General features: G+C 42.7%; 2 protein-coding genes and 1 long non-coding RNA gene across 3 annotated transcripts; 1 reads left to right on the top strand and 2 right to left on the bottom strand.

Moving 5' to 3' along the window:
• Positions 1–18376: 18376 nt before the first annotated feature.
• Positions 18377–30222, top strand: LOC118207841 (olfactomedin-like protein 3A). Its single transcript, XM_035381949.1, has 4 exons — positions 18377–18726; positions 22867–23152; positions 24620–24972; positions 29221–30222. Exons 1-4 carry the CDS (start codon positions 18625–18627, stop codon positions 29650–29652), a joined length of 1173 nt encoding a protein of 390 aa, XP_035237840.1. The 5' UTR covers positions 18377–18624; the 3' UTR covers positions 29653–30222.
• A 1308-nt stretch (positions 30223–31530) lies between these two features.
• On the bottom strand, positions 31531–90974 carry syt6a (synaptotagmin VIa). Its single transcript, XM_035381948.1, has 7 exons — positions 90306–90974; positions 51365–51752; positions 49334–49898; positions 40573–40693; positions 38985–39156; positions 36055–36205; positions 31531–35417 (listed from the first exon to the last, which is right to left on the bottom strand). The coding sequence occupies exons 1-7, from the start codon at positions 90499–90501 to the stop codon at positions 35346–35348; spliced, it is 1665 nt and encodes a 554-aa protein (XP_035237839.1). The 5' UTR covers positions 90502–90974; the 3' UTR covers positions 31531–35345.
• On the bottom strand, positions 55414–68001 carry LOC118207842. Its single transcript, XR_004761467.1, has 2 exons — positions 60536–68001; positions 55414–60503 (listed from the first exon to the last, which is right to left on the bottom strand). It is a non-coding gene; the product is annotated as an uncharacterized LOC118207842 (long non-coding RNA).
• Positions 90975–102599: the final 11625 nt, after the last annotated feature.

Below are 102599 nucleotides of genomic sequence, written 5' to 3'. Positions count from 1 at the left end.
GCACTTTTGCTTGTAGTGTGTGCAAGCTCTGGTAATATCTTTCATACATGTTATGGAGTATGTATGTCAAAACATGTTTATTAACGGTAGATTACTTTAAAGTATCATGTGTTACATTGTAGACATAAAATTAATTACAGTAATTCTCATATTTAGGAGAAATCTTGCTGGGAATGTGTTGCTTTAATCTCAAGTGAAAACAAATTCCAGTGGTTTTGCAAAAAAAAGTACTATTCTGTTATTACTTTTTCTGTCTGTTCTGTTGCATTCCACAAAACAGCCTTGACAGTAATCTATGAAATATGAAAATGCAGGTATTCCTACTGAACATGCAGCTGAGCCATATTAGAATGTGGTAGGTTACTTGTGGTTGTCCTTTGCTGTGGTGAAAAAACTAGCGTAGCCTTGTCACCCTGACATCAGGGTGATATTGAATGTCACTATATATAAACCTAATCTAGTCCTCACCAATTCCTAACAGTAGATACATCTAACCTAGGGCAAGAAATAACACGTAACATTTTTATTCAACTAGTATTCCATTTTATTATTTATTCAGCCAAAAACAAGCAAACATGCAGACGCCTTCTGTGGACAAGTACCCCATGATTCAGCAGATTGTAGAACCCACTTTGGCAGCAATAGCCTCAAGTAATCATATTATATTGTATGAGTTTATCTGTCTTTTACATCTCATTGGGGAAATTCTGGCCAAAACCGCTTCAGCTCATTGATGTTTGAGGGCATTCGTTGATGCACAGCTCTCGATTTCCAGCCACAACATCTCAGTGGGGTTGAGGTCTGGATTTTGATTTGGTCATTCCAAACTCATCTATTTTTGAGGCATTGAGTCATACATGTACAGGTCATCCTGTGCTTAAGATGATTGTACTGTTACATGAACCATTTTACGCCAATCTGTAGCTGTCAGAATCATACGGTCGGATGTTGGGGTGAACATGCTGGGACATCCACTCTTAAGTTGATGGGAAACCATTTTGAATGTTTTCATTTGTAAATCTTTCTCACTGTGGAATGATGGACTTCATATTGTTTTGAGTCGTACATTTACTCCTGTGCTTAAGATGCACTGTTGCATGATTCACTTTAGGCTAAACTGTAGCTGTCAGCATCATCCACTCTTAGGTAGACTGGAAACTGTCTTGTCCTTGGCATGCTGTGTTAACAACCCTGAATGCTCTGGACCAAACTGTCAAAGTTTCCTATGCAGGTGACAGCACTTCCTGATGAGTAATTACGTGTAATTGATTAGCAGCACCTGGTTTGAATTACAATACCATGAAAAAGAATTTGCCCACTTCCTGATTTCCTCTATTATCACTTATTTTTCACACTGAATAGTTTCAGATCGTTAGAAAAAAATTAATATTACACAAAGAGAACGTGTAAACACAAAACACATTTTTAAACTGATTATTTCATTTATTTAATGAGAAAAGTTATCAAACACCCAGATCATCCATGTGAAAAAGCAGTTGCCCCCTTAAACTTAATAACTGGTTGCACCATTATTAGCTACAACAAAACGCTTCCTATGATTTCATATCAGTCTTTCACATCGCTGTGGAGGAATTTTAGCCCACACTTCTTTGCAGACTGCTTTAATTCAGACAAAGGTAGGTTTCTCTTGGTTAGCAGTGGTTTCTGCCCCCCAACTCTCCCATGAATCCCATTTTTTGCCCAGTCTCTTTCTTATTTCGGAGTCATAAACACTGAGCTAAGCTGAGTCTAGAGAGGTCTACAGTTCTTTGGATGTTGTTCTGGAATCTTTTGTGATTTCCTAAGAGAACTTTTTGGATGGCTGCCCACTCCGGGGAAGATTCACCACTGTTCCAAGTGTTCTCCATTTGGAGATAATGGCTCTCACTGTGGTAGAGTGGGGTCCCAAAGCCTTAGAAATGGCTTTGTAACCCTTTGCAGACTAATGTATTTCAACAGCTTTTTTTCTCATTTTTTTGTCAAAGCAAGTAACCGTTTGACTTTTGCATTTGCCCTGCTATTATATTTTGGGTGTTTATGTCAAAATTATAAGATTTGATATCATTTTTTCTCTTCAGTGCGTCAGAAAACCATTAGTAGTTTCATGTCCAGAACTTGGAAATCAAAAAATACTTCTAATATGTTTATATGCAGGTTGAGTTGAGTTCTGTGGGGTCCGCTAAATTCTTTCATGATTACAAGTCTGTTTTTAATCCTACTGCCATGTTATGCACAAGAGGAACACAGCTAGGACTTCTGATATAATGTAATAAAATCTAATCTGTTTATTAAATGTCTGTTGTCACAAAGGCTAAATGATTTTGTCTAGCTCCTGTTTACTGTTCATTAAAAACCGAAACACCTTGCAGCTCATAACTCTTCCCCACCTGTCATTAGGGAATAGTGTGAGCAGCCTCTTTCCTCTTATTTACAGCCTGGATTTCATGATTTATTTTTGGCGCATTATGAAAATGCAACTTGAGTAGTATGACTAATGAAATTAAGCCTATTTTCAATCAGTAATATGAGGTGGTCTTATATCAAATCGGAAATTATGTTTTAACAGTCCAATCATTACCTGTAACTGTAAGTGAGATTGGTTCAACAATTATAGCAGGTTATGAGTACTATGTGTAGGCTATGCTACAGACGTTCTGACTCAATCACTGGACTAGGAGTTTGCTAGCCACCTAGCTACAGTAGGTAGCCAACTATTGGTACTGCAACAAAAACTTTATAAAGTTTAATCATATGAACTAGCTAATAATCACATTGCATAAAATCCAACCATTACCGCCTCAACACTTGTTCTCTGCTAACTCTCAAAAGCTATATGAGGCAATGTGCTGTGAGTAAACATGAAAGTGATATGTTTGTTGAACAAAGGATATATAATAAACACCACATCACAGACTTGGATATTTAGTTGTTAATGTTTCTTGTGCCATATTGGCTTTTTCAAGCCACTTTAAATATTTTAACGACACTCGCTAGGCAAGGCACTATCGATAGGCAAGTATAATGCTATGACTGCACATCAATGAGCAGCTGTCTTCTTTTTTTTTTGGCTGTTGTGTGTCCCACACAGGCTCTGGTTCCCTTTGCCTATATGGCCTATTCCAGGGGCCAGGTGTGGTACCTCGTAATAGTAAAAATAAAATGAAAATGCTCCTAAATGGTCATGTTTCATGTCATGTTCTGTCATTTCTGTTCTGCACTTAATTACAGTATTATTAGCTACAGAAGCAGTATTCATGTTTTATCAGCATTTTTTTGCAATCTACAGTACTCCAAAAATGTGCCTTTTTGAAGCTACTACCATTGTTTGCCAAGCCACTATGTTCAACTTTGTTGATGAGCCCAGTCTTTGAAATTGCAAAGACGTGCTTGTTCAACAGGAAGGGAACATAGGCAAGCCCATTGCACCATGTGTCTTTGTCTGTATTAAGCTTTCAGCTCAGCTGTAAACAATGGGTGTTACAGGGTACCCTGCAACCAGTCACAGAGAATGTGTTTGGCCTGGCATGCCCGATTCCCTACATAATTCAGAATGTCCAATTCACTATTTTCTCTTTGCAGCTGTGCTCATGCACTGATCCGACAGCCGAATCAGGAGACTCCCACACACTTATTATGGGTTGTTATTTGTCAGCAGAACATGCGGGGACATTTGCATTCAAATCCGATAACGCGAATCTGACACATACGGCCTTTAGTTGCGAAAAATTTTAATAAAGATTTGAACAAAGCTAACACAAAGACGATTTCTTGCTTCAAGACCATGGTCAGTGAATTTGACACATTTTATCTTTGTGAAAACGTGTACATTCTGTGTAAAAAAGGAAACTGTAAACAGGGCCTAGGCTGTTGCTATTATGCAGGAACATCCAAAGATCCACCAGGAGCACAGGCCCATTCGAAGGCTGAATGAATGGACAGGGTCAAATAGCACAGACAGCGCTATTGGCGGTAATAATGCTAAATCGTCCGCTCATTATCTTTCTACCAAGTGATAAGAGATACAGAGACAAAGACAAGGTCATGTTTTTTTTGCGTCTGCAATCTCTGAGTTTGAGAGGTGTCTGTTGATGTAATAAATGCTATTCTGTGGCTGGCACAGACAGCAGACACACAGTAACAAATGACTCCTCTCAGTAGGATAGGCAGTGCTTCTCTCCATGCCTCTGCCTCTCTTTTTATTTATCTAATAATAATAATAATAATAATAACATTTGAAACAACTTGCAATCGCACACAAGGGTCTGGGTACCGATATGAAAGTAAACAACTACACCGCCATGGACATATCGCCATCTACAATGGACAGAAAATGAGAGAGAAATAATAATTCAAGTTGTTACTTTTTGAAGCGTCGTAGGCCACATACTTAAAAGGATGTGAACTTGGTTTTCACCACTGGACTGAGCCTTTGTTCACCATTTGACTTCTTTTAACATTTACTGTTAAGAGCGAAGAGTGGTTGTGCAAGTGATATATGTACGTGTCATTTCAATTTTTACAACATCAACATCTTTTGCCTGTGTATTGAGTGTTCTGCAATTGGCTAATTTCAAGGTGAGATGTTTTCATTGGCAGATGTAGCCAAATATCCAAATGGTACTGGATCATTTGTGATGATGTAACTGCCATCCCAAATTTAAATAAAGCATCATTGTGTCACTGATAATTTTACAGCGATACGCATGACAGCACATACCAAACCCACTTAAACCACCAGCAAGAAACCTTGAAGCGCGGAGACATTTTATGGTCATCGGACCGCTAACAAATGAACCGACAGGAAATACTGTAAACCCTCAAGTATGTTCGAAGTGCCGAGTTCCCTTCCCGGATTCACACAGCATTTTTCCCGGAACAGGCCTTCTGGGTTTTATGCTTTTCGTTATGGGTGTGTCCTGGTTCGATGGAATACCATACGGTATTGAGCCCTCACCCCACAGCCCGCGAAACACTCATCTCCTCACCCCCTGCTCATTGTTGTCACCCCTGGCATCACCCCCCCCCAATTGGCAAACTGCACCCCATCAGGGACTCCCTGAGCTGGGTAAGGTGATCCCACTGCGAGGACCGTGATGGCTTTTCCAGTCGGACCTCTGGATGGAACATTCCTCCAGCCCCGTGCCTGTCACTGCTCTTCCGTTCCTTCAGCAAAACCTTTCTCTCGCAGACTTTCCTCGGGGGACGGAGCTGCTTAATCAAGCCACGGCGAACCCCACGTCCCCTCCCTGCAAGCGGCAGATCCGTCTTCTCGTGTGCAGTCTGCTGTTCCAGATAGATACAATACAACAGCTTGCTGGAAATCTGCATGCATCTTTTCACTCACAAATTGCAATGGGCCTACATTTTTTTCCCCCCTGAGCTCTGAAAGACATGAAAGAAACTCTTTATTTGAATAGAGGCCTTATGAATAATATCATTGCAATAATGAGCGGTAAAATAATATCCCGCTGGTATAGCTGATCCATGTGCCAGAAAGTTAATTTAAGGCCTTGAATCTGCAATGCTGTAAATCCTTTTCTGCTGACAAGTTCGCCGTCTCGAGTCAGACACATCACGTTGTTCGGCAGCATGATCTTCCAGAGGGCCGCAGCCAAAGTTCTGCTGACGGCATTGTTTGAAAGTTCTTTGAAATAATTCAATTAACAGTGTTTAGATACGAGAGCTTTTCCCCCTGGAAGCGCACGGGGGTATTAGAATGAGATCTGAGGCTGGGGGCCCGTGGAGTAAAGGTGAGCCGCACTGGCGGAACTTTCAGCCCTAATCCTTGGCGTCAAATCAAAAGCTTAAAATGTATGCTTTATCCGAACATGAATAAGTTTAACTTATCCCAGACCCCTCCCCCGCCAGCCCCCCAACGCTCCCCTCAACCAGGCTTATGCTTGAAGATATTTATTAAAAAAAGGGCCTTTAGCAGCCAGAAGACTGTTACCAAAGAAAAACCCAATATTTGTGAACATAACTCTCCATGCCCAGGACAGGTTTACAGTCTTTCGCTGGCAGAATGAATTCCTGAAATAAACTTTCCAGGCCACGGGAGTGAAAACAACCACACTTCTTTTGTGAGAGACTGGCTGGGTCCAGCCACATATTCATCAGCAGGGATAACCTTTGACCCCTGAATCATATGACACTGAGTGAAGGAGATCCCAGTGTAGCCAGACAGTCTGACTACGGCTGTATCTCTCCCTCTCCCTCTCCCTCCCTCTCTCTTTCTCTCTCTCGCACATGCATGCTCTCTTTCTCTGTCTCCGAAATGTCACCCTGTATTTGCAATATAAACATGCCCTCCCCGACCCCCCGAAAAAAAGACCCCAGCCCTGTCATGACGCCCATTCTCCGGGGAACACGCAAGGCTCTCAGAGTTCACCAATTAACCGCAGGTAGGCTCTGACAGAGGTTTTCCACACCTCTCTGCAGCCTAAAATTTCCTCTGTCAGTCTCTCTCCTGTCTTTACCGTGCCAGTCTCCTGCCTGCTCCTTTAACAGTATACTCCGTCTGTAAGAGTCTCCGGTCAGCAGCCAGAACGCTTTCCACTTCTCCACGTTTGAACGTTCAAGATTAACTGAATCCTTACTTAAAATGAAACATCGCTGCCTGCAGACACAGGTAGTCGATCGGTGTTGCTGCTCCGCGCTGGCCTACCTGAACTGCTGAGCAGTCGGCTGATGCAAATTGTAAATAGCGACAGTGGCAGTACACGTTTAGACGCTGTACTTTTTGACATAGCTGTCTTTGCTTGCATTGATTTCTTTTCAGTGCTGAAAAATAAATTTGTCCAAAAACAGAAAAATAGCAGCAATATGCCGGCCTTTCGTCCCGTTTTGGCAGCAGAGTCAGACGCTTTTTCTCTGCCGTGAGTTATGCTTTTTCCGTGAGAAGATGTATGTGTGGAATGTCGACACCTAGGGCTGTTGGCTGAGGCTCTGGGCAGACAGATTGCAGCTGAGGGTTGATTTTGCATAATTGCTATCGAATGCATTGAGAATTGCAGGTTTACAGTAGCCAATTAGGGAAATGTGTGTGTGTGTGCGTGTGTGCGTCTCACTACCGTGTCAAGTGTCGCTGTGACAACTTTGTCAGTATGGAGTGAGATTGACTCCGTCTTTCCCCTCCTTGTATAGTCCAGCCCGTGGAGATGAGCAGTGGAACTGTATTTTGTTCACTTTTGGTAAGCCAGGCACATTTTTTGGAATTTGACAGCTGTTATGCAAACTCTATCCAACTACATTTTTCACATTTGAATGGTATTAAGTACAAAATATTGGCACTGTCTGTGCCATAAATTATGGATGTCCAAAAATACACTCAAACATGTGCAAATACAAATAATTTCATTAACCTTGCTTGCCAAATAGCCTAACTGAGGAGAACTGGCTAAATCTGATTGTATTGTGTAAATATACAGTGCCAAGGAAAAGTATTTGCCTCCTTCCTGATTTCCTCTATTATTGCATATTTGTCACACTGCATTGTATCAGATCCTTTGACAAAATGTAATATTAGACAAATGGGAACTGAGTAAACAGAAAGCACATTTTAAAAATTATTAATTTATTTAATGAAAAATGTATTAAACACCCATATCACCGATGTGAAAAAGTAATTTTCCCTTTAACTTCTCAATCAACCAATTAACCAAATTTAACTGATAATTCATTCATAACAAAACCAGGCTTGACTGCAGCCAGCTTCGTTGAATCTAAACCTCACTCATATTGAACCATACCATCAGAGTGAAGTAGTCACCACAAAGTTTCTAGAAGTGCACTATGCCACATTTAAAGGAAATTCCAGAAGAGTCATCTAAATATATTGGTCTGGAAAGGGTTACATAGCCATTTATAAGACCCAGGGACTCCACCAAACCACAGTGAGAGCCATTATCTCCAAATGGAGAACACTTGGAACGGTAGTGAATCTTCGAAGTGTTATGAGAAATTCCCTGCAGTATTACAGAGATGTTACCCAATTACTGGGTTGCCACACACACACACACACAAAGACCAGCTTGCAGTAAAAGCTTGATCCAAATATCCCAAAGTGAATTACTTATCCAGCTGAATGCGAGATGGTTTTTCTAGGCAAACATCATTTCCAGGCATATATCAAAGCCATTCAAGAACGCCAGCTAGATCAGTGACGGCTCTCGTCTTGTGCTGCTGTCCTTATCTTACATGGAAGGTGCTTTCCTGTGCAAAAGGCTCTGGTGTTTCAATGGGGAATAATAGTTAGGGCTGTGATTGAGAAACCAGGAGGACATTTCCATTGTGAGAAGAGCAAAGGGGCAGACATATTAACGCCTCTGTCTGTGGACAACATGTCTACCCTGGGCTACTGAAAGAAAAGAGTGCAGGAGAAGAAAATGGTGAGGAAGACGGGGAAAGACGATGAATGAGAAAGAGACAGGCTAAGAAAGAGGGATGTGGATGGGATGGAAAGAGTGTAGCAGAGTGAACAGTTGAAGGGCGAGTGGGAGAAAGAGAGGAGAGAGATAAGAGGGAGGACAAGCAGAGACCGCAGAGCGGAGAGGAAAAACAGGGAGGGGAAGAGGGGAGAAAGGCAAAGAGGACAGGAGAAAATATAAAGGGGATTGAAGGAGGAGAGCAGGGGTAAGGAGAAGGGGGGGATAAAGGGCAGAAAGACAAGAACAGGAGAAAGCGAAAAGAGCAGAATTGGGGGGACAGTAAATAAGAAATACGAAGGGACACAAGAGATGGAGGAGACGAGATGAGGGGAGAGATGGAGAAGAGGAACAGAGGAAATGAGGAGGAGGAGAGAGGGAGAACAGCAGATGAGAGGGGTAGAGGAAGAGAAGAAAATAAAAGAGGAGAGGAGAGAAGGAGGGCGATGAGGTTTGGCTCGGTATCTCTAACTTCACGCGTGGGAGACTGTCATGTTTCAGGCCGGACAAGACGCAGAGCACGTGCATTTCTAATAAGACCCTGATCATGACTTGGAGACAGAGAGAGAGAGAGAGAGAGAGAGAGAAGGGGGGGACAGGTTTCACACAACAGTCAGGCAGGAAGGCTAACGCAGGTCGAGTGATTTGGCGCCTTTTGTGTATTAAACCTATTTACAAGAGGGATTTACTGAGGGATTTACTGTCCTCTGTCCCGCCTGTTTTGTTTTTTATATGGCCTGGTACTAGGTGGTCCTGATCTCTGACCCCCGCAATCATTATAAAAACCCAAATTAAAGGCTTCTTTTCTCATATATATATGTAGGCGGGGGTTGCTTTCACTGAACCAGATAAGACTGCGGGCAAGGACAAACATGAACTCGTGTGAACTCTAAAATAAAAGTCAGTTCTCGCTTTGTTTTAGACTTTAGAGTTTCATTCTGGTTAAAGAGAAGAGCAAAAATACATATTTCATACAGAAAAGTATGTATCAAAAAGAATAGTTTTTCCTCAGGGCTGTTGGCAGGCTTGTTCCACTGAAGAAGTTTGTTTTACGGTAGTGATGCGTGACACAGTTCGGTATTGAATCCAGGCCCTATCAGTGTTTCTAATGCCCAGCAGCCCCACGGGTTGGTACATGAGAGACCTCCACATCACCCAGGGAGCAAGGGTTGTCCCCATCGCATTGTGCAAGAGCGCCTCCTGTGGTCATTGCACCCACTGTCTGGCTATGCCATCTGCCCATTTTGGGTCTGATTTACTAAGACCTTTAGCATGTGCAAAACCTTTTAGGGCACATAAAACCAATAACATGACCAACTGATCATGGTATTTGTTTTGCACCAGTTATCGGTTGTGCTTTTAGTTTTGCGTGGCCTAAAAGGTTTTGCACATGCGAAAGGTCTTTGTAAATCAGGCCCTACATGTAGCACAAGTGCTTCCAAGCTGGTGGATGATGGTGAAAAGAAACAGAGAGATAGGGGAGTATGCATGCTTGTTAGTATTCCCAGTGTGGCACAAAAACCTGATGAAGAAACTAGTTTTATCTTTTTTCTAATGACATTAATTATTCTGCTAAAACCAACTTGAAATGATGTTACCATACTTTTTTTGTTGCCATTTTAGCAGACATAAATGCTGTGTGAAAACTTACGTCAGACATTCAAGAACTTTGCCGTGAATACTCGTTCTAGAATATTCTCTCCAGCCTGTGGTGCCACCTTGAGGCAGTGGGAGAGCAATGCATCAAGGAAGGGACAACTTAGTAATGATGAACAATTTGTGACTTGCTGAAAAATACAAAATAATTTGTTACATTGGGCACATCTTTCATACATACGTACATGTGCAACAACAACAATAATACTATTGTCACTACTACTAATACTAAAAATAATGATAATAATGATTATTATATGATGCCACTCCTATATAAATAACTGTTGATAATGTGAAAATCCACATCAATAGCTTCACAATAACTTAATTTTTTCTGGAAAAATATTTTTCTCCAGTATGTCTTTTACCTCGCAAATGTCTGAATAAAATATTACTAGTCACTCTACACTTCTCCCTGTAAATGTTGATACATTAAAAATGTTGTTCACAAAGTACCAAAAGCATTGTAACCAACATTTTTTCAAAAATTCCTGATAAAATATTTTCCACCCCAAAACAGATGCATGGCCAGAAACCGTAAGGGGTGGAGCTTAAAGCATCCGTCAGACTTTTTGAATGAAACCAAATTATATGCTTTTCAAATGTTTTCTGTGGTTTGCATGGAAGTCACGTTACTGAAAGATTTGCAGCGAGTAGGAGCAATAAATCATTGCTGAACAATGTGGACACAGGGTTTTTTTTTGATGCAGCCTGCTGTTCAATGACACATCAAAAAAAAAAAAAATTTCAAAAGAAAACCAACTTCAAACTGCATTTGGCCTTATCTTGCCTTGTAGTCAGTCAAAAAAATGTTACCAAAGGCGAAGTTCTGTTATCGTTGTCCTAAGTTAAACTTGCGCAACATCGCCACCTCTTGGTTTTGCATAGCCACCACGCGCGCTATTAAAAACCTTCCCCACTGACCAGCCAGATCCGAGATCAGAGGCAGGACAAGCCTTCAAGCTTCCGTGTCTCTTGGCAGCCTGCCTGTTCTGTTGTTGCCATGACTACATTTGCTACACTTGGTGGGCAACAAATAGAGGGTATGGACTCACAGCTGGCGTCAGCCAAGAGCAATATTAGCAGCTGCTTACTGGCGCAGTCAGTCTGTGGCACATGCTGCGCTACTGTGCACCATATTTCTGTTATCGATATTAATGAGCGCACGTATTCATCTCTGTAATGAGCCTGGCCGTCCCACCTGAGGCCACTTGTTTTCAGGAACTGGGGGAGTCGGTGATTTAATTAGGGGGGACATTGCTCTGGCCCCTGAGTTTGATATGCGCTGAAGGAGATCAGTGGTAAACGAGTTCTCACATGTCCGTGACCGTGGCATTGAACATCGTACACTTTCAGCGTCTAGAGCCATTCGGCTTGGGAAATTGGATGATTGCAAGTCTCCCCAAACATACAAACAGCAGGCCCCCACCGTCCCCTTCCAATCCCTCTCACCTTGTGAATTTAAAGCCTGATGACAGATGTTTAATATGAAATATGATATATGACAGGCCCACGCAGCCCTTCCAAATGTCAAGGTGACATCAGCAAACAGTTTTTAGCATCGGTGTAAACAGAGTAAGCCGCATTGTTTAGCCGCACATAAAGAAAGATTATTAAATGCAGGAATCACAGAGCATACTTATGATACTAATTTCATATAACATTAAGTCATTGCCAGATCATTTCTTAATCATGCACAGAAATCACACTGGGACTGTTTTTAGGTTTGTTGGCTGGATTTTTTGTGAATGGTTTTTGAAGGCTTGTGCTTTGGGTACAGTTTGTGGAACTCAGCATGCCTTGGTCGTATTCCAAAAAAGAAGTCTTTGCAAGTGTGTAGTTTAAAGTTGGTAAAGTGGTACTATGGAGTGTAACCCACAAACTCCTCTGTGAAATGACCTTCTTTAGGGCATCTGATGAAGAGCTTGAGTATTGATATTACTGTCTGTTGATGATAAAAAACCTTAAAAATCAGATTTAATCAGTGATTTCTTTTCAGCTACAAACAGGGCAGCCAGGTAAGTTTACTCTCTTTGATTAATGTTTTGGGCTTGTTTATCATTGGTTTGCATCAATAATACGCCTAAAACATGCGGTTATCAGTAAACAGGCACCGTATGCAGCCGATTCCTTTTTACCTGAAAACATCTAATCCAATAGAGATACTTTTTGTGCATCTCACATAATGTAATTGCAGTTTTAGAATGTATTTGCAGTAATAGGTCAACGGAAAGGATTGTTGATTGGTGAGATTGGCGAGCTTGGTTAATTGCGGAGATGCATTATTGTGTCAAATGTTACATTTCCCCAGAGGTGGACTGCTTTTCACTCATTATGTAATGTTAAAGGGCGTCTGGTCTCCAAAAACAAACTCCCAAGCCGAGCGCCGCCGCCCATAGGATTACTCCTGTCCTGCTGGCTGTCATTAGGCAGCTGGGTTCCCAGGTCTTTCATCCGTCTGTCACACGGCGAGGCGGATTCTCGGAGGCCGCTGTGCCAGACCCGTAACAAGGCCCCCGTCTTATGGAACGCTCAGATAAAAACGGCAAGCGTGGCTGAACCCCGCTCCCCGGCAACAAGAGAGGACGGCCGCCCAAGTCGAAGCACACCGTGCCAGCACACCCCCCGAGTTTGGTCCCTTTGAAGTGCGGTGATTCAGGATTACCCTTTTCCTCCCGCCCTCCCCCCTGCTACGTCTCTCAGGCTGCTACTCTTTCAACGGAAAGGTGGAGGTGGCGGGGGGGTTCAAAGCCATCGCCCTGTTTGTGGTTCTGCGCTTATACCCTTGTTAATAATATAATAGTGTATTTTGATTGTAACACATGAGGGGCTTGTTTCGTGAAAAGTTGCAAGCGTTGAGGTGAGGTCTGCGAGAAGCGATGGAGTTCTCCTGCCCTTTTCAGGGCGTTTCACAGAGAATCCACAATCGCAAGCCACAAACACGTCGCAAGTTCACATGGGCAATCAGTAAATCGGCTATCGTTCTCATCTGCCTTTGGTTTTATATTTGTATAGTTTCACTTGATGCCTATGTTGGGGCTCGGGAAACTGAGATCAGAAAATGAAATCAGTATAAGCAATGCGTAGAGCTTTACTGATGCAGCTAGGCACAGAAGTTTTGCTTATTCCATGACATCTTCCAACATCCCAAAGCACACAAGGAAGCACAGAGCTGTCAACTCTTACAAAGTTTGTGAAAGTATGCCTAAAGTACACTTTTCCTTAAGTAAATCCCAGGCAGTGTACTTAAAGTGCATTTTCACATTCTTTCCAGAACTAAACTTACATCATACTGTAAAATACTGTACTTAAATATACCACTTTAGGATGTAAAATTTGTCAAAGAATTGTACACATATTCCAGGAAATACTTTCATTATACATAAATTTACATAAAAGTTACTTAAAATATGCTTAATTGATGTAAGCTATTTAAGTAGCCTATAGTCTACTTTAAAAAAAATGTTTATGTACTATTTTTTTGTAAGGGGACACTTGAAGCGAGACTGGTTGAGCCATGCTCCTGTTAGTGATTCACCTGAGATCTCTGTCATGAAGCTTGCACGAATGCAATATTTCATGTCGTGGAAATCTATATAATTAGATCAATTCATTATCTCTGTAGTTATCCGAAGGGTGGGCGTGATCACGTAAGATTCTGTCTGAGGCCTGCCTCTGTCTCCACACAGTGAGAAGAAACGCCATGCTTGCAAGGAAAGAAATAGGTTGTGGGAGAGGTCTGAGTTCGTCTCAGTTTTATTTGTGATACGCAAGCAAAGCATTTTTGTGAAACGCTTTTTGGCAATTTATTGCGTTCTGTGAGTGAAAATCCTCACAAATCGCTTTTGTGAAACAAGCCCCAGGGCTATGTCACTTAAATGTCTCTCAGACAGGAATGGACAATACTTCAACATATATATTGACATAAATGACACAAAAGCTTTAGCGTGTATGTCATTTATGGGCAGTGTGGGTTTGCTCACCTCTTGTTTGTATGGCTTACAGTATAAACAACTTATGACCTCCACCATTTTGATTGAAATTTATAGATATGTTTTTCTGAGGTTTTTGCATTTCGCAGCAGAGATACTTTAGTGTATCTTCCCTACCCCTGCTCTCAGTGTGATTACTGAGGCTGTCACTCAAGCACGTTGTGTTACTCAGCATGGTCACACACCCTACCAGTCAATTAAACCCCCGTGACTGATTGCTTGAGTTGTTCGCGAGAAATATGGAGAGACGCTCATCTCCTGTGTGGATGCCGTAATGTTTAGGCTCATTCTTCAATGTCATCCACGAGACATCGTCTTCCTCCGAGTGGCGAAGACAGAGTGATATATTAAGTGTTGTGAGAGCTACGGGGCACATCCTAAAGAAGGCACATTTCTGAAATAGCTATAAAGCTGCAGTGTTCTGTACCACAGGGCAGCTGTAAAGAAGCAATGTCCTCTACTGTAGGGAAGCTGATGTCGCTGTAGTCGCATAATTTTGCAGATTCAAATCAAATCACGGATGAGACACAGCTCTGCATAGGTGAAAGAGAAACATATCCCCAAATCAGAACTATCACACATTTATAAAAAGCTGGTTTAAGCTATGTTATGAAAACAGTTCATGCTGATCCAGGGAAAACGGCACTTGTGTTGTGATCATTGACAGTATCCAAATGCACTACGGGACGCCGCTATTTTCAATGGGCGAGAGTGGAGGCCGATCGTATCACTGCCTGATCAGCCACTCGTGCAATGGGAACGTGCAAGATTGTGTAGGCTCCAAGTCTCTGATTTTTGGTACAAAAGATGTACTCCTTGTAGTAGCTGTGCTATAGAATTAGTTAGATTACAGCATCTGACTAATTAGAATGCAAAATCATCAGGATTCACACATCAACCCAGACATTTTGATTATTCCTAATAATCTTAAAATAACATGCTATTATATGTAGTGTGGATGACAGATTCTCACTTACCACATGGCACACCTCCATCAGAGTTTCTGGATTTTTAGGGAGCCTCTTCTACCAAACATTACAGTACAGTCCTTTGAGGTTGCAGGTTTATGACGTCATTATTTGTGATAAGAAGCCCAAAAATTGTTATTTCCACTGGCTCGAGCTAGGAGAGAAATCCTGGCCCCTGGTTGTGATTACATTTATCACCGTGTCCAAATTCCACACTCAGCCAGGTGTGCTGGGGGAAAACTAAAAAAAACTAAACAAAATGGCACTCTGAAAGATTATAGCAGCTCACAAGTGCAGCACTTCATCTGAGCCCAAGACGGGGCAATCTGGAATGCAGGAAGGTCACAAATGAGTACTACACAAAGGTCTGTTCTGCCCGTGAGGACAGGCTTTGAGAGGGGGCCTATAAAACCAGGGGCTCCTGCCCAATATAATCCACCCCCTATTTTATTAAAGGAGATGGATCCAACATGCTTCCAGTTGTTCACCAGAAGGGGAAGTAAAGCAGTGGTGCAGTGATTGTTATTTCACATTGCTCTGAAATCCCTGTTTTGAATTTTCTAAACGAAATTAAGTTCAATAAAACTCTTTTTTTTTTCTTGGGCACAAACTGATGGAAGCCTTAGAATAGATTCTCTGTTATGATGGATGATTGTCATTTAGTTGTCATTTGATGGTGTACAAGCTAGCATGCTATACAGCCAGCAGTGGTAATCAGCCTGAATGAAACAGAAGGCACCACCGAAATGCTGAACAGATACTGCGCAAGGACACACACACTAGAGAAAGGGTGCCAGGAATGCCGTGTGACACTTCCTTCTGTTATGTACTGAGAGAAAGAGAAGAGATATAAATAATGACAGTGAAAGAGTGTGAGGAAGAGAGGGATGGGGGGAAATCATGCAAAGTTATGTCCCCTGACATATCCCTGTATGATCTGAGGGAGTGAGAAAAAGACAGGTGAAACAGAAGCACAGTTTCATCCATAATTCAAAGAGAATTTAACATGAATCTAATTTTAATAGAATTTTATGTTATGAATGAAAACAAAATATTTTTGTTTTATTGACAATTTTCAATACTATACATGTTTTATTGGACATTAATATTTCCTTTTGAATGACATCTCTATATTGCTTCACTCTACAATATTGATTTTTGCTATTCATTTAGCTTTTTTTGCTGTGCTGTTTTTGCAATATTATTTTACCCTTTGAGTCGTGTGGGACTCCAAAAATTGGCGTACAATGCAAAACTGTAAATACTACATGTTCTTTCTTTAGTCTGCAAAGGGGGAGTCAGTTCACACAACAAAGATGTCCAAACCCCACAGAGAGGCAGTCCCTCTGGGCGTTTATATCATCCAAATCATATCACTCATTTAAATTAAGCACTAGCAAATCAACACCTGTTGTGTTGTACTGATCCCCAAATAAAGTTAGTAAGGTCAGTTTTATTACTCCTGAGAAAGCTTGGGCAGAACTCCCTCATCACACCCAGGCTCCCTCCATTTGACTACAGCATTAGTGGTCAGTTACAATTACGGGTATTATTATTATCGCTAACTAGCGAGCTGCCACTTATTGTGCATAGTTTAATGGTCACAAACAACTTCCTTGTCCTGATATAGCTAGTCCAGGATTGGACAGAGTAATAGCCAGTTAAATTATGTGCTCTATTGTGTATCAAATCTGAAGAAAAACACGTTTTCAACATACAAAAATGCCAAGTTACTCACACATACAAAGCACTGTAAATCTAGGCCTGCCATTAAAAGTACTGATATCAAAATTAGGCCATGTTACACTGTTGGATGACCACATTCTCTTTAAATTATTTAGGTAACACTGAGTAGCACTGTATCGGAATACAACATGTTTAATTTGTGTGAGATAAGATAGCCAATTTGTTTTTTGTAACTTGGTCTTATTTTAATATCAGTACTTTTAATGACAGGCCTATATTTTGCAAGTTTGAATTAACAGACAATGCTTTGTATGTGTGAGTAATTTGGCATTTTGTTGAAAACATGTTTTTCTTCAGATATAACAAACACAGTACAAAAAGAAATGATGAGTAAGTGATAATAGTAATGCATATAAATGTTTGGGAGGGACATGCATACACATAGACACATGCAAAACACATACTGTACATTCAGCTGAAAGTAACACATTGGCATGTATTCAGTCATTTTTCCTTTACCATGAATGACAAATAAATGAAAGTATTTGTCATATTATTAAATGAATGTGTTTTAATTGGCTATTGTGTACACAACAGACATACTAATTGTTTGTGTGTCGGCAGAGGATCTATACAGCTAGGGAACATCAATTTAGAAACATGGTGTGTGCAAGGTGGCTACAGTAGCCTAGTTAAAAGTAATTAACAGTAGAAACAGCACAGCAGTCAGTTCGACTGTTCTCACTTCAAGCAAATCGATATATCTGCCGTGAAAAAATCCATAGCCTATGGCCTCCCCTTTTGTGACTTTTATTTTCTTTGCTGGCCTAGAGCATTTGTGATGATGTAATTAGCAAGAAAACCCCAAATGAACATTATGGGTATAATTTTAACAAAAACACGTTAAAGTATGACTGACAGAGCACCAACCACACTGATAAGCTTTGCTTGCACCCCAAGAGTTTAACATTCAGGTCTCATTGGTTTCTATGCAACAGTCCTGAGGCCCTGACCCATGCTGAGACAAACATTTACATGTGTAGGGGGCCGTGGATGTGGGAGGAACCATTTTTCTACAAGCTACTTTTTCCTCTGGGGACTGGCGACACTGGTGCACATGTTTTGCCATTGCCTAATGAGGGGTGCCATTACAGAGCTGAGCGATTTGTAGTCCCTGGGGGGAGTGGGTTGGAAGTCCCCCCAGGAGCTTGCACGGCAGACAGCGGTGACCTCCCTGTGGCTGCTGGAGGGCTTTGTTGGAGGGGCATTAAGATCGACATCAGACTCTGTTATGACCCATTTTAATAAATTCCCATTGGGGGAGAGATTCCAGAGTTGCCTACTTCGCAGGTCTCAGTGGTGATTGCAGACCTTCAGGAGACTGGGGGCCTCCTGCCCTTTGCCACCCCACAGCCTGGGCAGTTTACGCTGACAGATAGCAATAGTCAGTATGGGGTCCATGTGAAGGTACCAAACACTTTTGGTACCTTCACATGGAAGGTTTCCCACTTTCTCTTCTCTCTTGCTCTCCTCATTCTCTCCTCCCTCATTCTCTCTCTCTCCCTCTCTTTCTCTCTTCTAAGGAGGGAGGAGAGAAAGAGGAGAGCAAGAGAGAAGAAAAAGTGGGAAAGGCGAGAGAGAGAGCAGCAGACCAGACTCCACCCTCCCTCGGTTTTTGTAAAAATATTCCTGCCAAGCGGGTGGTTTGAGGAGAGTTGGAAACTTCAGAGGCGGAATCTGCCTGCCTCCTTCAGTCACACAGACACACACACACCCATGCATGCACACACACACACACACACACACACAGACTCGCAGCTGCAGCTGGGGCACAAGCACAAAACGTACTAGCGACGCAACAGTCCGGACTAACTTTCCTGTCCCATACCCTTCCTCGCCATGGGAACTTTCCTCGTTCTCATTGCTGCTGCTTTCTGCTTCGTTAGCGGTCAGCACCAGGGCCTGATCGACTACCTGGAGCAGAGACTGGTGGCCATTGAGGTAAGTACTGCCCTGCTCTCTTCCCCTTGCAAGCTCTGCTGTCTCAACGTTCTTGGCTGACTGAATATTCTTGAAGGTACACATGTTAAAGGTTTGGTCCATTATAAACATATAAACCAGAGCTCCATTAGAAATTATAGAAAAAGGCACAAATGACCTAATGCAAAAGCATTATAACACACTTTAGGACACACACCTAAACATATAACCATACACTCCCATCCTTTAATAAAACACCACGTTTTCTGTATGCTACAGAATGTAGTCTTTTGTTGCATGCCCAGGGATGACATTATGAAAGGGATTTTTCAAAGGGATTATAAAAAGTATTTTTACATTCATCTAGCACATATCAGCACACAGTACATGTGAGTACTTTCCATGCCTATGGAGACACTAATACCCCACAGTCTACTTCATGTGCAATAAAAAAATAATATTCCACCATCAGGAAAATGTTGGCAATGTTCTAGCTCCACGGCAAATTGGTGCATCAGACACATGAGAGCCACCTAGGACACTTGTGCTGCAGTATATGGAATGTCCTCATTAGACACAATCAATTTCATTGTGAGTGGTATGAACTCTGACAAAGCTGGCCACAACAAGCCACTGCAATAACAATGATAAGCCATTAGCTAGTCCCCAATATAAACATACTGAGGATTATTAACTAATGCTAACAGTTGTCGAGTATGACCAATGCGAATATAACAATATCAAAAATATGGCAAAGGTGGAATGGAAAAAAAGCATATAATTAAAATATTTCAAAGAGTAATACATATTGAGGAGGACATATTTGCCATGTTTTGATAGTAGAATGACATGATAGAATTTCACTTTATTTTGCAATTTAGTGAGCAGTACTTTTCAACTTTGTTTCAGTATACTTTCAACCTGTTGCTGGCTTTATTTTGCTATGATGGAATATGAGTTTTTGGCGGTGAAAGAACATTTTTATGCACTCTCTGATAGTAGCTATTGTCCAGTTCGTCATGCTTGGTCGATATAAGCCTGGAATTGAATAATTATCAAAAGATGTTGAACTTTCAAAACATTATGGCCACCATAAACAGTTGTACACATGGCCATTTTTACAAAAACAGACAGTAACATGTGCAATGATTGCCTCTGAGGCAGCATGCTCATTTTATTTAAGAGGGAATTGCATGAAAATCCCTCTAACTCTTCCATTGCCTGACCAATCAAGATGAATCTTTGCATGCTATGTATTTATGTCAGTTCTCCATTGGATGTATAATAATAAAGTGAAATCTGAAACAATATGACTACCATCAGCTAATCAGCTTTCAGTGGGCATATGACAGGCTTAGAAACAACTGATTATCATTAAACTTGTCTGTACGTTGACCTCTAAGGTAGGGGTACCATGTCAAATTTTGGAACTGTTGGACTATCCCTTTAAGGATGTTGTCAGGGGGGATGAAGCGAGTCAACTTTTTCCCTGCCTATGTGAAGTCTACAAGCTCCAATATTGGGGTAAATGTAGTTTTAGGGTACCATGGAAGAGGGAATGATTTTTACTGCAACTAGAGGAACTGATAGGAATACCCGTTAGTCAGTGTGTCAGTGTGCATATTCTGATTGCTTTCTTTGAGGGTGGAGGTGCCCTGAAGGGGCCTTTGTGATAAGTAATTTGGATCATGGTAGTGTCCAGGAAGGCACTGTTTTGTTTTGGCATTTTTATAGCCTGTGCTTCAGCAGCAGCAGCCGTCCAGTTAATGAGATTTGACTGTTTCCCATCAATCTCACTACCTACCAAGTCTCCTGCAATATACAGTAGCGAATGCAAGCATCTGCCATAATGCTCCTCTGACCAGTCTCACTGTCCATGTATCTCTCTCTCTCTTTCCCTATATGTCCTGTCTGTCCCTCCACATTTTTCTTCTTTTTCATCTCTCTCAATTCTCCTCTATATCTCATGTTATCTCTTTCTCTCTTTCCCTTTCCATGCATTACCTGTGTCCTATTTCACTTTACATTTTATCTCCTTCCACCTTTCTCTATTTCCTGATTACATATGTTTCTCTGTGCCCTTTGTTCTCACTCTTTCTGACAGTTTCACTATTTCGCTCTCTCTATTTTATTTTTTCTCACCACCTCCCTCTCCCTCTAGAAACAACCTGCTTCTCGCTCTGCTGACTTCGCAGTAATATTCCCATAAACAAGTCAATTCATGAGTGGACTTTCAATGAGCTTTACTTTCCATGGCAGCTGGGGATTCACACAAAAACAGAGAAAATAAATCCTACACTTTCAGAGAATATGTATGAAAGGGGGCCTAAAAAGGTACAAATGCTTGTCACTGGGAAGGAAGCCTATAGGTACATATTGTTCCCCTAGCCAGCGATACATAATTCATTTGTACTCTTTTTGCTTGTAAATGGTACTTCTTAACACTTTTCTTTTTATTTCAGTTTCAGTACTTCTTTGTTTTGAAAAAAAAAAAAGTTTTGGCACAAAACAACCTCTAAATCAAAAGAGTGTGGAAAATCTAAACACTGGTGTACTGGTCTAAACATCTGTCATGAAATGGAACACTGTTAATTCAATTATCCAGCTGTAACAGCGAAAGTTATCTGGTTCAAATACAGTCTATGTCGCTACATGGTTTTTGTCACTTTTTGTACTGTGATCTCTACCAGCAAAATGAATTGGAAAAAATACATTGAGAGGGCAGTCTTCTCTCCTTTTTATTTGAAAATAAAGGTAAATTTTCAAAAGGCTAAACAGGTGAGCCAATCTAAATCAATTTACTGCCAATTTCAATCTCATGTGAGAGCAGGTAGCTCCATCAGGAACGGCGGAGAGCCCTGCAAAGCAGGATACTATAGTCAGATCGAGGCAGCCGCTGTCCACAGAGCACTCACCCGATGGCTTGATAGGCATGTGTTCCACATGCCATTGTCTTCTCAGTCACCAGGCCTGAACCCGGTGGAGCATTTATGGGAGATTCTGGAATGATAATGAGTCAGAATTATTAACCTCCATCAACAAGATTGGTTGATTTTATACCACAGCTTATCCAATCTGTTCTAGTGGGCCATAATAGCCCAATGCCTTAAGTGATTTAATGTTTAGACCTTTTGGGCCACAACTTATATGTATTTATGTGTTTGTGTGCATGTGTGTGTGTATGTGTGCGTACGTGCGAGCATGCGTGTGTGCGCGCACGTATGTGTGTTTTAGGGGGCTACACACACACATACACACAAACACACACTTTTCTGTTTTCTTTTAGCCAAGTTTTTTGAATGTCATGACGCAACAAATATTTTAAAGACTAGAATTTCAAACACAACGTAATATTAAAGCATAATATTCACAGAAATTCTGTAGCTGTGATAACTGACAACTGAAACTGTTCTGTGAGCAGGATGTCAGGCAGAATAAACTGATGAGCAGCAGGACATGACACAGAACCTGCCGTGTTGTTTTTAAAGCTTGTTATCTGATCAAGTTGTGATTTCAGTGAATTATGCAACTGAATGAGTGTTGAGGAGCCAGGGAGTTGGCTAGAGGTTATCCTGAGAGAGCAGCCGGTATGTCTGCGGTACATTATGTATGCTGTCTGCTCCACAACTGGGAAACGTGGCAGATGGGAAATCAATGCATTGCTCATTCTGAGCTGCATATTACATTACATATGCAGCCAGTGTATGGAAATTTAGGGAATATGTTGCTCTACATGAAAAATAGACAAGATTTCTGTGCAGTGATTTAGCGAGTTACACTCCAGCAGGCCTACAGCATATACTGTATCAGCTACAGATCATCTTGGTCACTCAGGTCCTCATTCTTCATCAGCATTAGTATGTTTTTTTGGACTTTTTTCAGCTTTATTAGACATAACAGAGAGACAAGGAAGAACAGGGGAAGAGAGAGGGAGAGACAAATGCAACAAATGTCACGTCAACGTCATGGCTTGCAATGAGCGTGTGAATAATGTTTTCCAGGCTATGCCACGAGACACCCCAGCATCAGTATGTTTTTAACAACACTGTCTCGTGTTTTTGACACACCAGTTGCATACTCACATTGTAACTGTACGGCCGGGTAGCGTGCTATTGAAGGAGGCTCAAGCTCGCTGTGGATTGCGTTTGCTTCGCCTTTCAGGGCCGCATCTCGGTGTGGCACGAGCAGTCCAACCGCTACGCCACGGAGCTGCTGGAGTTCAAGCAGCAGATGAGCGCGCTGACGGAGAGCTTGGAGAAGGGCCACGCCGCCCTGCTCGCCGACGCGCACGACGTGGGCAGCCGCGTGGACCGGCTGGAGCGCGAGCTGGACTACGTGGAGACGCAGAACCCGGCTCCGCCCTGCGCGGACACGGACAAGAACCTGATGGAGCCGGGGATCGCAACCGTGAAGGAAAAAAACAAGGCTGAGTACGACAAGCTTTCACGTGAGTTTCTGAGCAGAGCATCTGTACGCTCTCAGGAAAAAAAAAGTGTTCTTTGGCATGTCTCCATAGGGGAACGCTTTTTAGTTCTTCCTGGAACCCTGTTTGGTAGGTGTGAAATGTGCGAGAGCTCCCAAACTGAACCGTTTTGCCCAACAAAGAACTCGATCTAGATGGGGTTTCTCTATGGAGACACAGAGGAGTCTTTTGTATCCATTTCCGCTGAGAGTGCACTCTAGTCACTTATAATGCATGGGCAGTCTTGCGGTTGCTTTACCTGTCAAGATACTGGTGACTGGGAGATTTATAACTAATTTGCAGTGTACTCATGTTTTTGCAGAACCCCTGATCCTGGTTTGCTAATCATGAAGATCAGGGGTTCTGCTAAAACGCTTTCAACAAAGCTCCCGAGAGGGTACGTGAGAGGATATGCACAGTCCAGATGGGGAGTACTGCTAGACACCAGTCAGCAGATTGAAAAATTGCTACATGGGATGAACTCCAAAAATAACGATTCGGTACAACTCCCACCATTCTTAGAAACATTGAATAAGTAGGCTGGCATCTGTTGTTTCAAGATATTTTCAAGCACAAGGAAAATTGAACAGAAGTTCTGAGATTATTTTGCTGGTGTCTTGTTCATTTTTCTCATTTCAGGATTCTTTCATTAGTCAGCAGTACCCTTTATTTATTTAATTGTCGTGTCGTTCAACATTTTGTCTTCAACTTGTTTCAATGGCGTTAAATGAATAAATGCCTGATGATGACAGACTGGCTCAAGCCCTGGTTTGGCAGGTTTAATTTAACACTCAGTATCAATTCATTTGAATTTCGCTCTTTCATCTGGCTTAATTCTGCTATCTTCTATTTCATTATGAGAAGCAGCTCTGCATTGTCGGTTTTCCCACTGGAGTTCATTTGCTTCTCATGAGCACTGAAACTGCCTGCCTCAGGCTACGCTGTGCATTTGAGCATACCAAAATGCAACATCAAAAAGGGATTTCTCAGGTGAACAAGCCTGTCATTGGAAAGAAATTAAACTTTCATTAAAGTTTCATTTAGATAAAAGTTTAAATAAAAAAAGAAAAATCAGCTGAGGCATGAGAAACCAGCCTCAGACCTTCCCCGCTGCTTTTGTCTTGTCGAAACAAGAAAAGAGATAAATCTTGATCACTCATCAAAACAATTAATAAACTGACACCTTGGGAATTTTAGGGTTCTATTTGACATTTCAGTTTTACAAATGAGCTTGTGAGTGCCTTGTATATTTTCTGATATATACATTGCTTTAATTAATTAAAATGACAATTTAGAAACACGTTGAAATGAGTAAAGGGATGTAGAGAAAGACAAGATAAAAGGCATTTTGAAAGCTACAATAGCCTTGAGATACGAAAAGCATATCATTCTAAGCTCTTGAAATGTGGCTCATGGTCGGCTGATGGTACTGACGTGCGATTGGCTCTGTAGATTGCAGAGACATGATCTCCAGCATCAAAGCCATGAAGATCGTGAAGAAGGCGGGCGGCCCGAAGGGGGCGTGGTTCAAAGACACGGCGAGCGAGGCGGGGAAGGTCTACGTCTTCAACGGCACCGGCGAGGGCGTGCTGTACGAGTTCGGCTCCGCCCGGGACCTGGCGGCCTCCGCGGGGCTGTCCCGCGGCCGGCCGGTCGACCTCCCGTTCCCCTGGAGCGGGACGGGCCACGCCGTCTACAGAGGCCACGCCTACTACGTGACGGAAGGGCCGGAGTTCCAGCTGATCAAGTACGACCTGCAGAATGGGTCCGTGGCCGACAGCGCAGTGTTCCCCGCCGAGGACCAGGTGAGGGCTGTCCCGCCGGGGGAGACCCCACACACTTTGAGCTGATGAGACCCCACACACTTTGAGCTGATGAGACCCCACACACTTTGAGCTGATGAGACCCCACACACTTTGAGCTGATGAGACCCCACACACTTTGAGCTGATGAGACCCCACACACTTTGAGCTGATGAGACCCCACACACTTTGAGCTGATGAGACCCCACACACTTTAGCTGATGGAGGTAGCCTCACTACAGGGGGTCCTCACTACGTCGCAGTTAAGTTCCAGAAAACTAGGACGTTGTATGAAGTAATGTAAATAGAGCGGAATTTTCTCCCATAAGAATAAATGTAAATTAGTGGGGTTGAACTCTAATGTGTAGTTTTACATCCTCTTGGGGTGGATATAGAGCCATTTAAAGGTCCAGGAAACTGGATTCAAATTATGGTTATATTCCCCAGAAGTGACAATTGATTGTCTTCTGAATATTTCTTAGGTTTTTAAAATAGGTTTTTAACCCAATTATAACTATTAAATTGTAATAGACACTAGATTATTGTGACCTGTTCAGCAGATAAGAACAGGGTGGGTGTGTAACCCACGCTCATTAACATTCATATCCATAAGACACATCATATGTAAACCATTCCTCATCACTAACTAGGTTAGAGCCGGTCAGAGCAGTAACCTTAAACTACCAAACAAAACAAAATAAAGCAACATAAAATTGGCTTTACACCCGCAGACATGCTGTTTCACTGCATGTATTTTTATTGTAGTCTTCATCACAAACACTCATTTTAATTACATTCTGTACCCTAGTCTAGGTTGTAGACCCTGAGCAAGACATTGAACAACAATATGTAATTATTCTTAAGCACTTTTTCTCAATGTAGCCTATTTTTTACAATCTTACCATGACACATTAAAGAACAATAATTACTGTATTCTTAAGCACTTTCTTTCTGAACATCTTCGGTTGGTTGCAGTTGTGATAAAACAATGTAAACAATGACTGATTTGAAATTTTTTTTTAAAAAAGGTCCTAAATAACTTCACAAAGTATTCATGCCTCCTGTACCACCGTAACAGTAAATCAAAGCACAGGTTGACTAGGTGTGCTTCACAATGTGGAAAAAAGGTAAATATGGATTGTACTCGTTGCTTTGGATAAAAGCGTCTGCCAAATGAATGAATGTAATGTAATGTAATGCTAACACAGACACACAGTAATATTAATACTGTAAAATTTACAATAATTTGCTGGCAACCATACGATTATTTTAAATTATATTTTTTACTTAGACATAATTATATCCATCCATTATCTAACCCGCTTATTCCTGGTCAGGATCACAGGGAGGCTAGAGCTTATCCCAGCATGCAGAGGCAGGGAATACACCCTGGACAGTTCACCAATCAATTGCAGAGCACACAGGCCATTCACTCACAGCTACAGGCAATTTAAAGCCCCCAATTAGCCTAACCTGCATGTCCTTGGACCGTGGAAACTGGAGTACCTGGAGAAAACCCATGTGAACACGGGGAGAACATGCAGTCTTCAACCTGGGACCTTCCTACTGTGAGGCCACAGTTCTATCCACTGCACCATCATGCTGCCCCTATTTAATTAGGCATAATGGTCTGTAAAGGGGACTTCTTGGTAGGGTTTGAGCTGCCCCCGTCACGCCTCCATCCTTTCACTGACAACTCTTCTGACTTTGAAAATGAAAATGCAAAGGAGGGTTTGCATTATTATTTGAATTATGTCAGGGTAGATGTGCAACAGCATGGAAGTGAAATTGCAAATGGCTGAACTACAGTGGATTTTCACTTACGTCAACCTTGTACCGTGAGAAGTTGGTTGGCCTTCAAAAGTGTAATGTAAGACAACCAATTGAATTACCATTTCCTTTTTGTCATTAGTCATGTGGTTACAAGAAGAAAATGTCCCATCTGCATTTTAATAATGATAGGGTTGTGTCATGTATAGGATTAAAAAATTTAAAGTCAAATGGACTTTGCATTTAAATTTTCTAACTGTCAGATAAGTACTTACGCAAATGAATGTAGGCTACAATTCAAAACAGGGAGTGAAAGTTGGCTATTATCAATCGGTGTGATGGAAAAAACTATAAAAAACAAGATCAATGTTGAAAATAACCTACTTTTTAGGACAACTCTGTTAGCATAGCCTTTTGTGGCTAGAAAACTAGGCCTCGCATTGTATTAAAATTTACAGCAAAAATATATTTACTGTAAATTTCACCTGCCACAAAATTTTCACAAAACTTTGCTCTACAGCTACATACTATATACAGGTTGTACAGAAAGGGTTAGCTCATTATACAGTAATATTGCTGTTAAAACTACAAAAAACATTTACAGTGCACACACACACACAGTAAAAATTAATTAGAAGAAAACAAAGCAACAAGCTTACTCTGATTCATTGATTAACATTTACACACATTACATTTTGTTTTAAGGATTAGCTTGATGTACTTTAGGAGTGTACGCCAGTTTTGAGTGGAGATTTTTTGTCTTAGCAACACTAAGCCCATTTTGCGGAAAGTCACTTTATGACACTACCTCCTTTGTACAAGGTGTCTCCTTTTTTAAGGAAGTATGCTAGTTTTACATTTGCTTGGAAAGTTACCTTGCCAGATTGTATAACGTCATGAGTTTGTTCATGCTGTCACTCTCAAACATGAGCCACAAATAGACTGGCTGGCTAGCTTGCTTTCATTTTAGGCCTTAAGCCCCGTATTCTACTCAAATGCTCATGAAAATATTAATATATTAACAATGTTCCGTCCCTGTGCATGTCCAGACTGTGACTTCCAGACACCATTCCGCATTGACTTTCAAGTTAACATTTCCGTCTTGTCATTTCCTACACCATCCTTAATGCCATTCATCCTGAATGACTTATGACAACCCGCTACAGTTATTTTATCCAGAGCCTTTCAATCTTGTATTTGCGGGATCCTGTCTCTCACTGTCAAAAATAGAAACCGCCTCTGAGCCATCATGAACAGCTGCCCCGAGACAACCATCAGAGGCTTGTCTTTATTTCATTAAGAGCAGACAACGAGGAAGGCCTTTAACATCCTGGGTGCTATAAAATTGTGGCTGACAACACCCATGCCCACGACGCCCAGCTGAAGTCCTCCCCCTCGAACACAGCCTATACCATCTCAAATGCTACGCTGACAGTAGCAGCCATGTTTGTGTTTCGGGAGATCCATCTTGTCAATAGGGTTATAAAACATTTGTAATCAACATTTTTTTATCGCGTTTCAAAAACATGAAAAGCAAATAACAAAGAACAAACATCAACACTACAATGCAAAAAAGTATGCACTTTTGTACGTCTCTTTGGATAGAAGTGTCTGCCAAATTAATGTGAAGTTGTGTAATGTACAATCTATACATCTTTAGGTCATGGAATATCTACTGTACTGTATGTTACAGTCAGGTGTTTTCTGTATAAAATCTAGAATAACAAAGCATAGACAAAAGTTAAGATGAGAGATATTTATTTATAGCTATGGAGATATTGCCCATGCCTGCAGTGTTGACGGTTATCTTTATTCAGTCTAGCTGTCATATGTGCTAAATGAACAATATATTGAAAGGTAAGCATGCAATATTTCTTCACTGCAGTATCTAGATTTACCCTGAACTGTAAAATTGTTCTCTTTCCTGCTGTAAAGCCAGCAAGAACAAGACCACAAAACATGACGCTGGACGGAGGTGTTGATTCTTAAATTTCCTATGAATTTTGAAATTATCATTTTCACATTCTGTATTTTTCCAGCAATCATATGTTGCACTCGTATTTGGGATGTTTTTTAGCATGTCCGTGTGTCTTGTGAATCTTGTGAAATCTTGTGAATCATGTGAAATCTTGTGAATCTTGTGAATCTTGTGAAATCCTGTGAATCTCGTGAAATCCTGTGAATCTTGTGGAATCTTGTGAAATCTTGTGAATCTTGTCAGTGTTTGCCCGCCAGCTGTTCGTGTGTGATTCACTGCAGCCAGTCATTCTCCACCTTGGCGGTCTGCAGGTTCTGCCGATTTTAGTTATCTTTTTAAAATTAGCAACTAATTTAGACAATTTAACTTTGCAACCAACCGTGTTAATTGATCAATTTGCAACTGAGAAACAATGAAAAACTGAGTTCTGAGCACCACTGGCCTAAATGGATCAATTTAAATAGTCATGCTGTACTGTGTTTGCATTGGATTGCATTGTACAGGTGCCTGTGTACGGACTCTCTCCGGAGACCTATATCGACCTGTCGGCGGACGAGGGGGGACTGTGGGCGCTCTTCGCGACGCGGGACACAGAGAACGTCATCTCTCTGGCCAAGATGGACCCGGGCTCGCTTGAGGTGGAGCAGATGTGGGACACGCCCTGCCCGCGAGAGAACGCGGAGGCGGGCTTCGTGGTCTGCGGCACGGCGTACGTGGTCTACAACACCAGGCTGGCCAGCCGCTCGCGCGTGCAGTGCGTCTTCGACATCGACGGCCTGGTGAGCAGCGACGAGGCCCCGCTGGTCTACTTCCCCAAACGGTACAGCACCCACTCCAGCCTCAAGTACAACCCCCTGGAGAAGCTGATCTATGCCTGGGACGACGGCTACCAGATTCTCTACAAGATGGTCATGAAGAAGAAGCTGGAAGTGTGAATGCCCCCTGGTGGCCAGTGATATAACCAGATAATAAGTAGCACATAATGGGCTGTTTATTGGGGGTTGGGAGAATCTACCTTAACTGGCTACCCCTTTATTTTATGCATAATAGTTTTTATGTAAGTTTGGCCAGCTGTAGTAAAATTAACGTACTCATTCACATTTTCACAAGATGCATTTCTATTTCACAGCAAATATTATAAATCCAGAAAACATTCTAATACATACAGACAATGTCTTAATTACACCTTTCTGTAATCCTGGTGTTCAGAATAATGGTTAAAATTGCACTCCTTGTGTCATAATTTTGAGACTAGCGAGTAGGAACATAGTTATTTTGCAAATACCATTCCGAGCAGTGTGGCATGGATTCTTAATTTCATCAGTACCCGGTACTTTATGACCACAGTTCTTTATTTTCACTCCTCTCTGCTTGTTTCAGTATCCTTCAACAACTGTTTCAATCCAAATATAAATGTGACATGTTTTCTTTTTCACCCAAAGCTGTCCCTGTACCTGTCTTTGCCACACCACAGAATAAACATCACTTCCTGTTGTTTTTCCAAATGACTCAGGCTTAATGAAAGGAGAGGATCGAGCAAACTAATGAGCACTGCTGAAGTCTTGCTGAACTCGGGAAAGCGTCACATCATTAAGCAGAAATGGCAGGCATCACCAGGAGCCCTTTTTGAATATATTTTTACAGTCCATGCAACGGTTGTTAATTTGTTGGAAACCCTTTAAACCTTTTTAATCATCTCTCGCAAAAACACTTTGAACGTGTAATTAACAAGAACAGAAGCAATGCAATGAAACCTGTAGTGCCCTGAGGGTAACACGAAAAAAAAGTATGACTTTGTGGTTAAGGCTTTGAGTAATGACAGTGATTTAGGTGAAAACAAGCTGCAGTAATTTAATGCAGTACGCATCAGTGTATTGCAGGGGTACACCGCAAGGGCCGATCTGTTTTAAGGTTTTGTGCCAAGTTATGCTGTTATTTATTTAATTCAATCATATCTTGATCTGGCATTTGTCGAAGCAGCAGGTGCAGCTGCAGACTTTCAAGAGCATCCCTTAGATTTTACTGTACTCCAGTACATAGAGTGAACCAGCATAGTTTATTGAGCTGTGAGAAAACTAAAACGAAGGTAATTAGTTGGAACAAAAATCAGCACATGGACTTGAACTCCAGGACCCAAGTTGGGCACCCCTGGTGTTATGCATCATTTTAATTGGCACAGTGATGTATGGGAGTTTTTTTGTCATCTAATTGTCAGATGTAATTGCATGCCCAGTTACGTTGTTAGAATTGTTGCAGGCAAGTAGCATCTTGTTATTTAGATAGTGATTTAGCCTATGTTGATTTAGCATGAATGTATAGACAGTGGATTTGATACCAGAAGATTGTTGACTCAAATATTATCACTGTAAAATAAGTCGATCTTAACAAGTGTTTGAGTAGAAAATATTAGCTTGTTTTAATTTAAAAGTTCTTGCTTGAACCCTGTTGAAAATCTTGAAATGTGTCAAACTGTCTCACCTCACTGGCAATCTTTTTGTCTTATTAGCAAAAAATAATAGAAATAAGATTTTTAAGTCTAAATACTATAAGACTAAAATACTTGTTAAGATTTATTCATTTTTTGGTTTTTACAGTGTTTGTGGGGCTTGCACAAAGGCTGTGTAATGTGGACTTTAAGCCATAGTCTGAGCCTAAAATGAGAATTTCTTCTCAACAGGATTGTCTTCACTTGTAAACATAACTAACCCCTGCTTGCTGTTTGACAATGCTGCAAAAGGAATATGGTTATCTACTGGCAATTACCACAACAATAACACTGTTTACACTGGAAAAGAAATCCCACTGAAACAAAATGTTTTAGAACTAATTGTTTTATTGTGGCTTATTTAAAATACAAGGACAGTTTTCCGAACAGTTTCAAACAGTTATATTACAAATACAAAGTTTCAATACAAAAAAATTGGAAAGTCAGTTGATCGGCATGATAAACGGAAAGAGAACATTACTCACATTAATAAACACTATGCACGATGATCATCAAAGCTGTGAGGCCTTACAACAGTCCTAAGAACCTAAGCTTAACCACTCTGAACACCCCCTCTTTTTCTATAAACAGAGGGATATCATCACACATCACACATGCACGCGCGCACACACACACACACACACACACACACACAAATACACACACACACACACACACACACACAGGAGGAATTGATGGGGGGGGGGGGACATGTCAATCAGTTTTCTTTTCTTTGTCCTCCCGCAAACCGGAGCCAGTTGGAATGTAGGGAACCAATTATGGATGCTATATATAAACACATAGGCCTACATCTCGACAATCACGTAGTGCGAAACTGATGATGGCGCAAAGAGATCACTCCAGCTGAGAACCCCGCCTCTCGTACTTCAGAACTAACAACTGCCAATTAGCCAAATGTCACATCTCAGAGGTCTCTGGCCCGCTCACGGCCTCACAGAGTAAGTTTATTTCAGTCCAGGGAAAGCATATACATCCAGAATGGTTTTGCATATAAGTCCAGGAGTGATAAGTAAAATTGTAAATTGTGTTTACAGCAAAATGTGTCAGGAAATAAAACATGCTGTTGCTGCGGTTTGCGAGCGATTATTTTTAAGGACACAGGAAACTTTTCGTTTTTTATTTTTCAATTTCAAGTTCTTAAGCCTTGTCCCAGCATCGATGTTGAGTTTCATTCAGAATGTTGTCCTGTAAAACTTTTGCTTGCTTTTAAAAGAAAAGTATTTATTTGTTCTGGTCTTTTGGCTCACAAGCAACAGAAAGGCTGAACCCCATACATATTAAAAGCTGATCTGCAATTTTAAATCTCTGTAAGTTTTGGTTATGGGAGAACCCCCTCTGAAGGAAGTCCTCTTGGTTTACAGGGTATGAAAGCACAGGCATTTCCAGACTTTTCACCTTTGCTCTTGATCTGTAGCTTTGGATGGGTAGTGCAGAGTAAGGTAACACTCTACAAACCCTCCAAATGAGAAGCAGATGTTGAATAACCCCTTCTTCAGTGGGTCCCCCTGAAAAGGGTTTCCCTTGTGCTTTCAGTACAAAATGTTGTGCAAAATATATTCAGTGCTTTTATCTCACTGTACAAATGATAGGTGGTTTGTACTTCCCTATACATCATGGCATTTTTTGAAAGAACATGCTTCAAGACCAAAATAAATCACTATAGCAATGTCTTACTCTTTGTGATCAAAATGTGCAGAGGGCAAGTGTTGCTGTCGAATGCTGTTAGGGTGATTATTATGGTATGAAATTATTTTCTGTAGCCCTAATTAATTTTTTTCACTGTCTGACCAAAATGGCAGTTTATTGATCTCAAGGAAGTGTAAACTCAAACACTGCACATTGTACATTTGGTTCACGTTTTCACATTTTTTTCTTTTCTCTCAGTTTCTACTCAGCAACTCTAGCCATAAAAGGGAGGTCTTTGCCTCATTACTTTCAAGTGATAACAGTAACCGCAAAATTCACTTTAAAATAAGACATGAAGATACATGAGCCATTTCTACAGGGTGGAAATCAAGACAATACTAATCTACGCTAATGGCTATTTCTGCATCACTTCTGCATTTAACACAATTACTTCAATGATTACCCTAGGCATTTTAGGCAGATATTTAAAAAACTGCTACTTTCCAGTATATAGGAACAAGAGTCTCACTATCTTGCCTTTGAAACTAGGAGGTGCAAGTCAATGTGTCTGAACAGAATGAATTGTGGGGTTTGGTGTTTAATTTAATAACTGTATATTTAAGCACCATTTTGTTTTGTGTCTTAAAAGCAGGAAATGTTCAAATGAAATCTTCAAATGAGTGGCAGTAAATGGTTCTAGTGGCAACCCCAGTTCACGTCTGCTCTGTCGAAAAACATAAAAGTGTAAGCGAATGTCCTTCAAAAATAACAAGAAATCAGAAACTCTGACCCTCCCTTTGTTCAACAACAGTCCTGTTGAAAACACATCATTTCTAATTCAGCCAGGTTGTGCGCGATGTACAAAGGGTGTAAAGATGTTTTTGACAACGAAGTAAAGATGCTTTGAAGTATCCAAAGACAACATTAGTGCTGTACATTAGACTGCCGCCTGTTCTCCATTTATAGCTTTCACTAAATTATTACTTTGACTAAAATAATGATGAAATATTTTCATGAAACCTTGTTGTGTTCTGCAATGCACATTTTTCTTTGAATATTCAAAACCACGCCAGTCTGTTTTCACATTTCTAACACTACAGTTTTCTTTTCGCAAAAATGACATCATAAAACGGGACTGTATCGATTGGAAGGCACCATTTAACAGCTTCACAAAATGCCTACAGTGACCTTCCCAAAAATGCCTACAGTTTAATTTACACAGAAAACACAACATAAGAGCTAGGAATTCCTCTTCAGCTCTACATACAATAAAACCTTGACGTTATCACCCTCAAAAATATGGAAATAAATACGCAGAGATTTCCCCAATAAAACATTTTGCAAGTAGCAGGATTGTGTTCTTTGGCCAGGAGCCTACACGACAGTTGGAGTACTACAAGAACCTACAGTCTGGGAGAAGGGAAGTGTATCAGATGTACCATTAAATGCACGTTTCTTCGAGCTTTAAGAGCACCGCATCTTCTGCCGAGTGCGTGCGTGTGCTCGCCCTATGACCCTGCAGCTAGCTCCAGAAGGCCTACAGTATTGATCGTCCCAGCTGTGTTCACCTCAGATTGATGGCAGGGGTTTATGTGCATTTCAAGAACCCTGCAAAAAATTTACAGTCTGCCACCTGTTACAAAATCCCTCTCTGACCCTTCCGCACGAACGCTGGGAATCGCGTTACCCTTTGCAATTTTGTTTTTCATTAAGGCTTTAAGAGTTTTTGATTTATTTTTAGCGATGAATTAAAATGCACGTTACTCAATGTCAATAAATCTGATCTTTAAAAAAATGGAATGATGGGTTGATTGCATTTTTATTGTACAGGGCATGAGTAATTATAGCTCACTTGGAGTTTTATGTTCCTTTCTACCTGCCATAAGGTAATTATGGAATAATAATATGCTTATAATTTAATGACTGTATATTTTATAATGCCTGTGTTCTTTTCGGTCTCAGATTAATCGTTTCCTCGCCACAGTCGCCAGCGTTCTCACAGTATAATCCATTTTGTGCCTTGATGTGGAGGCCGATGCTTTGACAGGATGCTTTGCCCCATGCTGTCCTATCTCACCACTACCTGCTCCTCCGCACTGTTCCAGTTCACTATGGCAACTATCAAAGCGTGTGATCTGACCAAAGATCCTGTCCGTGCGGAACGGAACACTCTGATGCTTTACAAAAACCCCCGAGGCTCGCCGTGATCTGATTCGGCGCGGCGGTCGTCCTGGGAACGTTAAGGCGGCTCTTCGGAGCACGTCGAGGACACGGCTCCACCCCCCCAAGCACTGACCTAGGATCCGCTAGTCCGGCTCCAGTTCATAACCCCGAGCATTTAGTGCAAAAGGGGAAAACTGATCTAGGGTTAATGCCCTGGGGAGCTAGTGGTGTACACCGAGGATGAATGGGGAGAGTGGGGGGGACGGACGGACAGACAGACGGCGAGTCAGCTGGAGACAGGAAGACCCCCCACCCCCACGCCGACAGCTCGCCTCAGGGGCTGCTGGGAGGTTTGGGGGAAGGGCAGGACCCTTGGCTGTCGAAGCTGGCAGTACGTCCTTTCCACTGGAGAAAAAGACAGAAACACAATGGCAATAAAGGTGAACTGTGTTTCCATTTCCAATGTGCTGTTACAGATGATAGGTATTAACGGGCTAAGACGGTGTTTAGGTTTAGGTGATACCAGAAAATGTAATGAGTCAAATAGCTATTGTCACTCATTAAATTACAATCAGAGACTGTGTGTTGAATCATAAAATTCATCTTAAAACTTGTAACTTGCAATCTTGTAAACATTTTACGATCCTTTTTGATCATTTTTCAGCTGAACTGATCAAATGAAAGATGGAAATGAGGAGAAGAAGGACAGAGAGATTTGAAAGAGCACCCCAGGGCAAACTTTCTGTAATAGATGAACTCTCCAAAATAATAATTTATTTGTCCAGAAATGTGTGCTAGTTGCTTTTAGAACATAAAAATTTGTGTGTCTCTTTGTTTTTGGCTGGACCGCAACAGTGGGGCCAGGCCTACAAACGCGAATGTCTGTGAGTGACTGACTGACTGAGTGATGAAGTTACACCATTGCTCGGCCGAATCACGTGTGTTAGGTCCAGCCATATACTAGGTTTTAACCTGGTCTTGTTAAATGTACTTGTATGTTGTTACTTAACACCAGGCTTTGTCCATGAAAAGGAAAACACACCTCTTTTTCAGATTTCTTGGGCTCCAGCAGGGGGTGCCAGTGAGCAATCGGCTTGCGGGGGTAAGCCAACATCTCATTCCAGTGGTCTCTGCCCAGGCCTTCTGCGCTGCACCCCACACGGTTCACCCCGATGATCTCATTGTGCCCGACCCTGCAGGGAATCACCGAAAGAGCAAAAGAGCAGGATTAACACCGATTTCCATATGAGAGGTCTGTCCATTATTTTAACCCGTGCAATCCATCCATCCATCCATCCATTATCTAAACCCGCTTATCCTGGTCAGGGTCGAGGGGGGTGCTGAAGCCTATCCCAGCGTGCATTGGGCAAGAGGCAGGAATACGCCCTGGACAGGCCTCCAATCTATCGCAGGGCACACACACCATTCACACACTCATATCTATGGGCAATTTAGAGTCTCCAATTAGCCTACTGCATGTCTTTGAACTGCCTGGAAGAAACTCACGCAGACACGGGGAGAACATGTTTGTCGTTATTTATATAAAAATGTTTTACATAATCATCCACATCATCATCACTGTCTGCAAATGTGCAGCAGAGTGTAGCAACAGTAATGATAGTCATTTCAGTGGCAGCCAGACTCTAATTTGACAGTTGCTCCAAATTAGCAAGTGCTATAAACAAGCAATGCATCTGACAAATCTCAACGCTGTACCAACGTAAATCGCGATTTCACCCAGCAAATTTGGGTTCGGTTCGCTAATGCTAAGAAAGTCATTTCACTTTTTTGGATATAATTGTCTGAATTCTTCAGAATAACTGTGTAGAAATGCGTAGATTTAATGAATCAAACACAACCACGTTTGAAAAAGCAAAAGGATAACGTTTACAGACTCTGAAACAGTAATGGCCGTTTGCTGTTGGAAGCTGATGGTGGGAAGGAATGATTATGTTTTATGTAATTCTGATATATCAAAAGGCCTCGGGGCGCATTGAGAGTTTCCGCAGATTTCCATGAGTAAAGAGATTTCTGCCCACCGCTGCACGGCTTAATAACAGCCGGGTAAAAATGCACCTGGGAGGTTTGAGTGAGCACAAAAGCAGAGCGGATCACACAGGAAAATCAGCGTGCTCCTTTCACTGGGTCTCCCACTGACTGCGTCTGAAGTGCAAATGCGCACCAAAGAGCTTTAGCTTCCAAGAGACTCTCCAGTTCCTCCCGGAGCCGCTGCCCCAGGTCGAACCGGGCCAGAGCGTCCGGACCGATCGCGCCCCCCAGGGGAACTTCGATGCAATGCCGGCTTTGAGTTGGAGCGTAAAACAATCGGGGTGACCCGCTGGCCTCGGCGCAGGACCCCGCGGAGACGGACTTGCGACCTCACGCCTTCGCCTCCGGTTTCGGGGCCCCGTCTGCTCGTAGTCATTGCATCACGAGGTAATCGATTCGCGAGCGGGTTTTTCCACCGGAGCCAGCCGATCTATAAATACTTACATAAGCGCGCCTCGGAGAACGGGGGGTTCGCTCCGCTCGAGATCACTGCCTTCCCATAATCCGCAGTGCGTAAACACCCCCCTCTTTGCATCTGCAATCACGTCCTTAGTGTCCGTGAGACATGCCATCTATTCCCCCCAGTGGCCCCAGGATTATCTCACAAAATGCAATATTTATTTTTCCGAAAACTGTAGGTACAACGCTTGCTTGGGAAATAGCAAGAAGTGTATTAATTAGATATAATTCAGAAAATGTTACAAAAATATATATATAATAATAAAAAGAGAATTAACAGCAATAATATTTTGGCAACAAGGAAGGTCATTATACTCTCTGAGGAAGAACAATGATAAAACGTTGATGCTCTTTCAGCATTTTCCTCTACTTCACGCGCAATTAACAATCTACTTGATATTTCTCCCAGACATCATTTCTGGGTGGCACCTAATCTGAGATTGGTTGAAAAAAAGAAAAAAAATTAAACACAGTTCTTAATGTGAAACAACCTCTGTGGCCATTTCCATGTTAATAATTGCTTTTACCCAGTCTAAGGAGATTAGGGCCCAGAGCAAATCTTACCAATGATTTTGTGTGGGCTTTATGTTCATGCAAATTTAATAAAATAAATCCAAGGACTGCCATACAATCTGGTATCCTTCTTACAGCTAACTACTGAAGCTGCAGGTGAGCTTGGTTAATATGTGGATAGGAGACAATCTGGGAAGATTTCTGCTGGAAGAGGCGTTTGTTGGCCAGTAGGGGGCACTCTTCCCTCTGGACAATAAATCCTGAGCCCCAGCACAGTGATTAGGCACGGTACTGTAAAAGGCGTCGTCCCTCAGATGAGTCGCTGACTCACTACATCTGGCCATATAATCGCATTTCACGACACAATCCTTTGCAGTCCTCCGAACTTTGATTCCCCGGGTCATCATTGCAAAAGTTCACTGAGTTCACATTTGACCTACCAGGTTAAATAAAAAAAAGAAAAGTTTGCATTTTTTGCTCAAAGTTAAAGGTATACTATGCAGGACTTTTACCATGAAAATATTATAAAATAGCCATGCTTAGTCACATCTATGATGCACTGGCAGTCTCTGTCTTTATGCACATTTGCAGAATCTGTGCTCCTCTGCCAGTATTTCTTCTTCTAAAATGAAACGACAAGACGACAGGGCTCAGAGTCAACCTTGGAATTGTTTTTGCTTGACGGTGACAGCTATTGAAAAACAGAGATATAAAACTAAAAATGGATTTAACATAAAAACAGAGGTGAGTGAGCTGGGTTGAGGACGGAGGAGGAGACTTCTTTTTTGTAAACACAAGACCACAGCGAGGTGAAAAATCCTGCATAGTATGCCTTTAAGGATGAAACACAATGAGGTTAGGTTGAATTTGGGCTGCTCTTCTTCTGTTATCTTTATAAGACCTTAGACTAGCGCTTTTCTCTGTGCTTGTTAATTATGGTGTTTTACGCACATGTCGTAGTCCATGACGGATATGAGGAGGCTGACTTGGTCCATGCTCTCCGGTGGAATGTCGAATATGATGGCCTCGTTGTAGGTGGGGTTCAGAGTGTTTTTCTTAATGGTCGTCTTCTTCTTCTTCAATCGCCTTCCATCACATATGAGGGACACTTTCACATACGGATCTGCTCATTGGAAATAATAACACAAATAATCACAACTGTATGAATATAGCCCCCTTATATATGGATATAATACAATGATCTACAAAGAGGTAATATAATAAGTTCTACAAACAAAAAAAAAGGATATTTGGTAATAAAGGATTTAAAGCATCACTCTCCCCACAATTAAAGAATGTTATTCACATAGAAGTGAAATAACAAGAACACTGAAGTCATTCTTATTTTATTACAGTAAACAAGTCTACAATCTTTTACAGGCAGCTTTTTAATTAGTTAGAACTGCTTATTACAGAATTAACAGAGGTTGAGACTGTAACCTTATACACTTCCTGGGTTATACCTTCCTACGGCAAAGGTTATCTAATGAGAAGAACCCTCAAAGTTGATATCGAGTGAAGAAGGAAATTTTTTGTATGGTTTGTTTGCGTTATTTCCTACAGCACTGCAATAGCCTGGTTTTCTCCCAGCAGTAAACAGTATGGTGAAATCACTACTGATACTTAATACCTCCTGCTAATATGTAAATGTGAGCCAGTACTCATTGGTCTCATCCAAATTATGTTTGTAAACAGATGAGTTTTTTAATGTAGATTTTGCCAGAGTTAGCAAGACAAGCTGTCACATACTTGAGCATAATAAAGAGGATGAAGCTTCCCAAGGAACTGCTTTGCTTGGGGTTATGATTTAATAGCTGGTTTACTGCTTGCAGATTCAATCGAGGCATCAGGGATAACTTGTGAAATGTCAAATGAGATTAAAGAGAGCTATAACAAACAAATGTGTGCAGGTATAGCATCTGATTTGTAGCTTGTGGATTAGTTCAAATATTGATTTTCATGTGACCACAAATGTGTGATTAGTGATACACCATGTAGGACACAGCATATTTTCATCTGAACTGAAGCCAGTTTGACAGAAATTCTCACCATTTGAAGGAAGTGTTGCTAATTGCACCACCAGCATGAATAGCTAAGCCAGGAGATTGAAGAGAGCAAAGCTTTCTTTTAATGATTGATTTCTCAAAGAGCAATTATGCAGTATCTGTACCGTGTATGACACGGTTTGTCATGGAGAGATTCAGCAGTAAATGCAGCGACAATGTCACCTTAATTTTTTCTTTGTTTTATCAGTCCTGTGAAGAAAATGTATGTTTTACCAAAAAGGATGTGTGTGTGTGACTGTGTCTGTGTGTTTGCGTCTGTGTGTGTGCATGTCCGTGTGCGTATGCGTGTCTGTGTACGCTTTTGCGCATATACATGTGTGTTAACTAATAATACTGATGGGCATTGTCAGTTAAAATTTGAAAATACATTTGCACATAATCCCTGACACAGTAATGCATGCATACACATAATGTACACAAACAGACATATGCATGCACACACACACACACGCGCGTGCTGTGCAGAGCAGAACCTGAGTATCCCGTGATGTCCATGGCTTTGAGGTTCCTGCACTTGATGACGGTGAGCGTGAGTCTCCCGGCAGTGGGCAGGTAGCAGAGTGAGAACATGATCTCCCCCAGGTCCACACTTTCCTGCCGAACCAAGGACACACAGCCAGCTTGCTAAAGGTAGCATACGGCATGCCTGGCGCAAACACCAAAACACCCAAATATCACACACACAACAGAGCGCGTTTGACAGAAAAGCTGTAAAGTGAGCCCAGATTAATCAGGCGTCCTTAAAGACTTAAAGACTGAAAATCCCCTTAACAATACGCCATATGGAAACCACACAGAAATAGTGACGAAACAGAGGGCGATTATGGATTCAGGTGACTGCTACCATACATCTGAAACTGTGGAAACAGCAGTTCCACAACTGAGCTCGACTCAAGAAAATTCTTCTCGGGGCAACATGACTGAGAACCGCCAACAGAACTCCTCCTCACAGGTAGGAAAGCATGAGAAGAAAGTTATGGGAAGTATAAAGGAGTCAAACCGAGTCTCAGGGGCATTAAATGAATGCAGCCTACTGGAGGACTTCCTTAGGTTTCACTTGACAGATGTGCCTCGATTGTGTTCAAAGTACTGACACTTGGGTCAGACCCTGTTCTGATCAAAACTGAAAGCAGCTGAGATGAGACTGGTGAATTTCAGAAATAAAATGTCAGAATGTTACTGAGTAAAGAGTGCAGAGTCCACATCAAAATGAAAGTGACAAATTACGTGATGTTCCCATTACAGAAAATTATGAATTGGTCGAGTGGATCCATCTCCTCTTTAAACTCTGGACTCAAGATTTGACATTGAATCTTGGAGACGACAACTGACAGCAGATTGTCAGTAGTTCAAGCTGAACAAAATTTCTTAAAAAGATTTTCTAAAACCCTCTGCAAAATTCTTTTTTTCTCTGAACAGGCCTGAAAATTAATTGAATTTCAAGACCAAGACAGGTGACAGGTGGCCCCAGTGCTTAATTTGTGCCACAGCAGTTTTGAACTGCCTGCATTCCGTGACTAATTTTTGTGAGTCAGGAGACAGTTCCTCAATTCTTCTAGCTAGGCATTGTAAGTGGGATGGCTAGCAGCATTAGCACCGCTCGTTAACCGGAAAGCAATTAGGTCATTATTTAGAGGTGTTCTTAACTAGCTGACATTAGCTAGTTAGCGTGCTAACGTGGGTTATGTCACAATTACCAGCTGTATTCAGAAATATGTCATTGTTTTCAATGGTTTTCATTCTATTCCATTGAATGAGTATTGAGTGCCATTTTATCTTGAGTGTATGCTCCTGTCTATTGTTTAACCTTTGTAGCTAGACTAACTGACAGACATAGCATATTTGTCATCATGTAGCTTATCTTTGTGCTTCTGCAACTTGCTTTCATCCCACAACATCTTATTTCATTCAATAATTTCTGTGGATGCATTATTTTTTTTGAATATTTATTTTATTTGCCAGGGGACCTCTCATGTCAAAATGAAACTAAATTTGACAGTCTGTGATGAAAAAAACAAAAAATGTTTCCTCATCTGTTTGTCCTTCTCCTGAAATCACTCATTGGCTCACCACTGCAAAAATCCAACCACACCGCACTAGCATGGTTTCAGCAGGCAAGAAACTATTTGTCAAAGTCAGATAAAATAGGTAAAATGGCACACAAAAATGACAATGGTATTTAAGGGCCTTTTCAAAGCAAAAGGTATGGAGAAGCAAGATGGTGAAGCAAACACTAAACAATATGGCATTAAGAAGACGGAAGTGAGTTGTGGAAATTGCAACGCTAACAGCTTGACAGAAGCAGCACCACCGCTATTTGCTAAAGTTATTAGAGGTTAAAGTTATCAGGAAGCCTGAGCAGGAGCTGTCAGATTTGGGGGCAGAGGATGATGGTGTGACTATTTGAAATGTAGCTAGGCTTTTAACTCCCGCAGCTAAGCATGTGCACATCTGTCAGGCCTAATGGTTTAGACAGCACTGTAATGCATGTTGGCACTGTTTTTTTTTTTTTGTTTTTTTTTGCCATTCCGGGACCTTCGGTCACCTCCCTCGCATGGGCACTTTTTTTCGGCATCACCTGATTTACAAATATTATATTATATTATATTATATTATATTATATTATATTGTATTATATTATATACTGACTAGGAAATCGTACTGGGCTGTTTCATTTCAATTCAGAATGTAAATCTGCAGTGTGATTTCCAAATACATCTCAGACCAGGAAACATACTCGAACATAAGGCGAACATTGTCAAGGAAGCTGATTAGCTTTTATGAGCGTCGTGGAAATTACCTCAGAATGACCCTCTTTTAATTGAGCGTGAGGTAGCTCAAAAATTTCAAAAGCTGCCCTGCTCTGCACGCCGGGGGAACCGGTGAAGGGTCGACTATCCCTCCTCCTGCTTTTTGGAGCGTAGGGAATTTCTCATCTCGACAGGGCTGTCTGCCGAGTCCGCCTTCACCAGGAATGGGGTAAAGAGGACCGACAGCCGCCCTGAAAGTCTCCCGGATCGCTGAGGCCGATTTTCCCGCTTCATGTCGTGAATAGTTAGAGGAGCACTGAAGCTCATCCTGTAAGCTGAATCACGGCTGATGGTTTCTAGGCTTTCTTTAATCACTTGCAATGAGCCTCGTAAGCCTAAACCCTCTGAAGGACAAATCCCACAGTTCTGTCCCTACAGTGGCTTAATGGTCCCTGCACCTTAAGGCGATTCAGCTCAGAATGTAATTAGCAACTTTCATGATTCCAATTTGAGCAAGAAAAAAGACTGGTTGAATCCTACACTAAACAGTGCGTGTGTACAGCTGGTATCATTCGGGCAGTTATTACCATGAAAATTCATAGAACATGGAGCCCTACAACAGAAGTGGTTGGAAAGGTTTTCTATGTTTTTGGTGTTGTTTTATGATTTCTGTTCAAACTGCAGACAGTTCAAAAAGTTTGCACAGAGTGGAGTCGGAGGAAGACCTTTCATATGTGGCTTTGACATTCAGTCCATCAGATTGATCAACTGATGGGGGTTGATGGAGAGTCATGAAACATGAACGTGATTGCGCATCGCTCCATAGAGCTACTGGTTTCATCCAAGACTGTGAGTCTCATGCATGTACCACAGTGTGGTGCTTCAACCAAATGAGTCACCCAGCAGCTTTATCCATAAAATTATTGTGCAAAGCACTTTGCACCATGTAAAAAAAAGCTTTCAACAATAATAATAATTACTATTATAATTATTAGCCTATTAATGATAATTATTTGTATCATGCTTTTTATAGTATGCAAAGCTCTTTACAGAAAGGTAAACACAGCACAAAGCTGTGACATTCATTCCCCTGGAGCCCATATCTGCCGCCTGGGAGACACGTTCACACTTCGCCTACCAAGTTACTGGGGAGCGAACTGAAATCCCCAGCGGAGCACGAGGATAACACCCAGTGGCAAAGGTGGTTATTGTCCTCCGTGTAAACGAAGCGAATGTGATGTAAGTGATGCAAGTCACCCGAAAGAGATGCATCTTTTACATATTATGAAGGCGGCCCACATAGTAACAGGGTTGCGGTTTAACATTGTCTAAATGTGTAATGGAGCAAATTAGAAAAATGCATAAATATCGTATAACAGCAGTCTGCACAATAGGCCTACTGTTGTTTGCCCAAGAATGATGCTTAGAGTAATCAACTTTTTAGAATTTTGATATTAAAATTAACTTTTGCCGACTCAACTAATTTGTGCCCAGCATTTTACAACAAAAAGATCATTTCATTCCTTTTCTGGGTATCCAATAACGTTTCCGTTACACTATGCTTTCAGATTTCAGTGTGGAAACCAGCCAAGCCATGCCTGACGGCTGATCACATTTTGAGACGCTTTTTTGGGCATTTGAAGCCCACAAACAAACCATGTAATGTTCGTATCTTACTAAATAAAAGGGAAAAGGTTGCTTTGCCGTGCGTAACCAATCGTTGTACGGCCATGCAACGTATACCTTATCTCATTGACGCAGTACCCGATTGCTTCACAAAGTCCGCCTTTGAAGCCTCTCACCCAAAGACAGCAGGCTGGGACTGAACGCTCTGCCCTTAAACAGCCAATCAGAGTCGGAGTGACAGAGGAGCGGCTTCCTTTCATCCCTCTTTCATCTTACCAGTGTATCAGGTAAGAAAAAAAACAGGTCAATGCAACTGATGGAAGAGACTCGGCAGAACTTCGGAAAATACACATTAAAGTTTTTCTTATTGGAGGACAGTTCTTCCCCTAAAAGTTTGAGTCTGAAATACTTCCCTCTCAAGTTTATGTTGAGAACCCGGCGACTTCTGTTTTTCTGATATGTTTCTCCTCTCTAATCTATCAATTAAATCTTTGTTGAAGGCCAGGTACCACAGGTGGATCTGGGGTTTTTGGTTCCATATGTCAAATATGAGATACATTATTCTGATGTTTTGCTTCTATTACTACCCTAGTTTCATAAAATGTGGACAATAATCATGAATGATAACAACTGCTATTTTAGATTATTATTGACCACCTCCCCCATCTACACAAAGTGCAAAATAATCTTTAATTTAGCCATTTTCTCAAAATGACATGCTGGACAGTTTCTCAACTTTAAAAGTAGATATAGTCACAAAATGTCACATTCAACTTCATAAATGAAATAACTGGTAATGTCCAGAAGCTTTGCTGATAGCCTTTTGACATTTTTATTTTCATAAACAAATGAGTTCATTGAATATCAACAATTCAGCTATTTACCACACGAAAGCAATAAAACAATCACTGACTTCATCCACTGAGTCCAGGAAGTGATCAGCATAATTATCAAATTAGCACATATTTAATGGCACAGTACCTAATTTGCTTACCTTCATAACCCAAAAAAATCAAAAGTTAGAATTTAAAAAAAATATTGCATTATATATATATATATATAGGCCTTCAACTTCAATTTATTTCTGATAGGAGAAAAGGATTGCTTTTTCCAATTCACCAGTGATAACTCCACTTAACTACTCGTGAATATGCCTATTGTTCTGCTCAGTTCATTAAACACCCAACAGCTGTAAAAGTGTTCTTACTCAGCTGGGGCGCCTCTGAATCTAGTGGGTGCTAACAACCGCGGCTCCTTTTCTCATTAAGAAGTGATTCTTCCGCTTTGCCAGGCGTGTCACCGTCAATGGCTACTTTATTACGGCAATTACCGGACGGTCCGCTTTGCGTTGCCGCGGCAAATCACCTCAACTCGATGAAATTACCGCGCCGCGCAAAGACCAAACTGCTTTCTGCCATTTTAGCAATAACTACAGCGTTATTGAACGGTCTCTCCGACTCGCCGTTCTGGCTGATAAGTGGGGCACAGAGGCGTTTGGAGTGCTGCACAGCGATATTCGGCACAGGTGAATACGTTGGTCACAGCTGTTGTAGGGATTTATGTTCAGATTCTCTCGTTCCGAGTGGAGTATAATATTGCCTCCACGAATGACCCACGGCCGCTACAAAAAGCCAATGGGTTTTAATTAAGAAAATCCAATTAAAACTCCTCAGCTTGTTTGCTGTTGTAGAGCATTAATGCAAACAAACAAACAGAAAGGATTAATGAACATTTAGTGTTTCACGCTGCAGTCTGAGCATTATCTTTTTAACTAAAATCTTCTTGAAGGAAAATGGAATACTTAGTGTGATCTTTTACAAGGTATATTTCAAACGTATGGATAAAGAGTGGTCATTTTATCAATACAAAATAAACAAGAGTATTATTAGTGTGCTCCCTTTGCTTCATACACTGGGGAATATGCTTTCGCATTGGTAGTTGAGGTGCATGTGGATAACTGGTTAAAGTTAGGGACACCAGTTTATCAATGGCAGTTTTCTCACTGCAATCCAGTCATCCCACAGCAAGGGGTTGATAAAGCCCCAGTCAATCAGTCAATTATCGCATTGCCCCTCCCCAGTAATCTACATTAATTGACAATACTTAACCACAGACAAAGACAATGTTAGCGATCGTCTAACACTGGTCACAGGCTGCTTTCAGTGCATGGAAATGCAGATGTACAGGTGATATTTTTGAGTTGAGCAGTAACGTTTTTATTCCTCTTTTCTGTGCAGCACAGCAGTATTTGGTGTGAGGTGTTTTTCCAGGTCCGAAAATCTGGACTGGAAATTGAAGTACTGGGATTGATGCAGTAGACCAGAGCACCAACTGCTCAATATCATTTTGCCATGCCTGAACCTAGCTCTATCACACACATGCATAGTTACACAGCCTTATGCATGGGCAATAAAATGTTTTTGACTACTCCCAAAAAACTTATCAACAACTGGGAAATTGCCAGCCCACTCGCGAGTGCTGCAATGTGATCATTGCAAGTTAAATTAACTTCATTTGGTATCAAGCATTTGAGAGTTTCATTCAACGTGTACCTTACATTATCCGAGACAAATACAGTTACGTTATTGAAATCAACCCCAAAGTTAAACAGGCATTTTTTGATGGTATCCACAACTGAGCAGTAATTTACAGCATCAAGATTTGCAGTGTCAACCTTAAATTGGATGCAAATTTTCCCTGCAAGCAAATGTGAAAAATATACCTCGGCCTTTCTTTGTGTCTGATATTCCATCGATTTCACATTCATTCCTCTATCTGGTGTATTATCTAATCGAATTGCTTTTATGAAAGTCACAATTTGTCACTAATTGTATAATCCAACGCCTACAGTGCCCCATGAGGATTTTGATTGTAATACGAGATAAACTTGTGTCCCTAGTTATAGGCTGTCATAGCAGAGCAGAATATCTGGCGTTTGTGATTTAGAATCATGAAGTCTACAGATTAAATTTACAATAAAGTCTGATAATCTTTGTTATATTGCAAAAATAAAACTTATCAGTATCTACATGTAATTCTTCTTAGTTAATGTTTAATTAACATCCTGCCTTTACATTCACACATTATTTATTGTAAGTTTTTTTTTTTAAACCAGTGATTGATTAAAATAGATTTTGCTGTTCTCTGGAGGTTCTGGGCAGTACAGCTGTGACTGAAAATAAATGTTTCATGGAGGAAAGGCTTAAGCAGATAACAGCTCAATGTGTGCTGTAGACTGGTGCTCTAAATTGGCTCTTCATAACCTTTCCTGCATTGCAGGGATTGTTTGGAGCAGTACTGGGCTATTGCTAATAAGACAAAGGACACACTGGGCCAAAGCAATTTAACTCTGTATCAGGAGAAACACCTCATCAAAGTAGACTGAACTAATGGAGCAGCCAGGCTTTGGCCAGGTAAGGGTACTTACAAAAGAGAATGGCACCTACAGTACCTCTTCAAACATTCAAAACCAACTTTCCAATAATGATCATTCTGGCACAGAATGGTCACCATATTGTACCTATTAAAACTATAATAACTATTTGCATTGATTATAACCATAACAACATTGATATAAGTCAGATCTGTCAGATTCACTGCACAATGTACACAGTTTGACTGGCCGCTGTATTACTGGCACTCAGAATGGCAGCGGGAGAAACAGCAGTATACCACGAGTCAGCAAAACTGTGGACTGCAACAACAAAAAGCATTTAAGAACCTAAATCGTATTTGCTAAAGGACTCTAGCTTCAGTACACATCAAACCAGTTAGTTGTTTGTGGAATCACTAGGAGGCCGCATGAAACAACAGCTATAGCTTTGAAGTCCTTACTAATGAAAGACAATATGTAAATAGTTTCTCATGCAATTTAAAAAAAGTCTTTTAATATTCAAATATGTCTGGTTTGTCTGAATGCTAAAACAATTTCCGTCCTCAAAATATGCATTTTCCGTACATGCTCTTTGTACTTCCTATGCATGTGATCTGATTTGGGAAAAAGGAAAACAAATACTTGTTTGCACTTATTGTAGAAAACATTTTCCTATGTAAACTCAGACTGCATTCAGAACAGTACATTGTACTGTTCTCTGTAACAATTTCTCTATTCTAAATACACCTACATACGGTTTATGTTTACGTCAAACATGCTATTAAATGCTGTTGTTTTGTTGTTCCACAAAGACACAACATATAGGTAAGCATCCTTCTAATTGAAATTGTTGCAAATAAATGAAATCCAGCTGCCACACCAGGCTTGTGTCTCGCTAGCTCCCGCACCCCCTCCTCGATGCGAGAGTTTCCCTGATTGATAGCCGGGAATGGTCAGCACTCAGCCCGCTGCCTGCTGTGCGCTGACTCGGTGGGGGCGACTACAGAATATAGCGATCACTTTTCAATAATGTATAGTATATGAAACAACTAGTTAGTGAAATCGAAGTCCCATGTTGCAAACTGAATGGGCATTTTTTTAATCTAGTGGCCATCCACAATGATATGAATCGATTTGAAGAAACATAATGGCTGACGCATAGAACTTATTTATTAAACGTTTTGCAGTGCAGTGGCTCAGTGGCAAGTTTGTTGGTGTGTGTAACTGGTATGCTCTCTCTCTCTCTCTCTCTCTCTCTCTCTTTCTCTCTCTCTCTGCCCGTGTAACGTTAGATAGAGGCTATGAGAATTTTTTTTTCTTTCCGAATCCGAATAATAACAAGCAACTTCGGGTAGAAGAAATATCTGTTTCCATCGCATTATTCGTGCTTTCCCGAATACAGTATTCGGATTCGGATACATCCCTAGAAAGCAGCCAGGTGGAGCTCGCGGTGCCAAGGAAAGGAACAGTAAAGAAGCCTCTTACGGTGGTCGCGTACTGAATGTCCTTCCAGATGGACGTCTCCCTGGACAGGTCCGACACCTCGAAGAGGTTGTCCAGGATCACCTCGCCGATCATGTCGTGCCTGGAGAAGCGGTCGAAGTCGAAGACGCTGAGGTGGAGCTTGCTGACGGCCAGCTCGTCGTAGGAGGCGGGGAACTGGAAGGACTCGTTGAAGGTGGGGTTGAGGGTCTTGCGGTGCACGCGCGTCTGGAACTTGCGCTTGCGGTCGGGGAGCAGGTAGATTTTGACGTAGGGGTCGGAGCTGCCGCAAAAGTCCTTGGCGGGCAGGTCGAAGGCCTTGAGGATGTTGACGATGAGGGCCTCGTTCTCGTAGTCGTACTTGAGGGAGAAGTTGATCTTGCCGCACGTCTTGCCGCCGTTCTCGGGCGCCTCCTCCGTTTCCAGCGTCTTCTGCTTGTAGAGGTCGGGCTTGATGCGGCCGATGCTGGTCGGCTGCTCGTCCAGGTCCACGTCTACGTAGTCGTTCCCCAGGTCCAGGCTGGACACCTGCATCTGCCTGGGCAGGTGCCTCTTAAAAGAGCTGTGCCTGAAGGGGAGAGAAGGGTTTACACAGAGGGAGTTGGGGGGCAGAGGGAAAGGAAGAGAGGGTCAGAGAGAAAAAGAGAAAGAGTGGGAGAAAAAGGAAGAGAGTAAACAAAACAAAACAAATAAAAGCGAGAGAGGAGGGAATGCAGGGAAGAGAAAGAGGGGGAGAGAAGGAAGGGAAACAGAGAGGAAAGTGGCTCATGTGAATCATGATTTTGTGTGCTGGACATGTGCCCAAAGCATCATGGGTCAGAGTCCTGGGTGCTACTCAGCTGTTGCAGCTTCAAGCTGACCCCCCCCCCCCCCCTCCAATTTCTCCTCCACAGCGACAGGTGTTCTCTCTCAGGCAAACAACACAACACTAAAAATCCAGCAAATAATGGCCTTTTAAAAAAGTATCATTAAAGACATTCTGTACCCATATCATCGCATAAACTGGTAATAAGGGAATAAAAATGCTTGACAAATAAGAAATAAGAACAATTATTTTAGTGCTTTGCTAGATTTGCTGCTCTCCAGAGAGGCCTTAGGAACATCAGAGTGATTTGTTCCCAGAATGCCTTGTTCCCAGTGGTCTTTATTACCTTCCATACAAAGAGGGCACTCGGGCTCACGGCCCAATATTGTTATTCTTAATACGAAGCGTTATATAATACCAAAATTATACACAATTACAGATTGAATCCACGGATATTCACTCATTTTGTAGGTATGGCGAAACGTTACGTTCATTTGAGATAAAATTCTGCCTGCGGAGATCGATTTGCCTCGCCCGCTACTTTAATTTTCTCCTCTTACAAAGAGGTTTCTTTCCCACTGTTTAGGACCTGTGCGTGACCATAACGGCCACTAAACAGCAAAGCAATCCTTGGCAACGGCAAAAATTTGTTATTTTTCTGTAATTGGTATCAAGCACCAACAAAACAGCTTAGGGGGAAATAACACTAAAGCTCCTGAACCGAGATGCTGCTGGCCACGTTGCTCACGATGAGATTTACCTGGAAAGATTTTAAACGTGCATTTAAATTATGCTTGTTTTTTTTTTGTTTTGTTTTTTTTGTTAGTTTTCTTTTGTTTTTTGTATTTGAAAGCGCAAATTTGCTGGACAGAATCAGAAACACAAACGATTAAACTCCAACAGTTTAAAATAAAATTTCAAATACATGCTTTCAGCTGGATGGTAGCCTGCTACCCTGTGTTAGTCTCTGCATGATGCACTTGACGCAGTGCTGGATACTCACTAGACTGTATGTGAATGACAAGCTTAAAAGTGCTGAACAGCCTGCTCTTGTCATTATGAATTCTTATACATACTGCTAGTCCTTTTTGTGATGTATTTTCTATTATAGAATGCATTTTAGTGCATTTTTGCCTGATATTTATCCCTGATTGCAGTTTTAGAGATGATGAAATGGACTGCTTCACTTTAAACCCCACCCCCTTCTCTAGCGCGTGGGATTGGCTGACCTGGTGGAGGAGGCCGGCTCGGTGGTCTGGCGCTGCATTCGCTGGGTGCGGCGCAGGAAGTGGTCGCGCATGGAGAGCTGCACCTCGGCGGGGATGTCGGGCGACGTGTGGCTGATCTTCACCGCCGCCTCCAGGAAGCTGACGGAGGCCAGGGGGTCCTTGGCCTTCTCGGTCGCCATGGCGTCCAAGCAGCGGGCGGTCAGCGGGGGCGAGCGGTCGTCTCCGCCCCCTGCGGGGGACGCGGCGGGGGCGAGGGGGGCGGAGCTAGAGGACAGGGCCTTGCTGCGCCAGGGCACCCAGCACAGCTTCCAGGAGGCGAAGGCGCAGAACCCCAGCAAGCCCAGGCCGCACAGCGCTAGCACAGCGAGGAGGAAGCTGAAAGAGAGGTCTGACAGGGCGCCACACCACGGGAGGGAGCACAATATGGACAGACAGATGGCCATAGCAGCGAGGGGGAAAGACAAACATAACCAACCCGTTAATACCGAGCAAAACAAGGGCATTCTATTTGTGAATGCAGTATATTTACATATTTACATTATATATAAACACACACTTTTATGATATTTTGGGCACCCCCAAATTGCCTGTTTTGTTGAATCTCTTAACCTCAGCAGGGTAGGAACTTAAACATGACATATTTCTACAAATGTTAAGGCATAATTACTATTCATTTGCTGAAATTAACAGTTTGAAAAAATTAACCTGTAAATTTGGCTTGTGAAAAAGCCAGAGTATGGGCCAGGAGGTCTGTAGACAGTCACCAGGGCAACAGGCTGAGAAAAAAGGCAGTTCCTAACATAATCAAGCTGAGAAAAGTTCATGACTAGCACTTGAAAAAAATCCCATTTTTAATCATATTTTGGAATTGCCTGAATAAGGTAATTGTAAGTAGCAGCTTATCCCACTATATATGAAACCAACTAGAGAGAATTAGTTAAAAAAAATAGTTCACATCCACTTTTAGCCATCTTTTAGTGAGACATAATACATCAAGACAGTACACAAAGATGTGTTTGTTCACAGGAGCTGCCTTGGAGTTAAGGGCTCTAATGTTTAGCAGTCCCAATATTATGGAATAAATAAATGGAATAAACAGCAGTATGCTTTGTCTGATATGGATGTTTTTTGTGGTAAACTTTATGGATTTTAGAATGATAATTATTTGGAATACGGGAGACGGATGCAGTCTCAATAAGGCACAATCTAGTTTGCAGTTTTGGGAAGGCCAGTCAATCTTGAGAATTCAGACTAGAGGCTATGTTTCTAGAGAGAAGAGCATTGGCTGGAACAGGATGGGTGAACACCATCTCATTTCAAAAGACCAGGCTTGCCCCAAAAACTTTGCCAATTATTTATACAACCCACATCGTTTGAGGCACAGCACTCAGCTAACCAGTGATTTAATGACAATAATCTGCTGTAGATTGCATCGCTGCACCGAATATGGTTGGGACCAGAACACACTACTGACCAAGACATCATGTTTTCCATCAAGCACACAGACTCAAAATAACTTTTCGTGACCTCTGATCGTCTCATACATATGTCATTAGTGCCGACATGAATAACAATTTGGGAAAGCAGATTTGTGAATCCATTCTACAGCTTTTTGAACGCATTTACAGGTTTGTGCATCCATTCTATAAATTTGTGAAACCATTGCAAATCCATTCTACAGATTTGTGAAACCATTGATAGGTTTGTGAATCCATGGTACAGATTTGCAATATTTGCTACAAATATATCTCCATACTAGGACTGTGAGAGGCAAAGACTCAAAATAAACATTTTTTAAAAGTTACATCACTGAATGCCTGCGTGACACTTCACAAGATATTTTTTTGAGAATTGAGATGAAAAATGTGGAAATTGGCAATGTATTTTTGGTTTTCATATATAAAGCATGAGGTACAGTTGATTTTGGTTAGCCTGAGGTTTGGTCTATGTCTCTGACCATTTTTTTATTCCTTATATTTCTCAGCCTCATAATGTCTTCCTAGACTTTCATTGGCACAACTGTCATCCTCAGGCTCCAATGACAGACTCCAAAGGCAATCAGAAGACGAGAATCAAGACTAGATACTGAAAACTCTCTTGCACTTAGGAAGTAATTGAACACATCTGACAAAACAAAAAACACATGTGAAGCCAAATGTCCCAAACATTATGGTATCCTGAAATGGGGGGACTATGCATAAAATGTCCTGTAATTTGTACAAACTGTATGGGTGGCTAGAATCCATTTTAATAGTCATTTTAACAACATACAGTGTTATATTGAAGTTGTTTATGAATTAATTTATGTGCAGCAGGTAACCAAAATCTAATGGTGAAAGAAATGCTTTGTTAAAATTTGTAACAATATTGGCATTGCTGTTGCTCTAACTTGAATGTAGATCAACATTGAGCATTGAGAGTACTGTGTGCCTGCACTTCAGCACTCCTGTAAAGTATTAATTCTCAGCAGAGACACAATGAAGCAGAGGGGAGAACTGATTAAACATTGTAAAATTATGTCAAGATTCCCGGGACGTGTTATTCATGCATAATTCATGCATAGCTAATATCGTGAACTAAGAGTCATTTTGTGAAATTTGTGCCCCAGTCATACTCCCATTGGCATCTTCAGATGCTATAAAAACTAATTTAGTCTCCAAACCTGATAAGTACTGACCTTAGATCAGAACTAGAACGAGCTAGCAGCCGCATTAAATCAATGCAGAAGTTATTTAATGAAGAGGATTCATGGGTAATTAAGTCGACTCTGTGCTTATCAGCTATTAGCACTATTTTTACTCATTCCATTAAGATAGATCACCTTTCTGTAAGCCCTGTATTTTGTATTATAAATTATGAAGAAAGCTTGTCTACCCAAAGCTTCCATTTGAGAGCCAATGGTTTGAGGAGGTATATGTACAATAACTTCAGATTAATTATTTTTTTTATGATTTTGACCTTAGAAGCCAGTACAAAAAAAGCTCTTCAATTCGAAGTTCCCTTGGATGTTCTCACCACATGCTCCAAACCTCATTTTCTGCTTGCAGGATTTCTTGTTTTGATAGTGTCCGCACGCACGCACGCACGCACACACACACACACACACACACACACAGAAACTTACAGATTTACAGGTTATATTATGGTGGCACTCACTGTATTGGAATATTGTATAAAATGCAATTACAGTTACCTCCGATGAATTTAAAATTGGTGTATAATCTATTTTCAAAAGGATCAAGCCTCTGCAGAAATTCACAGCAACTTCTAGTACAGTCATCAGAGGCAGTTATATCTTTTAACACTAGAGAAACTAAACTGCTGACGGCCTTGTTTTTTATGATTATTATGAATGCATTATCAACCCAAATGAAACCAGTGCCAGGGAGAAAAACCGCAAACACAGACAAGCACGTGTACGTTCATTCGAACTGGAAATGGTGTAGCCGTCCTTGGCTCTGTCCTGCATGGGGAACAATTTCTGCAGATTTATTTTGGTGTTATTGAGCTGTTAATCGTTATCTGACCATAATTAGTCGATGCCATTGCTGTAGCAGACCGGAGCATTGTTTAGGTCGATTTGATTGTAACACATTCTTCTCCACAGTCTCCAGTATCTGTAATAATTTATCTACTCATTTCCTGAGAGGGTTCTTTTTCTGTCCCTACTTCACAATTCAAACCCCATACAGTTCTCTGAAAATATCCACTGCTGTATGGAAGACTTTCATTTGTCTTTCACAATTCAGCTGGTCGGTAACCCCAGCCCCCATATTTTCAATTAAATATACACATAAGAACACTACAAGTTGAAGTGTCCTAGTGAACACTACAGAATACTATGGTGTGCACCGTACCCATCATCCTAGGCTGCATTGCAGTTAAAATGGTGCTTTGCCCTCTGACTAATGCCATATGGTGCTGCAACCTGTTTATCTGAAAAGGGAAAGTGATCTTTTTTCCCCCCACAGCATTCACATAAACATGCCTGGTCCTTGTGTGGATAATATTTCAGATGCTCAGCATTTCCTGTGGGCGATGCATTCTTATTATATGAATATGGTTTGGTCCCTGCGCTGTTTTTTTTTTTTAGGTCTGCGGTAGACCTGGAGATGCTCAGCACAAAGCCTGATTGTTTTCAGGGCGGAATGTGAGGTACATCAATATCCCAGCTGGCACGCAATGTTTTTGCAACATTGCAAATAGTGAGTTTGTGTAACGGTGTTGGCTCAAAAACCAGTGAGGCATGGTGCCCACTTTTCACACTTTGAAAACATTTCTGTGGAAAAGGCCTGTCACAGGGGTCCTATGCTCAAGCATGGCCTATGGCAAAACCTCTGTTTGAATATTTGGGGGGGTGGGGGGTTAAATGCATAAACCCTAAGAACTACAACCATCTCTGGGGTTCCGCAGGCATGACTACACAGAAGAAAAATTTTAAAAGAACAGCTGTGAAATGATCAGCTTTGGTGAATTCTAAATATTTCAGATTACTGATCAATCAATCAGGCTGGGTGTTTGTCACAAAAAAAATTGAATGAAGTTGTGGAGCAGTCACAGCTAAGTTGTTGAAAATCATGAAAAACTGGAAAAAAGCTGAAGAAATCATTTCTTACATTAATGAATAGATCTCATGTGCAGCAGTGGGAAATGATTTAAATAACATGCTACTAGCAACAGTAACAAATGCCTCAAAAAATCAATGGGCACTTGCCGACAATTAGAAACAGCTTACGATTGAAATACATTAATAGATGGGTGCCGGGGTTCGCTTTTATTTCTTAAAAGTTTGTTTTGGTACAGCAAGTCGTACATTGTGAGGTTTGAATCTTTGATGGAGCTTTTGTCCCTGATGTAACGCTCAGCCTCACTGGTCAGTAGCCTATATCCCAATTGCATCATGAAATCCCCATCGAGTATTGTATGAAATTATTTTTCTCATCATAGCACTATATTTATTGGGGGAGTTATTTGGCATGTTTGTACAGAAATACTGGGGGGTTATAACCCCTCCCATTTCCCTCGTAAGTTACACCCTTGCCTATTCTAATGCTTGATCTATTTCGGGCCTTCAAAACTTGCTGTTCAGTCCATATCGGTTCCCTGGGCTTTTGGTTTAGCTGACAAATTGTTTTTTAAAATTTTATTTTTTTTTCTCTGCCAGGGATTCTGTGTCCAAAACTTTCAGTTTGGACACTCACCCAAAATCAACTGAGAATGAGGTGTCTGCTGAGTAGGATTATCCCAAAAGGAGATGGGATTTCTGGGCATGGGGATTTGTCTCGCATGGGGTTATTTTGGGTTGTTCACAGCTAAAGCTTCTCCCCATAATACTAATTTACTGACAATGCAAAGCCTCTGATTGGAACTGCTAGAACCAGCTGCCCCAGTTGCTAATTTGAACACTTTGCATGAACCACTCAACCACCAGATTCCCGGATGAATGAGATACTTAAGTTGAAATTTTTTTGTTTGTTTTATCCATGGTAAGACTAATGAGAAATATGCTACCAACACATTCAGCCTCCCCTGAGCACACACACACACACACACCGGTTCTATCATGATGACATATGGCATTTTTCTTGAAGATGTGTTAAATTGCAATTAGGAGAAATCCCATTAATTATAGCTTTGATAAAAAAAACTTTATCAGGTCTTTGACAGGGTCCTTTAATAAATATGTCAAAGCGTCTTGAGATAGCACAATCCATTTTGGATGAGAAATACATTTCCAATGAAAAAATCCCTCAAAAAGCTGTCTGTGGAAGTTGAAGTTTCTGAAAGAAAGAGCTGATATAATGTCTTTCATTCATAATGTTGTTCATTTGATAATTAATAACCAAGAATATATATATAATATTCTTAGACAATATATGTGCTATCAGTTCTTGAAAATCACAATACAAAAAGATAACTTCTATAATCATACTTTTTATTTAATTAGCTGCATGCATGACTGCATCGTTAGTAGTAATTACAGTGCATTTTCTATCATGTTGTCACAGTGAAATTCAAAGGGAGGCACTCTCTGGTGCTTGGAGTCTGCCTTGGAATTTCTATTTCCCAGCAGACCCCTAAGATGTAGCTGCAGACACCGATGTAGGGGACCAGCGGAGCTGTGGGGGAGGGCCGATGTAGGGGACCAGCGGAGCTGTGGGGGAGGCGATGTAGCGGACCAGCGGAGCTGTGGAGGAGGCGTGCTCCCCCAGACAAGCATGCATAATGAGCCGTGACCGCACGCGGCTGCGTTCCTTCCTGGGGGCTTCTCCGCGTTCACAGCGTGAGCGAGTGCGGTCCCGCTCTAGGGTTAGCGCTCAATTAACGACCGCTCTCCGGAGACGACCCGAGCCAGGGATCAATAGGCGGGAATTCTTATTCACCTTTCTCATGGTGGGAAGCGGTGGAAACAGGGATCGATTCCAGCAATGTAGAGCCCTTGTTCACTTCGTGTGGGAAAAAATCCCATCCCGGTGGAAATAAGGAATGCGCGCCGAAACAGACAGAGGGGGTGAAAGTCTGTTGCTCCCTCATGAACAGTCTCCAACATCCACAACTACAGCAGCCTTTGCATGACCGGCCTGACCTGCATTTGCAATTTCTGACACTCAATTTGAATTTACCATATGATGCAGAACCAATAATATTATACAGCATTCCAAACAATTGCGCATAAGCCAGCTCTTGCATGTATTTATATAGTTGTTTTCTGTTTTCTTTTATTGTGTACCGTGGTGGTGTACAATAGGCCTATGTGTCAGAATAATCACTTTCTCTCAAGATGTGAATAATCTTCCATTTGCATGATGCCACGTTTTTTAAACATAACATGCATGGAGAAGGTGCATTGCATGCATATGAGGCTGTATTTCATGCATGCAGAGGTGTATTGCATGTCTTAAGTTTCGATTCTTGTTGGAACCTCAAACTGGATGAGTGCACTTTGTGAAACTGAGACATTTTTCAATGCATTGTGCATGAATATAATTTCCAACAAAAGAGCCTGATGCCTTCTGTCAGAATCTGGTCTGACAACGAAAGACTTTAATCCGCAGGGAATCTCATCCACAGTGCATAAAGATAGAACAGAGACTGTGATATGGGCCTGAAATGGGCAGCAAGTAATCAAAAAACCCAATATGTCTTATCTGTAAGATGCAAGGAAAAAACAGGGAAAGATTGGAGAGATTAGCACTTGAAAAATGTAATTCTGTGACTGTGTGTTTTTCAGGGAACCAAGCGGTAAAATTATGACTGAACCACTCGGCTAACTGCGATCATAAGGGAACATGAATTCGTATTAACCTAAGAAGATGGATGATTCGGAGGCACCGCTAAGCGTGGCCAGGCAGGGCCTGCCGTCAAAGCGAATCTGTAGGGGAGCGCGGCGAGCACAATAAAAGGCAACATCGGCGCAAACACTCCCGCGATATGCAACCTGCGAGAGCTGCAATCTTTCAAAACCAGAGGTAATGCAATTTCACGGGCCAGCGACCCTCCACCGTGAACGCGAGCCTGACTGATTGGCCGGTTCCCCCTGCCTCTTAATACCAGATTACACGTACACGACAGAGATGTAAAGGTGCTCGAAAGCTCTTCCAGCTCATTGCGTTTAATGATCGGAGATGCCGCAAACCCGTGTGACCCGAGTAACTTCACCGTGTTTCTGAAAGTGACAGAGCAAGTTGGGACACGGCGTCTGTACATGAGAAACGGCTCCACCGTCATCCTCAACTTTAAAGAGAGCTCGCCACACTCTCAAGACCACAGGAATGTGTGGGTCTCCCAAACTGAAGATGCTCAGAATTTCTGAATGATTTTTTTTTCACTTGGGCTTAGGCTAGACCTTTTGAAAAATTTCATTGGACCAACAGATTTTATTAAGCCTTAGTGTGAAGCTGACTCAGGGAGCCGGCTGACACCCCTGGGCTATTTTTCTCCAAATGCCTTCAAATGTGACCTGGTTTCCATAGAAACCTGACCGTTAGACGAAATGGTCTAATGGTCTGTTGCCCATTATAAACCAAGCGGGGAAACCAAAGCTTTCCTCTGCCTTTGATTCTGCCGTCATGGGCGAAGTGGAGCAGTGGATGATGCTTCATGCAACTGTGGTGGGGACTGACACTGTCCAATGACGGCAGGTGTAGCCAGGTCGATTTCTATGTAGGCACAGCCTTGAAAATCCTCCAACCTAATACCACTTTGAGAAATTTAGCAAGCTAGTCTGACCACCGAACCTGTTGAACTCATCCTCGGCCAGTCCTCCTATATTCTCCTCTTGTCAGGTCATACAGTAGAGGTAGAGATGCTCAAATCTTGGCTGGACACAGTGATGGATACCATACTCTAGGGATTTGCAAATCTTGCCTCAGAAGCCAGTATTACTGCTGGTTTTTCATAATTCTTCTGTAATCAGGGACATCAGTCAACGAATCAGTTAACTATCAGGTAAAAGAGAAATCCAGCCGTGCTCATGACCTTGACAATTCGATCTGAGTATCCCCGCTCTGGCTTGGAGGCAAATGACAATCCTAGATGGGCTCACTAGCCCATTGAGGTTGATCCATGTTCCCATACTTTAGAGACACTCCTTGTCTTTACATTTTAGAGACAGGCCTGGAGATCTGCGACCATGATAAACATGGTGGACACTTACAGGGCTGTGAACCATAGCTCTATGCCACCACCTCTGCCCATCATAACGTAAGAGTCCTGCCCTGACACCCAGACCTCCCTCCTGAATTACACCATTGTGGTGCTCTGTCACATCCTTCTTGCTGTGGAGCCTGTCCTGGCTATTCCGTAACGCCTTGACACTTCCCCGGCCAACAGATCTTCCCCGGTGAGCGAAAGTCAGCGCAGCATTACTGGTGAAAAATCTGTCTGTCGTCTCCATCCTCACCACACGAGCATCCTGTGATTAACGGTCTTTCCCTTCGCCCGCAATCATTCCGAGCGGTAATTTACGATGCTCGGGGGTCAGGGGCGCAACAGAACAGACCGGCGCATTGATTGCACCCGGGCGTGAGGAGGGGACCCGTGCGAGTGATTGAGCGTTCGAGGCGGGGAGGGGGGGGGCAGATGTTGCTGTGCTTATGTGCCTTCAGCAGATGCTGCAGACATGCTTTCGCTTCGTGAGCTCTTGAAGGCTGACACTCGTTCCCTCCCGACCTCTTCCAGGAACTCCCGCGCTCCGGTGAAACCGCCATGCTCAGTCGAAGCCAGTTTTAGATTGCTGTATTTCATGCCTTCTTTCTCACAGTTCAATCTCAAATCCCCAAATCCCTGAAAATCTCCGTCCCACTGTCCCCACAAACCAACCAGACAGGGACGTTTTTGGCTTTCAAATCTCTGATGGGGGCACGCAAACTTGGGAGGGGCTGGGGTAGGTGAGCAGCGAATCAAACCCAAGAAATCAATACCAGCACGCTGTTCCGTTGGTCATAAGCCTGTCGTGTCTGCTGGTCACGGCCATTACTGGGCGTTTTGTTTGCATTGCGCAAATTGGCTGAACCCAGGCAGTCCGCCGTAGCGCAGCTGGGCTTCGGTGGTAAAGGCGAGAGCCAGAATTAAATGAATATCTAAGAACGGAGGTGCGCTACGTACGACAAGACACAAAGCCCGTTTTCGCCTGAGAGACGACGAAAATTGGAAAAAATAACTGAGAAGGGGCTGAAAGTGCTCAAACGTGAGTTTTCCGCTCCCCAGAGGAATTAGATGCTGTTGCACCTTGTTACGAACATGCTAATGAGCCGAAAAAGAATTAAGTCGCTAATAAATCCGCACGCAGGAAAACGTGACGGGTTTTTTGAGCTCTGTCCTTCGCATGCATGAATTGCTCTGAATACAAAGCGAAGAGCATGAGGTACAAAGGCGCCCAAGACTGAAACGAAGGCAACAAAATATCTATTTTCCCTTCCAGTTAAATGCTCTGTGCTGCCGAAGGAAAATATGATATTATAAAATGTAATAAAATATTAAGTGCAATACGAAATTATCAAACCTAGAGAGACGTTCTTAAATGCAGTTCAATGTTCTCTGAGGTTCAAGGAAGCAAATGTAATATGATGCTGTAAAAATGTAATAAGACGCAATCTAAAAAATATTTCAAAAATAACGTGACATTATATTTCATAGGTTTGATTGTGAACCTGACTCAGTGAGATCTTTCTCCTCGACATTACGGAAAGATTCCCGCAAACTGATATTATGATATTTTAGGTGTCGTGCACTCTCCATGTGTGACTATTCTGATTCATAACCGACTGCTGACTCCCTTCTTACACTTCCAGTGAGCCCATGCACCTGTTATTGTGTCATACTCAGAATCGGCTGTACCCAAACAGTGAGGTTAAAGGGTGTGTTAAAAAAACAAGACAAAGCCGTAAAGAGAGACAGAGGAAACCTTTCGCAAAGTTATGTTTGGAGGTGCAAGGCCAATTAGCATCTTCCGTTGTCCTCTGTTGAACTCTTGTTCACAAAATCAAAAATTGCTCTTTTTCTATGTTTTGCAGTTTTTTTTTTCCTGGTGACATTTCATTTTCAATCTTAGCAACAAGCACCTGGCATACCGTGGGGCTTCGGCTGCTAACAGCCCATTAACCTGCATGTTGACTAAGATCTCCAAGCTGTGACACACAGCTGCGAATTTTCCAACATTTCTGACACCTAGGTCATGCCTCGCCAGTCCTTACGCACTCTCGCGCCTAGGGTCTTAAAGTCACACCGTTTCGTTGCCTTCCTCTGAAATATTCAGTCAAACCGATGGACATGATTATTCATTCTGATCAGTGTCAGTGGTTCTGAGTGATAAGGACACAATAATCTCTTCAATCTCCAGGACTGATAGACTGAAATAAATTTCCCATAACCAGTTCTAGCCTATGACATTGGTTTTAAGTATATTTCGCAAAACTACCAGCCAAGTCTAAACTTTGAGCCTGTGAGGAAAGTGTGAATATTAGTGCTGTGTTTAATTCTAGCTTAGCTGGCTTAATTACCAATTACTGTAATATTGCAGGATTTTTTGTAAGAAAGAGTAATTTTACTGGTTTAATTATTGTAAAAGAAAAAAAAGAATAAAAAGGGGAAAAAATGAAGAAAACTGCCTTTTAAAATTAATTTCACCTGCAGGCATCCAACAGCAGTTACATTTTCCTAGTATAATTAATCAGAGTAAGATGTATGTTTCAACAAGCTTGCAGATTACCTGTCTGCAAGGGAAGATAGAGGTAGACAGAGACAGGTTGTTTCATTAGATGGAGAATGTGCAGACATAGCTGTTTATTGCAATGAGCGGCAGTTAAACACCTACCTTCTTAGTTAATTCTGCTTGTACCATACTCCCTACATCTTGCTTAAGTTTCCTGCTGATGTTGCATTTCTGAAGTTAAGAGGAACATCAGGGCAAAGTTTTTTTTTTTTTTTCCTGCTGTATGGACTGTGGGAAACATGTTTCCCATGCTTCAAAGATTATTGAGGCTACTGTCAGTCAAGTGACAGAAGACGCATCTCTGGACTGGTAACACATCACCCTGTTGACAGCCCAACAATGTATCTCACTCAAAACTATTTCCAAACCGCCACTTACTATGACTGGTAGTCACTGAAGGACCAGTTACCAATTCCTGTTTTAAACTTGTCTGCCTTTTCCATAAACCCTCAGTAAAATGTTCAGTATCAAATCAACTTTTACAGAGTACATATGGACGCTATTGAATTGATATGTACCCATTTAGAGTTGAATTAACACTGTACATTTTATTGTGTAGCATGATGAATGATTTGTGAATGATTTTGATCGAAGCATACCATGGCTGCTCACCCACTGCTCACCCTCAGTGTGACTGTCATGAGTAACTCTCACCTCGCCCCCACACCCCCCATATTAAACAATTTTAAAGGGATGTTCTGGGGTGCAGTCATTGAGGTGTGTGAGGTTGGACTCCCTCAGTGTGTGCTGTACTTTGAAAGCTGGTGCTACAGAAAGGTACAGATCCAATGAATTATCTAATTCAAGAAAGATATAGAGAATGAGAACATAAGCACGCATACTCATATTTCCATAATGAGTTATTCCACTTGGAACTCATTCTGTACCAAGGGTCTAAACTGAATCAGCATTTGTACTTGGCTTTGACTTTGAAATATGGTAAATGTAAGTGTTACTTTTTTACAGGCACAACTTTTCCATTCATTTTTGATGACCATTGTACTCGTCTGTATTTTTTATTTTTAAAAAGTCAATATTCGCTCTTAATTTTGAATAAATGAAACAGATAGCTGAGTCCAGGCCAAGTTGTCCAAGTGACTGAATTGCCTAAGAGCATATAAAAGACAGAAAGAAGGACACCTAGTGATGAGAAACAAGCCATTCAGTCCATCTCGAATCACCACTTACCTACAGACTATAGTATCCCGCACTGCATCAGACCATGCCAGGAACCAACATAGTTGCTTTTCTTTGAAATAAAGAATAAGTGAATGAATGGATGAATGAGTTACCCCATACACTTTCCTGTTTTTCCTCTTGCAGACAGCCCAAAACAGTTATAAATAAATGCCCTGACTGGCACTGGCTACAGCCTGGTGCTAATGGCCAGGATCCAATCTGGAGATAATGCCACTCTCTTACACAGTCAGGATGTCTTTCCTGTTCATCGTTTAGAAAGATCTGGAGAGAAGCCTGTAATCCAACTGTTGCAAGGCATGTACGCCCCAGTCAGTCAAGCTACACGGTGTTCGGTGTGCACCTCTTTTTCTAAAAATAAATTCCTTCTTGCCAATAATTTGCAGCTTTCGTTCCCTGTGGTCTCCATGGTACAACAGGTTAGGCGGTTGCTAGAGAAAGCTCCCCATAGAATGCTCTCCCTCTCCTTCCGTCCACTTTCACAAACGGTACTAAGCAGTAGGACAACTGTAATGCCCGTCCTTAAAAACAGCACAGAGATACAACACGGACAAGGTGAAACCAGCATGGAGGGGGTTTGGGTGGGAGTACGTAGACCTCGTGATCAGGTGGTTAAGTTTTATGCGTCTGGGCTACGGCCTTCCGTACTTTACCAGTCTACTGCTTTCAAATGTAATCCAATAAAACCATTCCTCCGTTATACAAGTAGATTAATCCCACTTTGCGTTTTATCATTAATTTTGTGGGCCCCGGATATTCATTACCAGTTGAAGAAAGCCAACGAGGCTGACTGTGGCGAGGCTCAGATATACCCACTCAGTTGTTTTCACTGCGCGGGTATGTAGATGTCTGCAAATAATGAATAATAACAGGCATCGGGGAAATGATAGCCACGCGCACCACAGCCTCTGCAGGTGGTTTCTCATTACTGCTTCAATTGAAATTGTGTGGGCGAGCCTGCTGGAAAAGGCAAGATATCATGATTCACCCATTGCCAAGTTATTACACGCCTTATTGTTTAGTACCTCCCGAATACTTATTTCCCAGCGAAAACCCACCCCCCACTCCCCACCCTCCTTACCAAGAAGCCCCATACCATGTGTGTCCCCTCAACATCTTTCCACCAGAATAGCACAAAGGGCAATTTCCTGATAGAGCATGCGCCTTCAGAAAGGCGTTAAAACGTCAGGCATTGTTTCTTCTTATCGCTTTCCAGGAGGGAAGCTAACCGAGCCGTCCTTCTCTCGCCTGTCTCCCTGTGATAAAGGATCTGATTAGCATTTTTGTTGTGGGACAGAGAGAGGAGCTGTGTGTTGCTGGGGGTAAGAGGCAGCGGGGGCCAGGCTGACAGGGGCGTAATGGAATTCCATTCATCTGGGGGGAGCGAGGATTCGGGCCACGGAGGGACCTGGGGTCCGAGAGACAGGCCTTCCTGTTCAATGGAAGTGTCACTCGCGTGGACACCGCCTCACGTTTCCCCTCACGCAGTCTTCCCAGATTAATCAGCGCTGTAGGCTTAAATGGATTACTTTAATATGTGCAGCTCTGAGTCTTTTCTCCTTTCTCATTGGGTCTTTAATCCAGGCTGCCTGCTCACGGTTCACCGCTGGCCGTGACCTTATTTAAAAACTTCCTTGTCTTGGAAAGCTTCCATATCAGAAATATGGCTTCATGTCTAGGGTTTCACTTTCGCGTTCCGGGAGAAATGCCCTCCCCCCCCCCCAAGAGACTGACAGAGGTGCTTACCTAGAGTCGGGACACTCAATATACTGCGCCCTAATTGCGCCCATTCGGTTGCACGTGTTCGATTTGACCACTGGTCTCAACGGCATATGGGGAAGAGCACCGGGCCATCACTCAAGGGAACGCTGCTGTGTCACACTTGACCTTGGCCTGACAAGGGGAGCTCGGATCTTGAGGAAAAAGCAAAAAATGATGACGCGTAAAGCCTGACGCACGGCCAACAGAGTTCCTAGCGTGCAGCAATTCCTTCCATAGCTCTCTCTCTCTCTTTCTCTCCCCCCTCTCTCTCTCTCTCTCTCTCTCTCTCTCCCCCCCTCTCTCTCTCACTCTCTCTCTCACTCCCCCCTCACTCTCTCTCTCCCTCCCTGCCAGGACCCTTCTGTCAACCCAAGCCCCAGAGAGCTACATTCCCACCGCTACCAAAAACCGTGGGACTGTTTGGCATCAAGAGAAACAGCCGACCGATTCTAATTCCCGCGGAGCACAGAGCAGTGACACGCGCCCTCCATCTCCCCAGCTGCACTGACAGGTGACGAGCATGCTGGGTAACTGCCCTGCCTCCTGCCTGTCCACAGCTTGCGGAAGGCGTCTTGCGAGGCCTTCGAAGACAAGGTCGTTTTTTTCCCTCCGCAGGAAAGGTGCTCACATTCCCAGGAGGCCTCTCAGTTCAAACAGACTTTATCAGCGTGAAAGGACCGGTGCTTCATACAGTCCCACAGAAGGCTGTGTCCACACCTCTGCTCATATGCCACATTGGAACAACCGCAGTTCCCCAAAGTGAGGCTTTACGGTCGTCACCCGCAAACTTTGTAGAGTTTGCATGGCCCCAATTCCACCAGCTCCAAGCGTTTTGTTTTTGCTTGTTTATGAGGGGTGGAACATTTACCCTGTCCCCCAGAGCATGGTGGGAAACAATCAAAACTACAGCCCTGTCAAAAATCGCACCACTGTTTTTTTTTTTGTTTTTTTTTACCACATCGAAACCAGATTGTCATACCGGAGGTGAAGGAAGGGGGGGAGCGGGAGGGGTTAGCGACGGACGGCGAGTCAATGCCCAGCGGTGACTTTTCACCGCCTGTTTTCACACCCCATCAGCCATCGCTAATGATGAGGAGGGTGGACAGACAGGGGGAGTTTTACAGCCCTCTCTCACCATCTGACATTTTAAAGGGAAGTCATAAAATCTGCTGCAGGAGAAAAGATTTGCCCCCCCACCCTGCTTTATTTACAGAGAGACTCCCCCCCCCCCACTTAGCTGTACAAATCAACCCCAATCATGTCACCCATCATTGCTGCGGTGCGTCAGGGCTAGCAGAGCGGAGGATCAGTGGAAAACTAATAAGATCTGATTGGATTTGGCCCACGATGGTGCCGTCTCTGCTGCTGCTGGTGCTGGTGCTGCGCTGCCTGGTGGGGAGGGGGGGATGGAGAGAGAGAAACACGGGGAGAGAGAGAGAGCAAGAGAGAGCAGGGAGAAAAAGCTACAGAGAGAGAGAAAGGGAGGGAGAGATAGAGCTAGGGAGTGAGAGAGGGGTAGAGAGGACAAGAAGCCCGCAGCTGCACCAGTGAAACGACTGAACGCTAACGCTAATGCTAGGGGAGCAGGAGCCTGCGTTCTTGGAAGCCCACTCTTCCCAAAGACCGTCAGTTCGGCGCGCCAACTTCATTAACAAAAAAAATGACAAACCGACAGGATGCAGGTGCCTTTTCCATTCCGTTTCCGATTTCGCCCTTCTGCGCGAAGCAGCCGCGTCCCTCTCCGCGCGGCACGTGCCGCGGATCCCTAAAGAGCGCTCACGCCGCTCACGCCTTCCCTGCGTGGCCAGGCGCTGAACCCGCGCTCTGTGGCATAAATCTAGCCGTAGCTCTTCATTTACGGCCCCATTATTCCCCATTACAAGCCTCTGGCATCAGCTCTGCAGCGGCCAATCTCCAATGCAACTCGAATGCAACCACAGTATATGCTGAGACACACACACACTGCACAAGATGAAGCCTTCTTGTAATTTTTAAGGACATTGCTACACACCATGCAGTCTCACCTTTGGGTTGGCAGGAGCCTCTCAAGTTACATAATTGACAAGTCAAACCGCGAATGGTACACAGAGCTAAACCAGCGGGGTTCGGTCTGCTCTTCTGCAAGCGGGGATGTAATTAATGCATGAAGACGCATGAGACAAAAGATTTAAGTCTGCAGTGACTCTGGCGAAAAAAAAAAAAAAGTATTGGAGTGGATAAACCATTATGGTTAAATATTAACACTGCTCCACGCTAATGGCTATGTCAATACAGATTCACAAAATGAGAATCATTGCAAAAGACACTTCTACAAAAATGCATTTATGCTCAAAACACTTTATGCTCAAAACACACATGTATGCTATTTTCCTGTAGTAAAAAGAAATGGTTGATGAAACAAAAAAAACCACGAAAAGATGCTACTGCTGAGGATCTGAGAACACCCCCCCACACCTTTGAAGTGTTAGATTCACCCCCCCCCCCCTCCCCCATCCAAAAAAAAAAAGTAATTATTTAACGCAAGGAACTTCAATCATCCAGGAAAATAAAAGCAGTGGCATAAACTGCTGCAGATAACTAAGGCGGGAGGTGCACTGAAGAATATTAATCCCAGGTGCCTGGCAAAGAGAATTAAAAAGTAACCCGAAATAAATAAAAAAAATAAAAGGCTAAACTGCATCCGACCCCGAGAGGCGAGATCACAGAGCTCCCCCGTGTCCCCCGGTCGCCGACCCGTTTGAGGGAGCGAGCGACCGGACAAAAGGCACGTTTGAAAGCAGCAGGTTGAAAAGGAACCCTTTGAAAAAGGGAGAGGAGGGATCGCTCTCTTTTTTTCTCTCCCCTCGCCGCTGATGTGATGCGCGGAAGCAGCGGTTAACTCACCGGCGACTGGCTCTCTCTCTCCGCGCTCCTCTCTCTCTCTTTTTTTCGTCTCAGCAGGCTCTCCCGCGATCCTCGCCCTCCCCTGCTTCCGGACGGACTGAGGCTTCTCGGAGCGGAGGACCCTGTTTCTATGGCGCTGTCAGGGAGCCCAGCCGCGCAGAACGCCGTGCTCTCCAGTCAGGACGGGGGGCAGTTACCAACGCCTTGTGAATAAACCCGGGATGATCTCCAATGGTGCAACAGCTCAGTAGCCTTCTCCAGCCCCCCCCCCTCCCCTCCCCAAACCTCCACCCTCACCCTCACCCCAACCAGCCCGTTCTGCCGTACGCATTGATCTTATCTAATTTTTGTTTCATGAGTGCAGGAAGGAGAGTGGTTTTGGGGAGGGGGGGTGCAACCAATAAATGCAATAAATATTATGTTGAAACAAGGGGGAGAGGGGACAGGAACAAAGAGAGGAACTGCATAAGTTGGGGAGTATGAATATTAATGACAAGCCCTCATGAATATCAAACTGCGGTCATGAATAGACGCCGATATTAGGTCCACTGCTCGGGCAAGTGTTGGTTGGCGGGGGGTTTTTGGCGGGGGGGGGGGGGGCGGGAATGAGATCAAGCGAACTTGCGCAAAAGGATGAAAGGGAGCCGAGCGCGGCGAAGCTACGCGCTCGCGCCCCGCCGCTTCGTTCCGCCAGATTGGCCGGGACGTCGACCGTGCGACGCGTACGCGCGCAGCCTGACCCCGCGAAGCGCGCATCGTCGACTCAACGCGCTCCGGAGGAAATTTCGCCCCGCTCGGCCGCTACAGCTGGGGCCACGTGCTCGCTGGCACATTGCGCCGGGCGGATACAGGCGACTTCTCACAAGATTACCATCAGCGTGTCATCATCCCTGTCAAAGCCGGATGTGCGCTGCACGGGGCCCGGGGCCCCCTCCTCGCTTATTTTCTAACAACAAACTGAGCAAACAAAAGCACGGTGCACAGCTGAAGGAAAGTGAAAGAGTATTGATTTTCATTAAGAAAAACACATAGCACTAGCAAGTGAATCCTCCATTTTATTCACTGCACACAACATGCCAAGTATGGTGAGATTTTGGCCAGCCAGGGCCACTTTCAAAAACGGATAGGCGGGTGTTAAGATACACTACCGGAATAAACTGCAATTTCTAGCATAGCGTCTGATATATTCTGAATGGGAACACAGTCCATGTCTAATGTTTGTAAGACTTGCCTGGGGTAACTGGTAACACCCCAGCAGGATTTTTCATTTGCATTCCATTGAAATAGTATTTTTCAATTATGTTTGTTTTTACATTAGCACTCGTTAGAAGGTTGCCTGTCTGATTACTCTGAAGAGCACAGTAATTTCACAACATGTAAAGCAGGGGTACTTTCAAATTTGACAATAATGTGATTAATCTTTTGTGAATAAAGTGACGTTCTTTTACCACTCTGCCAATGAATAATCATCAAATACACAATTCACAATTGTCATATAGTATGTGCTGACTAGATTGTTTCAGTTGAAGTACTCAGGCACAACGAGTACATTTGATTTTATGTATATTAAAACTAGGAAAAGTCTGACAATCAAAATCAGGTGATGTAATATTAATATTGTATAATGGATGTGGATTAATAGACAAAACATACAAATTAACATAAAATCAACGACAGCAAAATAGAAAATTCAATGTCCTCAATTGTTGTCTTGATACAATGTGAAGCCTGCATTATTTTTATGTGTTCTTCACTCACACTAAATATTGAGATGGAGGAATGAGCAAACTAGTCTAAGGCACCACTATCTGCACTCCTTGGAGAGAAGAGGCAATAAATAGAGCATATCAGTATCAGTGTTTTAAACTTCTCTACATTAACAGTGCTCACATTTTACACTGGCCAATGCAGGTAGGATTCCATACAACATAAAGATCCTGCATTGTAAAAGCACTGATTTACTCAGTTTTACTGCTGTAACATTTTTTTACTCTAAAACAAATTTAGTCAGTTTTAAAGCTTTGAAATCATGTTACATATACATTAAAATTGAGTAAATGTGACTGATAATTTGAGTTGGTCCTGATTAATTAAAGTGAGTGCGATAACAAAATAAAATTGAATATACTATAGAAAACCTGGGTACATCCAAATCAGTATCTTGCTTCTAAATAAGCCACATTCATTGCAATCTCTCTACAAAGTCTGTTTGCTTATGATAACACTACCAGTTTAGATGAACTGCACTGCTTTTTTCTTGCTTAGGTACTACACCTTCAAAAAGGCGTGCACTCTTTCTGCAGCAAGAGATGTGCCTTGATTAAGCACAATGCACAGGGCTCTTTCCCACACACAGCAAACTCTCACAAGGAGTGAATTCACCCTCAACTCAATAACTGTCTACTGCTAAGCACACTTTACTGCTTTAACACTTGAGCATTTTCAGCAACTGTGACTACATTTGTTTTGCAATATCAGTCGGAATCTTGCTGCACCGCACAGAGCTCTTGGGCGCTGCTAAAGTGTAACTCTAGAACAGCGGCGGATGTCCACTTTGTTTTCTTACGTCGTTCTTCAGGACAAAATCATCTTTATTTGGAATGACTAATAGTTTTAAGCTCTTAAATCAAATAGTATACCTATTCTATTCTTAATATCATCTATCCATTATCTATACCTGCTAATCCTGGGATGGGTCAAGGGGGCGCTGGAGCCTGCCCCAGCATGCTTTGGGGCGAGAGGCAGGATTACGCCCTGGACAGGCCACCAATCTTTTGCAGAGCAAACACACCATTCACTCACACACTCATACTGACAGCATGCTGATACACACCATTCACTCCTACTCATAATTAGCCTTTTATGTAGGTATGGCCTGAAAAATCACATCAGCGGTATTCAGTAATTTTATTGAGGCAGTGTAACTTTTTTTTTTTTTTTAAATCATTGCCACATTTACAAGGCCGCTGAATCATGTTTTACAGTGTGCTGCATCCCTCATCCGTGACATTTATGAGTATATGACAGAGAATGAGTGCTTTTACAGTTATCCAGTATGACTCCACACCTATGTGGGGCGGGGGGGGGGATTGGGGGGGGGGGGGGGGGGGGGGGTTGCGTTGTTTGCAATAAAATTCTGTATATTTTATGTGCGTCTCTGCCATTTCAGAGACGCACATCTCTGGGGGGGGGATTGGGGGGGAGGTTCAGGAGGTGGCAGGACAGCATATGCTGACCTGCAGGGGCCACCACTTCTTCTCATTTATCATTGCCATTGAAACCAAGAGAATACATACATTTTCTAAACCGCTTATTCCAGGTCAGAGGTTGAGGGGCTGGAGCCCATCCCAGCATGCAGTGCGTGAGAGGCAGGAATACAACCTGGACAGGTCACCAATCTATTGCAGGGCACACACACCAATCACTCATGCACTCACACCTGTGGGCAATTTAGTGTGTCCAATTAGCCGACTGCTTGTCTTTGGATTGCGGGAGGAAACCGGAGTACCCGGCAAAAACCCGTGCGGACTCAGGGAGAACATGTAAACTCCACACATAAAGGCTTTGAGATTCAAAGTGTGGGGCCTTCTGGTTGTGAAGCAACAATGCTATTCACTGCATCACTGAGCTGCCCGAAACCAAGAGAATCACGCCTATATAGTCATATCATAAAATCAAGTTACAAAAGCAATGATTTCACCTTCCTTTTCTCTGACCTCTAGCCTGCAGAGTGCCGTCTCACAGAGCTGGTTTCATTGTCCCCAGGTTCTGATTCACAAATGGCGTTCCATATTTAACAAAATAAAATGGAAAACTTAGAATTTATACATATATTTTAATTTATATTTGATTTATAGTTAATTATAGTTGCTCTGAAGCACCTGTCACCAACTTGATCATTAAACCAATAAAGTTGAAAGAAATGCTTGAATGTGCTCAGTGCTGAGAAGATGACTTCTTAATCTGAAATTCTTATTAAGCTGTGGGTTTTATTTATTTAAAAATAATTAATTCCACATCCACCTCCAATGACATGGCAAGCCTCCCTGAGCAAATTCCAGCGATCCCGGGTGCGCAAATGAGTCAAGCATGCTGGCGAATCGTGTCGTTACACCTGCCAGCGTTCTTTTTGAAGACCTTTCACATTCAAATTAAAACGTCTGGGAAAAAATATATAGAAATTTAAGAAAAGAGAACCTCTCTCTGTCAATCTCTCAACAGGAAAAGCAGGCCTACTTCAGCTTTAAGCTGAATTAGTGAAAACCTCTGCCTGCCGAACAGAGATAGGTCTTACTGACTGTAGCCAAACACAGTGAGAGATACAACGAGGTCACTGAGAGTTGCCCACCTGCTCCGGCTCCCTAACTCAAAAGGAATCTCTATGGTGACAATCAGCTGTGCAAATAGAGAAAGTCCAACCAGCCTAAATAATTACCACGCCATCTCAATGCTGCCCATCTTTTGACAGCTGGAGTCTAGTACAACAGTAATGAAAGCAATTGTAAATACCATGGACAACTAGCATACAGAGTTTATTGATCCCTCTAAAGCCCTACGGATAGTAGGTGATTAACTATTGATTCTGAGACCAATAAAAACTAGAATTAGTGATAAAGTGCCTGCCTAGTTTTGAAATAGTCTTGCGTGTATTTCTCTTTAATGTTTGTTAAGAATTCCTGCTCTCTTTTGATACAATTCACGCCACCCATCATATGAAACCAAATACACATTTTTTCTGCAGATCACACACCAGCTGGGCACCCAAACATAAAACTCCCGAGAGGACATACCCATGAAATGTATGCCACACAAACAACTTCAGGAAACTGCCACTGAAATTTACCTTCAACAGAAAAAAATCTAAAACAAAAAAAAGTCTTGAGCAGAGAATAAACTACTTTGAACCAACTCAGCCACATAACATTATGCTGCATTACCAATGCAAAAAACCCAAATGGAACAATGCGTTGTTAATCCTAAGAGACTTACAGGTGTGCTTCCTTACAAAGTTACATGGGGAATGTCCTCTCTATCTATTACCAGTTGTCATCTCTCTTTCAATCAGCTCCAAACTTTCTGAGGTCCCAAAAACGTTTCCCAAGTTCAGTCAGAATACCTCTTTAGCTGCTGCTTTCATACTGTAGCTCATAAAAGACATTTTTTTTAAAAGCTAAAATTGGATTTTCTTAATCGAACAAGAGGATGAAAACATTCCTGGTGAGTGTTCCTGCTGTTACAAGAACTATTCCATATTTAGAAATATTCATTTCAGTAAAACAAATAGTCATAAAGAAAGATGATGCTGTACATTCTGAAACGCAGTTGGCTTGCGGTCATGAAACCATGGAAACAGAGAACCTTCTGCTTAATTTCCCGCTTCAGATTCTTGTCCCGCCCTTTCCCTCAAGGCAACGGGTTCAGCTGTCAAGCATCTCCTGATGTTTCATGGAATGCATCCGCGCTAATCTTCCGTTCGACTTGGGAAGGTTGCGGTTTAATAGCTGGCATGATGTGTAATAGTGGGAGCCCAAACATACAGGGAGTCCCTACATACACATTTCCTATATGCTGTATGTATATACATACCCCTCTCTCCTCAGCTTATACGTCTCTTACGCAAAGGCCATATGAAAAGTTTTTGGGTAATAATAATAATAATAATAATAATAATAATAATAATAACAATGTATTTATACTATATTTATCATGAATTTATATAGTGCCTTTCTTCTCAGTAAAATTAAGAGGGGGAAGCATTTTGATCCAGAACACTCACCACATCAGCTGTGGAAGAGGGGGAGGGATCATAGAAAAAAAGGAAGGAAGCAACACTGGAAGTCAAGGGCCTGCTTTTCCCCCCAGCTGGTGGCGCCACAGAGTCCATTTTATAATGAAGTCATTCTAAACGAGACTGAAAAGAGCAGGTGCAGGGAGACTGGGAGAGGGATGGACAAGGACCGGCAGCCAGGCGCTCGTCTGAGGCATGCTACAGGCGACGTGTCACGTCGAAGACGCTGTCCAACACAATCCACCAGCAAGTGGAGTCCGGCATTCGTGGGAAGGCAGTTGTCCGTTGGAAAGCCAAAACAGTGAGGCTACACTTATGCACTCCATGCATTGATTTACGCATGCAGAGCTGATCTACATCTGTTTCATTCTGTGAGACAGGGCTGGCAGGCAGGCCAACTGAAATGCTGAGGTGTAGCTGAAAAGCGTATATACTCTTTGGCTTGTTGAGTCCCTGCAGACAGTGTGCTACAACTGCACGACTGTTTTGGACAACTTCCCTGTCTACCACGGACAAAGAACGAGCCAAGAAATCAGTGGTGACATTTTTTTCTCTCAGGCTCTTTAGCATTCAAAGGTCACTCAAACATGAAAAAAACGAATTACCTCAATGCTTAATACTTAAATGTCACACAATCTCCATTTTCACCAAAGTACCTGCTGGCGTGAGGTTCTGTTTATCAAAACAATAAAAATGACAGTGCTATAAGAGAACACCATCTTCATTAGTTTCTGAATTGATGTTGTTTTTTAAAAAAACATTTTAATACAATTGATTTGTGTACTTCGACCCCATTGTGAATAGCTAGTCGGACTATATAAAATATTTGCTGTCTCTGTGCTGTTTGTTTTTTTGGTGAATGATTATGTTTGGCTTTAAGTGTATGTCGCTCATTTGGCTGCTGTATTAGAGGGATGTTAGGTGATGTGTTTGATAGATTTAGGTATACAATATCAACAAATTCCATACACGTATCAGGTAAAGCTACCAGTCTCTTGTGTATCGCGCATAATCTAATATTCCCTCCATGATCAGAGGCATGAAGCCAATTTGTTACTGTGATAATAGGGTCCATCCTTTTAATATATTCATCAAAGTAAAAACATAGCTCTTAGCACTACCAATCTGCCAAACCGCAATCTGCGGATGATTAGATACTGCCGTGAATGTACGCAGTAATGCATGCAATGCAAAATGTGTTTGGACTGCACATTCTGTAGTTCCTTTACATATGCGCCAGGGAAGATTTTTGAATTGCACAGGCTGAAGCCTGGTTATGGCGCCTGCATTTTAACTCGAACAAAGTATAAACATTAGCGAAGCGAGCTCATGGCGGGGTCAGGCGTCGCCAGGGAACTGTCTCAGCGCCATTCATCTTTCTAATGAAGCACATATCAATGGGCAACTGTCATCTCCTACACAAACAGAGCCGCAGGCATCAGAACCTGATACCCAATGGGGGGGGGGGGGGGGGGGGTTCTGGATAAGGAAGGTCCAAAGGATGGCAGCTCTGGTTGGAAGGTGCCCCTTGGGGCCAGATTCAAAGAACAAATCAAATCAAAATTTAAGTGGTGTCAGAATAGGGGAATTAACGGAGCCTTCAATCCTTCAAAAAATAAAAATAAAATCCTGGTCTCCTTCACCATACATGGGCCACATCAGGCCAGACAATGGATTTGGGGCAGAGCAGCTAAAGGGGATAATATGGGGAGCGAGATTTCCCTCCAGCGCAGCAGGGGTTTTGGAAACCGTGGTGTTCGGGAAGAGCCGGAATGGCGCAGGTGGCGAATGCTCAAAGTTTAAAGGGTCTCCAGCTCAGTCTCTTTGAGGACTTCAATTGCTGCAATATCATTCTTTTGTTTTCTCTGCAGAGGTTACAGAACAATTAGACTCCCACGCCCGTGGAATGCAGAAGTGCAGTAATTAGCCCGATGCGGGCAAGTGGATTGGAGACAAGTGCGTGCATCACTACTGTAATCAGCACGATTCCCTGCGTTTTTTGCATGTTTGGCATTCGTCTATATTAATCTAGCTCTTGTGTAAACAGCCCCATTGTGTTCAGCGCTACCTACTTACCTAGACATGAAACGAATCAACCCTACAAACAAGCCAAGGGCTTGAAACCGCTGGAGCGGACAAAATAAATAGCATGCTCTCCTGTGACTCCGTGTGACCATGGAGTTGCAGCGTTCCTGACAGGAAATTACTTTCACTGTTTAAAAAAAAAAAAAAAATCATACTGCAGGAGACAGTAGCAAGATGCAGCGACGTCTCGATTCCCTCCCCCATCCCCACCCATACAACCCCAGCTCATGCCAGGCCCAGAATTGGCAGCATTCTGAGATGGCAGACAACATTTACGCTCACGTGAGCACGTAAGACGATTGGCCACAGTTGGCGGACATCGATGTTAACGCCTGCTGATTTCACACAAACAATTCATGTTCTTTCAGACTGAAGCAGAGCAGTGTGCTTCAAAAGACGGGGAAGGCGCTGGAAACAGAGTGATAAGCAGACATGGGGGTATCACTGAATTGTTTTATGCACTGTCTGTACTTATGTATGAACCTCATGAACAAAAAAATACCTCCAGTTGGAGTGTGGAATTGATTTACACACAACGGTGATTTCGGCATTATTTATTTAATAATTATCGGGAGACGCTAGGGATAGTTCTGATTGATTTCAGCTTAATTTTTTCAAGGATTGTTTTAAGATCCATCATTTGAATCAGGCATTATACAAAGGTTCTGGCTCACTGAGGTTTATTAAAGATCCCACATTTTCGTGAGGAGCGTTAACCCTGGTCTCCTGGCCAAATGCAAAGTTTTCCATTTGGAATTCTGATTAAATTTTATTAAGTTCTATAAAAAGAGCTGACGAGGCTTGTGTATAAGCTTGAGCAGTAACCTATAGTATAGAGAGGCTGTCAGTAGTCAGATGTGAGAAGGCTTCTCTGTATCTGGCCCTTGCTGGGCGTTGGTATCTCTGTGCTCCTGACCTGACTTCACACGCTTCAAAATGGGGAGCAGATCGACGACGCTTACCAGCTTAACCTCAGTCCTAGGTTTAATGTAAAAATGTTCTCTTGGTACGGTTTAGCCAGGTACGTTGCGGTTTTTAATTGCGCGCCCCTGTCCTCTTGGCCCCTGTCGTTTTAATTTAGCTCACACAGTTGTTTGTGATCGGGCAGACAGCTCTCCAACCTGAATTCAATTCAAAACATCCTTATGTGGGAATAAGAGAGGACGGTCTTTTTTTTCTTTACCAGTAAAGTGAAAATAGAAGCATTGTTTTACTGGCACTTGTTTCCTGGAAACAATAGCGCGTACCTGTGTTAAAAATGTATGGAACGGTTTTGTCGGTGCAAAGTTTAAGAGTTGTTTTTAAAAACTTGCTGAAGAAGTTCACTGGTCAGAACAGTTGAACCATTAAGCGATGCATCTGTGTTTAAAGGAGTCACAAACAGCCACTGTGCGTTTTTTAAAGGCAAACTATGCTGGATTATTTACTTGAAAATATAATAAAATAACCATGCTAGGGCATATCTACGATGCACTGGTAATTTATGTCTTTACTTTTATTGAATTCCACCACCTTTTGCCTGTATTTGTTATTCTAAAATGTGTTTGGGACGTTTCTGCGTGTCTTTCCTGTGTTTAGTTTAGTTTAGTTTATTAGGATCCCCATTAGCTGTTACCATCGCAACAGCTACTCTTCCTGGGGTCCACTTCCTGGGGAGGGGTGGATGTGGCTACAGAGCTTGTGGTTTGGAATCAGATTCAAACAAAATGTTTGTTGCTAGTTTGCTGCAATGGCAGATGCAAAGAAGCCGAGATACGGCAAAGCAAAAAGACAAGCCGACAGGGCTCGTTCAACCTTGGAGTTGCTTTTCTTTGGTAGCGTCAGCTATAGTTCTCCAAGGGCATGAAGAGCGACGTGGAATTGGCCTATTTCCTGTTGGACCTGTAAGTAATGTTACTTGTAGCTACTGACCGTATGCTGCTAGATGCCGAGGACAGGTAGCTTTTGTATCGAATTCTGTTCTTCTATCAAGATGCCCCCCCCCCCCCCCCCCCCCCATGGGAACTGCTGTTACTGTTTATATTTGCAACTTAGCTAAGCTCAGTAATTCATCTGAATTTATTTCAATCAGGGGAAATTAATTTGATACAGCATGCATGCTCTCTAGCTAACATAACGTGTAGCTAACTTCACTAACAAAGCTAACAATGTTGCTGACAACATTGAAATGGCTACGGATAGTCATCCACTTTACAAGTATGTTAGATAGCTATGATAGTCCTACGGCCTGCTAATGTTACTTATTCCATGCGTGAGTTTCCGTGTTTACATCCCAATTCTAACTAAATGTCCTGGGGGGTATTTCAGGATGCAGGATTACGGAGTTAGCGGGATAACTGTGCGGAGTAAACCCCAGATCAGCTCATTTTCAGCCCATGATCCCGATTTGGGAGGCTTCCAAGTTTTACTCAGATTTACGCAGATATCCAGCTCAGTGATCCTGCTTCATGAAACACAGCCTAGAATAGCTAAATACCAAACAAGGAAAAGCACAAAACAGCTGCAGCGGCACTACAGAGCAGCTACCGTACGACGTTCCCACACACTGAGGGGTGCACTCAGTGTAAAGATCGTTATAACACTGCCTAATTACTGTTACCATCTATATGGAATCATTCATATTGCTAAAAAAGCTATGTTCAATATCTCTGACCACCACACCTCTTCACTTGACATTTTGCTTCTAGCGCTCGAGGGTGCGTCCTCAACAGAGGTGTGGGTGAGGTTGTGGACAAAGCTTGTATGTGTGGGGTTTACAAACACAGAGACTACAAAGGCTGAAAAATCCTGCACAGTATACCTTTAAATCCTGACAATCGAACCCCACACAGTTTAAACAATGAGTGATACACATTTTTTCATTGCTAATTCTGACAGTCAAGCAGCTATCTCTTGGTTTCCAGGTTCCTGATTTTGAAGTGCGGGGCAACTCCTGCAAAAATTCTGCTGCTAGTAAGAAATAAAATTCAAAAGGATGCACCTACAGAAGTTTTCTTTACACTTATTTTCACCCATTTCGAGCCAAAGCCAACCAATGCTTGTTTGCACGAAGAAATATTATGGATAAAAACAGTCTGAAAAAGATTTTAAACGTTTGTCCTTAGCAGTTTATCGGTCTTTGAAAAACCAACTGTGCTCTTTCCGATGTTAGAAATAGCTTTCAGTTGGTTCTTTTATTTATTTTTTTTATTTTCTTTTAAGTGGGGCTGGCACTGGGGCAGAAAACTAGTTTGGGATGGTACATTTAAAATCTTATTTTCGATAAATAGCACAACAAATCAAACAGAAAACCCCATCGTAAATCGAACAGGGGCTTGGATCGAAGGTCATCACGTTGCTTCAAATGTGCCAGGACACAAACAGGGAAAGACAAGTTTGTTTCTAAGCTGACCGCCACTCGTGTTGTCTTGTTCTGTGGGTGGGAGCGATGAGCGCATGGCGTCCATCATGTCGGCGACAGGTTGAAGGACACCCCCACTGGTGTTGCAGGCGTGCAAGAAGGCACCGCACGTATCAGTCACCGTGGGGACAAAATTTGGTTTCACTTTCAGTGCTTTAGGTGACAGGCTGCTCTTCAGCAGTCTGGGGTTATGCACTGACTCAGGGTACCCCATAAAAATCTCGACATTCCCTTAAATTATTTTACAGTTATGTTTACAACTTGAAATCAGGGTGACCCCGAGCCAATCGGGAGGGTTCAGATTCTGTCTGTAAACACTTCACACTACAGGATAATCTGGCCAGATAATAAATTCAGACCAACCTCAAATTGGGAACGCCCCTGTGATTGTGAAGAGGGGGTAAATCGGTTATCCTGTAGGGTGCACTGGGCATACACAGTAAATGGAAAAAATGTGTGGTACTGATCTTCAGCTTGAGGCTTAATTACTAATGTGCTACTTGCTGTTCTGTGCCCACGCTCTTGTTGTAGTGACATGCTCTAAACATATCTTGTCACAATGCCCTTTTGAGTCATTCTGGATAAAAAAAACATCTGCTATGTATAACCAACTAACAGAATAATAATAAATTATCATACATTTTCAAACACACAAAATTGTACCATACAACCAGACAAAGTAATTTACTATTGCCCTAAGGTGCGAATGTAATGGGTTTGTATTTCACCTCTCTGGCCATGCGTTCACAGGTTGTTGTACCCTGTGCAGACACTTATTAATAGGGATATATGCCAGCCTGAGCTCCATGTTTGGAAAAGCAATCTGTGCTGCCGGGGAAGGGGTATGAAGGGGGCCAGGGGGGCCAAAAGCTGCACACATTGATCAGCCTCCCTTGCTGGGAGTTGGCTTAAGATTCTCGCAAGGACCGGCATTTTTTTAGGTTTTTCTTTCATCTTTCAGTGAATAGGAACAAAAATGTACGGTTATTTTCCCCAGAAGACCTCTCTCCCTGCCGCTCACCGTGAAGCGGGGTGACCTCGGGAAGCTCGGGAGCCCGCGGCTTTATCTCCCCCTCCCGGCAGAAATTTGGCCGTGCCTTTACCGACGGTGCTGCGGGTGAGACCAGGATAAACTCCGCCTGAGAATAATCCTGTGCGCCGCTCGCCTGTATCAGCAGCCTGGAAGCAAAGCCCCCTCATTAGATCCCACCGGCCGTATCACGCCGCTGGGCTGCAGTCAGTGCTATAGGCCACTGGTCTCCATTTGTCCTGCTTCCCCCCGCAGGCTGTCCGTACACTGCTCAGCGTGCGACCGTAATCGCTCCCCTAACATTGCCATTTAAAATCGGCTCCATCATTTCACTAACCAAAAGAGCCGCTGCCCGGTCTGTAAAGTTGGGATTGTAAAGCAGCCAGCCGTCATTGCCGCGGCACCGCCGTGCCCTTCACATGACACGGTGCCCATCTGGCGGCATCACGCACGCGTTCACAGGTCGTTGTTCGCGTCCAACAGGTCGGCTTCGAGAAGCAATAAAACTAACACCATCCCGGCCTTCTGTCAGAGCCTGTTAGCGTACTCACCACCAGCAAACCGCTTCTCAGAGGGCCTTCACACATTCAGAGACTAAACGCCAGACTACCCTGTTCAGACAGTCAAAGTGTGAACAAGTCCCAAATGGGATTTCTCACGTCGGCCCATGCGGCGCATTCCGCTCGCCCGCTACGGTCGCCTCGCTGCACAGCCGCCAAGGACCGAGGATCCTCGCTTTCCACATGAAGCTTTCTCATTCCAGACCTTTCTCCGGTCCTCCTCTTCATCTTAAGAGGACATCCACCACAGAGGAGAAACACTAGGTGGTGCTTCATAAACTGGGAGCGCGGTTGCTTCCAGGAAACCGGGATGATTATGCCTGTGATGCCCACCGTGCCCAGATGTTCTTGGCTCGCCAGATTAAGCGGGCGGATTTGTACCCGGCCTGCCGCAGAGTCAGGAGGAGGAATTTGCTTCCCAGTTTGCATTATGCTAATGAGATTTAACTGCGGCAATGGTACTATCGCTAAAATGTGAGTGTTTTGATACCCCATACACACATGCATACACACTCACACACGCACATGTCCATGAATGCTAACACTCCTCATATACCTGTAGGAAGCTGTGCAAGTCATTATTAATGTAATCCTTCATGCATGCAAAATTTTCATCTAATTAGAGAACAAGGTGTTTCGAATCATTAACCTCTCCTTTGCAATGCTTCTGCATTATGCATGTTATTCTTACACAATTAACACAATACACGCACACACACACACACACATTTCCTTTTCTCCAATCAACAGGGTTGGATCTAAGGGGGGGTCTGACGTGAAAAAATACATTCCTGCACAGACCCTTTCATTTGAGACACGTGTTAAATATCACATAATGTGATTCTAACAGTGCCATCTGTTTCATATAACATTCAATTAGCAAACTCATCTTGATCATGGTTAATATGCTTTCGTTGTACAATAGTCTGTGATTATGTCAAACTTAGCCTATATGGCATTCTACAGAAAACGTATTGCTTAAACTATTCAATTAATTTGTGGTAATTTCTTTGGTACTAATAGCCTATTATTTTCTGAAATTCAAGGATTCCTGGGAAATATGTCTGAAAACTGTGGTCTAATGTCAATTGTCTATATGTCATAACTGTTACGTAGTTTTGACGGTGAATTTTTAAGGTCAGCTAGCTAGCTGAGGAAGAGAGAAACAAAAAGTTCTAGCTGCAGCTAAGCACATTAAAATGCTTATAAACATAAAAAGGGATCACAGAAGAGAAAATATAAAATGGACCAGGAGAGAAAGGTAGCGAGCTGGCAGAGCTGGATGGCTTTTTTTTTTAAAAGCAATCGCCAAACCTGCAACTCAGATGTGTCAAAAGGTATGTCTGACTAAGGATATATCAACAACCTTCCTGCTCAACTGCCATCATTCGGAACCTGCTTTAAAACTGAGATCGCTAACACAGGCCTCAGTCTCCTAACTTGCGGAAATTCTTATTGTGGAACATCATCCGATAACCTTCGGTGAGGTATGTAGCCTACATCGGTTGTTATGACATTGCCTGTCACAGTTGCAACAGCACTGCACTGTTTAAACGAATTAATCATTTTTTAATTTAAAACGAATCAAGAACTACCTGAGGAGCAGCATCTGGCAAGATAGACTGAATTGACAGGCTATAGGCTGCTTTCTGTCAAGAGCATCAGAGCTTGGGAGCTTAATTTGAAGATCAGCATTATTTTGAAAATGTAGGCTTGTCAGATGACCTTCAAATGAGTGAGTAGTTAAAGTGCTTTTCAAGGGGATTGGTGTTGGGTTTCTGATGTTGCTAGCCTGTTAGCTATAGTTTGAATTGGACTGTTGCTGTGCTCTCAACAGTTCTTTTTTATTTGTATTGCAACGTGGCAGTGCTAAACAGTAAACCTTGATCATAGAATTTCGGATACGAATAACCTTAATCCACATATGTTTCTTAAAGGGATAGTTCACATTTTTAGACCCATGTGATGTGTTGTGTAGGCTTAATCAGACTTTCGGCCTAGCTAGTTGTGATGTTTAAAAAACTCCTTACCTGGACACTTCATTTGGACTGGCCCAAAATAAGGAGCACACGTTGTTCAGGTCAAAATTTACTGTTTTAATGAACAGGGTGGGACTGACATTTCAACATCTATTGTGTAATAATCAACATTTTTTGAGTCCAGTTGTGCAAATGCACCAATCAAATCTTAATATATTAAATCCCTTTGTTGTCATGTCCTGTCATGGCATAGGACAAACATGGCCCCCCCATCACCCCACCAGTGGACAGCCTGCTTTACCATCCTGCATCTGGCATAGAAGGTCATCTGAATTATTTAGACAGGCTCAATGGGGCTCCTGTGCCCCAAATATAGAGAGGTGTAAAGAGGGGCCCCCTCCACCAATGTGGGGGTCAGAACTCAGTTTCCTGCTGTATCCTCTATGTAGCGCAGACCAGCCTTTACTTATTCATAGCGATATATGCCAGCCTGAGCTCCATGTTGGGAAAAGCTGAGGGGAAGATTATTCCCTGGCAATCTGTGCTGCCGGGGAACAGGTATAAAGGGGCCAATGGGGGCCAGGGGGGCCAAAAGCTGCACACATCAATCAGACTACAGCAACTACCCCCCACGCCCCCCCCCCCCCCCCCCCCCCCCCCCCCCCCCCCACCCTCCCCCCACCATCCCCTTTGCTGTGAGCCTGCTTATGATTCTCCACAGCGACTGGAACTTTTTAGCTTTTTCTTTCAACTTTCAGTGAATAGTAACAAAAATTTAAGGTTTTTTGCCCAGAAGACCTCTTTCCCTGCCGCTCACCGAGAGACGGGGTGACACCACAATGGACGCCCGCGGCTTTAACTCTGAAAGCCCGCGGTTTTAAGGCTCCCTCCTGACAGAAAATCGCCCGTGCCTTTACCCAGAGTGCTGCGGGTGAGACCAGGATAAACTCCGCCTGAGAATAATCCTGTGCGCCGCTCGCCTGTATCAGCAGCCTGGAAGCAAAGCCCCCTCATTAGACCCCACCGGCCGTATCACGCCGCTGGGCTGCAGTCAGTGCTATAGGCCACTGGTCTCCATTTGTCCTGCTTCCCCCCGCAGGCTGTCCGTACACTGCTCAGCGTGCGACCGTAATCGCTCCCCTAACATCGCCATTTAAAATCGGCTCTATCATTTCACAAAACGCTAGTACCACTGTCCAGTCTGTAAAGTGGAATTTTAAAGCAGTCAGCCATTACTGCCATGGTACTGACGTGTCCTAAACTTGACATGGTGTCCATCCGTGCTACCGTGATAGCAGGGACACAAGAATGAATGGGAAGGCCACCAGGCTGAACAAGCCAGCCATGCTAATGTGCTCCATCAGTACGAAGCTTAGCCAAATAACGTGGAACGAAGATAAAGAGAGGTTTGCGGAGAGGAGAGGTGACCAAATAAGCCCTGTGCCATAAAGCCTATAAAACAACCTGGCCCATGTACATAATGTGGCTCTGCTGCTCCTTAATTAATGAGGGCACTTCTCAGTCAATCATTTCAAGAGATTTTGTAAATTATCCAAAGCCACGTCCTTATAACTTCCAGAAATGGCTGTGGTACTTCCACTCAGCACCAGAGGTAGTCAGCCCTGGTCCTGGAAGCCAGAGATGGTCCTGGTTTTAGCTCCATCCAAACCTATGACTACATAATTGGATGAATTATTAGGCTCAATGAACACGGATGATCGTGTGATGGAGGCACTCAGTAGCTCACCAGTCAGGCTCTGAATATTTCGGCTGAGGCTCTTGATAAGATATTAAGCACTTACAATCAAGCTCAGATGAAAAAAAAAAAAACGACGGCCACTCCAGGACCAAGGCGACCAACCGATGGACTAGGAGACGTATTTTCCTCAGGGCTTTCATTAGCCCATTCATCATCCAAACCGTATCACCTGATTTGTAAAGAAAAAGCACCTGGATTGCCAGCAGCTGGAGGAATGGCAGTGTAGTGTTATGGTTGGTGAACTGGGCTCAAAACTCCAAGACTGTAAATTTGATTTCCAGGTGGAGCACTGCTGTTGTACCCTTGAGCGAGGTACGTAACCTGAATCGCTTCATTAAATATCCAGCTGTATTAATTGGCTGCATGGAAAGAACGTTAGTTGCAAATCCCCCTGGATAAGAGCATCTGCCAAATGCATAAAATATAAATGCAAAAAGGCCTACAGTCACAACACACCCCCTTTAATGGCTTAAACTCATCAAATGGCAACCCCCACTGTAGAGCCATATGTCAGAGAGTAGCTGAGCTCTGGGTTAGGATGGTGTGTTCCCTGGATCAAATAATTATGACGGGTGAGGGGGTTGGGCGCTAGTGTTCTCTGAGCATTTGTCCGTTAGGAGACAGGTGATGAGCCAGCACCGTGGAGGCTTCAAGATGATTTGAAGCACACTCTCTCCCAAGACTCGTACTGTTCGTTCTGACACCACTGGAAGATGACTGGATTCAAGGCGTTCTCAGGAAAGCATAAGTGGAAACAAATAGCAGCTCGCTGTTCTTCTGACATTCACTTCTCACTGAGCCCTTCAAAGGAAGCTTCAGGGTGTAAGACTCAGAGGATGTAAGGTCAAAGAGTTAAAAAGCATTCACAGTGAGAGAAGTGTTCAGAACCAGCTGGGTAGAGACGAGCTACACTTAGCCTATGCTTCGGTTTTTCATTCTCAGTCAGTGTTGCTTGACTTCTCTCACTTTTGTTTGCAGGAAGAAGTGTGCCTCTCGATGTCTGCGTGTACAAGAAGCCTTGTCCTCAGAAAAGACCCCACTTACGGCCACTGAAAGGACAGGGCGCTAGGGCTGGTGCTGTGCATGCTGATAATAATGCTGTCACAAAACATCTGTAAGCATCCTTTGATGCACCTCTACAGGTGCATGTTTGTGGTGTTATGGAGTTCACCGTAAAACCAATGTGACATGCGAATTTCCCACTCGATACTGATCTTCCCCACTCGGCCGTGACAAGCACGTGAAAGGGGAAAAGTGAAAATTGAAAATCTTCAATGTTTACAAGCTATTTCAAAGACTAATGCGATTATACCTTATTTCCCCTGTTGACTGCTGTTGTATGAACCAAGCAAGTTATGACATTTATTTCCATCTCTGATGTTTTACAAGCAGAAAGTAAGTCCGTCAGTTTTTCTCTGTAAACCCCCGGCAGTTAAAAACAGCTTTGTTTTTTGCTCCCATCTGGCAGTGGCCATCTATGTTGGCGGATGGATTATGCACTGTGGCATTTCTTGTCCCCGCAGCTCATCCACAAATGCCATTGGCGAACCGGAGTACATTTAATTTCTCCCGTGACGGTAACGCCAATTGACACAGAACTCTGTAGCCCACCGAGGGACACGTTCCTCAGAGCTAGGATCCGTCTCTACGGAAACACGGTTAGAATTCTCCGGAATCTTGATGTTGTCATGATGTCTGAAAGTTCTGAAAATATTGTTTAATCATATGGTTTACATTGTGTGTATACTTTTATTACACACACACACATATAAAATCATGCACAAAAATAAATTATATACATAAAAAAGATGAGGATATATATATATCATATAAATATACATATAAATTGGGTGACCGTATAGGAATTGCTTCCCTTTTTATACATAGTTCCCTGATTATGTACATGTGTATGTGTATGCAGCCAATGATAATATTGAAAAGGTCTTTCATTTATCTGGTTTTAGCATTTGTGTGTGATGTAGTTTTACAGTAATGGCTTACATTGCTGAGTGTCCTGTCTTACACACAAAGGAAGGAAATCAGTCAAATAAAGGCGCTGTCTATCTTCAGTGGCATCTTAGATTCCACAGCTTGTGTGGACACTTGGTTGGGTGTGGGCTGCTGTGTTTACCAATGAACAACCAGTAGACTGCGCTATCATACCCAGCTCTGTTGCTCTGGGCCTACAGTAGTTTGAGGAGATGTCCAGCATATGCGTGCGCAAACTCCCTCAGATACACAACATGTTAAATAGAGGAGAACAAAACCATCCGCAGAACCCAAGGGACCGGGTCACATGAGGCACGAACGCCTTAAATGCTCGACCTCGAATGCACGGATGTGTCCCACGGTCTGGAATGCGGTCTTGGTCTTGTCAGCGCTGTGACCAGAGGCCCCACAAGGCTGCACATAATTAGCCGTCGCTTCGGCAAGGAAACAAAGGCTTCGGTCAGTAGGGGGAACCTGGCTTTGTCACTCAACAGCGCCTCCTGTGGTCAGTCAGGTGCAGCAGTCCAATAAGCAGCTGGATAAGATAAGCAGTCAATTTCAAAGCTCAGATGGTGGAGTGTGTCGTTAAAAAGATGGATACAGGGATTGTGCATGCTTCTGTGAACGTCTCTGCATCTTCTATTGGGAATTTCAAACCGAGAGAAAGCTGGAGATGAATGGGGGGATTAAAGATGTAATACTATAGAAACGGCACTGATGTGAGTAAGTGGGGGTGGGGGTTGGGGGGATGGGACTGGGGGGCTCTCATTATGCATCCACGTGTGTGCGCATCTCATCACTGGTATTGTGTTATAGCCCCCCCCTCCCATAAGGTTCTTGGTCAATCTCCGTAAACTGTCCTCAAAAATGATTGGGTAGCTACTGCCTGCTGCCACATTAAGTCATATCAACAGAGGTGTGGTGACACGTGTCAGATCGAGAGGAACAGAGAGAAAAGCGCCCGTGGGGGGCGAAGGCAGACCGGTGGCTAAATTCGACCGTGCACATTTTTAGACCGTGGAAGTGAAGGCTGTCACCACGTTACGATGTTAAGATGGACGCACGTACGGACAAGCCGAGTGATGACCGTTCACAACTAAGTTTGTGCTGAGGTCCACTGTATAACCCTTTACCACGCTGCCCTTTTTACTGCAATATTTGGTTGTTTTTCGCAACAGTATTAAAACAACTCTTACAGAGTACATTTTATTGTGATGGAGTGCAATTTATCCCTCTTGAAAGCATTAACAGTGCTGTTGCATTTAAATGAACACAGAGCTTTTAATGTGATTTCTAATCCATCAGCCATGCAGCAAAGCATCGCTGATTTCCAGCCATTTACCATGCTATACCACTGCTGATTATCACAATACATTCTACCCCACATCAGTATATACCCCTGTTATACCCCAGATAATTATCAGACTATGTTCCATCCCATTTACCATGATATCACATGTTATATTCCAGCTCATTATCATGCTACATTCCGTCCCATCCCAACCAGGTATGTTCCAGCTAGTTGTAAGAGTATGGTCCATCCCATTTATTGATAGATAGGCCTACACCGACTGTTCTCCAGAAAATTATCGCACACTATTCCATTCCATTTATTGCAATATATTCCAGCTATGGTATTCTCTAGCTAATTATCACACTATATTCTGGCTTTTTTCATGATTTACTCCAGCTATCATGCTATATTCCAGGTGTTCATCATTTACCATTAATCAACTTATACTCTAAGCTAATTATCCAGCAATATCCCCGCTTTTTACTGTGTTGTACTCCAGGTATTGTTTTTTTAAAAAAAAATCACACTACTAACATATAGGGTGCTTGTTTACTTTTAAAACCAGCAGCAATCGGTAGAATCAGGACACGCTTTATAATGAGTGTACAGCAGAGCCAGTGGGCATCTGTTGACTTTCAGCTACACACAGCTGTGCCTCAGCCAATAACAGGAGTAGCCCATACAGGCTCTGACTCCGTGAACATTTATTTTTGAGTCGCTTTCAGCGTTCGTACAAAGTAAGAGTCCTTTAAAGTCACACACTCTGGAAAAGCACTGCTTACGTGTGCCTGCAGTTTGTCATCCAGTAATCTATTTTCGATTATCCTTTGTAGATGTATTCCTTTTGAAGGGAGACATTAAAAAGACATGCATGCGGACAGTTTCAGACCGCAATTGCTTTGCTATTCCTCTATCGCTCTTTGCCTCGGGGTTATAAAGATTTATTAAAGTTATTTCCCGGAGAAGTCAGCGGTCTGGCTTCTCCGCCTATACAACGGTGCGAAAGTTCACCGGAAAAACTAAATGGAACGGCGCGATTTGAACCAATTTCCTCTTTGATATTTGCGTTCTACGTGGCGGGCAGGCTATGCATTATTGATCAGGTTTGGCTAACTGATCACCTGAGGGGGCAGATATGGGTGGCCTTTGACATTAAGTAAATATAGCAATGAGCAGCCCCTCATGCTCATTAGCTTACGCCCCTCTCTGCGTTCCAAATTATGCTTTGAATAATTAAACTTTCCAATGCTTGTACACACACAGAGCTGGCCTTCGTTCCATGGGCCATAGCGTCCACTTGTTCTCTGGGTCAGTTTTCCAAAATAGTCCAGGATAGCCATCTAGAACCCTGTCCCTCCTTGACCCGCACCGCATGATGAGTAGCCCCTCTGGACAATAATCGATCGACAGTTTTACACGATGCACTGGAAACTGCGGCTGAAGACCCCAAGGATTCAAACCGCCATAATTTAACTACTTCAGTGCTCTATGGCACTCTGGTGGAATGTAAATGCATATTTCATGTATCTGATTATGGGGATGGGTTTCAGAATGTACTCTTTGTAAGTGCATTCGCTGAAAGTTTGTGAGATAGTATGTTAAAGAATGCAACGTGGTTTAATTCGAGCTGTCACTGTACCGGTTATTGTGTTCTGTTCTTTACTGCATCTTTAATTCCTGCAGAGTGCCTGGATGAGTAATGGCACCGCGTAGCACTTTACTTAACCTCTCGTTCCACTAAACGATAATGTACACAGCGTTGGATCTCTGAAAATGTGAGACGATGATAAGCCACTAATTATGCCAATTAGCGAACATCACGCGCTCCTAAATCCGTACAACTCTCCCTCCTTTTGTAACAACGTATGCCAAACAGTGAAGAAGAGAACCTTTCATCCTTAGTGTTCTGTGTATCAGACTCATCCGCACATGCGTGCACACACACACACGCACACTCACACACACACACACACACACACACACAGTGGCGATAACGGGACTTACCTGTCTCCTTATGACCTGGGCTAGGGTTCCTCAGCAGTAGGAGATAGTCCTGGCAGGTATCCGAGTCCAGGAAGGCGCTGTTTTGAAGACAAAGGTCAACAATCAGGGCCACCGCCTTCTGACAAAACATGTCATTCTCCTTCCCGGCAGGATTCATGCTCCCGGATGCATTCTCTGCAGTTTTTAGCCTTTTCATCCAGTTTTCCACACGCACGGCGTCTCACACGCACTCAGGGAAAAAAAGAAGCAGCACAAGGAAAAGAACTGTAACTTGCCTTTGCTTCTCGTGGCTGTTCTTGTGCTGTCCCTCAAGCGTGTGAGTGTGCGCGCGCGCACGTGTGTGCGGACAGGGGGAGGGAGGGAAGCCTTAATGACTCACTTGTTGCCCCCAGGTGCTTCGGTGACAGAAACGTTGCATCACGTTGAATCCGAGCTCAGGAACGAAGGAGCGAAACAAACGAGTCCGCTCGGCCGGCGGTCGGGGTCTCGCTGCGGTCCCCCTCCCGGTACGCGCTAACCAAAAGTCTCATTAGCGACGGCGGCTTTGTTTTTCTCGGGCCGGCTATTCCCAGGGCAGAGCAGGTCTCCCTTAAGACCAGGTCCCTGGTGCTGCGTGCACTACTCTGTGCCCCTCGCTACCCCTCTCCCTCTCCACTTCTCTCTCTCTCTCTCTCTCTCTGTCCCTCTCCACTTCTCTCTCTCTCTCTCTTTCTCTCTCTCCCCCGCGGTCGCCTGCGATATGTGCTGGCTGTTTACAGATGGGGGTGGGGGCGGGGGTGTCCCTCTCCCATGACTCCACAGCACCTCTCTCCCTCTGTGTGTGTGTGGGTGTGTATGTGTGTGTGCATATGTGGGTTTGTGTATGTGTATATATGTGTATATGTGTCTGTGTATGTGACGTGTGTGTATGTGTATATACTGTGTGTAGGCGTGAGTGTGATTGTGTGGGTGTGTGTGGGTTTGTGTGTGTATTTACAGTAAGTGTGTATGCGAGAGGGTGTGAGTAGGTTTCAGTATGTGTTGGTTGGGGTAAGGGGCACACTTGTGAGTGTGCTTCAGTGTGAGGGATCCTGTGTGTGTGTGTACATACTGGCACATGTTTATGTGTTTGCACCAGCGTGTACATGCATGCTGGTGTGTGTGTGTGTCTGCAGCAACCCTGTAGGAGAGCCTGCTCACTTTTCTGAATTCCCCTCTGCCTACTGAAAAAGGTTCATTTTCAGCACTTTTTTAAGAACACATGAAACATTAAAACATAGAATACATAATGAAAAGAAATGAAAAGCCTATTCAGCCTGTCTAGACACAACATTTATCTGCAGTCTAGAGAGTATCCAGCACTCTGTTGGACCTAACCCCTAAACCCTGTGCATCCCTGATAGTGTATTTGTTTAGAGTTCCTGACTGTGATTTTAGCAAGCTAGTGACCTATGGTTAGCTTAGCTGAAGGCTAACTAGCAATCTTATAAATTCATATTCAGAGAGACGTACGACAGCAAAGAAAGCAAAGGAAAGTGCCTTTGGTCAAGCGTCAAATTGCTAAAATTCCATCTACATAATATATGCACAAGCATTGAATGATTAGTGAAATGTTAATATCAGAAATTTCAAAAGTAATAAAAATGGACAATCAGAAGACACGTAAAAATTATAGAAAACAGCCATCTAAATTCTATATTAATGTAGTATGTTAATATATGTACTTCAATCACAAAATCAGCTTTAGACTGATCAAAAGGCTTAATAGTTTATTTTTTTAAATAAGTTATTATGAAAATGAACAATGGGTTAATGTCATTGTGGCACAAGGACAAAATACTTTTGTTCTTTGATCGGATTGTTGCATTCATTGTTTGTAGATGAATAACAGCTGCTGTTTATTGTAGATGAGTTACAGGTAAGCCATGTTGAATCAGACGTATCCAATAGAACACATCCTGGAGGAGGCAAAAAGCGGCCTGCTGTCAGTCTAAGGAATGGGACTAAAACATGACCAGAAGAAGAGTCCATCGTATTTTTCCCTCCAGATCATGCTCTAATAGACACACTGCACATGTCATCTTATTTCATTTATACCTCATGAATGTTAACACAAAAGGAGGGAAGGATTAATGCAAAATAACAAGTACATTTTTTGTGGGTTGGTTGGTTGGGTAGGGGCAGATCATTGCATAAAGGAGGTGTTTCTGGCTAATGCTTAGCTTGCTGATGTGAACAGCCATTTTCTATTTCTGTATGCGTCTAGGTGCTTTTTTTGGAGTGGGGCGGATAGTGGAAATAATTGGCTCCTAATCATTGCTGTTTGCTCCTTGCTCCTGTTTGGTGTCAAGGTAATGAGTGTGGGACCCGCTCAGGCAAACAAAAGATGCCATCTTCTACCCATAATGCATTTCAGTTGTACATGACTGTTGCGCTCTCTTGTTACGGGCACAAGGCCTACCATCATACATACATTCCTTAACACAATGTCTTTTAGAATATTGCTTCTGGGACAGATCGTTAGACACTTCCTTATTGCCTTCTTCAGCTCCTACCAGTTTACAAGAGCCTGACATGACAACAGGACAGTCTAACAACTTTAATTCTTCCTGATGCATCAGCGCAATTTGTAAGGCCACACGAGAAGCATTCTGGGTAATGAGATTTTCAGAAGTTTTTTTTTTACCCAGTGATTCCACTAATGCGGCCATCACAGTCAATCTTAAATGAATCTGTGCCCATGGTTGAACGTTAAGGGACAAGAGCAAAATCGCGATTGTATGAAAAGCCAAATTTTCTAATGAGAGCCGTCTGTTTGTTTTTGCGGTCCACTCCTCTGGGTAGGTCTGTGGGCAACGATTCTCTGAGAAGGGATCAGATGAGCTTACCCGGAATTCCCCTTGCCCAATTGCAATTTGGAAAATAATTTGCCTATTCAAGACCATATTATCCTGAAAGACGGTGCTCAGTCTCAGGGTTCACCCTATTGCCCACTCCTTGCTAATCGCATCACATAGGTACCATTGGCGGGGTTTCTTTGGGCCGATGACCCAAACTGCTGAGGTGTCCACTCTTGACACTGGTTCAGTAATTGCTTTTCGGCAGTCGAGTGAATTGCTTTTATTTGGCCTAGGCCCCCGTTGCACTCAATTTCTGCTCGTTCCCCCTCAATTTCTCCCCGATGTGGAGCCGCACCAAAATGCTTGAAGACAAGCCTCGTCAAACAGAGATTACTATAGCAACACCCCGTCCGTTCACGCTCCGCACGCCATGCTCCTGTTTTCTCATGATATACAAAAATCCTGTTTGCGCTTGATTGATTTTCTCTTGTATCATTTTTGCTCCCTTGTTTTATTTCTCAGGTGAAAAAATTATTTGTTTTACTGGAGCAAATTCTGGAAATAGCAGCTAACTTAAATAAAACTTAAAATAAATACCTTTTCCAATTCTCAAAACTGGGGTTTTAAGGGGTACCAAGAGAGATTAAATATACAATCTTAGGGTTCTGCATGGAAGGTGAGCAGGATTTTCACTAGAGCTGACTAATCCATGCCAGAGAAAGCCAGAACCAGAATGTGTCTCTCTGCCACAGAAAACTATCTGAAGATGAAGTGAGGGTGCCATGTGGGGTCAGGCAGAATACTTCATCATTATATTGATTTGGCATTTCAGGTTACATTGCATTTTCTGAGGAAAACAGTCGAGGCTTTTGTTTTCATTTTTCTCCCCCTGGCTAGCGCTTTTGTGATTCATCCAAGCGTCTGGGAGGGGCTTGATTTCGACCTGACACCTCCCATTATAACCATGTTCAACCGCGTCACATCAGGACAATCAGAACATTCTCACATCTCTAAGTCTTGGGCTGATTCACTACAGAGTGTCACAGAAGGACACAACCTGAGCAGCACCCCCTCGAAAAAATAAAGCAGGTGAGATTTAATGGAATCAACGTTCTGAGCCCCATTGTGAGCCCCCATTTTGCGTGACTGCCGGTGTTCCTGGGGTGATTGAGCTGTCACTTTTCCATAACAGACTGCTGCTGTTCTCCTCCTTTAACCACTTTAGTTCAACGCCCTATGGGATCTGGCTGTGTTCACCACAGACCTGAGCGTGAGACAAACTGACTGTGTCCCAGGCCAGTTCTGCTTCGGAAATTACCATAGCTTTGATTCTGTATTTTTCTTAGGAATTCCTGCCAATGTGTGAATTTGTTGCAGCAGGATTACAGGTACAGATACAGTGCAGGATCAAGGCACTTTTGGCTGGGTTTCAGTGATGAAGACAGCTGAACTTGCTGATGTTTCATGAGGAGCAGCATCTAAGGTGATGTCACCATGGAATTCTGGTGGAAAGATATTATCAATCTGGATTTTTCCTGGCTCGAAATCAAGGAGTGGTATCTCAACCAAAATCATGCAGGAGTTTAAACACAATTTCTTGGGTGAATACATTCTCCAAATCTCATTTGATTCATGTTGTAGACATTCTGAGGAACCCATTTCACCCTACAGTAGTTTTACTGAGTTAGAATCCTTTGCCTTCACAGGAAGCAAGATTTGTGATCCTTAATATGCAAATAAGAGTGGATATATGGTAGTTAAACCTAGGGTGAATAGAATAGAATAGAATGGAATAGAAACTTTACATACACAAATTACAGTAAACACTAAAATACATTTTGCTAAATCAGAAAATTTAATTAAACATTAAAATGAAGGTGTGCTGTGTCAATGGCACATGCTGGCACACAGTCGAGTGCTCTAGTTGTTTTAAAGGATGGGGACCTCAGTCTTCCATTCTTCCTCTCCTTCCAAGTTCTCTAACAGATGATTTAGGGGATGTGAGGAAAGGTTCTTTGCTGTTTCCCTATGATCTTATTGCTCAGTAATATCCCCCTCTCAAGCTTAGTTTGCATAAAAGTAGAGCGATATGTTTTATTTATATTGTAGACATTCTTAGGGATTTGTTCCACCCCAGTTTTACTCAGTTAGAATCCTTTGCTTTTTCAGGTGAAAAATATTTGTATGCTGATGTCTATTTCCTTTTATTTAAATGACCTCGATTTTGGCTGTCCTTGTAATAATTATACCCCATTAACAATGTATGTGTTAATGATGACACAGCAATGTGAAATTTGCCTGATTTAGAAACTAGACATTTAGACATTCGATTCACCACACCCCTATTTATTTCGTATTTGTGTAATAAGGTTTTAGTGTATAGGCATTTTTGTCTTTACTTAATTTAGTAATGTCTGTTCAAAGTACATGATTTAACAATTTATTATTCTCTTGTGGCTCTTTAAAACATTTATATGTGCAGTATGAATACCACAGGTTGTTTTGGTTTGTTCCTGTGCGATGAATTCAGAATATTTTTTAAATAATTAATTATAAAAAGAAATATAAATAAAATGTGAATTCTTTATATTCAAGTTTAGTTTGATAACTCATATATTTTCATTGGCTGTAGCTGTGTTAAATTGTTAAATTTCATTAGCAGTGATCTATAGTTTTACAAATTGTAAATTATATATATATATATATATATATATATATATTAATGAATATGCAAAGTAATTATTTTTTGGTTTGGTGCTGAATAGATCTGCTTTAGGTACCAGCATGCACCAGCATTAACCAACCTAGTGCAACAGTGAAAGGTTCTGCCAGTTTCATAATGAGGTGGGATGCATTTTCCTGGCGTGGTTTGGCGCGCTGATCGCCTTTGAAGGCAAGGTCAGCGCTAATCACTACTTAATTATTCTGAATGATCACCTCCATCCCGTGTTGCGTTCCGTTCCTGCTGAGATGACAGTGCCCATATCCACAGAGCAGGTGCATGTGTGCTGAGCATTACAACGATGCTATCCATAAAGGCCATGTCCTTCTCATCTCAGCATCTGGGGCATTTACGGAAGATTCTGGAACTATGTCTTTCCACCTCCAACAGCTAGGGATGGGTTTCTTTTCTCGTGGACGAATGGTGCCACAGAAATCCAGATTCTGGTAGATTCTATTCTGTTCTGGTGGCACGTGGTGGCCCAACACCCTGTTAAGTGACTTCATATTGGTGTTTCCATGTTTATGGCCACTGGCAGTATGGTGTGCATGTGGTCAAAGCCAGGTGGGATGTCATTTATTGATCAAGTCATGGGTTTTGTTGGGTACATGAAGCCCTGTACAGAGTGCTACTCTGAAGATGTCAGAAAATAAAGATGCGGAACGAGGGTGGGACAGCAACGCAAGGCAGGACACTGAAGCAGAGTGTGATTTTGACTTTGAAGTGAAGGCAATGGGTAAATGAGCCAGGAATCACTTTATTACAGTACAAGCCAAATGACTCACACTGGATGCCAACATACTGCCTCAGATCAAACCAACCTTGATGAACAGCCACGTCAATTTTACTGCTCCCAGCAATATCTGTAAGTCTAATTCCAGACGGAGGCAATTTAATATTAATGAGTGGCTTTAGTGCCCACACAAAACAATCAGTAACGAGGCCCGATAACAGAAGCAACAGCAGCAAAACAGGCAGGGATGCTCGCTCAGTCAGGTTCTGTATTAGATGCGTAACTCACTGTGGAGGAAACGCACGCATTTGCATCCGAACAATGCGTTATTGATGAAGTGATCTGGGGGGACAGTTAAATTCTCCTGTGCAGTCCCAGTCCAGGATGAGGGCCATTAATCAAAGGGGAAACAGACTGCTTCAGTGGGGCAGCTGTTCGCCTCAATTTCAAACACCGAGCTAAAAAAAATGTAACTTTTCTCTTCAGGTGTACAAGATGAACTGCCAGCCAAGAGAGGGCTTTAGTACCAAACCATCTGGCATTACAGTTATAGTGTCACTGAGTGTAGCTGTGTGTAACTGTTAGGAGGCTTACTTTGACAATGTACAGTACTTTCAAATTAATTTACATAATTTCAATTTAAATAGATTGAAAAATATTGAGTTGCTTGCTTGCAATTCTAATACATTCTGATCACTCTCTCCACACTACGTTGTTCCGTCTGTTTGAAGCTAATGTTGGTATTTCTTCTGATATCCCAATTACCTCCTACCTAAATAAAATGGAGTGTATTGATCCACAACCCGCTGTCTGATATGTGCATATTTTTAATAATGATGGAGGAGGGGTCAGGGAGATGACAGCTGGGGTTTCACATGCAAATTGACTTCTCTGTCAACTCCGTCTTTGAATCATCTCTACGGCGACAAGACGGAGGCTGCAGGTGTTGAACTTCATTTGGGGAGGCGAAATGCATGATAAAAGGGTCGCTCACTCAAAGCAATGCTAATCAACCATTGTTTACACCTGGAAACTTGTCTGCAGTGATCAGATGCTGTGATGTAAGTGTGTGAATGCTTGTTTGTGTGTGTGTGTCTGTGCCTGTCGGTGTTTGTGTGTGTGTGTGTGCCTGTCGGTGTTTGTGCCTGTGTGTGTTTGTGTGTGTGTGTGCTTGTAAGTATCCTCTCAAGATTTAAGTTTAAGACTGACTAAGAGATTATTCATGTTATGTTTTCTCTTTGAGTTATGGTTTTCACGCTGCGCCCTTGCGCTTCAAACGAACTTCAGGAAGGTTTATGGCGTGCAGATGCAGTTTGGAATAGACTTGTCTGCTCGGGTTGCTACCCACTGGTGTTAGCTGTATATCACTGCATCATGTCATCCAAGCTGCATCATACGTGTGCTGGGGCATCTATGTGCTGTATGATTCGCCTTACAACCATTTGAGAGCCAGCAGATTTGTCATAGTCTGAGGGTATTTACACTGGAATTAATGCTGCTTAGATTAAGTCCCCAGGGATGCCAGAGGCCTCATTTGCAAAATGCTCACACACAGATTTCATCATAAATTGTGTGTACAGCAAATTTCATGCCCACACTGAGATTTGTTGGAAAATATGCTTGCCAGCCAGTTCAGCTGTTAGAACGCGGCAGCAAGGACTGTTGGGTGGCTCATTCGGTTAAGGCACTATGCTATGGTGCAAGGGTGAGCCCCACGGTCTCAGATTCAACCAGACAGTACCAGTGCCACTGTGGACAGTAGCTCCACAGAGTGATTCGCAATTGCCGATTGCATCGCCCAGAGTATGGGAGGATTCAGTTGGTTAGGGGTCTACCTACATTACTATCTAGCGACCCCCGCTGGTCGATTGGGTGCCAGTGGGCTGCATGATAAAGGTCTCTGCTCTATGCAAGCTTAGCTGCAATCCTGTAATCTATGGTGTGAAAAGAACCAGCTGGTGACACCATGTGTTTCATGGAACTATGGATGTACACTGTCCTGAATTAGCACTGCAGTTGGAGACAATTAGCCATTCCAAATCAGCCATATTCAGTCCCATGTTGGGAAGCAAAATAAAAAAATTTAAAAAAAATCTTCAAGAAGCAGCAGCAATATATGAAACATATAAAAAAATGTTTTAATTGTGTTGATGTACGCATGTAATTAATGTGGGTTGCATTGGCATCCATAAATAAAGGACAGTCATAAAATGGCAGATAGCGAAATGTAGGCTACCATTCACAATAATTAAAATGAATAACTGAGCTGATAAAATTGTGAGTGAAACCAACCAAGTGTGAATGCACTGTGAGTAAGAAACTGCTAAACATGTGGCAAATGTTCAGTTATTAGGCATGGCCATTAAACTGATGTGTGAGGTATTGGCATGCAAGGCACCATGGATGCATTAGCATTGTTGCGAAAGCTTGCGAACGGAATGTTATTCTGGGAGTGTTCTTTTAGAGACCAACAAACCAAAGCATGTCCGAGCAAATGAAATAGCAAAATAATATAAGGCTCTATTCACCGATCACTCATCTGCGCACACTTTTATGGATATTTTTGCTTTATGGATTTGTGATTTACTCAGATTTATTCATTCGCACACACACATTTTATCAGTCATGCCTACGCACAATTTAGGGGTTATTTGTGTGCTAAAAAATAAATAGTATGGTTTAATGAATCAGTTTAACTTTATCACAAAGGGTAACGATGGGAATGATTTCACAGAATTTCAAAGGCCTGCCACACACACACAACCATACAGTCAAGTGTAATACAGCATGGTTTGTACATGGTCATTTGTGTCGCATCAATCTTAAAAGTAGGGGAACAAGTTGTTAAACTGGGCCATCTACCATCTTCTTCCAGCCGTCTGACCTGGCCCAGAATTAAGCTGCCAGAAGACCTTCCATGCTAATTATCCAAGTTTAGGCGAAAGTGGATCTAAAGTTGTCGCACAATCCTCCAAACTGCTAACTTCTTTGAGGACATTAAGGAATTTCAGACAGATCTGAGGCATTAGACAGCCATCTGTAAATCCGTTAACCAGGTTGGGGTGTTAATTGACAGGAGGATAGTGCTAATTCATCCGAGGATAAACAGATGTGCGGCAGAGACAATAGCCTCTGTCAGCGGATCTAAACTCGGCCTATTTGTGGGTTCACGGGAATTGGGAGTGAGCGTTACTCTGGCAGGTGCGTAATCAAACTTTTGATTTTGTTCTGAGCACAGAAGCAGATGACACCGCTCATCGGTGTCGGCGGCGGTAATGTCATCACTGACAGCGCCGTGCTCCGAAGCCGCTCGAGCGGACACACGCTGGGCGGGAGCCGAGCGGCGGTCAGAAACCATCTCGCAAGCTGTGAGGGGATCATTTGTTTTTTATAAGAGGTTTTTTTAAAATGTTTTTTTATTTTTTCAGTTGGAATGCTCAGTCATGTTTTTCACCAACCTTTTATCAGTTGAGTACAGAACAGAGAAGCTTGCTCTGCCCTCTGAGGCGTGCGATGTCGGCCGCCACTTCTGGTCACGAAGCGGCCCCGGAGCCGAGCTCGCACAGACGCGAGGCAGAGGAAGTGGCTTTGTGCACAGCTCGACGGGCGGAACTGCGGGCACCCGCACAACCGCCAGTGGGTAACTGGTGGCTCATCCCAACTGACTGAAACCCTCCCATGCTCGGGAAACTCCACAGCCTATCACGCGTCGCCCTGAGGGGCTGCCGGTCGCAGCCGGCATGAGTCATCCAGCAGCCGCTCTGCCGTTTGTGTTCTTTTTTTAATTTCTCGCAGTTTGAAATTCCCAGCCACATTCATAGGCACGTCCATCATTGCAGCACCTTCCATCAATGCGGAAGACCGTAAATCAGCACGCTCTCGCCAGCTGTTCTCTTCTCTCTGTACGCAAGCTGTGCTGCCAGTCAGTGTGCTAGAGGAACTCGATTTGTGCACAGTCGGCACAGGCAATCATGCACCGCCTGGTAGAAGCTGGGCACAGCTGGCCCTTTTCACAATTTATGGTACACAGCCTCATAGGAATACACACAAGTTAATATCAGTTTACTTTTGAAAATGGAAAATCAATAAACCATTAACCCTTTAGGCACCAGTGGAATTTCCACATTAGGGACCAAGCTTTAATATTATTGCACATTTTGGTACAGTTTGTTCCATGTTTTGCTGAATGACTACAGTACTATTTTCAAATTTTACTTTTTTTCCATAAATATTTCAAATATTAGACCAGATTTGACCTTGGTCTGAAATTTATACTTGCCCTGGTTTGAGGTCCTGCATATTCATGAAGTTGTTTTACACACAAAAAAAGTTGCTCCCATAGGAAGTTACATATCTGGGTCAGGGCGAAAGAAAAATATGTTTGGAAATGTTACAGTTCCCTCTAAATGCCAGCTCATTAATGCCAGGGAAAAAAATGGCTTCTTTACCCAGCATTAACATTCTGGTTTTCTTTCCTCAAAAAGGCCGTCCCTGGTGCACCGTGAACAGGAGCTACAACACTTTGAATGTTTAATGTTTCATTAATGGGAAAAGGCGAACCTGGACATGCATAGTAGAGCGGGGTGGGGGGTTGCCGATCCATCCTAGAGCAAATATATGCAATTCCCATTTCATCAGAATAATTTAATTCCTAATATGTTGCCTTGAGCCAAAATGGTAACCGCGATAGTGTCATTATGCAATCTTTAACAATTAGATGTGTGATCAAATGGGTACCCTTTTCCAGCCTGTACTGGTCAATTTTATCTTTATTTTAGCTGCCCTCCTCATAATGCCTTTAACCCTTGCTTTTTACATCTGTGCCAGCTTTATCTACCGTGAAGCTTAACGTGTTCAAATGTGTTCTCCTAAATTACAGAAAAGAAAATAATGACCGTGGTCAAAATGAATAATACATGATTATGTCACTGACTCATTGGTCCTTTGAAAATCTGTGTGAACCCACAGAAGGGGTAAAGCCAGCCTGAGGATAGGCTCTGAACCATGTGTCTTCTTATCCTGTAAAAAGCCGATAAAATAACATGGCTGCGTGAGTATATCGTATCCCAAATGGTATGCGTGTAAGTCATTACCATCTTTCTAATATAAACTTGCAAGCAATGCAATGCAGATGCAATCAAACCTCTCAGGTTTTAAATTTGTCACAATTATAATTTGTTGTATGCTGTCCAAATTGTCTGTGTTGAATATATTACAATGAAACACTTTATTTAACTTTTTAAAAAGCCTGTTTTTTAACTTTTCTTTTTTTTATTTGACTTTTCTCTTTTACAAGGGAGACCTGGCCATGATGCAAATGAGAAAATTATACAATAACAGGCATCAATTATGTAAGCAGTGCCAAGAATTGCAATTTGTACTCAAAATGAACTCCCTGAAAGGTAATATTTAAAATACGTTGTGGATGTAACTTTGTAAAGCAGGTTTTTATTAGTGGTGGCATACATGTGTCATAGTTTAGTTAAAGCCCAGCTGGCATGGACTGTAATTCTCACCATTCCGTCTTCTTCCTGGGACAAAACAGCTCCAATCCCAGAGTCATGGGCCTCCATATGTAAAAGAAAAGTCTTTTTGGAGTCAAGGTAAGCAAAATGGGTGCAGTGCTGAGGACTGGTGTCAAAGAAATGCTTGCTGACACTTTTCATCTCACTTGAACTTCTTACCCTTCTCTGTGAGTTGATGCAAGGCTGTGCAATCTCTGGAAACCTCTCAGAAGCCATCTGCGGTAAGAAGCCAGTTCCAGAACATTCCTCGCTTCTGATTCTTGGGCTCTGGCCAGGCTCTCACTGCCTCCTCCGTCTTGGGGTCTATCATCGCTCCCTTGGTACAGATGACATGCCCTAAACACTGCACTTGATTAGTAAGCACATTCCATTTTCAAGGTCTGACTTTCAAATTAGCAGACCCGAGTTTGGGTTTCAACTAGCCTACTCAGATGCTCACAAAACAAATCTGCCAAAAGGCTTTGATGCCATTAAGACAGAAATGGCATGTATATA

Source organism: Anguilla anguilla, chromosome 11 (assembly GCF_013347855.1).
Source record: "Anguilla anguilla isolate fAngAng1 chromosome 11, fAngAng1.pri, whole genome shotgun sequence".
NCBI lineage: Eukaryota > Metazoa > Chordata > Actinopteri > Anguilliformes > Anguillidae > Anguilla > Anguilla anguilla.
This window is presented reverse-complemented; position numbering and strand designations above follow the sequence as displayed.

Bases quoted from the DNA above. Each gene is read 5' to 3' on its own strand.
- LOC118207841 (XM_035381949.1), top strand. From the start codon at position 18,625: ATGGGAACTTTCCTCGTTCTCATTGCTGCTGCTTTCTGCTTCGTTAGC. The intron at 18,727-22,866 runs GTAAGTACTGCC...TTCGCCTTTCAG, and splicing joins AGAGACTGGTGGCCATTGAG to GGCCGCATCTCGGTGTGGCA. The intron at 23,153-24,619 runs GTGAGTTTCTGA...TTGGCTCTGTAG, and splicing joins TGAGTACGACAAGCTTTCAC to ATTGCAGAGACATGATCTCC.
- syt6a (XM_035381948.1), bottom strand. From the start codon at position 90,501: ATGAAAAGGCTAAAAACTGCAGAGAATGCATCCGGGAGCATGAATCCT. The intron at 40,694-49,333 runs GTAAGAGGCTTC...TTGGTTCGGCAG, and splicing joins ACATTCAGTACGCGACCACC to GAAAGTGTGGACCTGGGGGA. The intron at 39,157-40,572 runs GTTCTGCTCTGC...TCCAATGAGCAG, and splicing joins GGACATCACGGGATACTCAG to ATCCGTATGTGAAAGTGTCC.